General features: G+C 51.1%; 4 protein-coding genes across 8 annotated transcripts in view; 2 read left to right on the top strand and 2 right to left on the bottom strand.

Moving 5' to 3' along the window:
• Positions 1-7,684, top strand: part of LOC144732565 (sodium/hydrogen exchanger 9-like) — a 52,571-nt gene extending 44,887 nt beyond the window's left edge. The window contains exons 13-16 of the mRNA XM_078614002.1: positions 1,034-1,082; positions 2,028-2,110; positions 2,720-2,825; positions 3,502-7,684. Coding sequence (XP_078470128.1) covers positions 1,034-1,082; positions 2,028-2,110; positions 2,720-2,825; positions 3,502-3,936 — 673 coding nt within the window. The 3' untranslated portion in view covers positions 3,937-7,684. The remainder of the gene's footprint in view (positions 1-1,033; positions 1,083-2,027; positions 2,111-2,719; positions 2,826-3,501) is intronic.
• A 1,954-nt stretch (positions 7,685-9,638) lies between these two features.
• LOC144732564 (carbohydrate sulfotransferase 7-like) lies at positions 9,639-13,750 on the bottom strand. Its single transcript, XM_078614001.1, has 4 exons — positions 13,382-13,750; positions 12,278-13,078; positions 10,712-11,559; positions 9,639-10,427 (listed from the first exon to the last, which is right to left on the bottom strand). Exons 2-4 carry the CDS (start codon positions 12,938-12,940, stop codon positions 10,073-10,075), a joined length of 1,866 nt encoding a protein of 621 aa, XP_078470127.1. The 5' UTR covers positions 12,941-13,078; positions 13,382-13,750; the 3' UTR covers positions 9,639-10,072.
• Positions 13,751-41,337: 27,587 nt separating this feature from the next.
• AMMECR1 (AMMECR nuclear protein 1) lies at positions 41,338-79,924 on the top strand. 3 transcript variants are annotated; one of them, XM_078614011.1, is made up of 7 exons: positions 41,338-41,915; positions 43,081-43,617; positions 66,004-66,114; positions 74,146-74,266; positions 75,444-75,534; positions 76,806-76,902; positions 77,879-79,924. In XM_078614011.1, the coding sequence occupies exons 2-7, from the start codon at positions 43,094-43,096 to the stop codon at positions 77,991-77,993; spliced, it is 1,059 nt and encodes a 352-aa protein (XP_078470137.1). In that variant the 5' UTR covers positions 41,338-41,915; positions 43,081-43,093; the 3' UTR covers positions 77,994-79,924. The 3 variants fall into 3 exon arrangements, with proteins under 3 accessions (XP_078470137.1, XP_078470139.1, XP_078470138.1); XM_078614013.1 differs by having other exon boundaries at positions 41,436-41,915; positions 74,146-74,260; XM_078614012.1 differs by lacking the exon at positions 41,338-41,915 and having other exon boundaries at positions 41,949-43,617.
• Positions 79,925-94,866: 14,942 nt separating this feature from the next.
• Positions 94,867-128,457, bottom strand: TMEM164 (transmembrane protein 164). 3 transcript variants are annotated; one of them, XR_013588209.1, is made up of 8 exons: positions 126,848-128,457; positions 126,177-126,227; positions 108,713-108,762; positions 106,456-106,522; positions 103,576-103,654; positions 101,245-101,348; positions 100,177-100,603; positions 94,867-94,950 (listed from the first exon to the last, which is right to left on the bottom strand). XR_013588209.1 is itself a non-coding variant. In XM_078613999.1 (7 exons), exons 1-7 carry the CDS (start codon positions 127,910-127,912, stop codon positions 100,397-100,399), a joined length of 1,623 nt encoding a protein of 540 aa, XP_078470125.1. In that variant the 5' UTR covers positions 127,913-128,457; the 3' UTR covers positions 99,598-100,396. The 3 variants fall into 3 exon arrangements, 2 of the variants coding, with proteins under 2 accessions (XP_078470125.1, XP_078470126.1); XM_078613999.1 differs by lacking the exon at positions 94,867-94,950 and having other exon boundaries at positions 99,598-100,603; XM_078614000.1 differs by lacking the exons at positions 94,867-94,950; positions 126,177-126,227 and having other exon boundaries at positions 99,598-100,603; positions 126,848-128,157.
• Positions 128,458-135,694: the final 7,237 nt, after the last annotated feature.

Below are 135,694 nucleotides of genomic sequence, written 5' to 3'. Positions count from 1 at the left end.
TCCATCGTGGACGTCACCTCGTGTGCAGCACTCAAGACCTCGACTGTCGCACCCGCAAGTCCAGCAGTGGATAGATAATGATTTAACGCCGATTAACGATGACGACGATGACGACGATGACGACGACGAAATACACCAGGGCTGAAGTTGCTCATTTGTTCCTTTCGGTGCGGCTCGCTTGCCCGTTGGCAGGAAATTTCCACCGGGGACGAGAGAGAGAGATACGGCTGCGGAGAGCCTCGTGCGGAGCCCAGATAATCTCCTCGGCACGCCCACGGCCACCACCTGCGAGCTCGTGGCGGCAGCCACAGTGTCAAAAAGAAAAACAAATCCCTCTCTCCCGCGCGCACGGCGGGGAGGTGGGGGAGGCACGCACTCAAAACTATTTTGAGCACGGGATATTAGTGGCGAAGCAGAGCGGCTGCGTAGAGTGCGAAAGAAGTTCAACGTCACACACACACACACGTCGGTTTTCCGCAGGTGATGTGATCATTTTCGCCGGGCGGTAGTGGCTTACGCACATGGCCTGTGTAATCCAGCTCCGTGTGCAGGGCAGCGAGTGGTTGGTGGATCGTCGCTCGCAGATGTTGTGGAACTCCGTTCCTGTGCACGTCGAGGAGGTGCCCCCGTACCCGTCCTGTGCAACATGTGGACTCCGCCTGCTCCCTCTGCATGGGGATAGCGTGTTTCACCCTCGCACGTGTGGGGTTTTCTCCGGGCGCTCCGGTTTCCTCCCACGTGTAAACACTCATTCATTGGCCGAGAACAACCGTCATATATAGAGGACCGCAGAGCTTGGGGCAGTTGTTGGTAGCGCCGGCTCGCCGCCTGGTGGTTGCTGCCTTCCCGCTTGTCTGTCGGTACCTCCTACTGGCGCCTCTGAGTCCTTTTTTCTCTCTCTACAGTTCATCAGGAACTGCGATTTTAGCAGAGATAAAGTCTGTGTCTCTCTCTCTCCCTGTCTGTGTGTGTGTGTCTCTCTCTCCCTGTCTGTGTCTCTCTGTTTGCATCTCTGTCTGTGTCCTCACTGCAGTGTGGGCGTAGACCCGGACGACGACTCCTTCACAGAACCTTCACGCAGAGTGAGTGTGGACCTCACCACTCCCACCCCACCACTCACGCACCACCACTCACGCCCCACCACTCGCACCCCACCACTCCCACCCCACCACTAGCACCCCCACCACTCACACCCCACCACTCCCACCCCCACCACTCACGCACCACCACTCACGCCCCCACCACTCGCACCCCACCACTCACGCCCCACCCACTCGCACCCCACCACTCACACACCCTACCACTCCACCCCACCACTCACGCGACCACCACTCACGCTCCACCACTCGCACCCCACCACTCCCACCCCACCACTCACGCCCCACCACTCGCACCCCACCACTCGCACCCCACCATTCCCCACCCCACCACTCACGCCCCACCACTCGCACCCCACCACTCACACCCCACCACTCCCACCCCACCACTCACGCACCACCACTCACGCCCCACCACTCGCACCCCACCACTCACACCCCACCACTCACACCCACCACTCCCACCCCACCACTCCCACCCCACCACTCTCACACCCACCACTCCCACCCCACCACTCCCACACCACCACTCCCACCCCACCACTCACGCCCCACCACTCGCACCCCACCACTCACACCCCACCATTCCCACCCCACCACCCCCACCCCACCACTCACGCACCACCACTCACGCACCACCACTCACGCCCCACCACTCACACCCACCACTCCCACCCCACCACTCCCACCACTCCCACCACTCCCACCCCACCACTCCCACCCCACCACTCACACCCACCACTCCCACCTCACCACTCCCACCACTCCCACCCCACCACTCCCACCCCACCACTCACACCCACCACTCCCACCCCACCACTCCCACCCCACCACTCACACCCACCACTCCCACCCCACCACTCGCACCCCACCACTCGCTCTCCCCAGTCGTTGCGATTGTCCCCTGTGCCACCCTGCTGCATCGCGCAGGACTCGTCCCAGGGCCTCGGGGGTCGCTCCACCAAGGAGGACAGTGCGTGGCTCTTCCGTGCGTGGTACAACGTCGATCACAAGTATCCTCCTGCAGCGCACGGTGTTCACGGTGGGGGGCGGTGGGTTGGAGGCGGGGGCAGTGAATGGTGGGGGGAAGGGGATGGGAGGCAATGTGCAATTTCTCTCTGGGTTGGGTGCAGATGACTCAGAATTGGACTGCAGCAACATCGTCCCGCCTCCTGCAAAAAAACTTGGCAGGACCCCTCCTCATGAAAATAAAAAGGTGTCGAGACTCAGCGAGGCTTTGCTGGATACCTGTGAAAAAGAGCTTTGCAGCTCATCGGATTCCTCCAGTATAAATAAATGTTGTGATTCTGGGTGAGGGTGGACGGCGCCGGTGATGGCCCCGCGGCTCCTCGTAGTCCACCAGCTCGTGCCACCGCTTGATCGATTGCTCGATCGCTCGCTGGTTTGCTTGATTGATCGGTTCGCTCGATCGCACAATTGCTCGAAGGCTCGATCGCTCGCTCGATTGCTCGATTGATCAATCGCTCGCTCGATCGCTCTCTCAATCGCTCAATCGCTCTCTCAATCGCTCACTCAATCGCTCTCTCAATCGCTCGCTCGATCGATCGCTAAATCGCTTGCTCATCCGTCGTTCCTCCCTTAACAAGCTCGCGCCCGCTCAGCTACCTGAAGCCGCTGCTCACGCACGCGGGGCCCCCGCTCACCGCCACCCTGCCCGGCTGCTGCGCGCCCCTCGCCCGCCTCCTCACCAGCCCACAGGCCATGCAGGTGAGCGAGTGCGATTGTGCGAGTGTGCGATTGTGCGCGTGTGCACGTTTGTGCGCGTGTTTGGAGCGGCGGCGCTGTGGTTTGGCACGCTGCGCTACCGACCCAGCGGCACGCATTTGATTCCCGCTCATCGCCAACGTCAGTGACGAATATTTTAACCGGCCCTGGGCCTCCTCTAGGTCGACTCAGCCTTAAGTGAGTTCCTGCTGCGGTGTGTAGAGCGACAGCAATACTGGAGAGGCAAAGGCAATCGGGTGAGGTGCTGGCTTAATCAGGCAACTCTTGCTCACGTAAATTGTAAATTTTTGCTTCCGTATCCAGCCCTTAAATTTAGCAAAAAAGGAAGAATGGTCAAAGGGTCAATGGTCAAAACAGTCCCCGCCATCATCCGTCTGTGGTCAATAAACTGAGTCGACCTTTGTACTAATTGGCCGTGTCGAGTGGTGGCGGGTTTAACGACACGCATTTATATTTGCGCGATCTGACCCAATTAAAAATAAAACCCCTCTATTATGGAGTTGGGGCCAATGTGAACGAGTGGTCGCTGTTAAACGAGACACACCGAGCCGTGACAGCTCTCGGACTCGCCGTGCTGGGGTGGAGGAAGGTGGCTCATGTGATGCCCTCGTTATCACCACCGCCACCGCCACCGATGACCCCTCTGTGTGACCTTCAGAACGAGGGACGACTTCGCGACGAAGACGTCGTCATCCCAGAGACGGAGCTGTCATTCAACATCGGGGGCGGAGTCGATCCCAGCCACGCCCACCGGCACGCCAAGCCCCGCAGCGACGGCAGCGATGGCCAATCAGAGCGCGGCGCCTTCGGGGGCCCCTGGGGGCCGGGCGCCCAGGAGCTCCACCCCACCCACGTCACCGCCCCCTACGGCGGTGACCACGCCCCCTACGGCGGTGGCCCCGCCCCCTACGGCGATGGCCCCGCCCCCTACGGCGGTGACCACGCCCCCTACGGCGGTGGCTCCGCCCCCTACGGCGGTGGCCACGCCCCTTACGTCAGTGGCTCCGCCTCCGTGGAGTTCAGCTCCGCCCCCACGGACTTTGGCTCCGCCCAGACGGGATCAGGGGTCAACACTGGCAGTGTGCCCACGTAGAGAGAAGGGCCCCCCGGGGTCACGGAACACTGATGAACTGTGACGCGGGCGAAGCTGCCTCCATCGCAGTTGCCGCCCCGTCTCACCCCTCCGCTTGCCTCGTTTTCCACGCACATCGACGTCACTTCGTTCAGTTGCAGGAGCTGGCGGTAACGGTGCCCGTAGCCGTGACCAAAATCGAGGATTTGTGAAAACGTGTTTAGATTTTCATTTTTTTTTTATTTCACTTGTAACAAACAAATAAACCGGTCGCCCGTGTATCTTCTCGCAGTCGCTCGCGTCTCGCCGGGTTTTCCCGAGAGAACCCTCATGGATGACCTCGTTGAAGCTAGCCGCGCGGCCGAGACGATTTCCCTTCCTTTTCAGTTTGTGTCCAGTAGACGCGATTCGGTGATGGAACGTTAGAAAACGAAAATCGACATTTGCAGTGACCGGCGCCGGTATTGTTTAGCGGTTGCGGCGTCACCGCGCGGCTCTGCCCGGCTCGTGGCTGCGTTTGTCCGGGAGGCGCTCTTGTGAGCTCAGCATAAAAATCCGCGTCAGCGTTGGCAGCAGGCGAGCGTTGGTGCGGAGTTCAGTTTTCTCGCAGCAGGCAACTTCGAGCAAGACGTCTGCATCGTTCGCTCCTCGCGGTGTCTTGTGGGTCATTGGACAACAACAACAATACCGACGATATTTATCATCGACCTGCTCGTTATGTTCGCGCTGCAGATGTCAAACTCACGCCTTTCAATGCTGCCGTCAAACCGATCAATAAATTTACGACAGAAATTGGCCACGTCGGTAGTCACGATCCCGAGCGAGGTTGAAGCCACCGGGCACGGCCACAAAGCGAATCGTCGCGTCGCTGTGTAAACGTTGCATCGCAGCCACAATTGACCTCCACCGGCGGTGGCGGTGGCTTGGGGAGACCTTCATCCAGCAGTAGATTGACCACGTCTGGTGATGATGATGATGATGGTCCCGCAGAAAGCTCAGCACAGGTGCGAGCGCTCGAAAGGAGGCAGTGCCGAGTGGCGCGCTGTGTTTTTAGCGACCGCAGGAATGCACGCGTCCACGCGCGAACGTGCGAGCGCACAGAGTCGTCACCGAGTCATCAGCTCGGTGGCGGCTCCGATTTCCCTCCACGACGATTTGCACTTGCGCCGCGTCGTGCGGGGCGCGCGCGTTGGGGCACGAGGGCCTCGTGCTGGTGCGTAAGAATACTTCTGTCCCTCTTCTGTCGTCGTCGTCGTTGTCGTATAAAAACTTGGTGGGGCGACGGGCCCCCCCCCCCCCCTGCCTCCGCACGTGTCCAAATACTCGCGACGGATTCGAGCGAAGGCACCGACTCGTCATTGGCGGAGCTATCTCGAAAATCTAATTTCTGTCTTGAAAACGAATTTATTTAGAAATAATTTTTGTGTTTAGTCTGTTGTCCTTCCCCCGAACCTCCGATTAGCGTAGTTGGCTACGTACAGTGATGCAAAAGAATGTCAACGTACGTACATTACTTAGAGATGCGCTTCCACATCAACGTGGGGGTTGACCTGGCGGCGAGTAGCGGGGGGGGGGGGGGGGGGCTGCTGTGCATCCCTTTTGTTTTCTGTCTTTAAAAGTCCCAGCCACCTTTCACCCGGCCGCCGCCACGGGAACATTGTCACCACAAAGGGTATGCAAGTCAACCACGCCGCTCCGAACGGAACAACGAGGAGGGGCAGTGGCATGGCCGGGTGGTGGTGTGGCCGGGTGGTGGTGTGGCCAGATGGTGGTGTGGATGGTGGTGGTGTGGATGGTGGTGGCATGGCCGAATGGTGGTGTGCTTGAGTGGTGGCGTGGCCGGGTGATAGTGTGGCCGGGTGACAGCGTGGCCAGGTGATAGTGTGGTCGGTAGGTGGTGTGGCCGGTGATAGTGTGGCCAGGTGATAGCATGAGTGGTAGGTGATGTGGCCATGTGGTATATGATCTTTGCCGTTTGTTGGAGAGGTTCGTGGTTCAAGTTCCGCTGGCTGCACCGGTGAATACTGCCGGTCGCATTAGCCTCTAGGTCCGTGCCATCTGCATCACAGTGGCCGCTATAGACCCCCCTGGTTGTTATTACAAACGCTGTAGGCCACCCACGTGCGCTGGCGGCATTGTCCGAATTTACAAAACTACTCACAAATGACTGAACTGGAATAACCAATAACACCACAGCCTCATGCTGGCAGACTAATGCCCACTTTCGTGTTGCATACATCTTGTGGTGCACACGGACAGCTGCCATCGGGGGGTCCCCTCGGCTAAGATGAAAAGTGCAGCTGGGCAACGGAACGATTGAGGTGCGTTGTAAGGCGCTTCGAGATGCCGGGGCATTTAAGCACTCGGACTCACCCTAACCCTTACATGAACAAGATTGGGCCTTGCGACAGTCTTCCGAAGCGATAGGCAAGCGACGGTATCGGTGGTTCGGAACTGTTTACAAATGCAGGGTACGGAGCGCCAGCGGGTGGCTCGCTCACATCATACCACGCAGCACCAGGGTTACCCATTGCATCGGATTTTGTTAAAATGTTTTAGTTGATTCCCCGCGTCTGCCTAACCCTCGACTCGAAGTTGTCTCTCCGAGCCCCAGAGATGTATTCAGGGGATGAACTTCGATCCGAGCGTAACTACAAGACTCGCCACACTTGAACGCAGTGACATTCCCCTCCCGTAACAGGGCCAGGCAGACATTTTAAAATTTTAAACATTTACATAAAACAAAATGTTGTAAATAATAATATCAAAGTATATGTACGTGTAACCCTAACTGCCGCACGGATGTCACGGTAAGTCTTTGATACCCTAATTGTTGTACTGCCCAGGCATAGAAGTGGAATTAAAGGTAATTGATTTAACGGAGTGCTGCTGTTGCAGATGAAATATTATTGGTTAATCCGCAAATATGTTTGGCATGTTTGCCTCTGCTCTAGACATACATTGTGTGTGTGTCCTGTGTGTGCGTCTGTGCGTATGGGGAGCGGTGGGGGAGAGGTTAGCGCGCCTGCACTAGAAGCCCGATGAGTTCGATTCCCGCTCACGGCCAACACCAGTAAAGATTAACTAAGCCGGTCCTGGGCCCCCCTCCCCTAGGTCGACTCAGCCTCAAATAAGTACCCATCGCCACTGGGGAGACAAATGCGGCCGTGTGCGGTGCTGCATTCTCCCCCCTCCCCCCCCCCCCCTTGTGCTGTGTCGGCCTTCATAGGTGCTCGCTAACAGCACTTGGCCCAAACGTCTGTGTCAGGCTATACGGGGATCGTTGTCTGTGAGTGTGTGTGCACGTGCGTGTCAGTATAACAGCATAGTGGAGGGGTGTCGTAGTGGTTAGCGCACTGCGCTACGAACCCGGTGACCCCAAGTTCGATTTCCGCGCATGGACAACATGGAGTGGCGAATAACGAAACAGAGCCTCGGCTCCTAGGTCGACTCAACCTTAAATGAGTACTTTGGTGCGGAGTATAAACTTCAACACTGGGGAGATAAAGGCGGCCGGGCGTGGTGTTGACCACACCGCCCCCCTCGCCTGCTGTATCCACCTTCACAGGTGCTCGCAAACACCCCCTTCCCCTACAGCCTTTCAGAGGCTATCCCGGGTGAGGTGGATCTTTTATCTTTGGCTTCGTGGTGATGATGGTGGTGGTGGTGTGCATGTTTAAATGCATGTGTGTTCCCCGGCGACCCGACATATGCTCTACGGGCAATCTAAGATTTAAATAAACATCGTGTTTCCATTTTGGAGAAAGTCCTCCTTGTTGTCGTTGGTTTGTTTTGTTCCGTCTGCGTCGAGGTTTAATCCCGACGGGCAATCCCCGCGGGTTTATCCGTCGTCTTCCAAACAGTTCTAGATTTGAAGCTTTCGTGACCGCAAGGACTCACACTCTTAGGTTTTTTCGGTAAAGTCAGGTAGGTAAGGTAAAAAATATTTTTAATGAAAGTAAAATAAAAAATCACGACGTTTCGGAGGCAACACAAGCTTCCGTCTTCAGGTGGAACCGTCACAGCACGATTGCTGTATCAAGTGAAGAGAAATCCAAGAGACCCGACCTTGTGTGTATATATACTGGTTGATGGGGGAGGAGCCAGGGTAGGCCCCTGGATCGGAGTTTTTTGTTGTAGCTTTAACAGTTGTTGTGTGCTACACTTTCTAAACATTGTACCCGGTACAGATCAAACGGTAACAGCAACAATTGCCGCAGCTCTGCCGTCCTATAGCAAATGTCGTGAAGCAGTACAGGGCGGTCCAGATGTCCCGTGAGCCCCCCCCCCCCCCCCCATTTCAATCTATAAAACTTACTATATTTTTGTAATAAATCTTTATTTAAAACATAAATGTACATGCTAAAGAAAAAATGTTAAAGGTCAATTAATTGGGGGGGGGGGGGGGTCACAAGACATCTGGAGCGGTGGCGCAGTGGTTAGCGCACTGGACTACAAACCCGGGCGACTCGCGTTGCAATTCCCGGCCACGGATAACATCAGTGGCCAGCGCGATACGTGGAACTGGTCCTGGCAACCCCACCCTCTCCCCTCACCAACAGACACTGAGTGACCAGCGTGGCCAAGTATGGACAAATCAACCCCCCATCGCAATTACAGCCTGAGGGAGAGGGGGGGGGGGTGTTCATCCAGCAGTGGATTGGCTGTAAGTTTCATATCCACATTGACGCAGTCCATACCCCGTCTTGTTTCTCATGATGAAGGTCGCACTCGGTTTCTGCTCAGCGTCTCGAGACACGCTGGATATACAGGGCACGTAGATGCTGCGTAATTGTCTTCTAGTGGATGAACTCGCGTCGATCTCCGGGCGTGGCAGCTCTAAACAACGGGCGCAAGTTTCTTTACAGAAGAGGAGGCTTGCCATCACAAAGACACAGATCCCCCCCCCCCCGTGTAGCCCAAAGAGACTGTTGGGGCAAGTGCTGTCAGCGAGCGCCTATGAAGGCGCTCGAGGGGGTACCCGTTTGATGCTGAGTCGACCTAGACGGAGGCACAGGACCGGTTCAAATAATCGTCGCCAGGATCGTGGCTCACGCACAAACGAGACGTGGCATGATCCCAGAGCGTCCGTCGCCTGTTGCCGAGGTTGGCGGTTCGAACTCTATCGGCCGCCCTGGTTATTACTACTTCTTGCAGTGTTAACCGTAAAGATACTACTTCCCGTGACGAGTAGGAAGACCTTGTGTGTGCCGGTCTTGTCAAATGCGACGAAATGACAGCGCAAATGATACTGAATTGGTGTTGCACATCGCAATACCGATTCATAACGCACAGTGAGGCTTTTCCGGGTAAAATAACCGTCATAATTGATTATTACTCACAATGTTCAGGCACGAAGGATGACAACAGTGACGAGAACAACGAATGTTGTGTACGTTTGTTGGACTTCTTTTGCGCCGTACGTAACCAATCGTGCCAATCGGAAGTGCGGGGGGAAGGACAACAAACGAAGTACAACAACAACAACAACGCAGTTGTCAACAAATCCATTTTCAATCAAGACGACTTCAAAGTGCATCGGAGCTTCCAGTGGTTTCCGAACATCGGAAGGGAAGAAGCGGCCGCAGCTGAGAAAGCGCCGCGCGACGATGATGACGATGATGATGACGACGACGATGATGATGATGACGACGATGATGACGATGATGATGATGACGACGATGATGACGATGATGATGATGATGACGATGACGACGATGACGACGATGATGATGATGACGATGACAATGACGATGATGACGATGATGATGATGACGATGATGATGATGACGATGACGACGATGACGATGATGATGACGATGATGACGACGATGACGACGATAATGACGATGATGATGATGACGATGATGACGATGATGATGATGATGACGATGATGATGACGATGATGACGACGATGATGATGACGCGATGATGATGACGATGATGATGACGACGACGACGATGATGACGATGATGATGATGCCATGACCTCCGTCTTTGTTCAACGGGCAGCCAAACGCCGCCGCCGCCGCTGCTGCTACTGCGAGGATGCCCGGAGTTTGGAGTGTGTCGTGACGGTGACTCATGCGAAGTGCTCACGGCTCTCCGCCACCGCATTGCCCCCCCTCCACCCTCCACCCCACGGTTCGTCCTTGTTCAGATCCAGAGGAAGTTGCCCCGGGACGCCGGACAGCTGAGCGGGTATCCCGCGACGTTCATGACCTCACGACACAGCGCCTGGACGACGCGCACCCTCTCGGCGCTCAGCGTCCTCCTCCAGCCGCTCAGACTCACGTTGGCGTCCCTGGGACTCACGGCGAACGCGGGACGGGGTCGCGCCCGGGACGGGAGTCGAACCTGGGCGCCGTCGCCCTTCGGGGAGGGCGCCTCCACCAGCGCGTTGAGCAGCGCCGAGGCGTCGGGGCTGGGAGGGAGGCCGGCGAAGGTGTAGAGGGAGGAGAGGGAGCGCTCGGGGTCCGTCAGGAAGTCTTCGTAGCGCAGCAGCAGGTACCTGGCGCGCAAACGGGACAGCAGTACGGACGCGTTTTTTTCCATTGGCACAGCCGAGCCGAGCTGACGCGGGGGCGCTCGCGGTACGGGTGGGATTCCACCAGCTGTTAATCAGCCAAAGCAACCATTCGGGTAACCTAGTAGGCCATTCATTCTGCCACCCAAACACTCAGACACTCATTCACATACTAACTTGCCGATACACTCATCTACTTACCTATACACGCACCCACCCACTAACCTACCTTTACATTCACCCACCCATACACTCATCCACTCGCTCACCTGTGCCGTAGCCAGGGCTCCAGGATTCCCTGTTGCACTCCCTGAGCAGAGCTCCTGCACAGGACCTCCATGAGATTCCCCGTAAAGTCCACGCGAGAAAGTGGTGGTGGTGGTGGTGGTTTCTGGTATGGGACATTCTGCTGCTGCTGTGCAGGGCGCGCATAGTGGCGGTTACCACCACCACCAGCAGCAGCAGCAGCAGCACGGGCAGCAGCAACGTCACCATCAACACCAGCGAAATGATCTGCACCAGCAGCGCCAGCACCAGCAAAGTTCGCATCAGCAGCACCAAGAGCAGCAGCAGCAAATAGATCAGCAGCACCGGCAGCTCCTGCACCAACCCCAGCACCACCACCACCACCAGCAGGGACAGCGGCTACGGTGCTGCTGCTGCTGGTGGTGGCGTTGTAGCGCCGCGGGAGGAGCAGGGAGCGCGCCAGCTGCGCGCTGTCTCGCGCCAGCGCGCGCCGCACTCGCTGGCGCGAGGCGGCGACGGCGCGCGGATCCCGCAGGAGGTGCACCACGCGCACGTCCAGCGCGCCGCCACGGCCCTCCTGTCCCTCCTCCTCCTCGTCCTCCCCCTCGTCCTGCTCCTGCAGCAGCAGCGGCCTCAGCGCGTGCAGCTCCAGCAGGCGCACGTCCTTGACGGCCACGACGCCGAAGCGGCGGCACTGCTCCTCCAGTTGGCGCAGCGACACGCGGGGGCAGCGGCGGCCGCACGCCGCGCCGCCGCTCCTGGGCACAGCCCCGTGCCTGCTGCTGCTGCCGCTGTCGCTGCTGCTGGTGTTGGTGGTGGTGGTGCCGGTGGTGGTGGTGGGCATGGGGCAGAGAGCTTGCGAGCACATGACCTGGTACGTGGGGGGGGGGGGGCAGAACAAAATGTAAAATACACAACGCCTTATCTGAATTTAATTCGTATTCACGTAAACATTCGTAACGCGCGCGCGCGCAGCGACGGGTTGCGTTCACGCTCAGCAAAACGGAGAGAGAGAAATGTGAAGAGGAAGACTGAGAATGACGGAAGAGCCGCCAAGGAAGCCGGCAACATCGTGCCGACAATTTCCCAATCTCTGTGTGCCCTCGACGTACAAGTCCCGAGTCGTTTGGCCAACTCTTCCCAAATGAGTTTCGAACCAAACTCCGGGACTCCTCCACGTGTCGCCAGAGCCAGCCGAACGCCTCCTCCCCTCTCGCCCAAGGGGGGCCACGTCCCTCGCGTCTCGCCAAAGATGCGAGCCACCAGCCGCCCTCCGCTCGCTCCGTCTCAAACAATTCGGCTACCTTTCGATTTAAAGCTTTCGTGACTACAGGGATTCATCTTCTTGGTTCTTTCGGTAAAGTCACGTAGAAGGGAAATAATAAAAATATAACATTATAAAATAAATAATGTTTTCTTTTTTTTCTTGTATTATTTCCCTTCTACGTGACTTTACCGAAAGAACCCAGAAGATGTATATTTATACTCTCTGGTTCTTTCGGTATCAAGTAAAGTTCATAGTTCATTCTGACGGTGACGCCCCCCCCCCCTCTGAGTAGAAGACCCACGGCACCGCCACCTGTCCGCACCTTGTTACGCTGCCATCCGAAGAGGAGCCGCGCGTCGTCGCGACCGCGGATGAGCGGCGAGAGCGCCCGAGAGAGGCGGCACTGGAAGAGGTCACGAAGCAACTCGATGGCCTTGGGCTGGAGCTCGAGGGCCCCGCGGTCAGGGAAGGCCCTCCACAGGTGCCACAGCGGCTCGAACATGTAGAAGACGGCCGGGTGCTGGTTCAGAAGCTCCCCCACGAACGAGGAGCCAGACCTCCACGTGGTGTGGATGTACACGTGGCGGCGTGCACGCGGCGCTGCAGCTTCTGTCTTTGCTCGTGGTGATGGTGGCGGTGGCATCGGGTGTAAAGCTGTTCCTGCTGGTGCTTCCGCTGCTGCTACCGCTTGTGGTGATGATGATGAGGATGACGACGACGCAGAGGGCGACCACCCCCGGGCGAGTCGCTGCTGAGTTCGGTACCACGCGGCCGTGGCGTTCGAACGCCGCGGATTCGCGTCCTCGCACGGGTCGAGTAGGAACGCGGCGCCGGCCACCGCAGCCGCAGCCGCCGCGTCTTTGTTCGCCCAGCGACGCGAGGGAGAGAACGCACCCTGAGTCCACATGAGGAGCACCGCGAGGCCCATGGAATAGGCTAGCAGTAGAGCGAGGAGAAGCGAAAAGACGCACAGCCTCGCACGCATTGCGCGCCCCGTTTCCCGGCCGCGAGGAGTCCACAGGGCCGGGTTCGATCAAGGCCGGCGGGGTCTTGTGCGGTCTTGCGAACGATGGAGCGAGCGAGCGAGCGATCCAGGGAAGTGACGCGAATCGAATTCAACTTTCTGTTGCGGGGAAAAAAGGAAAAGGGTGTATCCGTTATTCGACCACGAACTTGTTTGTAATGATCGATACGACGAAGAGGGACACACGTGTCCTTCCAAGACGCGTGGCCTGCGTATTCGCGACCAGGAGAGAGAGAGAGAGAGAGCGTTCCACGATCTGTGATCGTTGTCCTTTCTCCGCACCTCCGATTATCACGGTGGGCTACGCAAGGCACGAAATAAGTTCAGCAGACAGACAATAAACGCATGCGTTCGAGATGCGGTGAATGCAATTAAAATAAGCCACACGTTCATTATACTCACTTCCAACCACAGTTACAATCATATCAAATTACGGCTACAATCGTGTCCAACAACGGTTATGATTGTATTTATTCTTTGGTTTTTTTCGGTTAAGTCACGTCTAAAAATAAAAATAAAATCATAAATTAAAATAACAAATTACGACGTTTCGATTGCAACACAAGCAATCATCAATGAGCTATGATCAAATCCATTAACGGTTACAATCCTGTCCCGTGATTGCGCGCTGCTGGAATCCGAGCACTGACTCGGCTCTCTCGCCGACGCAGTGAGTCAGTCCGGACAATTTTGAAATAATCAAATGGCCACATCTACTGCTGCCGTTGCGACGAAGGAAGGGGAAATGAGTGCACGTACAGGCAGTGCTCTTCCTGTGCGTGGGTGTGCGTGTGTATGTATATAGAGGCGTGCAATGGGGAGCGGTGGTGCAACGGTTAGCGCACTGAGGCCACCCAGTTCGATTCTCGCTCACGGCCAACAATAACGAATATCTGAACCGGTCCTGGGCCTCCCCTAAGTTCGATTCTCGCTCACGGCCAACAGTGACGAATATCTGAACCGGTCCTGGGCCTCCCCTAGGTCGACTTAGTCTCAAATGAGTAACTGGCGCAATGTGTAAACATCGCAACTGGAGAGACAAAGGCGGCCGGGCGTGGTGCTGGTCACCCACCCCCTCGTGTGTCGTGCCGACCTTTATAGGTGCTCGCTTACAGCACTTGCCCCAACAGTCTGTTAAGTCTATACGGGGGATCTTTGTTTTTGTATACACGCGTGTGTGCGTCTGTGTGTGTGTGGAGGGGGTTTTCATTGGTCGCTCGCTAACAGCACTTACCCTAATAGTTTACTGAGGCTATACAGGTGAACTTTGTGTTTGGGGGGGAGCGGTGGCGCCGTGGTTGGCTCACAGCGCCACCCGAGTTCGATTCCAGCTCACGACCCTATAACAGTGGAAGCGAACAATTGAACAAGTTCCACCTAGGTCGACTCGGCCTCAAATTAGGAGGCCGCGTGGCGTGTCAACGTCAGAGCGGTGTAGGCCACCCAACCCACAGGCGTTCATCACAGCCCTTGCCCCAGCAGTCTGGCCCAGGCTACACGGGGGATCTTTGTCTTTGTGTTTCGCGAGTTTTTAGCAGAAGCAGGTCAACCCTGGGTGCACGCATATCTGGGTTCATCTTTGACGCACACAACGACAAAAACCCCTGCCCCCCAGCGTAAGCCTTAACAGACTGTTGGGGCAAGTGCTGTTAGCGAGTAGCAGCACCTATGAAGGCCGAAACGTCACACGAGGGGGTGGGTGGCCAGCACCACGCCCGGCCGACTTTTTCTCCGCAGTGGCGATGTTTAGAGACCAGGTAGCTTCTGAAAAAGAGCTATTTTGATCAGTGGACCTTACCTGGTAGAAGAACAAAAATTTGTTCAGTTTATGTGGCCAAACACAGTGAATTAATGATCAACTCGTTACAAGTGGCAATATAACATATCTGGCTGTGTTGGGTGGTGGAAGGTTTTAATAAACACAACTTCGGTAACTTGGCCAACCCCGTGACATCTGTGAAAAGGATCTGTATAGCTCATCGGATTCCGTCAGTATGAACACACATTCTAAGTGTGACCCCCCCCCCCGCCCCCCCAAATACATCGTACATTTTGAAGAACTTTGCTTTGTTAAAGCGTTCGTTTGCACGACTGTGGGTGGAGGAAGTTGGAGGAAGATTCGGGTCAGGGTTGGGGGGGGGTCTGGGTCTGATTTCCGTAAGTTTTCACCACCTCAGTGTCACCCAACCTCCTCCACCCCCCGTGTCTTTGTGGTTTCCGCACCGCGCTAAATCACGAAACGGAAAACGTCCCCCGCATGTTTTGTTCCACTTTTTTTAGTATTCGTCGACGCTCACTGTATCGGCGGATCTCGGAAGCTAGGCAGGTTTTTTTTTTATTTTGGGGCCTGAATATCACCCCGCGGTTGGCGAGCACCTCGCATTTGAAAATAACAAGGCGCGTGACGTATAGTGGGCAGCAGAGAGCAGTTGCAGAAAATATCCCCTGCTGTGCCGTGCCGTGCTTGTATACTTGGGGGCGCCACGGTGGCGAGATGTCAACTACCTCGCCTGTAATGCAGGAGGTCGTGGGTTCGATCCCGACCCTGACGCCTGTACATTTAGAAATTTTCGTGTCTCTACTCCCCCCGTGGTCGCGTGGATTGTTCTCTGGGTCCTCCGGGTTTTCCCTCCACATTTAGAATTCACGTGCGTTTAGAGTATTTGGCCGCTATAATTTTCCACGCGATAAACCACCTCGTTTGAGCTATCATTTGTGGCCAGATCGCTTCTGAAAAAGAGTTATATGGCTCAGTTGGCCTTACTTAGTAAAATAAATAGTTTATTTTTTTTTAAAAGTTTAAATATCTTGGGGAGGTATGGCCAAATAGCCCCCCCCCTGCAACCCACACCGCGTGTCACTCTTAACAGCAACAAATTTTTTTTTGGTATTGTTGGGTAGTATATTTGAACCAAAGGTGGAGGTGCCCAGGTAGCTCAGGGGTCAAAGTGCTGAGCCGGAACAGCTGAGATCCTGGCTTTGGAACCGGATTTCTGTCGCCTGTAATGCGACCGGGCTTCTCACGTGCATCGAGTTGATGGTCTCAGCCCGCTGGACAGTGACTGCACCCACACACACACAACAATGTAGCACGTCAGATTCGGCGTGGTTTACATTAAAATCTGCCGAATGCCAACTTAGAGAGGTAAACAGTTCAGGTTGAGAGCCGTGCCCCCGTGGGTCGATGATGATGATGAGCATGAGGATGACCGGACAGCCAATTCTTGTCAAGATGTTGCCACTCAATCGCGGCCGTCTGTCGCCAGGGAGCTCGGTGTGGAATGTGGAATTTCCACCACCCACCGACTTCACCCGCGATCAGGTAAGCAACTTCGTACGATGCTGTGAGGATCGGTTTGTTGATGGGTACAAAGCCGAGAACAGGCAGAGTAGCCTTTTCATCGAATCTGGCTCTCTTCACCTTGAATTCAGCGAGCGTTGTGTTCTTGTATTCCCCATCTCCATGCAGCTTAAGGAAGTGTTCCCTTAGTTTTGCCGGTGCTAGACTAGAATTGCTCAACTTGGCATTGCAAATCATGCAGTTAGGACGCTGACTCCCATCACGTTCCGTTATACATGTGAATCCATATTGTACATATTCGTCCGACCACTTTCTTTTTTTGCTCGACATAGTTAGTATGAAGGGATTAAAATATTAAGAAAGTAATCACACGACGTACCATCACGACAGTCACAAGTCGACTACCGAGCGCACCAAATTCCCTGCAGCACAGATAGGCCAAGCGATGTAGCGTGATCACTTGCAGCCAATGATGGCCAAGCCGAATGTGTCATCACGAATCATATAAGTCGGGTGTGTGTCTTAACCGCCGCCGAACCCCTGAGACTGACTCACCGAACCCCTGGGGTTCGATCGAACCCAGGTTAAGAACCACTGGCCGATAGATCATCCTAGAGAGAGCGGAATGGGCGGGGCATGCATAATACAGTAAAAATGCTCTCTTATCTTCATTATACAGGTAGGAACAATATGTTTCACACTGCCCACCAGGGATTTTTTTGTCTGTCTGTCTGTCGTGCATAAATAAATATATAATATAAACAGCCCTTTGATTGGTGGAGACCTACTGCCGGGTACGGAGAGGGGAGGTGCCTAAGGGAGAAGGGTCAGGGGAGGGTCTAAGGGAAGGGGGATCAGGGGAGGGGCCTAAGGATATGGGGGGGGGGGGTCAGGGGAGGGGCCTAAGCAAGGGGGAGGGGCCGATAGTTAAGGGGGCTGGCTACCTGGCTGGCTGCCTGGCTACCTCAAATCAAGTTATTTTCTACACAGGTAGGAACAACAGGCTCCACACTGCCCACCAGGGATTATTTGTCTGTCTGTCGTGCACGAATGCGCTGTCCAACCAAGTTCCTACCTGCCCACTCCGAAGGAACGTGTTTATTTGTGACCTACCAATGTCTGCAGCAGCCAGGATCAATCGATGACAATCCTATTAGCTGCAGATATTTAACAGATGAGATGCGTTGCACCGTTGATCCCTCCTGTTTGATCATTTATACTTCTCTTGTCCGTATGCATCTGTGCAGACAGGTTTTTTTTGCGGTATCAATGCGGATAAGAGGAGCGGCGACCTACTACTCTGTAGAGCAGGGTGGGGAACATTTATTCTGCCAAGGGCCATTTGGATATTTATAACATCATTCACGGGCCATGCAAAATTTTCAACTTAAAAATTAGCCCGTTATATTTGGTCAAACATTTAATTAACTCGCCCCTAATACGATGGCTGGAACTGCTTCTCTTTGGTGAGGCGTGTGATGATGTTAGCTGGTATTGATGATGTTGCTACTCGCAACTGCTTTTCCAGGCTTGCTCCGAGATGTATTGAATTTCGAGTCCCGCCTGCGGTTGCCTTGGCAGGGCCACACTAAGTGATTTCGCGGGCCTTGTACGGCCCGCGGGCCGGACTTTCCCTACCCCTTGCTGTAGAGTAACATCGGTATAAACGCTTGTTACAATATGAACAGCGCATTGAAAACGCGAACTATTTTACGTGCTGTTTACAAAGTGTGTTCACAAATTTACACTGAGAAACACGATGATTGACAGAGGGGTGTTCATTATTTTTTCGAGTATATTGAAATAGAGGTACTGCAGGTAAGTAGTTTTCAGTTTTAAAGGCAAAGTTTAACAAGACAACACCTGCCACCATCCTTCAAACCCATTGGTGAAAAATAGCAAAGTTGTTGTTTACATTACAATATAATGTTTATGCGAGAGCCGAGGGGCTTATGGGACCCCGGGGTCCCGCCATAAGGTTCATTATTAGGACAAAATAAGGCGAGATGGGTTTGGCATATTAAGAGTAATTAAAATGTTATCATCAATCTTGTACAAAAACACTGCCCCTTTCTGCATATTTACTGCGTCCTCAGATGGATTGTGTCTGTGTGTGTATATGTATACGTGTCTGTGTATATATGTATGTCTTTGTGTTTGCCTGTGTTTGCATCTATGTATCTGTGGTAGTGTAGCAGGTAGCGCTATGCTGCGCTACGAACTGGGCGAACCGAGTACGATTCCCGCTCACGGCCAACACCGGTGACGATTATCTGAACCGGTTATGGGCCTCCTCTAGGTCGACTCAGCCTCAAATGAAGACCTGGTGCGGTGTGTAAAGATAGCCACTGGGGAGACAAAGGTGGCCGGGCGTGCTGATAGCCATACTACCCCCTCGTGGGGACGTATTTGTATTTTAGTGTAACATCATTTGCCCAAAGTCTGTTCAAGTCGAAAAGGGTACTCCTTTGCATTTGGTTTGTGTGTGTGTGGTGCCCTCTGCTGACCGCCGTCTCTCCCCGCAGCTTCTGCATCAGCTGTAGTAGCAACAACATCATCATCAGCATCGTCAGTGTCATCAGCAGCAGCAGCAGGAGCATTAGCTTCAGCAGCAGAAACACGTTGCCAGCAACAGGCAGCAGTATCATTCGTAGAAACAGCATCATCAGCAGAAGCTATTTAATCAACAGCAATTTACCGGACAGTTGTGATTGGTCGAGCAACAGTGTGAGTAGGTGAGTAATATTCTTAGGTTTTTTCGGTAAAGTCACGTAGGTAAAAAATTAAAATTAATAAAAGTAAAATGAAAATAAAAATCACGACGTTTCGGAGGCAACACAAGCTTCCGTCTTCAGGTGGAACGGTCACAGCACGATAGCTGTATCACTTGATACAGGAACAGTCACAGCACGATAGCTGTACCACTTGATACAGCTATCGTGCTGTGACTGTTCCACCTGAAGACGGAAGCGTGTGTTGCCTCCGAAACGTCGTGATTTTTATTGTATTTTACTTTTATTAATTTTACATTTTCACCTACGTGACTTTACCGAAAAAACCTAAGAATATGAATCCTTGCAGTCACGAAAGCTTCAAATCTAGGTGAGTAACCCTGAACCCGAACTTCCAACCCAAACTCTGACCCCCCCAACTCAAAGCCGAACCCCAAACCGCGACCCAACTCCAACCCAAACTCTATTTCTAACACGGCCCTAACTTTAACCCAAACCCCGACTCTAAACACCCACCTCCACTCCAACCCTAACTCCAACCAAAACGTGGCACACCCCCGGCTAAGCGAACGGGCCGGCGCGCGTGTCGGTTCCGACACGCGCGCCGGTCAGGTTTCGAGGCCGATGTTTGTTGCCTTGCGATGATGTGCGGGGTCCACGGAATGCGGTCGCCGTCTCTGTCGTTGCGATTCTCACACCGAATAAGAGGCCACGATTTGTTGCTGGTTGGAACCACCTGGTTCCACCAGCCCACAGGGGATTATTGTGTCCGTCCGTCCGTCGTGCATCGAAAAATGGGAGGGGTCGGGCTGGGTGGAGAGGGGAGGGAGGGGAGGGGCTGGGTGGGGAGGCGCTGGGTGGGGGTGAGAGGGGTAGGGCTGGGTGGGGAAGGGAGGGAGGGGTTGGTGGGAGGGGTGGTGCTGGGTGGGGAGGGGCTGGTCACCCCGTGATGCCCTTATAAAACTCAACTTTTAACCTACTCACGCCGGCTTGTGCCCGCCCTCACAGTCGGGCATATTTACGGAATACACCACGCCGCCGTTGACCCTGGCCATTGACCGAGCAACCCAAAGTTCCTACCAGCTCCCTCCGCAGCAGGAATGTGTTAATTGGGGGGGGGGGCGCCTCTTGGATGAACACAAACCCGAGCCCCCTTCTTCCTCTCTCGCCACTCGGCCGCCAGGAGCAGCCAGGAGCAGCCAGGTGTAGGCCACCGCAGGTACGGTACCCCGCGTGGATGGACACCCCCGCGTGGAAACATACCCGAGTTCGCTGCTGGTTGAGTGTTGGCGATCCTGCCAGCAACAAATAAAAACACACAGCCCTGTGCCATTGTCTTTTCACACGCACCTCCGCTGATCAACGGTTGGGTACGTAGGGTGCGAAAGAAGTTTCAACGCAGACGCGCACGCGTGTCTTCTGTACAATGAGAGTGGAGACAGCAGCAAGGAGGGAGGGAGAGAGACGGAGAGCTGCAGACTGACACCAGGGGCACCTTCTCGAGGGGAGGGCAACGCAGCAGCAGCAGCAGCGCATATGCCCCGTACCAACACGGGGAGAGCGAGGGGAGAGACACGAAGGCAGATCACAACCTGTGCCGGCTGGAAGACCTACCGGAGGTAGCTTTCGCAAATGTAAAGAGGAAGGTGCTCTACTCCTACATGGTCCGGTCTCACCAACAGGACACCCTGAGGAACCACAAGGACCATGCCTGGAGGAAAGCCCTGCCCTGCGTCTCTCCGGAGAGGCCTCGCTGGAGGCAACTCTACTCCAGCCCGACGTACAACCGCATCGGTGACCTCAGCTGGAGCATCGCCCACGGCACCGTCACCACCAACGCCTCCCTGGCGCGCTTCACCGACACGTCCCCGGAGTGCCGGTTCTGCGGTAAAGTGGAGACGGTGGCGCACCAATACGTGGAGTGCAAGAGCCTGGACTTGTTGTTCAAGGTCCTGAGAAACATCCTCCTAAGGTTCAGCCTCCACTTCTCCCCGACGGTTCTCATCTTTGGATACCCGAAGGGCGACAGATCCCAACATCTTCAGGGGCTGGTCAACGTGCTCGTCGGCTACGCCAAGCTCGCCATGCACAGGGCGAGGAAGGTGGCCCTGGAGGGGACACGTCCGGCCAGCAGCCTGGGCATCTTCCGCGCTCTGGTCGGAGCCCCAGGGTGTGTGGGCTGGAGTTCCGCCATGCGGCGCGGCTGACCCACGCCGTGCCGGCCTTCAAGGAGCAGTGGGCGCTGGAGGAGGCCGTGTGCTCGGTGGCAGAAGACACGGAGCTCTTCATGCTGATATGAGCTACCCGTCGGAGGCCGTCGAACTGCGAGAAGGGCTGCGTGCAGAACAAGAGAGAGAGAGAGCGAGAGAGAGAGAGAGAGCGAGAGAGAGAGTGAGCGAGAGAGTGAGTGAGAGGTGGGGGTTTACATAAAGCAAAGACAAATAAATACGAAATGATGAACGAAGCAAAGTGCCGACTACACCGAGCATCTTCTTGTTTCCACTGATCGTAAAAAAAAGAGACGGCGAGAGAGAAGGGAGAGAGGAGAGCGAGGGGAGAGAGAGAGAGAGAGAGGGGGGAGATCTAGATGAGAATCAGGGGATAAATAATTGAGAGAGAGGGAGGAGAGGAAAGGAGAGAGAGGTAGAGTGGAGAGCTTGGGGATGAGAGAGGGAGAGCGCGTGGAGAGTCAACTCCCGGGGAACGAGCTGACCCACGCCGTGCCGGCCTTCAAGGAGCAGTGGGCGATGGAGGAGGCCGTGTGCTCGGTGACAGATGACGGGGAGCTCTGCATGCAGATGTGAGCTACCCGTCGGAGGTCGTAGGACTGCGAGAAGGGCTGCGTGCAGAACGAGAGAGAGCGAGAGGTGGGGGTTTACATAAAGCAAAGTTAAAAAAAAAATGTTTTACGAAATGATGAACAAAGCAAAGTGCTGACTACACCGAGCATCTTCTTGTTTCCACTGATCGTAAAAAAAAGCCCCACGCCGTGGCGGCCTTCATGGAGCAGTGGGCCCTGCAGGAGGGTCGTGTTCTCGGTGGCAGAAGACACGGAGAGCTCTGCGTGGAGACACGATGAGCTACCGTCGGAGGAGGCAGGACTGCGAGGAGTGCTGGGTGCAGATGCAGCACTTGCCGTAGTTTAAAAAAAAGAGAGAGAGGAGGAGGAGGAGGGGGGAGAGCAAAAGAAAAAGGCGTTTGGAGAGAGGGAATACATCTGGGATGGAGAGGAAGAAGAGAGCTCAGGCAAATGAATTGATCTAGGAGAGAGCTAAGGGAGCGAGAGAGCGAGAGCTTGGAAAAGAGGGAGATTGGGGAGAGGGAGGAAATCTCAGAGCGAGAGAAGGGGTGGGGGGGGGGTAGCTGAGATAGCACGGGGAGAGGAAGATGGATGAGGGAGAGCGATAGAGAGATATCGGGAAGGAGCTCAGGGAGAGGGAGGAGAGATCTGAGAGAGCTCGCGTGTAGCTTGGCAAGATCTCAGAGCGTGTGAGAGAGCGCAGTGGGGAGCAGGGAGAGCGAAGAGAGAGAGAGAAAGCTCGGGAGATCTCTGGGAGCAAGGCGGTGGGAGACGCTCTCGAAGCGCGAGAGGGAGGAGAGCGAGCGAGCGAGAGGGCTCGCTCGGGGGGGAGAGAGTGAGAGAGAGGGAGGGAGGAGAGAGAGAGAGAGAGCGGAAGAGGAGAGGAGGAGGAGGATGATGATGCCCGCGTGCTGGTGGCGAGGCGCGGCATGTCTGCTCAGTGCGCGGCGGTAGCGAGCGCCTCCGCTCTGCTGGTGGGAGCCGCGGCGCTGCTCGGGGTCACTGCACTGGAGGGGTTCCCCTCCTCCTCGTGCGCCCTGCCCGGACTCACCTGCGGTTTGGTCTGCGGCCTCTCTGCCATCCTGCAAAGGTGCGGGGGGGGGGAGAGACGCGCCGGGGATGTGGAGATAAAGAGAGAGACGGGGTGGGGGGGAGAGACGCATTCAGGGAGAGACACTGGGAGAGAGACGCTGGGAGAGAGACCGGGAGAGATTTGGAGTGAGATGCATGCCGAGAGGCACGCACGGGGAAGAGACACGCAGGGACAAACTGGAGGAGATGTAGAGACTGGGAGAGGCAGACACAGGGAGAGACACACAGGGAGAGACAGACACAGGGAGAGACACACACAGGGAAAGACAGACACAGGGAGAGACACACAGGGAGAGACATACAGGGAGAGACACACACAGGAAGAGACATACAGGGAGAGACACACAGGGAGAGACACAGGGAGAGACACACACAGACACAGGGAGAGACACACAGGGAGATACACACAGGGAGAGACACACACAGGGAGAGACACACACAGGGAGAGACACACAGGGAAAGATACACAGGGAGAGACACACACAGGGAGAGACACACAGGGAAAGACACACAGGGAGAGACACACACAAGGATATACAGGCACAGGGAGAGACACAGACGCAAGGAGAGGCAGACACGCATAGAGACAGGGGGAGGGAGAAACAGACGTGCACAGACACGAGGAGAGCTAGAGACAAGGTGAGACACGAGGTGAGACACGAGGTGAGACAGACGTTTGGACATAGACAGGGAGGGAGCGTGAAGGCGGTGGATGGTCGGGGAGGTGCAGTGCGCATTTTGTAAGCGCTCGTCACTGACTGCAGAGCGGTCGAGCGCGACTAACGTGGTGTGTTGCGTGGTGTGTGTGTGTGTGGTGTGTTGCGTGGTGTGTGGTGTGGTGTGTGTGGGGTGTTGCGTGGTGTGGTGTGTGTGTGTGGGGTGTTGCGTGGTGTGGTGTGTGTGTTTGGTGTGTGGTGTGTTGCGTGGTGTGGTGTGTGTGGGGTGTTGCGTGGTGTGGTGTGTGTGTGTGGTGTGTTGCGTGGTGTGGTGTGTGTGTGTGTGCGTGGTGTGTGTTTGGTGTGTGGTGTGTGCGTGGTGTGGTGTGTGTGTGGTGTGTTGTGTGGTGTGTGTGTGTGTGTGTTGCGTGGTGTGGTGTGTGTGTGTGGGGTGTTGCGTGGTGTGGTGTGTGTGTGTGCGTGGTGTGTGTGTTTGGTGTGTGGTGTGTGCGTAGTGTGGTGTGTGTGTGTGCGTGGTGTGTGTGGTGTGTGTGGTGTGTGTGTGCGTGGTGTGTGGCGTGGTGTGTGTGTGTGGTGTGTGTGTGTGTGTGGTGTGTGTGTGTGTTTGGTGTGTGTGGTGTGTGTGTGGTGTGTGTGTGGTGTGTGTGTGTGGTGTGTGTGTGTGGTGTGTGTGGTGTGTGTGTGTGTGTGTGGTGTGTGTGTGGTGTGTGTGTGGTGTGTGTGTGTGTGGTGTGTGTGTGCGTGGTGTGTGGCGTGGTGTGTGTGTGTGTGTGTGCGTGGTGTGTGGCGTGGTGTGTGTGTGTGGTGTGTGTGTGGTGTGTGTGGTGTGTGTGTGTGGTGTGTGTGTGTGGTGTGCGTGTTTGGTGTGTGTGGTGTGTGTGTGGTGTGTGTAGCGTGTGGTGTGTATGTAATGTGTGTATGTAGTGTGTATGTAGTGTGTGGTGTGTGTATATAGTGTGTGGGGTGTATGTGGTGTGTGTATGTAGTGTGTGTATGTAGTGTGTGGGGGTGTGTATGTAATGTGTGTATGTAGTGTGTGTGTATGTAGTGTGTGTATGTAGTGTGTGTGGGGGTGTGTATGTAGTGTGTGTGTGTAGTGTGTGTGGGGGTGTGTATGTAATGTGTGTATGTAGTGTGTGTGTGTGTATGTAGTGTGTGTATGTAGTGTGTGGTGTGTGTATATAGTGTGTGGGGTGTATGTGGTGTGTGTATGTAGTGTGTGTATGTGTGTGTATATATAGTGTGTGTGTATGCTGTGTGGGGGTGTGTATGTAGTGTGTGTGTATGTAGTGTGTGTGGGAGTGTATATGTAATGTGTGTATGTATGTAGTGTGTGTATGTAGTGTGTGTGTGTTTATGTATGTAGTGTGTGTGTATGTAGTGTGTGTGGGGGTGTATATGTAATGTGTGTATGTAGTGTGTGTATGTAGTGTGTGTGTGTGTATGTAGTGTGTGTGTATGCTGTGTGGGGGTGTGTATGTAGTGTGTGTGTATGTAGTGTGCATGTAGTTGTGTGTAATGGTGGTAGCAGCAGTGGTGGTGATGGTTATAAGGTTACGGTGTTAATGGTGATGCTGCTGGTGATGGTGTTAATGGTGATGTTAAACTATTCCCGTTGAAAGGAGCGTTGGTGATGATGCTGTTGATATGGCTGGATAAATTGGTGATGGTGATCGTGATGTTGCTGGTGATGGTCGCAGTGGTGCTCGCGATGATGATGCTGTCAAAGGGGTAGCAGTGGTCATGGTGATGTTTGTGTGGGTATCGCGTGGTAGTACAATCCTCGGTACCGATGATGGCCGTTGTCGTCACGATGGTGGTAGTGAAGTATTGATGCCAATAGTGATTGTCGTCATAGTGGTGATAGTTGCTATGGGATGGCAGTGCAGGTGATGGTGAAAGGGTTGGTAGGTGCTCGCTTACAGCACTTGCCCCACAAGTCTGTTGAGGCTATCCGGGGGAGCTTTGTCTTTCATGCTGGTAGTTGATGGAGGTGAGGATCGGTAGTGCAGCGGCTAGCGACCCGAGTTCGATTCCCGCTCTGGCCAACACAAGTGACGACTATCTGATTCAGCCCTGGGCCTCCCCTAGGTCGACTCAGCCTAAAATGAGTACTTGGTGTAGTGTGTAAACATCGCCACTGGGGAGACAAAGGCGGCCGAGCGTAGTGCTGTCCTCCACCCCCTCGTGTACCGTGCCGGCCTTCATAGGTGCTTGCTGAAAGCACTTTCCCCAACAGTCTGTTCAGGCTATATGGGGGATCTTTGCTGCTGCTGTTATGACTATATTTTCCAGTGATATAATTATCAGTCTTTTAAAAAAAAATACTTTCGCATAACTGCATAACGTGCTTAGACATATTTAGCACACACACACACACGCGCGCAGCCGTGCGCCAAATCGCACACACGCAAACACTGCACCGGTGCCTTTGTCGATTCCCTCCAAAGCCAAACCCCTTCGGTTGCCCCAATTCCGTTGACCCGCTACAGATGCCATCACACTCACGAGAGACACGCCGCTATCTATGCACCGCGTATGCAGCAGGCATGCAGACCTACCTCCCTACCTGCCTATCAAAGTCGTGGTGGGTAGCGCAGGGGGTCTGCAACCTGCGGCGTCTGATCGGCATGCGGCAAGTCTCTATCACGTTGCATTGCGGCTCTTTAAATATTGAGTCGTTTTTTTAATTCTATACCGAATTCGACAAAAAAAACGTCCCCCCCCTCCTCCTGCTTACACACACGTGGATGGGAGCGTCTATCACGGGGGGGCATTTACCGAAGGCGTCAGACAGGCCCAGAATTGCTATTAGTCTCCGCTCGTTTACTCGGGAATAGCTCTCGACGAGTCTCATGACCTCCTTTCAGGAGGGTGCTGCCGCGTCTATTATAGCAGTCCGAAGGGCGCGACGATTGATGACTACAGTCGACGCAGATCCCAATTGAGTAAGCTATCTTATCGTGCATTTATACAGCGCCTTAACCTTCACGTGCTTCAAGCAAGGCGCTGTAGAGTGAATAACTAATTATGGTACAGGGATGGTTGGCGAGACGAGTGGGTGGGATTTGTGTAAAACGAGGTGGTGGTGGTGGCGATACGTGGAGTAAACGAAGATGGAAATGAGGTGAGTGGATTGATGGTGGGTGACCATGGGGAGTTGGGGACAGGGATGGTGGCGTGAGAGCGAGTGGGGAAGACAACGAGGAGAGACGGGAAAGGTGAGAGGCTTTTATTAATTTTATTTTTTTACCTACGTGACTTTACCGAAAAAAACCTAAGAATATGAATCATTGCAGTCACGAAAGCTTCAAATCTAGAACTAGGCAAGAGAGAGTGAAGTGGGTTGCAAGGGAAGAGCGGAAGGCAGTGAGAGAGGGTGGTTGCAGTTGTACATTTTCAAATTTTGCAAATTAGTAAAATTATCCATAATAGAGGTTATTTTTGGTGAGATCGCGTAAATATAAATGCGTCGTTAGACCCACCACCACCCGACACAGCCAATTAGTAAGGTTTGTCACGTAAACAGAACGTGCCAAATCGTTACTAGTACAGCACATCGGTGTGTTGGAGAGTAGACCCACAACATTTACAATTCGAGGATGACGTTTCGCCGGTAATGACATCGAGCATCATCAGGCGACAGCCATAGATAATTGTTTTTTAGAAGTGAATATATATTTATATTTACCTTCAAGAAATATGGGAGGCATAGCCATTAGGCGAATGTGTGTGAGGTGGCTCACAATGGCCATGCGAAAACGCATTTCTTGATAACTGTTTTTTTGTGTGTTTAGATTGTTGTTACCTCCGATTAGCACGGTTGGTTACGTACGGTGCGAAAGAAGTTCAACACACACACACGTACAATACGTGTCTGAGCCACTGAGCTGGCACCGCTAGGTTTGTCCGCTTGGGGTTGGCTACGTTCAAGTCACTTCTCTTTCAGAAGGCATCTCCTCTTTAAACTCAGCCACTTCTTCTTACCCGCACCACAAGCAGCCCATTGGCATTGATGTCGAGCGCTTTGGGATGTTATGGAAGCCGCTACTAAAGGAGCTGTCACTATAATAGTGATTCAGAGTCGGAATCAGAATGTTTATATATTTTCTGGAGCAACCCGAAGAGCTGCTCTTTGACAAACGTCCAGAAGGGGCGGGTCAGAAGGTCACAGCGACAACGATACTAAAAACACGACAGCAGTGCAACGTAGAGGGAACGTACACAAATAATTTGAACAATATACAAATACAACTAAACAATGTTTTTGTTTATCTTACTCATTACTACTGTTTACTAATAGTAGTAGTATTATTGCTGGGCTTCAATGACAGACAGCCACCGGCGGCGATGGCCACGTCTTCTCAAGCGGAGCGAGCCGATGTCGCCACATCGGTCAGTAACGTCCGATAGAAACCACCGCCACTTGTCGCAACGACGTTTCGCGTCCTTGGCTCGACGTGACCGCGCTCGACCTCCGCGGGGGGTGGCCTTTAAGTTCAAGTTCAAGTTCATTTATTAGGTGTAGCCCTGTGAGCCATTCGGCTCTTGAATCGGGTGCAACCGCAACAAACAAAAAACCAAAACATGAACAAAAAACATCTTAAAGTGAATATGTGACTAAGTGAAAACAGAAAATCCAAGAAAAGACAGCAAAATATTGCAGAAAAAAACCGTACACCAACGCTGTGTGCAAAAATCCCAGTGGGATGCAAGTCAAACAACAACAACAACAACCACCACAAGACAACTTAGATTAAGTTGTCTTGTGATCGTCACGCATCTTAAGAAGAAGATGCGTGACGCTCATTAATTGTCATTCATCGCGCGTGCCACCGACAAAGAAGCGACGGAGGAGCGACCACCTGGCCACGGGCGAGGGAGGGCAACGAATTTTAGTGGCGTCAGAGAGTGCGGCTGGGGGGGGTGGATGGGCTGCTGCTGCTGTGTCCAGGCTCACAGCAGCAGGGCTCGCCTAAGGAGGTGGGTAGACGCCGTTTCAAAGGAGGGCGGGAGAAGAAGAGCAACGTGCCTTTTTTTGTATTCGTCTTTGACCAAAATATTTCGAGAGACGCATCACACGCAGAGCTACTTGTGCACAGACACGGCAGCAGGTACGAATTCTGACTTCAATAAACGAAATAGGTGATGGAATAAACTGCGTCTATTCAGTGTTTCCCCCACCCACCCCCCCCCCCCTTAGTTATTATTTTAACAACACAGTTTGACTGTACATATTGTCCTCACCAAGACCGTAACAATGCGTCTATGGGAAGAGTAAGAAAAGTGTGGACTAATATCATCTCTCTGTGTGGGATCGAGTGTTGCCCCCTCGCATTGCGTGGGCTTTCTCCGGTTGCTCCCTGTTTCCGCACACGTGTTTAAGCACTCATTTCGTGGCTGAAAGCATCTTCATGAATAGAGGATTGCAGAGCTTTGGCAATTGTCGGCTCCGGCTCAGCGAGGGGCTGGCTGGCTGCTGCGGCCTTCCCACCCGTCTGCGGTTCCTCCTCGCGCCTCCGAATCGGACTCTGCGTTCAAGAGACGGTGAATACTGTGCGGCTGTGTGATACGAGTTGAAATCATTATTATATTTAATTAAAATAAATTACGGTGAGGGGGGGATCAATTCCTGCTCAATTGAGCCATTGAGGCATTGGTGCTCATGTTTTGTTTACAGCCTTGAGGTAATGGTGGAACAAAATCCTTATCCAGATGGTGGCAGTGAGTGATTGTGATTCATAGAATATCCTGACGCTGCAACCACCGAACTAAGCTTGCAAATGGAGTGAGCACGTGACATGTAGTATTATGCAAATTCGTACAACATATTGATTTGAAGCTTTCGTGACTGCAGGAATCCATACTATTTGGTTCTTTCGGTAAAGTCACGTAGGTAGAAAATAAAATAAATCACGACGTTTCGGGCGAAACACAAGCGTCCATCATCAGGTGTGAAAGCGTCATCTGCTGCTGAGGGTGTAGCTCAAGGCTGATAAAAAAGTGGCCGGGGCTACTGATGTTAATGTGAGAAATTAGCATGCAACTGTAAGCTAGGAGAGCGGCCTCCTAGACGAGGGCACGGAAGTGGCTATGTTAATGTGAGGGATTAGCAACAACATGTAAATTATCTTTGAACTTTCGTGCGCCGAAAAATAATGTAGTTTCGGGGGGGGGGGGCTCCTGAGAGGCCCCCTCTCAGAGGCCCAGTCGGTCCTGAGGCCAAGAGATCAACTGCACCCCCCCCCCACGCCTCATACCTCTCTCAACGGCCCCCATGCACCTGATCATTCATCTCATTCGACCTTTTCAAGCCTGCGATTGCTGCTTTTCCCGTGCCACGGTGGCGAGATGTTAACTACCTCGCCCGGTGTACAGGAGGTCGTGGGTTTCTGCCCGACCCTGACGCCTGCTGCTGTATATTTGGAGTTTGCGTGTCTCTCTCTTCCCGTGGTCGCGTGGATTTTTTTCCGGGTCCTCCGTTCTTTTTGTATTCTCTCTCCACATTTAGGATCAACGTCAGGCCTTTTTTTGTATTTGGCTGAAATACATATCCACGTGATGATAGGCCATTTCTCGTTGAGCTATCATTTGTAGCCAGGTCTCTTCTGAAAAAGAGCTTTATATATCTCAGTGGGCCTTACCTGGTGAAATAAAAAAACTTGTATGTAATGGTGGCGCTTTGGGTGGAAGATGTGTGCTAGAGAGGTGCCACGTGTGTAAGCAAAAACAAATACTTTGACTTGTTTATCTGCCTGCCTGTCCACAGCCGTGTATGTGCACGTCTAAAGCCTTGAGCGGGCAAGTGGGGAACGGTGGCACAGTGGTTAACGCACTGCATGACGCACACCCAGTGACCCACGTTCGATTCCCGCTCACAGCCAACACCATTGACGATAATTATTTGAACCGGTCCTCAGCATCAAATGATGCTAAGTCGACCCAGGTGTGACGTGAGCCCTCGTTTCCAACTCACACAATGGATCGGCTTCACACCGGGAGGGGGGGGTCCTATTTGAGTTCCGCTCGTTCACTACGAGGCCCCCCTCGCTCCACTGGGTGACGAGCGATGCTCGTCCAAGCCCAAGACGCCCGGCTGTGGAATTCCAGCGCAGCTTCTTACACGGAGACGGAACACGGTCCCCATCCACGCAGCGTGCATTCCGTATTTGCATTGTAAATTCAGAGCGCGTGTTAATACGTGTTCGGACGCGTGCTGTGTGTGTGTACGCGTGGGGAGCGGTAGTGTAGCGGTTAGCGCCCTGCGCTATGAACCCGGCGACACGGGTTCGATTCCCGCTCACGGCCAACACCAGTGACGATTATCTGAACCGGTCCCGGGCCCTCCCCTAGGTCGACTCAGCCTCAAATGAGTACCCGGTGCGGTGTGTAAACATTGCCACTTTGGGAGACAAAGGCGGCCGGGCGTGGTTCTGGCCACACCGCCCCTTCGCGTGCCTTTCATGGCCTTCGTCGGTGCTCGCGAACAACACTTGCCCCGACATTCTGTTAAAGGCCAGACCGAGGGATCTTTGTCTTTTTGCGGTGTACTCTTAAGGTGATCTGAACATCGACTAAAGCCCAGCCACCCAAGTTGGACTCTTGACCACGCTGTTGGTGCTGCTGACTGTGTGGGGCAGCACCTGGTGCCGCTCTCACCAAACCCAGTAATCCGCTTGGCAAAGCAATCTAATCTGACCTGTCGTGGAATGGCCATGTTACTAATCCGGCTGAGTAGACATTGGAGAAGCCTGTTTTTAGTTTACGCGTCAAAGTCTTTCGTATTTAACCGTGAGCTTCCATTACGTTCTGCTGCTATACAAAGAACGAATTCGGCCAAAGTTGGAACTCTGTTGCCCTTAGCTGGCTGCGGCGAACCCCTGCTCCTAACTCACTGCACCAAATATAAATCTGCGTAACGCAGGCAGGTTGGTTTATGATCCAGCACGCACTGACTCACCCCAGTCACTCACCGACAGTCGCTTCGTCATCACTCTGCTAGCGCTACTACCATGGGAGCTGTTCCCGTGAACGTCACTCGTTGGTTGCTCCATCCGTGTCGAGGACTCGGTGTGAGAGACACCGTTGTGTCTCATCTGCTCTGTGTCAACCACCACCACCACCAATCAACCACACATATCAGGCCACAACACACTCATTCAACCACTCACTCACCCACTGATCCATCCACCACCAACCACACTTCAGGCAACAACAACACACTCACTCATCCACTGATCCAACCACCACCACCAACACTTCAGGCCACAAGAACACCCTCACTCAACCACCACCACAACCAATCAACCACACTTCAGGCAACAACAACAACACACTCACTCAACCACTCACTCACCCACTGACCAAACCACCACCACCAACCACACTTCAGACCACAAGAACACACTCACTAAACCACTCACTCACCAACCACACTTCAGACCACAACAACACTCACTCACCCACTCACTCAACCACTCACTCACCCACTGACCAAACCACCACCACTTCAGGTCACACCACTTCTATTTCTGCTTCGTCCCTCGCTCGCACTGCCCGAATTCGGAATTCCCTCTCCCACCGTCACTTCACCCATGCTCTTATAATAATAATAAGAAGAAGAATCTTGCGCTATTCCAGAAACGTATTAGTGCGGGTTGTTGTTGGCCGCTTGGCGTTCTGTTTCTGTTCGGCACTGTGGCTCAGCAGCCGTGAATTATTTCTTTTAATAATTTTGAATATTTAGTGCTGATGGGCACCACGCGTCTGTACGCATTATGGCGATGTCATCCTGACACGCAAAGCCTGTTGCTGTGACGCTAATGTACCGTGTTGTGCACGCGTGCAGTGCTTGTTTTTGCCCATCCACTGCTGGATGAGGTCTTCCCTACGCGGTGTGGCTTTTGTGGAATTCTCTGATATTCCTCGCCACGCTCGTCAGTGTGGGCGTGAGACGACGCAGAGCATAGACGTGGGAGCATAGTGCAGTACAACAGTGACATTGTACTGCACTGCCCACTACTGCCCACAACGTAGCCCCCGAAGCAGCCTAGAGCACCTGCCATGCATGGCGTTTTCACATTTCAACAACAGCCAGGCTCAATACTGCTTAGCTTTAGATATCTGCGTGAATATTCTGATCATCACCACCACCACAAGTTGTAATGGGTATCCGAACCTGGTCTGGGCCTCTGCTAGGTCGACTGAGCCTTTTAAACGGGTACCGAGTGCGATTGTGGTTACTCCCGTTACCCGCTGGGGAGACAAAGGCGGCCGGGTGTGCTACCCGCTTGGTGTGTGGAAGTCACCGGAGAACCATCCGTGCTTTCTTGGGACTCGCTTGAATTCCACGTTATGGGCGTTATCACCGTCAATCACGATAATCATCGCCATCGTTATCATCATCATCATCAATGCGCTCATTGTTTCAGATGATGCCCCACCACCACGCACATTTCTCACGGTGGCGACTGCGCGGTCGAAGTCGACTGCCTGACCGCTTCACTCCCGGTGAGAAAGCGATGTCGAGATGAATGCAATCAATGGGTGCACTCAGCCACTCGATCAATGCCCTTTATTTAACTGGGTCACGGTCCCACCGTTATTACGATTCGTCATCACCTTTTGGCGTCGGCTTCCAGCCATGCGGCTTGTTGCTTCACCGACAACGTTCGCCGTGAATTATTTACAATGGAATTTACAATCCAGTCTCGCGTTCGCAGTCTTTCTGGACTCCGCGTGTCCGCGCGCGTCCGTCGAAATCGCCCCGGGAACGCGCCCGGTCTTGGCCGACGTCGCAAAGCGGAGCAGAGGTTGAGAGCCTGGACGATGCTTGGATGGGCGGCCACCGCTCACATAAAATGTTCCCCATCATTGGTTGCCGTGCGCCAGTCGGGCCCGATAAACATGGGCACCGCGGTGGCTTGGAGATGTTGACTACCTCGCCTGGTATACAGGAGGTCGTGGGTTCGATTTTGACCCTGACGCCTGCTGCTGTCTATTTGGACTTTGCGGTGTCTCTCTCTTCCCGTGACCGCGTGGATATTTCTCTGGGTCCTCCGGTTTTCCCCCTCCGCATTTAGAATCAACACGCGTTCAGAGTATTTGTCTGCAATATATTTCCACACGATGATAAGCCACATTGTTGAGCCATCATATGTGACAGCCAGGTAGCTTCTGAACGAGAGCTGTATAGCCCCGCGGGCCTTAACTAATAAAATAAAAAATACAAATTAATAGATTCGTTTAGAAACAATCGTGCATCCTACATTTCCCACGGATAATTATAGGAGTCGCGTGTAATAGGGCCGTAAATAAGAGGAGCATGGCTTACGCTGGTTGTGGCTGTATTTGTGCAGAGTGCGAGGTGGTGCTCAGTGTTGTCGCGGCCAAAAATATATTGAGATGGAATGAGATGCAGTTCTTAGAAGGGGGTTGCTAAGATGGCACCCCCGTGTCTAACGAGTGAGACCATTTACCCTCAGCCCGAGATGTCTGTAATGTTACACGAAAGCGCGACATTGCGGTTTCACTTGGACGGGCCTCATGACAGCGCTTACAGCGTAACGATACACAAGGCAAGACACATACTCTTAGGTTTTTGTTCGGTAAAGTCACGTAACTAAAACATAAATAAATAATAAAATACCCAATAAAAATAATAGAAATAAAATAATAATGGGACCTGATGACGGAGACTTGTGTTGCCTCCGAAACGTCGTGATTTATTATTTTATTTCTATGATTTTTATTACTATTTATTTTATAATGTATTTATTTATTTTTTACCTACGTGACTTTACCGAAAAAACCTAAGTGTATGAATCCTTGCAGTTACGAAAGCTTCAAATCTTGAAGCAAGACACATACTCAAACAAACACCCACAACGCATGCACAATTGCGATATTCTCCAGATTATAAGATTCACTTTTTTTACCTGTCTATGAAAGTGACCCTCTTTCCGGCCAAACAGATGCTGCTTGGGCATGCGGTGGCTGGGTATGTGGGTTACATGGCCCAGCCAACGCAGCCCTTAGCTGCTGGAGGCCCTCACTGATGGCGATGTGTCCATATCTTTCAAGGATCTGTGAGCTCCTCACACAATCCAGCCTGGATATATCCAGGATTTATCAGAGGCAGGCAGACTAGCCTGTATATTTCAAGCCAGCTGAGCTGACCCTTTAAATGGGTACCACGAAGAATGGGGATCCTGGCCTCTGGATTGTATCATAGGCCTTGGCCTAGTCGATGGAGCAGAGATGTAGGTCGTGTTAAAATTCCCCACACCTCCACTGTAGCACATTGACAGAGTATATGGCATCTGTGCAGATCTGCATCTGCCAGAGACGACTGAAGTGTGATTGCCAGCGTGCCTGGCCAAGCCTTGTTGAATATTCTTTGCCAGGCCCTTTCCTGGCACTGAGGAGGGAGATGTCCTTTATAGCTGCTACAATCAGTTGTTTCCATCAGTGTGGTCCCCTCTTTTTAAAAACGTGGACCACCAGGGCTTCCAATCCTACAGAACATGTACGGCGGGCCAAGTACACAACACATAATACACACGACACACAAAAACTCACGACATACAAATAGTACACACACACAACCTACACACACACATATAACACAAACGATGGTCGGATCATCACGGTAAGGAATTGAACTCGGGTCGCTGTATTCACTAAGCCTTGCACCACTGTGCCCCACACAAACACGCATGCATCATGAAGATCCCACATTTAGCCGAATTGGAGAATGAAGGGGGGGGGCAAGTGTTGTTAGCGAGCACCTATCAAGGCCACGATGGGATCTGAAGAGGTGATGCGTTTCGGGCTGAGTCTACCAAAGGGAGGCCCAGGACAGATTCATACAAAGATCGATAGACTTCACAGACTGTTGGGCCAAGTGCTATTAGCGAGCACCTTTGAAGACCGACCAGCACACGAGGAGGTGTGTGGCCAACACCACACCTGGCCGCCTTTGTCTCCCTAGTGGCGATGTTTAGCCATCACACCAGGTACTCATTTGAGGCTGAGTCGACCTAGGAGAGGCCCAGGACCGGTTCAAATAATCGTCACTGGTGTTAGCCGCGAGCGGGAATCGAACCCGGGTCGCCAGGTTCATAGCGCAGCAGGCTAACCGCTACACTGCCATACACACACACACTTTAAACACGCATGTAAACAACTATGAATATGAACATGTGAATGTCTTCTTGGAAAGACAGACCTGTTCTTCACCTGAGGACGGCTGCTTGCGTTGTGGCCGAAACGTCGTGAGAATTATTAAATGTTTTATTTGTATTATTTTATTATTTCCATTCTACGTGACTTGACCGAAAGAACCAAGAAGATGAATCCCTGCAGTCACGAAAGCTTTAAATCGAAAAATGTGAATGTCTCTTAGCCATATCTAAAACAGGTATTGCTTTAGCAATACCCATTTGTGGTGCTGGCGAGGTCTGGCTGCGCTCCTAGTCACTGCCCATTCCCATGCAACACGACACATCGGCTGCTATTTTGCAGTGAGAGCGGATTGTCATCTCGCCTGCTCACTCTGTGGTGCAACGTTGTTAATCTTTTTGCTGCGGCGGTTTCCAGATAACGTGGGGGAAATGCCGATGCAGCTTGCACAAGCGGGGCGGGTGGGCAGTGCCCGGAGCGGCGATGGTTATGCCGATGATCGTGGTGATGGTGATGGTACTGCTGCTGCTGATAACGATGGTCATGTCTATACTGCTGCCTATGATGATGATAGTGATGTGCTAATGGATATTGCTATCGTACAGGTGTCGGTGAAATCAAGTGGTATTATACATATTGGATTTATGAAAGCCATGATGATGATGCTGCTGATAATGTTGTGGGATTGCCGTTGCAATGATGGTAGCAAAGATTGTGGTAGTGCTCCGGTGCTGATGATGCTGATGATGGTGGCAATGGTAAAATATTAGTAATGATCAGGTATGGGTGACGTAGAAATGTTGAGGCAAGGGTTGATGGATCAGACAGAGATTCGTGACATTCCCGAAACCCCCTGGGGCTCGAAGAGCCTGGAGATGGCAGCAAAACAAATGAGTTCATGATCCCATTGGCGTGGACCTCAAGCGTTGTTCCTCCCCTCGTATGCGAGATGGGCTTTCTTGGAGGCACTCCGATTTCCTCGCCAAACAAAAGTGGCCAAAACATCAAGATCATTACGTGACCTAACCCAAAAATAAAATTGCGAATCATGCTTGGCATTGTATTTACGCTCAGAGCGAAGTGTGACAAAGGGAAGTCTGGGCGACCCATGAAGTGAAATTGGCCCAGAAAATTCAGTCTCCAAAGGGAAACGGCAGGCAACTCGAGTTGACTACCAACACGGAAACACAGTTTCAGGATCAGGGTGGGATAGCCACTTCAGTTCAGACTCGAGATCAGAAACTTAAGGTAACGCCGGACAAGACACCGGCAATCATCTTGCAGGACTGCATGCGACCACAGCTGTCCGTCTATAAATTAAGCAGGAATTCACATGGTTAAGTTCCTGTTACTAAACCCAAAGCTATTTTAGACCCGGCACTCATGCACTGTGTGTGTTGTTGTTGTGTATATATAACTATGCGCATGCGGATTTGGCATGCACAATTCGTGGCCATCGATGCACAACTCTGACGGTTGCATGCTGCGAATAAAACCTAAAACAGGCATCCCACTCGGTCAAGTCTGCAATAACACGAGCAGCAGCCACCCGCAGTGGTGCCGTTCTGTGGCATATGGTGTGCAGTGTTCGACATGAAGACATCAGCAATTGGATTGAGATGAAGGCGGTTGGGCCGGTGGGGCAGAGGTCGCAAACGGGTTTTGATTCCTTACCCGTACCCGGCCGCACCAGGGTCGCAAATGGGTACCCGTACCTGTACCTTACCCGAAATGAGTGACAAACGGTTACTCACCAGTGACTCACGGCCTACCCGTACCTGTACCCAGCCGCACCAGGGTCGCAAACGGCTACCCGTACCCGGCCGGGTACGGGTAGCCGGGTATCGGGTAGGGGACGGGTATCGGGTACCCGGTTGCGACCTCTGCGGTGAGTTTATAGCCATTGTACACCTCGTGTTGTTGGCTTGAAGGTGTGAGGTGGCCAGAATATGGCAGTACAGTAACTGATTCTTGATTCTTACTGTGCGGAGCCGTTTAAGTGCCATTGCTTTGTATGCGTGAGCGATCGCGTGAGTTTGGCAGGTCTCTCCCAGAAATGCTTCCCAAAATTACGTTCTCGGAAATTACATCCGAATAAAAGGTCAGGACTGCAATTGCTTCACAAGTTCATTTTAAATCAAATGCAAAACTCGACGTTCCTGCCGCCGACATTTTCGATTGCAATGTGTTTTGGGGAAGTGTGTTGCCTGGCTTGAATGTTGACGCAGGGAATTCAAGACAGCCCTTGGAAGCGAAATTGGCCATGAGAATGTGGGTTCCAGTCCAAAGAGGCGGATAGCTTGAATTGACAAAAAAACAAACCACGTAGTCACGGAGTTTGAGTAACGGTTGTCGAGTGTTCTTACCTTGGGGTTGCACTTTTAAAACTTGTTAATGCCTCCTTATTGCCATGCACACGATTGTTTAAACACAAATAAATTGCACGGGAGATAATTTCTTAAATGCATGTTTACATGTGGTTTAAATTGTCTCGCATCTCTCGGTCGAATATGTTTGAAGTTGTTCATGTTTTTAGTTGTGATGGAGCCATGCTGTGGATCTGTGCGCTTGTGTAGTTTATTGGTTTTGCTTGTGACAAAATCACCGTGACAGAGACCATTATCGTGAGATGTTGGAAGCTAAGGAGGGTTGAGCATGGTTAGTGCTTGGTTGCGTGGCTGCCTGGGAATCATAATCTTTATTTTTCCTGAAAGAATCCCATGAGCTATGAAGTTCTTTTTCACGGATATCCAGTGGGGGCGGGTTAGAGAAGAGAGCAATACCAGCTGTTGTTGACTTGGGCTGCGAGGAAGCCAGGAGATGGCAGTACCGCAATAGATTATTGAATCCATCTGTGTGGAGCTTTTGAATGTTATCCCCTTGTATGTTTTTCCTGGTTTACTTCCACATGAAACCAAACACTCGTGAATGGAATTGGCCACACATCCCAATATAGCAACACCCTCCTAAAAATGTATTGAGGCTTTCCTGGGTAAACGCGCATTAGTAAAATAATATCAGATTTTACTTGCAGTGATTTACATTTGCTTTGATTTGCATTGGTTCAGGTTGTTGGAAAAATAGCTTTAGTCTGTATAAGCTTCACTTAAATTATAGATAACCGGACTATATGAACAGTACCAATGTGTTTTGTTCTCCAAGCCGGGGAGCTGGCCAAGTGGTTCAGGGTGGAGTGAGCGGTCTCACAAATCGGAAGGTGACGAACTCAAATCTTGGTTTTGGGTTGACTCGGCCCCATCATCCGTTTGGGGGTCAAACAAATGACCACCACTTCACGGGAACGTCAACATTTGTTGTCCCATGAAGTCAGTCGCCGCTGCCATAGGAATGTGGAATTTCCACCACTGGCTCAGGGCTGGAAACAGGAGATGTGTACCAGTGTCTCAATGCTCACTTTAGCATGTCACTCTCAGTTGGCTTATGCTATACAAGGCTAAATGTGGATATGAACATCATTATTTTGTGGATTCATTGAGGAAATCTAATCAACGAGTCGTTCTCCCTTGCTGTGCAATCAATGTAGTGTTCATAGTTATTGCCTGAGAGGATCTCAATTGGAGAGGCCTTCATCCGGCAGCAGATTGCTCATGACCGTTTACACGGTAGTAGTAACACAAATAAGCAGACAAAACGTCTCGTTCACATAACTGTCCTTCCACTTACTCGATAAAAATATTTATTTTTTACACATACCCATCACGGCATTCTCGGAGTGAATCATTTCAGCAAGTATTGATTGGTTCAACACAGGCAAAACTCTGGACCGGTTTTGACATTAAGTGTCGCATCAGCAGTCAGGCATGCTTGTACCAACGCTGAACAGACGTTATAGGCAAGGACCCTCTCCGGAGGATATGGGTTCTAGTTGAACTCAAAACTAGATCACACTATGGATTTATTAATTTTTGCGTTGCCTCGATTGCCCCCATGTGATTAATCGATCAAGATTTGTTCAGAAAATCAGCTTCCTTTGGTGATTATAGCGACCTCTAGTGGCTGCAGGGGTCACGCCGTCACGTTACATGGAGGTGATCGATAATGTTTCTATCGACGTGACTTTACCGAAAGAATATCCATTCCTGCAGTCACAAAAGCTTTACATCAAGATCGACGTTCAGTATCAATACAATATCGATTTGAATTTGTATCGCCCGGTTGTAAATCGACCGGGCGATACAATCGCGGTATCGATACTGATCGATACAGCCCTCGAATCGCCACGGGAGTGGTGGCGCAGTAGTGAGCGCGCTGTGTTGATAACCCCGGTTCACCCGAGTTGAGACTCACGGCTAACATCAGCGGCGGACGCAATGCCTCTGACCACGTGGGTGCGGCATGGCACCGACAACACCGTGGGTGGTGGTGGTGGAGGGGCAATAGAAACTCGTGGTTTATATTCTAGATTTGAAGCTTTCGTGACTGCAAGGATTCATACTCTTAGGGTTTTTTTCGGAAAAGTCACGTAGGGAAAAATAAATAATAAATAAAATAATAATAGCAATAATAATATAAATAAAGTAATAAATCACGACGTTTCGGAGGCAACACAAGCTTTCTTCGGACCGTCACAGCTACGTTGACTGAAACTCGTGGTTTATAAACACGCGTGGAGAGGGTTTGGCTGCTGCCCTCGCCTGGGTAACAATACAATTAGTAAACCAGTCTAGCAGTGCATTGACCATGGCTGGTGATGATTATTATGCCTTTGGACCTGTCCGTCCTTACAGCCAGCAAAAGTGTTTTTATTACAGTGGAGCACAATACTTTACTGCACTACACCACTGTACCACGATATAATACTGTGCTACAATATGATATTGTACAACGGCAATACTGTACAACAGTGCAATACTGTACAACAGCACGACACTGTACAACAGTGCAATACTGTACCACAGCACGATACTGTACCGCAGTGTAATACTGTACAACAGTGTGATACTGTACAACAGCGTATTACTGTACTACAGTACGATACTTTACTACAGTATAGTACGGTCGGCGTTTTTGTGCCGATTCACGACCGGGGTGGTGGGGGGGGGGCGAAGTGACGTCATTACGCACGAGCCCAGCCCAACGAGGCGGGACGCCGGTGACGTCATCGCGCAAGCCGTGCGCGGTGACGTCACTGCCGCGCACGCGCACTTTTGGCCGCGCGCCAGGCAGGAATCCAGGCAGGAAACATTTTTTAAAATATTTTTCTTCCGATATGCAATTAATTACGGCGCACTGTACGCCTTGGTCAGTCCACCGCTGGACGAAGGCCACAAAAGACAATACTTCACTACAGACCATCAGACTAAAGGACTTTATCCAGCGGTGTATTGACCACGGCTGATGATTACACAAATCTACCCCCCCTCACCCCTTTGTCAGCCCACTGCTGAAGGGCCTCAAAATAGACATTCACTGTAACCTGAGGCCTCACAACCAGCAGTGGAGTGGCCACGGCTGATGTTGAGCGCCTTGAGGGTGGGGGCGTGGCTCGTCAGCTGTTCTCGTCCGGGGCCCCTCCCCTCCATTGACGTTTTACAAAGACCAATCGCCCTGGGGGCACTTTTAACGTGGCGCGTTGTTCTCGTGTCCCGTCGCGAGTGTGCCCCCAGGTCGTTTGTGAACCTCACCTCCTGTCAGGTGTTTACAACGCAGCGGGCGGGCAAGCCGAGACGTTGGCCAATCACGTGGCAGCTTTATAATTAAAATGCGATAAAATTACGTTATTTACTTAAATAATCTCTTATTTGTTTCACATTGATATACATTTCATTACAGACGCAGTGCTGTTGGTGGACGCCGCTGTAATTTGAGTCAATTCTGCACATTGTTATTATCAATTCCTCGGTTTCCACAGCGCTTTTATATTCACCTTAAGATCATCATTCAAGGTGTTTGTACCGTGGTAATCGGACTGTGAAGTATAGTGTAGTAATATACTACTGTTAAATTACTGTCAAGTTGGCAGTGGTTTTACTTTAAGTTATTTTATGACGTTCGTGAAATTTATTTGTTTTTAGATTTAATTTCGCGCATCAAACTATACGTCGCAAAACACGTCAGATTTAGTTTGTTTTATAAATCAACATTGAAAGAGTGAAGTGGTACACGTTATGTAACGTCAAGTAATCATATCGTAAGTAAACGAATGAGAATGTAGAAAGTTACAACAAGAATAAACTTAGACGCATTACACTACAGTACACGCACTGTACCGTTAAGCAATTTAACAATTTGTTTATTATACCAAACTACACATTTTTGTCACGTCGCAAAAACGAATGTGTCATAACGTTTCCCTGATTAATTTAATTTAGTTACGCTGTAAACAGTTTCTTACTGATAATTATTCAATGTTCCACAACCCACCACGCGTGGGGCATGCGTTAAAACACTTTAAACATTACTTGTTAGCAAAACTACGTTAAAAAAATTACTGCATTGGATTAAACCCAATCCTACACTTTTTTTTAACTCTTCCACACTTACTCTCCCCCCCTTTTCATCTTTATTAAACCACGCGATATTAAAATCGATCGACCGCACACATTTATTTAGTCAAATAACTTAGCGCAATGCACTTTGGCTACATAACCCGGCGCAGCTTGCAACACGTTAAGCAAAAATAAAAAACACACGTCGTAACATAACCCCGAGTGTATATAAAAACAATGCCGGATTTACATTTTAAACAAAGCGACGTGTTAAACCACAGCTGCAAACTAAAAATTAAATCCTGACAAAGCTTTCGTGACTGCAATAATTAATATTCTTTGGGTATTTTTGGTAAAGTCACGTCGATATGTTCAAATAAATAAAATAAAAACTACGACGTTTCAATCGCAACACCAAGCGGTCGTCATCATTAAAACGTTTCTACGTGACTTTACCGAAAGATCTAAAGAATGTAAAATACAAATTCTACTGTGCACCACGACAGCCTAAATCACCACCACCACTCAAACCGCCAACTAATAGCACAACAGCGAAGTGCGCGCTATTTTACAATTAATAAATCATCAAAACCTCTTGCTTCACGCCGGAACGACACACACCCACCGATCCGTCGTCTTTAGTTATTGCGCCCCATATTTTTACCTCGCCGCTAAAACTTCTATCTGTTAAGGAAAGAGAGAGAGGAGGAGGAGGCCGTGGCGGCATCGACGGCGATGGGGGTGAAGATCAACTTTTAAAAGCCCGCCCCATGCGCTCCCTCCACACGTGTCTGTGTGTGTGTGGCTGTGTGTGTCTGTGTGTGTGTGGGTGTCTGTGTGTGTGTGTGGCTGTGTGTGTGTGTACAGGACCTGGAGAACCATGGGCAAGAGACGCTGCCTCGCAGAACCAGACGCTAACATGGCGGCGGGTTGCTGCGGGGTCAAAAAGCAACGCTTGGCCACCACCTCCACCACCACCTCCTCCTCGTCCACCTCGTCCACATCCGCTACCGCCTCCTCTACCACATCATCATCATCGACCCCAGCCTCGTCATCATCATCCTCATCGGCGGCTGTAGCAGCAGCGGCGGCGGCGGCGTCAAGCGGAGCCGGCTCACACAATGGCCACGTGGACGGGCTAGACAGAGGAGGTGGAGGAGGAGGAGGCGGCAGCTTAAGTGTTGGCTTGGGGGGTGGAGGTGGTGGTGGTGGACGAGGAGGCCGGGAGGCGATGTCTGGGACCGGCTCGAGGACGATGATGATGGTGAACGGAGCGGCTGGTGGACAACGCGGAGCGGCGGCGGTGGCGTCTCCTGAGATGTGCTGCTTCTGTTTCGACGTTTTGAGCGCGCACCTCCACGGGTTCCAGCCGCCAAGGAACCCGAGGTTCACCAACGACCCCTAGTACGTCCACACACACACTCACTCACACACACCACGACCACTGAAAGCACTCGTTTCGTAGACTCAAATCGATTACCTAATCGCACTAGAAATGATCGATCAAGCACCTCGCTTCACTTAGCCACCGATTCGCTCGCTCGATGAACGAACCGCTCGCTAAAACCAACTCGCGATATAACCATTTGTGTACTTAGATCTGTGTACTTAGATCTGTGTACTTAGATCCGTGTACTTGTGTGTGTGCTTTGTGCGAGCGTGTACGGTGGATTCGACTCAAAAGAGTCCCCAATCACTCGCCTACTCAACCATTCACTAATCCGCCGATCACTTGCCTCTCGATACTCGCAATTGATCGAACCACTCGTACCCAGTGTTTGTACTTTGTGCTTGTGTGTGTGTACCGCGTGGCTGTGTGTACTTTTGCCTTTCGTGTGACCCTCTCGAGTACGTGAACTCGGCTCGATCATTGATCATCGATCCACGAAAGAACAGCTTGGTGATATGCTCACTCGCTTTGTTGTTGTTGTACTTTGTGTGGCTTTAGACTTGGGCGGACTGAAATCATTGATAAAGTCACGAACTCACTCGATCTCTCCCTTGAAAAGTCACTCAGTCTGTGTGTGTACACGTTTTGTTGTGCGTGTCAACCCTCCAAGTACTTTACGAAGACTCAACCACTCACTCTGTGTGGTTCCTAGTGCTGTAATTGTACCAAGGCTTTGTGTGTGTTACAGTACTACGCGTACTCTCACATCCCCAGTGTGTGTACTTGTGTGTTTAACTCGAGTACCTGTGGCGTGTACTCACACACATGCCCGTGTGTAGTCTGTACCGTGTTAGGACGATCATCTTGCGCCACGACGTTACGTTACTGTGTTGTGTGCACTGCTGCTGGTGTTGTGTGTACTGCTGCTGGTCTTGTGTGTACTGCTGCTGTGTTGTGTGTACTGCTGCTGTGTTGTGTGTACTGCTACTGTGTTGTGTGTACTGCTGGTGTTGTGTGTACTGCTGCTGTGTTGTGTGTACTGCTGCTGTGTTGTGTGTACTGCTGCTGGTGTTGTGTGTACTGCTGCTGGTGTTGTGTGTACTGCTGCTGGTGTTGTGTGTACTGCTGCTGTGTTGTGTGTACTGCTGCTGGTGTGTGTACTGCTACTGTGTTGTGTGTACTGCTACTGTGTTGTGTGTACTGATACTGTGCTGTGTGTACTGCTACTGTGTTGTGTGTACTGCTGCTGTGTTGTGTGTACTGCTGCTGTGTTGTGTGTACTGATACTGTGTTGTGTGTACTGCTACTGTGTTGTGTGTACTGCTGCTGTGTTGTGTGTACTGATACTGTGTTGTGTGTACTGATACTGTGTTGTGTGTACTGCTACTGTGTTGTGTGTACTGCTACTGTGTTGTGTGTACTGATACTGTGCTGTGTGTACTGCTACTGTGCTGTGTGTACTGCTACTGTGTTGTGTGTACTGCTACTGTGTTGTGTGTACTGATACTGTGTTGTGTGTACTGCTGCTGTGTTGTGTGTACTGCTGCTGTGTTGTGTGTACTGCTGCTGTGTTGTGTGTACTGCTACTGTGTTGTGTGTACTGCTGCTGTGTTGTGTGTACTGCTACTGTGTTGTGTGTACTGCTACTGTGCTGTGTGTACTGCTACTGTGCTGTGTGTACTGCTACTGTGCTGTGTGTACTGCTACTGTGTTGTGTGTACTGCTACTGTGTTGTGTGTACTGCTACTGTGTTGTGTGTACTGCTACTGTGTTGTGTGTACTGCTGGTGTTGTGTGTACTGCTGGTGTTGTGTGTACTGCTACTGTGCTGTGTGTACTGCTACTGTGCTGTGTGTACTGCTACTGTGTTGTGTGTACTGCTACTGTGCTGTGTGTACTGCTACTGTGCTGTGTGTACTGCTACTGTGCTGTGTGTACTGCTACTGTGCTGTGTGTACTGCTACTGTGTTGTGTGTACTGCTACTGTGTTGTGTGTACTGCTGGTGTTGTGTGTACTGCTGGTGTTGTGTGTACTGCTGCTGGTGTTGTGTGTACTGCTGCTGGTGTTGTGTGTACTGCTGCTGGTGTTGTGTGTACTGCTACTGTGTGTACTGCTACTGTGCTGTGTGTACTGCTGCTGGTGTTGTGTGTACTGCTATTGTGTTGTGTGTCCTGCTATTGTGTTGTGTGTACTGCTACTGGTGTTGTGTGTACTGCTGCAGTGTTGTGTGTACTGCTACTGGTGTTGTGTGTACTGGTGTTGTGTGTACTGCTGCTGTGTTGTGTGTACTGCTGCTGTGTTGTGTGTGCTGCTGCTGTGTTGTGTGTGCTGGTGTTGTGTGTACTGCTACTGTACTGTGTGTACTGCTGTTATGTAGTCTGTTAATGTGTGTACTGTATATACAACATGCTATATGTACACGGTTGTGGCACGTGTGCGCACTGTAAAAAAGCACGTGTGACAATGTGTAACGCGCACGATGCACTCGTGTACCCAGTGACACGCAGAGTACACATGTGTTCGTGTATACTGCATGTGTAGTGCTGTGGAGTGGACAGACACTCCTGGCACCCACTTGCAACGTATCTGTGCACTGCTAAACGAAGCTTCTTTGTCCCTTTTTCTACATATATAGGGGGCTGAGAAGTGGCCAGCCGACGGTAGTTCAGCAATGGATTCTTGAATCCATCTGTGCGAAGCTTTGAGTGTTACCCCCCCGTCACACGCGTGGTGGGTTTTCTTCGGGATCTCTTTTGTGTTTTTTCTTCTTCTACCCCCCCTCCTTCCTCCACACAAAAAGCGAAACACGTGGGTCACGTTAACACATTTGGCCAACATCCCCAACGTAAAGCATAACCCAATGCAAAGCGACTCGATTAAGAGGGGGGCTGCTCTGGATAGTGTTGCCCGTACAGCAGTCTACGCATAGCGTGTTTGGTTCTATAGTTGTGTTACCAAAGTAGACTTTAAACTCATTGTTGCGCTGAATGTGCTCACGTACAGTGTGTTACTGTACGTGTACCGTGAGTGCCGTGACTCACATGGCGTTGCGCGGGTTGTAAATGATGGAGGTTGTGTTCTCTTTAAAGCAGATGTGCAGTCGTACTTGACATTATTCACACACACACAAAGCCTCCGTGTATGCATATACCGTAGTGCCGTTGAGACGGCTGCTGTTAGCGAGCACCTATTAAGAAGGCCGGGACTGCACCCACGTGTTTGGATGCTGTGGTCAAAAGCCACAAAGGGCCGTCCGCCTTTGTCTCCCGAATGCTGATGTCTCGACACAGCAGCACCGGGGAGACTTGTTTTAAGGGTTTGAGTCGACTTAGGGTGATGGACCCTGGACCGGTTCACGATTTTCGTCACTTGATGTTGGCCGTGAGCGGGAATCGAACTCCGTTTTCCCCGGATTCGTACCATTTACGGTACCGTTTCCCCGCACATGAACACGGAAGTGTGTGTACACACGTTGATGCCAAACTCAACATGTCCCAAGAACAGCAGCGACGTCTTTGTTTATGCGCTGATGTGCTTTGTCGCATTTCCGTTCGTTTGTTTACGAGTCACCAATATCCCTTAACGTGTTCACTTAATTTAAAAATGTTTGTACATATGCGTCGCATCAATCTTCTTTGTGTCGGTGGGACAAAGCCTTCCCCGAGACTTGCCACGTTGACTCGATTAACGGGAGTAATGTGCGAGTCGCAAGGGGGGGTCCCCTACATGGATGGAATGTTTGACCAATTCCACGATTGAATGTTTTCATTTTGAGAGGTCATTCATCGCAGGCAATGGATTGTGAAATGTCCTCTGTATTGTGGTAGTACGACGCACCACCGCATGGTTGTGTACCTTCGTACTGTGTGTGTGTGTTCTTGTTGTGTGCGTCTGTAACTCTCTGTGTTTGTGTATATTGTCTCTGTATACAATACGAGCCTTCAGTCCACGTTCACCAAGTGTGGTAAAATAACCCCATTGGCCCCACAATGGCATGAAGAAGCCCTCTCGACAGTGGTTTGATAAAAGTGCCGCACGTTTCTAATGTGTGTACAGTTACTCTGTATGTGTAAACATTATACAAATACACACGTCCTATATGCATAGCACTCGCTAACCTATCTAGTTTCATGCTCGTTGTTTTGACCTGTGTGTGTGTGTCTATAGGAAATATATTCGGGTGCCACTATCCGCTTTCTGGGCTCACAATCTCTCCTCTCAATGTGTGACTTGTGGTGTATAAATCAACATCTGAGAATCTCACACTCCTCTGTTCGTATTCGCAGGGCTCTCCGATCATCTCCGCATCGTCTGTCCCTAATACTCCGACTCGATGTGTATTGAGTGGCACCCTACTACTCAACTACTACCTCACCTAGTCACTTACCTACTCACCTACTTAATCATTCATACTCCCTTACCAATTCACCTACCCAATCATTTCCCTACTAACTCAACTGCACACTTACCTATTCACATATTCAATCATTCACCTACTCGCCTACCCAATTATTCGCCTACTACCTCACTTACTCACCTACCCAATCATTCATTTACTCACCAACTCGCTTACTTACTCACCTACCCAATCATTCATTTACTCACCAACTCGTTTACCTACTCGCCCACCCAATCATTCATTTACTCACCAAATCGCTTACCTACTCACCTACCCAATCATTCATTTACTCACCAACTAGTTTACCTACTCATCTACCCAATCAGTCACCTACTCACCAACTCGCTTACCTACTCACCTACCCAATCATTCATTTACTCACCAACTCGCTAACCTACTCACCTACCCAATCATTCACTCACTCACCAACTCCCTCCCCTACTCACTCAGGGTCCCCCCTACTATTCTCGGCATCTATGCCTCTATTACTCTGATACTCTTTGCTTTAAGTACTGTAATGCATCTTCCAATTCCGTCGAGCAAACTAGTACATGTTGAGGAATCGCCTTTTAAACTCGTAGCCGCTTCAGTTTAACAGGCACATTAATACAACAAGGAGGTGTGATCTTGAAAATGACAAACTTGAATTTTGACTGCCACCCTAATACTCTGTTGTCTTTGTGTGTAATTCGTATACGCATACACTGTACTTGTATTGCACTGTCTTCTGAATAGTGTGCTGTTATTGTGTGTAGTTCCTAACGTGTGTGTGTGTTATCTTGCAAATACTTGTCAGTTCACTTGAAGTTTTTATATTTTTTGTAAATTCGAATATTGAACGTAAATTTTTAAGTGCCCTTGCTGATTGTATGCATACACGTGTAGTGTGTGTATACACGTTACATGCATGTGTTGATGGGTGCTGCTGATACACAGTGCAGGTATATGCTGAAGATTGCTTGCGAGTAAGCGTACAGGGATGTATGTGCGGCATGCGTTCATCCTAACACAGGAATGCGTGTATCTCCCACCCTTTGAGCCCCTTTGTCTTGATGAATTATATTCCATTATATTCCTAGGATCCGTGCGTTTGAAATCTAGTTTTGTTTTAATCGCCGGTGATGTGTGAGGCTAAGAATGAACTCATCATTCGGTCATCACCACGATTATAAATACCTGGGCGGTGGAGTGGTGGCGGAGGTGGTATATATGAGACCTATTTGCCAGTATCAAAATGATGAGAAATAAGAATGGACTTCATCCATTCCGTATAGTATTAAGGCGTTCAAACACCAAATTGATACCTATTGCAATAGCATCAAGTCTGCGTTAACCACACATTCTTGCAGCAAAAAATGCAAACAAACATCCTCTGATTATTATAATGTCTGTATTATCTTGGAAACTGAATGGCCTACACCAGAGAGGGCCTTCTTTACGGCCTTGTTGTCTCCACCAGTGTTAGTCGACCAGAGAACGCCAAAAAGGCGAACCGAACAACGGAAATGCAAGTATCAATGTATTAATAGCGCAAGTATTAGTTCATTATGAACCCGATGAGCCGAGTTTAATTCCAGGCCGTGACTAACATCGTCGGTTGTGCGTCATGTCTGAACTAATTCTATCCCACCCCCGCCCCCGTCTTCACCGACTCACATTGACCAGCATGGTGAAGTATGGCCAGACCTGCACGGCGGTGGATCGACCAAGGACCGTGCATTACTTATTTATAATCTCTACACCTGAGTGTTGTGAATTGATGAAGTCCTTGCTTAAGCAAAGGGCTGCGAGTTGTAATTAAGTGAATAAAGCACCACGACCGGGGTTCAGCTCTTTGTCTCCCCGAGCGAGGCGTTAAAACAACGGCGCCCTGGTCCGAGTGTTCATATTTTATACAATGTCGAGTTACACCTCACGACCAAAGCCGTGCTTTGTGCCTTGAACAATTAAGCAGACACACCGATAATTTGTAGATTTTCGCATTGCATGTTGTTGTATCGGTGGAGTCTGGATAATAATGCAGCAGTGTTGTGTAATTGTCTCCGTTTTATTTCTGTGTTGTGTTTCAGTGCGTTGTGTCCCTTTTTTAAAGTCATCTTTTTTAAAGAGCCAGACTGAATGTGTGACCTCTTCCGTGATACCGTGACCGCACTTTTGATAACGATGATAACCCTTTGTGTTATCTGTGCGATTACCACTGGTTAAACGTGGAAAATAAAATCTATTTAGTGCCACCTCTACTTGATTAGTCGTATCTGTAAAAATGAGACCTGCACAATAGAATCCATTCATCACCTATCCCTAGTGACTGATATTCACAGGGAAAAGAAAACTTTGCCAAAGGGAACCAGTGTCTTCAGCAAATCGGCTGGAGGTACACATGATCGCAGTAGCAGATATCGGAGCACCAGAAAGGCACGCTTGAACTCTGCACGTATCAGTTTCACGGTTTGTCCGTCCATAGAATCTAGAGGCACGCATACGTGTATTTCTGCCACTGCTTTATTTTATTGTGTGGGGTTTGTGTATGCGCAGGCTTGTGTTGGCCTTTGTGTAACGGGGAGGCTACTTATGTGCTTTGTGCGTTGCGATTGAGTTCGACCCCGCGCACAACGGGGAATTGTGTATTTTAAATATACGAGTGCATGCACGTTGCCTGCCTTAGGGACCGTGCAAACAAGAGACGCAGACGCTTGTAAAGCGTTTGACGGATGTTCAATTAAACACGACAGTTTTGCTTTGATTAAAAAAAAATCCTATCCCGACTCAACTTCAGGATAATTTTTTTTAATATGTATTTTTTATTTAACTCTCCATTGTTAGGGAAACGATGTCTTCTTGGCATACAAAACAGCTTGGTTACAAAAAAAAAACGTATAATGAAATTTCTTTCATTCATTCCTTTGTTTGAGACTGGCCCGCAAAATACACCATGTTGTGTAGACAATTCCATGGTGACAGAACTACCGCATGGGATGGCAGAGCCAGAGCATCACACAATTTAACTTAAGCCTCATTTGGGCTTTTCATAGTTTCTGAATGTTCTTTGCACGGCAAAGAAAAGTGGAGCCCAGTTCATAGCTGGGGCCCCGTTACGTGCCACATTGCCTGCTTTGTTGTAAATCCACTACTGTACAATTGCCATATGCACGCATGCAGGCATATCCTTATACATTGTTACATATGGCAGCATACACTCAGCATGGATATACTTATATTGCAGTGTCTAGTGTAGCGTATACACTGTATATGTATATTTACACGTTTGTCTCCTTTCAAAGTTAGGCAATTTCTCGTTTACAGCCCAGCTGCACAGGACCGTCACCTTGACTCTCCTACAAAGTGGCAGTCTTCATTTTGCTCACCCCGAGCCCTCATTACTTTGATAGTGAATTGTCTTTGAGCTGTGTGCACCTTTTGACGTCCTCTGGTCGAGCACCAATTGGGTCGAGGCTCAAAAGAAAGCCGTCCCTTGGTGTGGACCAATCAGTTTCAAGGACAATGCATATATTATCAGTGTGTTTTTTTGTTTTCATTTGACTGCAAGTATTGTGGTTAATGCAGACATGAATCCTCGTAAAAAGGTTTCAGTTTTGTTGCCAGAAAAAAGGGTAAAAACCTGATTATTAGTCTTCATTTTATCAGGGATCATAGGCCGAGTGAACTCGCAACCAGGATTTGAACTCGTGCCTTACCGCTGAGCCACCTGGCTGATTAGCGTTCAAATTGCTCTTGCCTTTGTGTACTCTGTGGTGAACAATGAGGATGCCCTTGCACTATAGGAATGATGTTTGACCCTATCACCATTCAATGAATTGTCATATGATCCAATAATTTATTCAGAAATTATTATTCTTAAAAAAACTTTTCCCGTAAAATTGTATCTAGATTGTTCCATTGGCATCGTGTGAGACAAAGAATCTATTCAAATCTCGCAGAACAATGCGGCCCTTAATGTTAGGCAATGTCCAATGGAAGCAGATATCCAGAATAGAGGTTTTTGGGTTAGGAAGCAAAAATCACAGAGCTACTTCCTAAGACCCCTTCAAGTGACCTTTGGATCACATAGTTGGGGGCAGCACTTTCCCACCCATTGTGCCACTGAAAATAATATCGAACGGCAGTCAAACTTGTATTTTTAAGTCTCACCGCTGGAATTGAGGTAAATTATGTGAATAACCAAATTAAATGTGATATTTTTTTAGGAGTAGTTGGTCACTGGGCAGAGACCATCGATTGGCAATTCTTTAACCCAGGTTTAATTATCTCTGGTTTCATGTTTTTACTTTCATTACTATGGTTTACCCAGGTCACTCTTTTGCAGATAAAGGTCCATCTTGGTCTCTTTGAGTTTTCGCCTTGATAAACAAAATAAAATGAACTTGATTAGGTGGCTGCTTGGATTTAAGCCCAGGATCTCAAACGATGCCAACTCCAAATCTCTGACCTCTTGAGCCACTGGCACCCATGAGCATGGTTTGCCATAATGGATGAGTCTGCATCGTAACACCCCAACCCTGCATCGATCTGGTACCAGGTGGTAATACTCGATTATTGTGTGCAGTAGACTACACGACCACTTGTACTCTTACATCACCACACAGTTACAATAGCATTGGCGTGACTTAATAATTTTTTGCGCTCATTTGGGCAGCAGGGTGGAGCGGTGGTAACGTTTGTACCTCGCAGCAAGAACCACCTGGGTTTGATTCCTGACTCGGTTGCTTTTGTGCATGGAATTTGTGTGTTCTCCTTTTTGTGCATGGGTTTCCTCTGGGATTTTTCGATTTCCTCCTATGACAAAGAACATGTAATTTACCTGCTGTTGGCCAAACAATCTAATGCTGTAAAATGACTTGAAAATTACACAATTGAAATAACATTGCCCCCCCCCCCCCGCGACTGAACTTGATAGGACCCTCCTGAATAAAATCGTTAAACTTTGAGGCATTCCTGATGAACAAGCATACTACATGTTGAGTAATTAGTCTGCTTGATTTAAGTGGTCTATGTATTTTTTTGCTGATGCTCGCCAGCATTGAGCTCGCACACAAGGCAAATGTTATATCACAACAGGGTTTTATGTAACCCCCCTGTAATAAAGAGATAAATCTCGCAGGCAAAGTGGGGAAGCATGGCCTGCCATCGCCAAGTGGTCATGAACTCATTTTGCCAGACCACATCGTCTGTAGCAGAGGCGCAGCGATTAGTTGGCGCATTGCGTTACAAACCATGAAAAGCTGAATTCGATTCCTGCCCATGTCTGAACCAGTCCAAGATCCCCCCCCCCTCCCCTTTCGACGGCATGCACCGACCAGCGCGGTGAATATAATCGACACGGTGGTAGAGGCCTTCATCGAGCGAAGTGGATTGACAACTACCTGTAGATTTGAGTTATCCTCTCCAGAACTTTTGTGTGAATTGGACCAAATGCATTTTGCTTTCTTTGGGCCAGTGTGAACAGAACCAAACACTAGAGCCTAATCGCGCACATTTGGAGTGTATAAAGGTCTCGCAGTTGTGGCATATCTCGGCCTCGAAATGGCACTGCTTGACATTCCTTTCAGCTTGAATAATAATGAATGATGTCACGCGTGCACTGCGAGTCTCTACAGTATAGTATTTTTTTGACGTGTGTATATGTGGTGGAGGGGGGGGGGTCATAGCTCTTATGCAGTACTGGCACAGTAACACTTGGTTAAAAAAAAACAGCTGGATGAGTATTTGCGAGGAGAGGAAGGCGGAGGAGACGCCGTTTGCCCTCCCAACCCAGTGGACCTGGCCTGGAGTCCAATTCTCTCCCGTGAGGAGTGCACCTCCACCAGACCACGTCAAAACTGATGTGATTGAACGAGGTCCCCGTTTTTTATATATATTGCTGCCGTGGTGTGATTGTTTTACACGCTGGACTCGCAATCCAGAGATTGGCGGTTCGATTCTATCTCCCGGCGCGACAGTCGGAAACAATCGGCAGGTTTTTTTTTTATATTCCCCCCCCCACCACCTCTGCCCACCGAATTATAATTGGTTATACCGTAGTTAGTGCACCAGCCAGGTTGTCTGTGGTGGGCGGGGGGGGGAAGGTGCGGGTATTGCCACCTCTGCTGAGATGCGATGCTTTGTAGAGTAGGCCAGATACCCTCTCTCAAGGGGCTGTCTTGTGGGGAGGCCCTTCTGCCCGACAGTGGCATGAGCAAAGCAGTTGCAGGGCTGCACCTTAGCTTGGTCAATAGGTTGGCGAGGTCCTTCCTTACCACTTTTTTTACGTGGCTTCGTTGAGGCCCTGTAAAGGTGGACAAGTCCATTGTGGAGAGTGCAAGTGAGAAACAATTGCACCTTGGCGGCACCAGCCCTTGAAGGCAGTTGAGGGGGACAACCAGATTCGGTACAACGTCGCGTATATATCCGACTCGCCGGGAACTCGCGTAGAGTCTTAGGTGGCTATGTGTTAACGTCGATGGAAAATGACAGTTACACCCATTGCGCAAATATTGCACTGGGTTTCGGCGGTTAATTTGTCTGGGAGGCTTTGTGACGGTCGGGTATGTGACGTTGTACTGCATGTCGTCTGTTCGTACGTTTTATTAAAACGCGTTAGTGCGGTGAGGACGCCACTTTGATGGACCCTTTTTATTCGCTCTGCCAAATAAATTTCGCCGAGGGCATTTAAATCTGGCTAAATATTTTCCTACCTCGGCCCTGACCCAGATGTTAGAAACTTTCAAAAATTGTTTACGGGCAAAAACTGGGCATGCGTTTGCCTTTGCCAACACTGCTTCATTGAGCGAACGCTGGCGTGTCAGCATTTTACAGAAGCGTGGCCAGTGGCTGACTGTCGTGCGACGAACAGTGCTGAAGCAGCTTGAATGTGGAACCTACCGTGTCGGGTTTTTGTTCGTCTGTATTGTTGTCCGCTGGACCTGTCCAATTACATAAGCAATTCCCGATTCGGGCCAGGGAATGTGTGCGGAGAATTTCCGGCGTGCTGCGTGGTTGTTTGTCGGTGCGTGTTGTGTATTGTTCTGTATAATGTCCGACGTTTTTTGCCATGTGCAGCGCATGAGCATGTAGAGTGTCGTGTTGAATGATTGATACTTTTTAAAAAATCAATACAGTATTTTGAACGTGCCCTGTAATTATAATTTAGGTGGATTGTTTAAGTTTGAAAGTGGAGATTTGTTTCAGTTGATGCTGTACACGGTAGGGGTGGGATGCTGCATCGATTCATCGGTTAAAATCGATTCTTGATCTCGCGGTAATACATCAAATAGCGTGCGTGTGAGAGTCAATTGTCGTGAGTTTTTCATCTGTCATGCATGATGCGTTCATGTGACTCCCTTACAGCCACAAGAGGCGCTATCATTCACGACAAAAGTTGCACAACTTATCGCTCCTACGATAAAAATCGCGATCCTGAATCGCACCCATTCTATTGAATCGCCGTGGGTGGCGAGACACATTGTTTTATCCCCGGCTTTACAGAATTGGAACGTCCTGGCAAAATAAACCGTCCCACACGCAGTCCAGGATTTCTGCATTGTGTAATTTTTTCATTTTCGTTCATCGGAGCTTATTTTGTACAGTAACGCATTGTTAATCCCGCATTCCAATCCGCCCGTCTGCACGGTAAAGAAAACCATTCTCTCGTGTTTTATTGCGGCTCGCGTTTTGGGGTTTTTTTCTTTCTCCAGTAGCCAGTTTCATCACACGTGGCGTGACCTTTATTTTCTAACAGTTCACAGAATGCAAGCATTTCACATCTTCACCTACACCTGGGTCTGCCGACAGGTGTGCCTGGTGACGTTGGGAGTATTCGGCTGCTGCTATAAATTTCCACATAAGCCACATCGCCGAGTTGTGATTTGTGGTGAGGTCGCTTCTGAAAACGAGCTATTATAGCTTCGTTTGCTTAGCCTGGTAAAATAATATTGTTTTAATAGTTTAGTTTTTTGGACTGTAGTATATTGAGCGTCACCCTTTAAGAGGAGTATGAAGGCATTTAAGAGTTCTGTGTCATAATGTATTCCGGTCGACATTACGCACACACACACACACGCGTTATAAACTAATCTGAATGTCAGTAGTGACGCTCTCCATCCCCCCCCTGGTTAATTTCAGAATCGGGCGAATACCACATCCTAGCTACTACCATGCCAACGATGTGTTTAACCTGCATCCCAGTGAAAAACAAATAACCTTCAGTTCGCTGGTTTTTTTCCCCAGGACAACATCAGCGTAGCACCACACGTACAGAGCTTCCAAGGGCACACACACACACACACTTTGTGCCGTGGCTGTGATTATTATCTCAGCCAGTGAATATTTCCACTCGCCGCTGTTCACTCGGTTTGTTCCATGGACTGCACTGGTTTCTTTTTTAAAAGCAGAACTTTATCCTTCGTTAACATTTCGCTGGCTCTTACGCCACATAGTGTTGGGTAAAAGGGGGGGGGGGGCGCACACATGGCATACAGTACATATTGTAGCGTGTGTGGGCCCTTTCTTTTCACTGGCCCCGAACAGTTCCATTTGTAGAGTTTGTGGGCCCTCTGTATTCACTGGCCCCAAACCAGAGGTTGCAATCGGGTACCCGATACCCGTACCCTACCCGATACCTGGCTACCCGTACCCGGCCGGGTACGGGTACCCGTTTGCGACCCTGGTGCGGCTGGGTACGGGTACGGGTAAGGAATCAAAACCCGTTTGTGACCTCTGCCCCAAACTGCTGGATTTGTAGAGTTTGTGGGCCCTCTCTATTCACTGGCCCATGAACTGCTGGATTTGTAGAGTTTGTGTGCCCTTCGTATTCACTGGCCCCGAACTGCTGGACTTGGAGAGTTTGTGGGCCCTTTGTAATCATTGGATGGGGTGCTGTTTTAGGAAACAAATGTGTAGTTCTTAACTCGTTTCAAATAAAGTTTGAAATAATTATGCGTTTAACTCTGTCCATCTGTCCGCCCGTAATGTGGAGGGTTGGGTGGCGGGAACGACGTTGGCGCTCATAATGATGATCCATGATGATCCAAACTTTAAGTATATCGCTGTGTTGTTCGTGGCCAAATGGATTGTAAATGGCAAATGACCAAAATTTGTGTGAGACAAAAAAACAAGCGCAATAATTACTATTTAAAATATGCAAATGAATTTTGCTCAGAGAGATACCTGTCGGCATTCGTTCTGCTTACTAAATAGTTCCCAAAGACTAAAGCGTTATATAATCGTGATTTTATTGAACCTGTTCTTGAAATGATCTTTTATGTTAGTAAAGACGGTACGGTAAATACTACGAGTCATTGATACTCAGAACAAAGTGTGACACAATAGAACGATGTTTTTGTTGGTGGTTAATAAAATGCATTCGCTTCCATCAGGCACTCTTCATGCAAACATCTCGTGAACATACGGTGAAGATAGTCTTTATTTCATTAGACTCCAATATGCCATTGGCCAATCAATGCAACTCAAAAATAAGCTCGCTTTTGAGTGCATTTGTAAATTTAGTTTGTGAAGATGTAATTTGAGCAATGTTCAGATTGAACTCCGTCTCCTCCACAGTGAACAATATTCTCTTATTATTTCATGAACTTGCGATCCGCGGTATTTGCTACCCGTGGAACTCTACACGACTGCATCGACAGAGAGAAAGTGCTGAGAGATAAAATATTCATGCATTCAATAGTTTATTTACACATCTATTTAAAGTAATTCATTAAAAAGAGAGGTTTTCTTAGGCCAGCATCATTACCCGAGAAATGTTCTATTCGCGAGTATCTCCGGAACGTATCCCTCGCGAATCACGAGGGAGTAGCGTACGTTGAGTTTCCTTTGGCACCGTACATAGCCAAACGTGCTAATCGGAGGTGCAGGAACTGCACCGCAGGTCACAACAATTCTCTTCCTGCTTCTTCCCTTGCACTGCTCCACGTGGGAACTCCCTCCTCCCATCTCTATTCATGATGAGGTGTTCATAATAAACGTTTTTGGGTTTAGATCACGTTATTTATAAATGTGTCGTAACCCTCCACCACCCGACACGGCCAATCAGCAAAAAAGTGTCACGTTGACAAAAAGACAAATAGTTCACTACTTTAGCCCACCGGTGTGTTGAAGCGTGAAACCAGAGATGTTAACCACCTTGCCTGGCATACAGGAGGTCGTGGGTTCAATCCCGACCCTGTCCCCTGTATATTTGGAGTTTGCATGTCTTTCTCTCTCTGCGGTCCTGTGGATTTTTCTCGGGGTCCTCCAGGTTTTCCCTCCACATTTATAATCAACGTGCGTTCACAGTATTTGGCACCTATACATTTTCTGCATTATAAGCCACTTCGTTGAACTGTAATTTGTGGCCAAGTTCCTTCTGCAAAAGAGCTACATAGCTCAGTGGGCCTTACCTGGTAAGAGAAAAAAATAGTGGTATGATAAGAAACCTGTTAATTATTTGTCTTACATATTTGATAGTGCGTTTTTAAACGCTTACCATTTTACTTTTTTTGGCCCTTTGGGCATGTGTTCAGAAAACTTTGTTTAAAAAAAAAGAATAGAGTTCCAGAGTTCAGGAGCGTAGCGACTCCAGGCTCCTCCTCATTGGAGACAACTTCTAGGAACCACCAAAAGTTCGGCGCTCCCCGATCTCTCAAGGTGCGACCTAGGAGTCTAAGGTGTCAGCAGTTCTTGTAAAAGGTCACGAGAGCCTTTTACAACTGGGAAGAAACATTTTAAAATCAAAGCTAAATTTAACAGGAAACCAGTGGAGTGTTTATTGTTTTTTTAAAGAATCACAGTATGGTGTTGTGTACAACGTGTGCTTTCCGTGATTTGCACTAGTAGGAGCGACGTCATGTATAATGGGAGAGGTCAGAAAGAAAAAGTGTTACATCAGCGTCGGGAATGTACCACCTGTGATCTCATTAATTCGGCCTGTGGCCACATGAGGCCTTGGCTTCAGAATGACCTGCAAACGATATTCATCACCGCGAGCATCTTGGCCACACTAATTGGATACGAGAAGTATAATTTCGACCTGGCTAACAACACTTTCTAAACTTGGCACACTCGGTTACCGCATGGGCCCCATTACAGGGACAGAAGTGAGGTGTGTATGTGTGTGTCAATGTGTGGTGGTCTGTGTGGAGTGGTAGTGCAGTGGTTCGCGTGCCGTGCTACGCACCTGGCGATCCAAGTTCGATTCCTGCTCGCAGTCAACACCAGTGACGATTATCTGAATCAGTCCGTGGGCTCCCCTATGTCAACTCCGTCTCAAATGGCTACCTGGTGCAATGTGTAACCATAGCCACAAGAGAGACAAAGGTGGCCGGGTGTGGTGCTGGCCACCCACCCCCTTGTGTGTCGTGTCGGCCTTCATAGGTGCTCGCTAACAGCACTTGCCCAAAAAGTCTGTTAAGGCTGTATGGGTGATCTTTGTCTCTTTGGCCTGCCAATGGTGCTCTGTCATCTGTATTCGGGGCTCGGAAATGAAAACGTTCCCTATCCCTGCTGTACAGTCATCTACCCAAGAAATAATAAAAGCATTACCCAGCCTCTCAGAATATATATCAGATGGAATGTGGTGCATAAAAAAAATCACAACCCTTATTTAAACACGCGGCAGCTTATTAGCTGGATAAGACAAACTAATGGGGCGCTGTCGTGGCAAGATGTTAACTACATCGCCTGGTGTACAGGCGGAGGGCGTGGGTTTGATCCCGATCCTGATGCCTGCTGTGTATTTGGAGTTTGCATGTTTTCCCTGTGGTCACGTGGATTTTTCTCCGGGTCCCCCTCCCCCCGCTCTTTCTCTCCACATTTATAAATATGCATTTAAGAGGATTTGGTTGCTATACATTTCCACGTGGTGAGCTACTTCGGTGAGCTACCATTTGTGGCCAGGTCGCTTCAGTGGGCCTTAGCTGGTAAAATAACAAAAAATAGTAAATTTTTCATGAGAAACACGATACAATTGACGGCCATTCCATCCTGTTTGGCGAAGAGCATCTCTCATAAAGCTGCTCATCAACGCCACTGAATCAACAGTGCAGCAAAATGCATTGTTGTCCTGCACTTCCCCCACAACACCCCCTCCTGCTACCTTCACCGACCGCTCACTCGCCCAGTACGGTCCCATATCCCATCACGACGCGGGGAGGGAGGTACCTCATCCAGCAATGGGTTGGGCTGGACACACGTAGGCTGGGAAGGATGATGGCCGATGGTCGAGACTAACAGAGCACAACAACGGTGAGCACGTTCGCCCGTATAGACGGAGCGATGAAATTCGCTCGTGGCCAAGGGCGAGATGGATTGCTGCATCGTGGTATCGTTACAGATTGAGACCTTCATCCAGCAGTGGATTGATCGTGGATGATGAAGATTGTGCCGCAGTGAACCATTTTCCACGTGGATACGGGGCACGTATGGGTCGCATTCCATTGCAGAGTCCATTTCTTGTAATCCGCATGGTTGAGCATTCCTCGTGATATTGATTACACATCATCGTGAAGAAGGAACAATCAAGACCCCCATGCGTGGCACGATTCTGGCTGGTTTAGATTGACGGAGACGTCGCTTGTTTTTTGCTGCCTCTCCGCCAAAGAACATCTCGCCCCTCTCAGCAGCAGCAGCAGCAGCACAATCTCTACTGGTCGCTGACAGCCAGACCTGACCAATCTGCGGGAGGTGACTTGGCAGATGAAATTAATCGACTGCCACCGCTTTAGAACCCCTTCGCGTGGAACCTGCAATGTACGTTGTTAAACTTATTTCGCACCGTACGTAGCCAACCGTGCTAATCGGAGGTGCGGGGGAAGGACAACAAACTAAAGAAATTAGTTTTAAATCCAGAAATTCTTTTAAAGTGCACAGCTCCGTTTGCTTCCTAATATCGGAAGGAAAGAGCGTTCCAGACGGTCGCAGAAGCCCATCTGAAAGCCATAAACATTCTCCCAAAATAGACCGTGACATCGATTTGTGTTTTTATCACGCCCCACAAGCCAAAGTGTCTCGTGCCCTACACTCGTGAGTGACTCTGAGCCAAAGCACAGTGGGCGAATTCAACACAAACGCGACCACCATGCCCTTCCTCGCTGTGTGAAGCAGCGTCTCGAGACACGGTCCAATTTATATTGTACAGAATACAAATGTTATTGTATCGCTGGATAACTTAAGTTGTGACCGGTGGTGGTTCACAATAGTCAACATCGCCACGTGAGCCCATTGTTTTTAGATTGTTTGACAGTCAACAGCCCTTTGTCGATCCACCGGCTGGATGAAGGACATGCCGGTCTCGGGCAGTTGTTTGATCATACTTCACCGTGCTGGTCATTTGGATGTTGGTGAAGGAAGTCCTTCGGAGGAGGTTCCAGGACCGGTAGAGATGTCTCTACTGCAGCTGATAGAGATGTCGCTAGTGCCACTTCCACTGATGTTGGCCATGGAGTTCACAGGACAGTGTGTAAACTGCTGCTTCATCACTCGGTTATTAGTTCGTTTTATCTTTTTTAAATCGACAAGGCCTCCCCCGTGGTTTGAAACGGCCTGCGTTGTGGGGGCCTTAATCATGGACACGCTGTGCCGGTAAGCATTAGAACGGTGATGAACACAGAACAAGAAAACCCAAATTGACAGTGCCGCCACGGCTCTGCGTGTTTTCTTGAATTGCGACGGGAGATCTTGCCTGCTTTCGCAATTAAAAAGCCGCCTGGGGAATTTTTCACGTTTTTTGGGGGGGGGGGGGGGGGGGAAGGAACACTGGAAGGTGCTCCGGGAAGAGGGAGACTGTGATCTGACAGATCAGACGCTGGATGGGGTGCACAGCCGTCTCGGTTGGACAACGCAGCGAAGGACGGAGGGAAGTGGAGAGCGAGAGAGCAGTGCAAGGAGATGTCAGTGCAGGAAACGGTGAGGACCCAAACGGCCAAGCGACTACGAAGATAAGGGAGAAGTTTGAACCGTACCGCTGCGTGGTCATCCAGTGTGTTACCCACACGCTTCACTGCGTTTATTGTCGTTGGCCTTGGTTCGCGTGCGCCGTTGCGTTTTTAGATTGCGTCGTGTCGCTGAATTTCTTGGCATTTTATTTGTAAGCAAAATGCAAAAAGGACGACGACGAACGAAAACAAGAGACTCCCCGTCGTCTTTATTTTTTTTAAAGCATCTGGCTGCGAAACGAAGCAACGCGGCTTTTCCAAAATGTGTTCCGGGGGGTCCCTAGGTTGGACGCGATTGTTCTCGGCGTGGTGGCGGCAGCGTACCCCCGCGGCCGATTGAAAAGCCCCGTGCGCTGTCTGTCGAGCAGGACGCTATTACCTCTAATTATAGAGGGGGAGGCCTCAACCCAGATGAGAGTGCAAAGTCCGATTAAATACTAAACTGGACAAACGCGTCCCCGGGAATAACGGGGTCACTTTGACCTTCGTGATTCTGCACACAAGTGGGCAGAATGCAGTGGGGGGAACAGTTCCACAGTTTGGAATGTACATTTCAGACACTGTAAAGATGTGGGTTATATAATTTGTGCAATTACCAACTGGCTTTTTATTTGGGCGTAGTGTGTCGTCCAATTAGAGGACTGTAATGGAGTTGAAAATAATTGGCCCATCCATTTTTTATTAAATAAAATACCCGCGGTGGCACACACATCCAGACGAACGGAATTTTTATCCACGTTGGGATGGCGACGGTGAATTTAGTTTCATGTGCCTGTGAAACAGTTGTTTTATTCCATAACTAAGGCATATTTTTGAATATGGCTTAATTAGGGAAATGACACGCTCTGATATGTTTATCCTTGTGGTGTTTTTGAAATGTTGATGGTGAGTTTTCCTAATTTCGTGAAGCTGTCCCAGTGGTGGTTGTTTTTCTAAACGTGCCTATTTTAAGCCTCGTCTAATTTCAGCCCACGTCAACCTTGCCAACGATCTCTCCCGTCATCCACAACGGGGAAGATCGCAGGTGCAGCGAGTCACTGACACGTCAGAGGCACGGAATGCCTTCATCCGTCTAGCAGTGGATAGATGATGACTGATGACGGCCGGCGGTCATGATATCATTAAGTGCTTCGCATTGGGCAAGCTTAATCAGAATCAGAATATTTATCCCGGACGAATCCGATGAGCTATAAAAACCCTTTTTCACAGATGTGGCTCAAGGGACAAGTGGCTTTTTCACTAAACCATCAAAACAACATCGTCCTGAGCGACCAAATAAAAAGTAAAAATAAATCCCAGAGTGAAATCTTGGAGCGGCTTTCAAAAGCACTGCTGGTGCCCCGATCGTAGCCTTATTGACTGTTTATTGATGAAAGCTTAGGGCACAAATAATAACCTTGAATGTGCCCAATTCTGTCCAATCTTGGAAGCGAAGCGGGGTTAGGCCCGGTTAGTGCTTGGGCGAGCGACCACCACGTACAAACAGGTGTTATAGGCTGTGGGCCTCTGGCCATGTTGTGGTGCATAAAAATCCATTCAGCTGTACAATGTACTCCGCTCCCCGCTTTCACCAACCCACACTGACCAATGAGGTGAAGTATGATCAGAACCCCCCCCCCCCCCCCCCCCCCCCGGAAAAACAACCCACACGGCGTGGGAGAGGCTCATGTTGAGCAGTGGATCAGCAAAATTAGTGTGCGCCTTGTCGCTGCTGACGTCGCGATTGGGCCCCGTTGCCGCTATCAAGTTGGAAATTCATATTCTTTGGGTCTTTTGGTAAAGTCACGTAGATAGGTTCACAGAAAATAGCAAAAAAAAACACTTCCTGATGACAAACGCTTGTGTTGCGATCGAAACGCCATAGTTTTTTGTTATTTGCTTTGAACCTATCTGTGACTTTACCGAAAGACCCAAGGAATATGAATTCCTGCAGTCACGAAAGCTGTAAGTCAAGATTGAATTTGGAAATTGGTCCTCGGCTCCTTGTGATGCCCCTGAGCGCAGCATTGTCCACCGCCACGGAATGCCTTTGTCCAGCAGTGGATTGATGATTGCTGATGAGGGCCGTCGGTCGTGATGTCATCTGCCTCTCGCCATCATACGAACGCGGCTGGAACCGCGGCCATGAGGGCAGTGCTGTGGAATTTGCTGTTCGATGGTAATGGTCTTTATATTTGGGGGGCTGATCGCCACCATCATTGCCACCGGCGCTGCTACCAAAAATATATAATCGCTCTTGGGATCGCAAACACACGAACACACATGCACACACACGTGTACGTATAGATATATAAAATATATTTCAAAGCGCCACGAAAATAAGGCGTGTGTCATGGCGTGGTGGCTTGCTGAAGAGAGAGAAACGGAGGGGATGACGTGTGCGAGGGCCCTGTTTAAACGTCAGCCAACCTCGTCGCTAATAGCCCCTTGTTGCCGCTATTTGAGGCTCGGAGGGAGCGCATTTGGTCGTAGCTGCTGATCTCATCCCCCGAAGCGCCGCAGCTGCCTGAGTCACCCCCCCCGGCACCGCGCTTAGAACGTCGCTGGCCTCTACGCAGTTGCCGCGACATCTGCCAGATCGCTCGCCGCGTATGTCCATCTCGGTTGTTTTTAGGCGTAAAAACGTAGACCCAGGGAGCGCAAATGGTGTGCCGCCGTCTGGCTGAAGAAGCCTGCTGAACGGACTTTTCTCCTGCAGTGGTTCCGCGATGTCGGCATCCGATGCCTGACACAAGGTGGTGCGCTGCGCGCTACTCGCGTTCCTGAACGGGGGAAATGTTTTCGTCTTTTGACCCAGACAAAGGTGGCGCGATGAGAATATAGTTGGGAGAGAAGTGCATATCTATATTTAGTTTAAACGTGACGACGCAAAAACGTTTACGGCATGCTACCGTTTGTTTTTTTACCGCTCCTAAACGGACAGCGCCAAGCGTGTGCGCAACGTGGATGAAGCCGGAGCTCCGCTTGACCAGCGCTTATCGTGATAGACGAAAAGGAGCGGTTGGGGAAAGTGTGCAACGTGTTTTTAATTGCGGCAACTTGTGGCTGGACTGTCTGTCTGGAATTTCCAAGAGCAGACCCCCGCACGATTACTTTGAGATTGTGAACAGCGACGGACGAGTCGGAACAAAACAATTACGGCAGCGAGCTTATCGCTTTTGCCTTCGACCGCGCGCTCCTCCATTTTCATTTCATCATTTAACCCAGTCAAGTAGAAAGCTGTTGGTAAAAATGTCAACCTGCTTGTGTAATTTCACACATTCGAGACTGTTTATCTCGATTTAACAGGGGGAGGCCCCTGGGTTGAGTTCGACACACCAAAACAACCGGTTATCGTGCCGTTAAAATAAAAGACGTGCCCGCCGAAGAAACGAATCGGCGAGTCCTTAGTGACACGTGCCGCAAAACGCATCCGCCTTACCCCAAGTCCGTAATCCACACGTAACTTGCAACTAAACTGCCAATGAAATATAAAGAGTGAAGGCGTACGAAACCAGGCATCTGAATTTCTGCTGAAAGATAAGATACGAGTCCCTGATGTGCTTTCGGATTGTTAAATTAAGGTTTGTTGGATTGAGTGAGGTATTTCAAGAGTGCTTGCTTAGCTAGGAGCCTATGGATTAATTTTCCCACGAATTGATGTTACGATTGAATGCTGGGATTCGATTCGAGAATCGAGTCTTTATTGTCTCTTGTTCGTATTTTTCGTTCCGTCTCATCCTGTATTGTTCGCCTGGCATGTTCCGTCTCGTTCGTGTTGTCCATCAAGTCTCGTATGTTCTTTACTCGTTTGTATTGCCCGTCTTGGCGGTCGTGTACGTTTCGTATTGTTTCGCGTGGATTGTTTTGTTTTCCATTGCCCCGATGGTAACAGTTACTTAAAAAAATTGCGCATCCAATAGATAATCAATTCTCCCGCGCACAATCCAGTAACGTCGTATCGTGAGCCAGAGTATCGATTTTAATTGCCACTTCCCTGTCGGGTGTTTCGTGTTTTCGGAATCGAATGCTCACCTGAGCGCGTGCGTGCGCGTTGTGTGTGTCCGCCGCCTGCCCCTCCCCCGTTTTATGCCGGCCAGCCCGCTGTTTGTGACGTGGAAGATTGGACGAGACAAACGCCTGCGTGGTTGCATCGGCACTTTCTCAGCCATGAATCTGCACTCAGGACTCAGGGAATACACCCTAACCAGGTGAGGGGCGTCTTGCCTGGACCATCGCCTGTCAAGGGCACGCACCTGCACCAAAACAATCCACGGTGGTGAGAAACCTTTCCCGGGCCTCTTAATCCGTCTGCTGGTGTTTCTGTCTGTCCGTCTGTCCGTGTCGTCATGGTAACTCATCAAGATGAATCAACACTGGCTTACGGTTGCTTTGCTCGGATGGGTGGCCACCATGCACAAACAGGTTGCTATGGGCTGCTGCGGGGCCACGTGGGCAGCAGAGGGCAGTGTAGCGAAATTCCATTGTTGTACTGTACCTCCATTCCCCGGTGTCTATGCATCCTCGCCAAATCGCAGGTGAAGCCGGATCCAACACCCCCTCTACACAACCCGCACAGCGTGAAGAGGCCATCATCCAGCAGTGGATTGACAGAAGGGCCCCACGTGTCGCTTGTGTGGCATTGCTCGACACTGTTGCGTGAAAATGCTACCCTGCGAATACGCACGTTTCCACTCTTGTGCTTGGCTCTCCGATCTGTTTGATTCGTTATTGTCATGGTGGTGAGATGTTCACTACCTCACCTGGTATACAGGAGGTTGTGGGTTCAATCTCAACCCTGATGCCTGTATATTTGGAGTTTGTGGATATTTCTCTGGGTCCTGAGGTCTTTCCCTCCACATTTTAGAAATGTGCATTTAGAGTATTTGGCTGCGAAACATTTGCGTGTGATAAGCCACTTCGTTGAGCTATCGTTTGTGGCCAGGTCACTTCTGACAAAGAGCTACACAGCTCAGTGGGCCTTACCTGGTGAAATACAATTTTTTTTATAGTTTAGTTTACGGCAACCGAATTTCCTTCCTGAAGACGCTCCCAGAACGACGAGCGAAACGTCGGACGTCGTGCCGAGCAGCGGCGTGGCACAACTCGATAGGACACCGGAGAGGCACAACGCGAGCTCTGTTCTTGTGAAACAGTCCCAGCCCAATATCCGTGACCCCCCCCACCCCCCGTGTCTTTTTCTGTAGCTGTAAAATAATTCACGAGTGGATAGGGGTGAGGGGAGTAGGCCTCTCCAGTAGCCCTGAAAGTCACATGATATGAGGCTGACACTGCCCCCCCCCCCCCCACTGGCTATATTTGATAAAACGGGCGGTCCATTTCTACAGTTAGTTTGGCAGTTATCGGAGAATGGCTATTGGATTTTTAAAAAGAGAACGGTCCGTTTTGAGACCCTGGTTTCGTCGCTACCGTGCATGTTGGCGGGCGGCGTTGGTGTAATTTGCGTTTTTTTAATTCGCTCGTGAGCGCGCTTTCCGTTCGATTACCGCCCCCCCCCCCCCCCACATGTGATTACCAAACTTTATTAATCATAGCCCCGCCTAATTCTTTACGGTTAAAAGTGATCAAAGTCAAAAGTGTTTCAGCGTTTCTGCTCGAGCCTAGCAATGGGCAGAGCTAATCTCCAGCGGTGGCGATGGGTCACTTGTGGAGATTTAAAATTCACATGTTGGCGTGTAATTATGCATTCTCGCAAATGGATTTGTACGCTGTCTGTATATGTACGTGTGTGATTTGAGTGGTGCGTGTAAGAATCATTTATGTACAGTTTATGGTAATATTTAAGGTCCACTTATGGAGTGACTAAGACATTGACTTGACGCTACAAATGGGACACAATGCAAATGAGACGTTACAATTAAGAACGAGGAGCTAAACGTCAAACGTCGTGCCGAGACACAATACAAATGAGACATTACAAACTAGACGGGCAGCATAAATGAGATGGTACAAAGTAGACACGGTACAATGGAGACGGGCAGAACAAACAGTACAATACAAATGGGACAATACAAACTCGATCAAGAATACGAGATCAATATAATAACACCAAGACAACAATAAGTACTTGCTTGTAATAAATCGATAGTATGAATCCTCAACAGTTCGTCACATTGCTTGCTGGATTAAATTATTAAACCTCCGTAAACTTCCCACATTATTTGGAACTCAAGTTATCGGCCCATCTCGGCACATCTCCGATTTGAAGAAAAGAGCACTGATCCCACAGCGCCCACCTTGACGCACTTAGAAATGTTGGTCAGACGTTGAGGTTTTTTCTCCCCCCCCCCTCTCGCTTTTAATGAAATTTCAAATTCCCCAGTGCAGTCACGTAAAACGCCGTTTAATATTCTGCCCATGTTTTTTTTTTTTACGGCCACATCCGAATTGCACGCGCTGAATGACGCCAATTGTCTCGGTCCGGATCTTGGTCATCGGCCCATCGACGTTTGAGATTCCGTCCAGGGATGAAACTCATTAGCGGAGCCAGCTGCTAAGATTCCGCCTTTGTTTGTGTTCAGTCAAATCCACGCGACCGACTGCACGAGTTAACGTTGTGCAAAATGGTCAGGACAACAGGCACAACGCCCATTAAAATCTTTTCACTATAATTTGCAAGCGCAGGGCGTCGTTCGGGGGAGATGACCTCGTAAACACTGCGATTGTGAAACGGGTATTTAAGATGCCACGCTGCTCTGAAAGTAAATGTAATTTTCCCCCTGGGTAATGCCACCTTTTTTTAAAGGTATATATTGTTTTTTTTACGATTGTGGTATCGGTATCCCTGGCACGGAAAAAAACATCCATTCCGAATCCTTGCAGAGCAGCACAACCATGTGTATGTGTGAGAGAACGGCACGTGGAAGGAGACGCCCTGGAACCACTTCTGAGATTCCCCTTTTCCACGCTTGGGCGACTGCAGTTTCCCATCGCTGTGTAGAGATGTTCGTCACGTGACGGTCAAAACGTCGGAGCGCCCGACAAGTGCAGCGAAACGTTTGGCCGTCGTGCCGAACAAGACGCGGTACAACCTGAAAAACACACTGGATATTGTGTGTCCCTCCCCTCCCTCCGTTCGATTCGTCCGTACGTTTGGATGCAAAGGTTCATCACACCAGCCTGTGGCAGTGGATCGTAGATGGAGGGTTGCCAGTTCATGAACAAAACGAGGGGTGGAGCAAACGTCAGCTGACGGAGGAATACGCTGAAATGGAAGCCGGTGTAGGTGATTGCGGTAACACCATCGCTCAGGACGCATTGTAGCGGAGTGGCTTGGGAGGCTTTTATTCAGCAGTGGATTGAGCGTGGCTGCTAACAGGTTTTGAATGAGTAGAGTAGTGTTGGTAATACAAACAGTGCATGACAGAGGGGTAGGGCGGTGAGTAATTATTGTTAAATGTTTTATTTTTCCATATCTTGTATGGCATCTGCGGACAACACTCCCTGTTGTTTGTTAAATCGGTAAATGCCAGATGATTATTATTACTTTGCCCTCTGTTGGCTTATTCACTGTCCCTGTGATGCATCACAACGTGGTGACACGAGGTCTGTATGACATTATTGGGTTTCATGTGACACCCACTACGACCACACCGACTCTTAGGTTCTCTACATCATCACCATCATCATTATTATTATCATCAACATCATACACATCATGATCGTCAACAGCGCAGTCATAAGGTGTGTAACGATTTGTCAAATCGTTAATCGGTATCGATCGTGTGAGCTCACGATACGTGTATCGAATAGTGTATCACAATTTGTTTTTGATTCTTATATTTTGTATGTCGTGTGTTAGCCTAACACCTCAATGACCCACATTGTTGAATTTGTATAAAAAATATAAATAAATTCTTGCATCGGATCACGACTCTGAATTCTGACAACACGCCCCCTTAATTGATGTCACGATTGTCACCGCTGTTATCATCGTCATCATAACCGCCGGTGGCATCGTTTTAATTACCGTCAAACATTATCGCTATAATTTCATCACCGTCGTCATTGTCAATGACATCATACAGCCCGTTGTGTGCCTCGCCAACAGTAACCTGCTGTGTGCTTGGCTCCATTTAGATCGAGCTGCTGCAGCCGAGTGAGTTAGTAGTCGAAGTCCACTACGGATCGCGATCTCACGGAAACGCTTTCCCGTTCGTACTTCTGTTAGGGCGACCATCCTCGGAGGGATCTTTTTTCCCAAATAATTTCGCTCGAAGCTTTTGTTCACGGCGCAGAGAGTTGCGTTCGGTTACGCGCGTGTCTTCTAAAGCCGCGCGTCATCCGCGGAGACGCGAGACTTTAAAACTGGACCGAGAGGTTGAAAAAAAGCGGCGTGCACACGGAGTCCCCCGTTCGTCATATTGACCTGCTGGGAAACGTGAGTGGACTTGGCCAGGGCTCGTCGCTGGCAGCGACAGTGAGTGCGGCCTCCTAGCGACAATAACAAACCGGGTGCCCGTCACAGGAGGGCAACACGCGCCCAAGAGCATGACCCACCGCGGAGACGGAGCGGTGACATGGACTCGTGCGCAGGTGCTAGATGATGGGGTTTGCTGCGCTACGAACCCGGCGATCCGAGTTCGATTCCCACTCGCGGCCGCCGACACGAGCGACGATTATCTGAACCGGTCCTGGGCTCCCCGAGGTCGACTCGGTCACATGAGTACCCAGAGAGACAAAGGCGGCCATGCGTGGTGTTGGCCAACCCACCCTTTTGTGTGCCATGCCGGCCTTCATAGGTGCTCGATAATGGCACTTTCCCCAACAGTCTGGAATGGCTCTACAGGGGCTCTTTGTCTTTGTGTGTAACACATATACTCTTCTTGTGTGTGTGTGTGCGCACGTCACCTCCACTGTGTGCATCTCTGCTCATTCCCATCCGCTTCACTAATCTCCTCTGCTCGCCCACGGCTACGATCTGCCCGGCGACAGGCAGGAGGCATGGCTGTGATTGGCTGCTTCTCCAATGTGCCGCCGCCTCATTGGTCGCCTACCCGGCACGGGCTGCCCCCCCCCCACCCGGTCCTCCTGTCGCTGGGGCTCTGCCCTCACTCGTGCAGCATCATCAGTTTCGTCAACAGCAGCAGCATCATCATCAGCCGCAATAACAAAAGCAGTGCCATCCGCAGCAGTAGCATCATGAGTAGCATGCTCTTCAGCATGAGTGGTATATAATCCTCATCGTCATCAGCAGCAGTAGTCGCAGTACCGTGAGCATCATCATCTTTGTCAGCAGTAGCTAATGTAACCGTAGCCATCATTACTATCGGCAACAATAGGAAAAGCAGTACGAATACCATCATGATCATAATTGGCATCGGCAACAATAGCAGATACAGCAGTAGCACCATCATAATCATCAGCAGCAGCACCATCATAATCATCAGCAGTAGCACCATCATAATCATCAGCAGCAGCACCATCATAATCATCAGCAGCAGCACCATCATAATCAACAGCAACAGCACCATCATAATCAACAGCAACAGCACCATCATAATCATCAGCAGCAGCACCATCATAATCAACAGCACCATCATAATCATCAGCAGCAGCACCATCATAATCAACAGCACCATCATAAGCAACAGCAACAGCACCATCATAATCATCAGCAACAGCACCATCATAATCAACAGCAGCAGCACCATCATAATCAACAGCAGCAGCACCATCATAATCATCAGCAACAGCACCATCATAATCATCAGCAGCAGCACCATCATAATCATCAGCAACAGCACCATCATAATCATCAGCAGCAGCACCATCATAATCATCAGCAACAGCACCATCATAATCAACAGCAACAGCACCATCATAATCATCAGCAGCAGCACCATCATAATTAACAGCAACAGCACCATCATAATCATCAGCAGCAGCACCATCATCATCATCATCGGCGGCAGCAGCAGTGAAAAGCATCGGCGGAATAAAATCAGAGCAGCAATTGAATTGGGCCGGGGTAGAAGCACAAATGCATCGTGGGTCGTGGGGTTAACGGTTTGGTGTCTCCGCAGCTCCCGGCACCGAGAGCGGCCGCGCCACAGATGCCGCACGGCGGCAGCGGACGTGGTCGTTGTAATTATAGGGCGGTCGTTCGCCTGTTGGGTCGCGTGGGAAGCCGCCTATAAATAATCGACTGGAGGAAAAGCCCTCCCAGCCATTGCCGGGTTTGACGAAAGGAGTTCGTGGGCGGTGGCGGCGTCATTGTGGCGTGTGACGCCGCCGTGTTGATGAAAACAGCCGGGTCTCGTTATCGGCCGTGGCCGCTCCGCTGCTGGACGAAGGCCCTCCCACACCCCACCCCCAAGTTTCAAGTTTCATTTATTAGGTATAGCCCTGTGAGCCATTCGGCTCTTGAATCGGGTGCAACCGCAACAAATAAAAAAACTTAAACATGAACAAGAAAACTACGTGCAAACAGAAAATCCAAGAAAAGACAGCAAAATATTGCAGAAAAAGCACTGTACACCAACACTGTGCAAAAATCCCAGTGGGATGCAAGTCAAACAAAAAAGCCGTCGCCCTCCCGCGTGGGATCCACGATGCAGAAAATTCCGCCAGCACCTGTGCGTGTTGAGATGTTTATCACATTCCATGATCTCTTTTCCCCGAGGCCGTATTATAACATTGATGGTGCTGTTTGTTGCTGGCCGTTTTATACTTTTGGTCGTTGCCCGTCAACTTTGTTAACAAAAAACGAAAATAAAACCCTTGACAGTTAGACCAAAATGTTTATATTTTCATAGCTTATATTTGATAAATTTAGATTTAAAGCTTCCGTGACTGCAGGGATTCATATTCTTGGTAGAAGGGAAATAATAAAATAATATAAAAATATAAAACAATAAAAATTATCACGACGTTTCGACTGCAACACAAGCAATCATCATCAGGTTTAAAATCCACGGCAAGAAATTTCATTTTATTATTTCTCTTCTACGTGACTTTACCAAAAGAACCAAGAATATATTTTATAAGTTAAATGACAGACCAAATTTAACATAATTGTTTTTTTTGGTGTATGTACAGTCATTGGTGATGAGGCTGAAACCATGAACTCACTCGCCACACTTGAGGACCTGGATCCGAACCCAGGTTGTCGGCAATGCCGGCTCGAGATCTGACTTTTGAGCCACCCAGCCATCGCAGCCGAATAGATAATCATACGTAACGCCGTTCAGAAAGTTGCCGTCAGTCATTTCATAATTAACACGAATAGAGAACTGTCTTTGCTTTTTTTGTTTAATTGATTGATTTGTAGAACTGTGTGTGGAAATGTCGTCATCGTCGGCCATGATCAACCCACTGCCGGATGAAGGCTTCAAGCCGATGCCACCTCTCCCGATCCTCACTCCTGTTGTCCCACTATTTATACAGCTTCTGTCGGATAGACTGGTAATCTTAACAGTGGAAACATCGGGGTTTTTTTTAGATGCAAGTCCACTTCCATCGCGGGTGGTGTCGCCACCACGCCTAGTTCAACTGGCCCAGCGTTTGAGGGAATCGGATTACCTCTTGAGAGCAAGAGAAATTTCCAGTGAAATTGACGCAGGTTATTTATAAAGTGTCATCGTATGAGGATGTTTAAGAAATAAAAAAAACTGCCAGCGTCCCGTTCTGCACGGCCGCCGAACATCGAACATCGCTAAATAACGTGTTCCCCCCCTCTCCCTCCACTCCCTTCCCAAAAACCAGCTGAGCGGCATTTAAAAATAAACGTGAAGGACTATATTCTGCATGCTGGTTTCACGCTCCACCTCTTACGATGCAGCCCTAGGTAAACAGGGGCCCGCCAGAGGATTGGAGAGCGAGGAGAGGGGAATTTCTAAAAGCAGCCCCCCCCCGCTGCAAACGCGGGCAGTAAAAATAACACGGCTACCAGCCCTGTGTCCATTGAGCGGGCCTCCATCTTGTCAAGGTGGGGGGGTGGGTGTTTGACCGCTGAAAACAAAAGTGAGCACCTTAAAAAAAATGTGGTAAAGGCGCAGGCCTGCAATTGTGCTTGTCCAAGCCATCGCTTGCGGAAGGAGCCCTCGCGAGGGGGAATTCGGGAGAGCTCCTTGGAAAAAGTGTGTTTTGGCCTACTCCTACGGTGGCCCACTTACATCGATGATGGGTGTCTACACCTGTATAAGCAAGCCTCTGTCTATGCCCGCATGTGTCTACTTGCATGTAACGCCGTGTGCCTGCGTGTGCCTGCGTCCTCCCAGTGCCCTTAAGGACAGTCGCTTCCCTGCCATGACGCGGGAGGAGCTTCCGCGGCTGTTCTGCTCCGTGTCGCTTCTCACCAACTTTGAGGAAGCGGATGACTACCTCGACTGGGAGGTCAGGGTGACTCCCAGCGTACACCACCAACACCAGCATCACCAGCATAATCGCCACCATGACTATTACTCACTGCTAACATTAGCATTATCCACCGCTACCATGAGCACTATTATATCAGCATTAACACCACTATTGCGATTAGCATCACCACCGTCATTACCAACACCATTGTTACTCCTATTTCTGCCACCAACACTGGCACCAATACCACCACTACCACCATCGTGTTCACTGCCATCAATTAGAATAATTTCGTCAACTTGATATTCGTGCCATTCTTGCAGATCAAAGCCACCGCTAAGAAAGGTGCAGTGTTTCACAAAGTCTGTAGTAGTTCCACGATAGGGAGTGATATTGTTGTGGTTCAACCAAATTTACTAATTTGTGGTGTAATTGTTCAATTTTGGAAAATTTCGGACCTTCACGCCCTGGCCTTCTCCTTTCGAATGACGTTGGGGGAATCTTTTAACGCCCGCTGCGAAGCGGACAGCGCTTATCCACTGCGCCCAACCAGGGCAGCCTGGATTAAAACGGTGAACCTCTGCAGCAAGTGGCAAACACGCCACCGCTGTGACACGTTCCCCCCCACCCCGATGTGGCCCAGGGGTAGCGCGTTGTTCTCATGGCACTGCTGTCACATCACCCCCCCCCAACACCACAATCGACAAACAACACCACTGTTGAGACTTGTACGAGCACCGCTATCACCAGAACAACCACCACCGCAGTTGCCACTGGCTCTTATGTCCACCACCACCACCAACACGAGGTTTAGAGTGCCTCGCAATCGGAAGGTTGCGAGTTCAAATCCTGGTTGGGGGTTATCTCAGCCCATCATCCTTCAATGGTCGATAACATTTGGTACCACTTTGCAGGAACTCACCAATGGTTTTCGCGTGTATGGATAGACTCACCCCTGACATATGAATGTGAAATTTCCACAAATCACTCAGGCCTGCGAACAGGCGATGAGCCACCGCCTTAACGCTCGTGCGAGCGGGAAATCAATTTGACTCTTGTAACTAGCGGAACCGTGACTGTCCCCGCTAGCGCCAAGCCCCGTCGTTACGACCGGCATGGCGCTCGTGCCCTCTCCCCGGTCTCCTCGTACTGAACCCCGGTGGGGCGGTGGAGGGGAGAAGCTCAGTTGTTTACCGGTGGCGGTGGTCTCCCTTTGCAGGTGGGCGTGCACGGCATCCGGATAGAGTTCTGCAACGAGAAGGGCGTCAAGCGAACGGCCACCTACCTGCCCGAGGTGGCCAAGGAGCAAGGTAAAGGATGAGGAGGCAGCACGCACGCACGCTCGCACTCGCTTGGAGAGTGTTGACGATGACGAGTTCTCTTGCACGTACCGTAGCAGTTCTCTGGTCCACGCCCCCGTGCCCCCGCTCGCACGTCGGGCAACCAACACAATCTTCTTCTTTCGTATGGCTGCTGCTGTAGATGCAGAGCGTGACAACTACAATTTCATATTCAGGAGGTGAAGCCCAGATAACCGCGTCAGGAGCAGTAGCGGAGTGTATCGGCGTGATGTCTCGTATTTGTGGATCGAGCCATTGCGTCGTTGTACGTTGCACGGTTTGTTCTAGATGACCGCAGTCCGCACACGAGTGGAGAGTTTTTACTATTACATTTGTGCGTCAGTTGTCCACACCTGCCATGGTTTGTGCGGATGGGGATTTAGGGTAGAGCATGAGCTTTCGTAGAAGATCAAACCCAACACAATCATTCTTCTATTGCTGCTCGAGGAGGGATGTTTGGTGGTCGTCGTGAAGCTGCGCAACCTCTATGTCCCCACGCACCGCTCGCACTGCCGAGCGCGCACCCCGCCACCACCTCCACCACCACCCCCCTCCACCTTTACACCACCACCACTCCCTCCACCACCCCCATCCACCTCCACACAACCTCCACCACCCCCATCCACCTCCACACAACCACCACCACCTCCACCACCCCCCTCCACCTTCACACCACCATCACCCCCCTCCACCACCCCCTCCACCACCCCCCTCCACCACTCCCATCCACCTCCACCACCCCCCTCCGACACCCCCCTCCACCACCCCCATTCACCTCCACACAACCACCACCACCCCGCTCCATCTCCACACCACCACCTCCCCATCTCCACCCTCCACACCACCACCACCCCATCTCCACACCCCCCACCATTACCCCAACAAGCCCCAACTTGTATCCGGAGGAATGGGCGGGACCTAAAGAAGAACGGGGCGGAGCCCTACAGAGGTGGATCTCGCCTCTTCATTTTACGTAATGAATGCGTAGAATCAAAAACTGCAGCTGGCAGTAGCAGCAGCAGCATAGCTTTTAGTGCCGCAGACGCCACCACGGGCCGTTGAATAATGATGAGTGACATTTGGTATTCGTGCCACTCCTGATGGGGGCAGGGCTATCTCAGAGGCGCCGTGTTTCGCCCCCGAAGGCATTGCTTTTCACAGAAGGTGTGATCCGATGCGTCCGTTCCACCACTGTTGAGTTGTGGGTGTGGAGCGGTTGTAACTCGCGTGCGCTGCTGCAGGATGGGACCAGATTCAGACGATTGATTCGCTGCTACGTAAGGGTGGCTACAAGGCACCCATCTCTACTGACTTCAGGAAGACCATCAAACTGACCAGGTGACTTGTGGAAAGGAGAAAGGCAAAGCTCGGTTCTGTGATTCGGGACGTACATTTTAGAACGCGTGTAACTATTGTGCGATGTTGTTGTATAAATGGCCAAAATTTATGTTGCTACGAAACTCGCTGAGCTCTTGTTTGCTCGTCGAAAACAGACGTGAACTCTTTGGTTTCCTCCCAACACAACAAATGCTCCTCCTCATCATGGGCTTAGCCTAACATCACAGTGCAGGATCGTCCTGAAAATGCGTGCTTGAGACTGTGCTCCTGTTAGACACACGCAGACAGATAAAGGTACACACAGACTGACGCACGTACGTATGTATGTATGGCGACACGTGGAGTATGGACACACGCAGCCCCAGCCATCTACGGATAAACACGCAAAGCGGTTCATAGGATCACAGCCACACACAGCTGTTCACACACGTACAGGTGGGCTCGGGGTTTGCTGCCATGGTGTCATGGTTAGCACGCTGCACTGGAAATCCCACGGGTTGCCGGTTCGATCTCCCGGCACAAAGAGCTGTAAATATGTGCTAATATATATTCTTGATTCTTTCGGTAAAGTCACGTAGAAGGGAAATAATACAATTCTCACGACGTTTCCACTGCGACACAAGCAATCATCATCATCGTGTTTGAAATCCACAGCAAGAAAAATGAAAAAAATATGGGGTAAGTTTCTTAAATCCCCACCGCCCCCAACCCCCACCTCTTTTCACCCAGCAGTGTAAATGGCTACAACGCAGCTGATCCGGTAGAGATCTTGTGTGGTGAGGTAACGTGTGGGTACTCCCAGCTGGCCAGCGTGGCGGAGTGGATCAACACCTCCTTCCCGAGTCGGACTCTAGAACTCCCTCTACAGTAGGTGGAGATCCTTCTGCCAGCAGTGGCACGAGCAAGAAATTGCAGGGCTTCACCTTTACATTAAACACTCTTGCCGTGCTGTCGCCCCTCCCCCCCTCCTCCGCAGATACCGCAGTGAGAAGGTAACGGTGAGCTACTCGGACTACCTGGCCTCGCGACACCAGACCGTGCACAACGGCGTCACCTACCCAACCGCCCCCCACTACGCGCACTACTCCTGACGGCGCGCCCCCCGCGGGCCCCCGCCCCCGCCGCCGCTAGGCCGACCTCGCACCACCCGGGACCAAGTGGCCCCCCGCGGGGGGGGCTCGGCGCGACGCGAGGGCGAGCCCCCCCGGCTGCCCCCCGCGGAACACTCGTGAGGGCGTTCGCGTCCAAAAGGCGGTCGCACCGGCGGTCCGGTGCGCTCGCCACGGCTCCCACCCCTCCCTCCCGGCCCCCCCCCCCCTCCCCCATTACAACCCCTGACCTCGTGGTCAAGCCCAGTTATGTTTTAAAAGCTTTGGCGGTTGTTTACTCGCGCCAGCATGACCTGGAAAGCGGGGGTTGTTATTACCTTTTTTATGTTATTAGTATGGTTGTTCTTTTAAATGCAATGGCTTTTATGTTACTCCAGAGTAGGCAAGTAACGATTTGGTGGGTTTTCGCAGTTCGGCATCGCTTATCTGATTGAGCAATCGGTTTATTTTCCAACTAACAATAGCAGTCATCTATCCACTGCTTTATTTGTACTGCATCTACCGTCCCGCCTGTCCCGCTGCCTTGCACGCACACTCTTTTGCTCGTAACGTCCATCTCATTTGTACCGTCTGCCTTGCTTTTTTTACCGTCTTTGTACTCTCTCGTTCGCCTCGTTGGCCTAAACGTGACATCAACGTACAATTCCCGCCCAACGATTTTTTGCAAATCGCAAAAGCGAGTGGAGTTCCTTCCCCCCCCCCCCCCCGCTTGCACGGTCTCAATTCGTGCATCGTGAGCGTAGCGTGTAAGTAAAAAAACAAAAAAATCTTATTTCAATCGACGAACTGACGCATCGTCGTTACGTGCCTACTCAGAAGCCCTCGCTCGGCCCTAACGGGGGTGGTGGTTGTGAGGGGGGGCGGCGCGGTCGGCGACACAACAACGGCCGCTGTTTAAACCGATAATCTCTCGCGGGATCCGGACTGTGTTCGGGCTACGTGCCGGCGATTGTAAGCCACCCTCTACACGTCCGTTCCCCCCCCCCCCCGACACAGTTGGATTCCCGTTACGCTTGGAGTTACCTTCGCTCGGCCGATCTCCCATCGCTCGCGCCGCTGGAATTTGCACTATGAGACGAGAGCCGCCCCCTTCTGTACTCCCACCGCACCATCGTCGCTCTGCCGTGTAACTGCTCGATGATGAACATAATATTTAAGGGCAATCGTCGTTGCTGCAAGTTGTCGCTGGCAATAGTTGCCGCGATTTTCAGTTTCTGAAATCCTGGTGATGATTCTGTTGGCTGTGAATTCCCCCTTGTGTGCATTTGGGACGCATCGTCCAGTTGGACAGCAGATAGAAGTCACGTGACTAACCCCCCGAGGTTTTGTGTGCTCTGTAGACCAATCGTTGTTCATGAAAAACACACTTTTAAGAAAAGTTTTTCTTTGATCACTGCGTCCATAGCCCCATAACCAAATCACCTGCAGTGTACCCGTCAGATATTTTAAGCCTGCGTGGTACATTGATGAGTGACCACCACGCACAAAGAGGTTGCCATGGGCTTGCTGACGGAGCTAATGTGGTGGGCAGCCAGAGGGCAGTGCAAAAAAATCCGTTGTACTGTGCTTCTATGCTCCCTATCTCACAGTGACCAGTGTGATGAAGTGTTGTCAGATAACCCACACAAACTGTGTGGAGAGCCCCCGCATCCAACAGTGGCTTGACTAACGGGGTTGACACCCGTCACTGGTACTTGTAAGAGGGGCCCGGTCCGTTGGCCGTAGTTGCTCATGGTAAATGTGTTTTGCCGGCGACGGTTGCCGGCGGCGATTGTCTTAAAATTACCATCGTGCATCCTCGACCTTTTACAGACGTACGGCATCGACCGCGCCGACCTTTTAACCTTAGACGAGCATTACAAATTCTAGCTTCACCTTGTTTGTAATATCTGCAGCAGTAACAAACTTGCAATGGGGGGGGGGGGGGGTGGTGGTGGTGGTGGTGGTGGTGGGGGGAGGGCAAGGCTAGTCCAGATGCCACGACTCGTCTCTTGATCGTTCGCTGTGGACGGAAATGTCGCAAACCACTGCACCATTGCGCTCCACCCCAGTAAGGGTGTGTGTGCGCACACGTATGGCGCGTGTCGATGTATATGCAATAAGTATATACATGTCACAGCGTGGGGGGGGCGGCGGTCATCTCCTGAGCTAGTGGTGACAATTCCACATTCCTATGGCAGAGAACAAGTCTATTCATGGGATGACCAAAATGCACGTGAAAATCAATACACGAATCAATCTGATGCATATATGTGCCTGCCCGACCCTCTGCTCACAACCATTAAGAACCACCATCATAGTGGACAGGCCCCGGGTAAAGTCGGAACCATTTCCTTTTCTCCTTGGAGGTGCGAAATCGAATTGCCGTCTTTGGTTTTTTTCCCCCACATAGTTGAAGGGCAACGGCAACTTGTGGTCAAAAGGAAATCCAGAAAGGCGGAGGAAAGCGACGCACTTTACGATCATCGTTGATGCACGCCCAGGGGAGGGGGGAGTGTGGGGTTTTGTCTGCGGTGGTGGGGGGCCAAGGGAATTCCAAGTCAAGCGGTTGATCTGCACCACTGCACCATGGCTGCTGTTATTGCTGCTGCTGCTGCTGATGTTGCTGCTGTTACTCTTCACGGTTGAATCGAAAACTTTCAAGACGAAAGTTGAACAATTCCGGATAAATCTCTTTTTATGCCATTTTTACATTCTTTTTTTTTCTTCTTTGGAAAAATTATTGAAGCAAGAAATCGAGTTGATGTTAAGGGTTGCGTTCATGTAACCGATTTAAACCATCACGGTGCGATAAACTTTTTTTGTAACTTTTATTTTTAAAAGAAGAGGCTGGTATATTTGTTCAGTGTTCGAGGCAGCCATGGCGCAGTGAAAAGTGCAGGGATGTCACGGTAAATCCCCTTCCTGTGTCTCCTCCGTTGGCGGCGGTGGATTTACTTTCTCTCTCTCTGTGGCTTGACCCATCCTCTTGCTGTCGTGTTCGTTTCGCCGAATCGTCGTTTGTGTACTTTGTCGTACGTAGTCGGCTCGGCCCACTGGTGACTACGGCCACCCGGCACTCACTCGGCCATCGAGCTCTTCACCGTTGATGGATTTTGTCCGAGTTTTGTTTGAGATGCTTCCTTCTCCCGTCATCTCGCTCTCTCTGTCCACTCTGTCCGTCATTGCATTTACATGCTTCGCGGGCCATGAGACATCCTGCCCAGCAACGACGTCTGGTCAATTTGGATGTCACGACAGCCACACGACCCAAGCCACGACGTCGGGAGAACACTAACCAACGTACAATCGCAACGGTGACATCGTCCATCCAAAAATTTTCTGTCTCCGATTTTTTTTCTCTCCCTTCCCATCTAGGTTCAGTTTTCTTTATGCAGCCACTATAAATAATTGGCCGGAAATAGCGTTTTGAAGAACAAGGCTGCCAGTTTATGCACAGATTGTGTTGCAATTACACGTTTACAACAGGGGTGCGGGATCTAAACGATGTGTCGATTCAAATCGATTCGCGTGCATCGGATCACGCGGGCACGTCAGAATCAATGTTGGTTTTGAGATTCTAATTTACCCTCTGTATGCAATGGGCTCACGCTCGCCGCTGCAGCCCACTGGAGGCGCTGTCGTTTATCGCCACGATGTAAGAAAATCGATGTACGGAATCTATTCTCGTGTTTAAAAAAAAAACGCTGACCTACAATCGTAACGATTCATCGCTTGGCCAGAAACCGAGGTGGTGGTGGTGGGGGATGAATAGCTCCACTCGTTGACTAAAGGTAACGTCTTTCCTGAGGGACCCCCCCCCATCAATCCTCTCTTCTCTTTGTCCCGCGCCGACGCCTTCTCTCTCTTTGTATCTCACGGTCATCATCGCCCCCCCCCCCCCCCCCCGTTCTCTTGAATTGACATCGAGAGAGAGCCAGTCTTTGTTGGTTGCAGCAATAAGGTGTTCAATTGCAAAGGCGAATGCTGCTAAAGAATAAAAAGGGAAACCAGGCCTTAATAACGTGCCATTTGTAGTCGCGAAGGAACAATTTCTATGAAGTGCTGAATCGCTCAAGAGGCTTTTTGTTTTTATTATTTTTGCGTTAACCTTTCCGTTCCGTTGGGTTACGCGTTGATTTCATCGGGTTTGAAAGCAATCGAAGCAAAAATGAAGCCAACAACGTTATCTTTTTGAATCCACACTGGAGCTTTTCTTGATTGTAGATTATTTCAATCCAACGGTGTAATGCACAAAAACGAGCAACACTTGTAAACAGTGGTAAGAACTTAAGTGGCCAGTCAAACAAAATGGGTACCAAATAAAAACAAAACAAACGTGAAGTGAAGCCAATGTACATTTATAACGTCTATGTTTAATAGGGAAAAAAATCTTGATTTCTCCCACCCCCCCCCCTCCCCCACTTGAAATGCTTTCTGCACCTATCGGGGGTGGGGGCTCTCTCTAAAAGGTCACATGGCGTGTCTGTGACGTCACGGGCAGAAGTCTGTGGCCGACAGCCACGCGCACGTGAACGCCAGAGATTTCGGATTCAAAGGAAACTTCGCGAAATCTGAACGGGGAAGGTGGTGTGGGTCGCGGGGGGTGGTGATGGGCGTAGTGAATAACTCAACGTGGGCCGAAGGAGAGCTGCGTCGCTCACGTGTGAGGCTTTAAAACGAGAATGATAAACTTGAATCGTGTAAAAAAAAAACTAAAACAAAATTGGTGCTATTTTGGTTTGAATATGTCACGGGGACTCGCCTTTAGGCTTGTCGCCATTCTTATTTTTTTTTCGAACGTACGATACAGATCATGCGGTTTATAAATAACCGCAGTCTTCTTTGGCGCAAGTGCGGGCGCCCCTGGCCGTGGTGGGGAACACCGCGGGGGGTGCCGAGTTTATTTTTTGCGCGCGGGGCGAGGGGGGGAGGAGGGTTGTGGTTGGTGCGAGCAGGGAGGAGGACGAGGAGGATGAGGATGGGTTTTCCGAGACCGGGTTTTTTGTTCACGCTCCCGAACGAGTTGTTGTTGTTGCTGCTCTCTCAAGGTTTTGGTCATCTCGCCCACGTTGGGCTCGCGGGCGCCGCTTACACGTTCAAGCGAACCACGCGACGCTGCCACCGCCGCCGCGTTTTTGCGTCGAGAAATGTGTCCTCGCGTGAAACCAACAAAAAAAACCTCTCAACGACGAACGCGCTCGCGACGCAAAACGTGCAAAGTTCAAAAGTTAATAATTCCGTTGTCTGGAATTTAACCCCAACATGAAACAAAAAAAGTTCTGGCTGGAGCCGTTCCACCACGGCGTATAACCCGGTCTTGTAAACTGCTGCCCCCCCCCCCCCTACAGCACGGTGTTCGCGCGCTCGGCGATTTGTCGCGTTCAACCAGCCAGGGCGGCCTGGGGCTTCTCGGACTCTCCGGCCCTCTGGTCCACAGAGTGCGGATGGCCGGACTAGAAACTTCATTTTGCCTCTCGGGCGCAAGAAGGAAGGGGAGGGGGGGCCGAGAGTGTCGGAGGTTTGCGACGCCCCCCTCCCAGTTTTTTTTTATTTTACCTGGCAGGGGGGGGGGGGGGCGGCCTCCCCCAGCCCCCCCCCCCTCCCCCGTTTGCTCCAACAAAACCAGGCGTGAGAATTTCAAACTTAACTGTTGCGATCGGGACGATTGTAAGTTGGGGGGTGGGGGGCCAGGGGGGTGGGGGGCCTGGGGGGTGGGGGGCCAGGGGGGTGGGGGGCAAGTGAGAGTTGGGAAGGGGGGGGGGTGTTGAGCTGCATCTGGGATGCCGCGGCTGGAAGGAAAAGCGTGCGCAGTGCAATTTGAAAATCTACCGGAGCAGCAGCAGAAGCCTCTACATTTGATCGGAGCAGACACGAGACTTATCACCATCGTTTTCCCCCTCTGTGGCTGCGTTCGTTTTACTCTTGAAACGTGTGTGTGCACTATGTATGTGTACGTATGTACATATATGTACGAGTATATATACTGTATACGATATTGCAGTGTATATATGTATACAGTATATATTATTTTTTACTCTATGTTATATGTATATACGGCATCTCGTACGTGTGTGTACGTGTGTACCGCGTAGAAACGTCTATAACATCCGTATTCAATTATGCGTGCATCATTCTGCATGCATAATTATACATGGTATGCACATAAATGCAAATGTGCGCGGTCTATACGTACGTGCATATGTATACTGTGTGATATACGATATAAGATTTGTATATACGGTATGTAGATATGCCTATATATACGAAAAGTGAACAACCTTTCACTTGTACATTTTAAGAGAGGCGGGTAAAAATGCACTCCGTGATGTCGTCCGCGCGCGCTCGCCTTGCGCGACAAAAAACCCGCGCAGGTCCTCGCCGGTGACTTCACTCTTAACACGACGCCGCCGCCGCCGCTCGCGAACGTGAAAGCGACGTTCGCTGGTCGCGGCTCGCTTGCCCGTTGCCGCTACCGCCGCCAACCACCACCCGCTCGCTCCCGGAGCCGCGGGGGAATATCGCTCCTGTGCCCGCGCGCGTTCCCACGCCGGACTGGATGAGAGCCGTGGCCGAGATCTCGACTCGCGCCCCCCTTTTACCCACGTCGCGAAAGTTCTTGTTTTGTAAGCGCGACGCCAGGGCTGGACAACCGCGACTCCCACAGAGATTCGTCGTGCGTCTCCGCTCGTGTCCCCCCCCCACGTGTTGTTCCAGCCGCAGGTGTGGAAATGTCTCCATGCTCGAGCGAGATTTTGTACCGATGGAGCAGTGGAGATTCCACATCTCCTACGGCAGGGATGCGTTGGACTATAATTGAGTGGGGGTTTTTTCTGCCAACAGGTCTTCTTCAGGAAGCGAAATCAAAATCCGTTATTTAGAATCTACTTATTACTTGACGTGTAACTTCACCGAAGCGGCAGCATCTTAACTCGCAAATACAACCGGTTTTTTTTACTTTCACCAAATTGATAGTCATTTTATCGACCGCAAAAAGAATAACCGCGTATTTTCCTGTCCCAATTGTGAGCCAGACGTTGGATTTTGCTCTGCTACAAAGCCGCTGCGACCAGATTGAGCGATGCCAGTGCCCTGCGTGGCGACCCCCGGTGTGTCGTCCCGGTCGTACCGCGTGGAGAAGCGACACGCCGCGGCAGACTCGGCGCCAAACGGCACGCGGTACGACCCGACGGCACACGCGGGCGGGGGGGGAGCCGTGCAGCGCGATTGCGGAACGCTCATTTCACGGTGAGCGTGCGGTTTCCCGCAGGCGAAAACGTGCGCCGCCGATTTTAGACGTGTGACCGGTCCGCTCTCCTACAGTCGCTGCGAGCGCGTACAAATTATCCCGCGGAGTAATTTTTTGTTTGCAAGCGAAGGCCGGTTAAACCATCACCGGAGCACCTGGAAAAGACCAACACAACGCAATGGTTATCCGCTCCATGACGGAACGTGCACGACCGTCGTCTCAATCGTCAACGCGACGGTCGTGGCTTTTGTCAAGAGCCGCGATAGAGGCCGTGAAAACAGGCGCGGCCTCCTCGCGTGTGGTGGTTGCGCGACGCTGATGCTTCTCACGTGGCCGATGCAACCCGCCGCTCGTCGCCCCTAACCGACAACAAAATGCGAGGTGGAGATTGTTTACCTGCTCGGGACTGGAGGTGGCCCCAATCACTTGGCCGCGCGCGCGTCTTAAAATCGAATCGTGAGCGTGAGGCGAATTGTCGCGAAGGCGCCATGTGTTTCCCGGGCGTGGCCTGCGGTTGTTTTCGCATTAGGCAGGCGAGGATCGTGATGCGTCCTCCCAGTTTGACGAATTTGCGGGTGAAATGTAAAAATCTGGCAGACGTAGACCGTGACGCCGGCACGCACACGTGGCTTGCTCGGTTTTTTCGAATAGCGTCGACGGGATTCCACTTTCACGTTCGTCATGAAGCGGACGGGCGGCGCGCGCGCGCGGTGTTAACTAGGGCGGCCGCTGGGTTCGGACCGCGAGCCGCCAGGACGAGCGGCAAAACGCGCCACGACCGCTCGGCCTTGCCACGAGCCCAAGGCCCCCAGCATACACGGAGGGAGAGAGAGACGTGTTCTCTCGGCGGTGCGCTCCTTGGGACAACTTCGCCAGGAGACATTTTTGGGAAACTCTTCCAAGGGGCAAGCGGCGTGGTCACGTGATGGACGTCGCCTTGTAACTCTCTCTCACCCGATTGGCCAGAGAGGTTCGAATGTCGCTTGGAAAATGTTTCTCAAAGTGGCACCCAGGTCTCCCCAGGTCTCCCCAGGGCAACGTGTCGCCTCGTGCCTGCAAAACGCGGAGACAAACCAGCACACACGAGAGGAGTTTTTGTCCGACAACATGTTTCCCCGTGTGTGTCCACCGTCCGGCGCTCTTTTCCAATCCACTGCTGGATGAAGGCCTGCCCACTCCGCGTGGGCTTATTTGACCATGTCCCCACGCTGGTCTGTGTGGGTTGGTAGTTGCCGGAAGGGGGGAGCAGTTACAACAATGTTTTTTTTGTCTGCACTACCCTCTGCTGCCCACCACACAACCCCGCCAGCAACCCCACAACAACCTGCTAGTGCGTGGCGGTCACCCATCCAGGCTGAACCCCTCCTGGTTGATGCGGCCGTCCGTGTACGCTGGGAATTTAAACTGACCGGGCGAGTGGCGAGCGCCGCACGGCGTGGAGAGACGCAGTTTCGGTACGTGCCGGTGACCAGGAAAATATTTCCACATCCGACGCACCACATCCGAGGTTGGTACCTTTTGTGGCTGGTCACGGGCCCACCTCCATCAAGAAAACGTGCGGTGAGACATCGCCCCTGACCGGGGCGGGGAAGAGGTCAGGTTGGGGGGAGGAGTCGTGGCCAGTCCCTGGTGTCGTCGTGGTTTGCACTGCAGCAGCGTTGCGTCGTGGCCGCTCGGGTTTGAAGGCCCCGAGCTTCCTCGTTGTCGTCTGCGTCGTGAAGTCCGTTCTTTTATTTCGCCCCCCCCCAGCCGCACCCCCTCCCCCCACCCACGTCCGTGTGTCCTGCGCATCGCTCCGGCTGTGGATTCGTGACCGAGTGGGGGGGATTGGGGGGCTGTGTCGCCAGGTTGAGGGGTGGCGGAGAGCGCGACAACATTTTACATCCCACGCGACAAAACCGTGAACTCGATTATATTCGCAGAATGTGTCCCGGTTTAATACACTGGCGTTGTAAATTCAATTTGACCTTTCGTGGCAAAAAACAAACACACTTCTGGTTGATGTTCTGTCGGTTTTGATTAATATACTGAGCTCGGGACAGCTTTTAAAACGGTGACCACGTCCGTGATGAATTGGTGAAATGCAGCGCAGTCATTATCCTCTTGCTTTGGGGCCCCCCACAGACTCATAATTGACTTGTGGAGCATTGTGGGTAAAATCGCATATCTAAGCAGAATTCGCCGCTGTTTGTTCCACTTGTAAATCAAATTTAGTGGCGCTCTCGAAGGCGTAATTTGGCTTTCCGGAACAACATTTTACACAATTTGCCAACGCTTGGGACGTTTTCGCGTTCCGTGTTATTCCGAATGTTAAACGCGGACATTCGTCTCTGGAGGGGAAAAAAAACCCCTCTCGCCTGGCTTCACGGGGCCACGTTTGAGTGTCGTGCGTGGCTTTTACTCCCTTCTCGCCAGCAGCGGTCGCCCCAACGCTGGAGGATCGTGGCGCCGGACCGGGCGCTAAGAAATGCAATTGCGACTTGAGGAACGGTTCGCTGCACACGCGAGATAATTAAATCCTTTAAATGTTTGTGGGGGCTATGGTTTTGTAATCAACGATGGTCCATGGGGTGGGGGGGGGATAAACCAAAAAAAACGCGCTTGTTAAAAATTCCCAACGATATTAGACGACAACATTCTCACGTTTGGGATGTGTTAACCTTGCCGATATTTCCATTTGCTTTTAAGCCGCACAAAACTCCGAATGATAATAATTCACTTCTAATTCGGCACACAATACCGCCGCTACGAGCAAAAACATCTGTCGACGAGACGCCAGCAATCGTCTTCAATGAATTCGGTGCGACCGCCGCTGCGGCGGGGGGTGGCTCGATTTGAGTAAAACCACAAACCCGAGTAAGTGGTGCGGTAAAGTGGGGCCCGGGCCACGGACCCGAGAGTTTTGGTGAGTCTGCGTGGCGTGAATACTTTTAGAGCGGCAAAGAAGCAGCCACTCCCGAGTCGTGGACCTTTTTCACGGTTCGGAGGGCCGCGAAAAAGGTCGCTGCGGTTTCTCCACCGCCCAGCCCGGCCACGTGCCCCCCCCCCCCCAGACCCCCCAGTAGTTGTTCTATCACGTGTACAAAGTTTACCCGAAACCCCAACAGGCGCGTCCGTGGCGTGCCGCGCAAAGAACACCGCGGCGCTCGCCACCGCCGCCGCTGCCCGTCCGAACTTGGGTCACCAGGAACGAGCGAAGCGTCGCCCTGCCTCCCTTCTCGCCTCCTCGACGAGGATGTTTCTCTTCTCGTTCTCTCTGTGAAGACCGCTAGGAGCTGCCTCTCTGAAATCGGTCCACGCTTTTCCTCCGTGCGTTTTCTCCCACGTGGGGGGGGGGGTTCACATCTCTTTCTCGCTCTGTAAGGTTACTCAAATGACAATTCTGCTGAAGTTCCTCGGTGAAACTTCAACACGATCAAAATGCCGGCAGGGCCAAAGTCGTTGATGCCATCACCTCACGCGGTGCTGTATACCCTCCAGATCCCGCATTTGCAGATGTGCAGCAACCTCCAACATTTGTTGCACGATCATATCTCTAACATTCACCTGCCATGAACTCTTGGAAAGACTCCTGCCTTGCCACAAAATGCCTCGCGAACGTCTTGAGACACCCGAAAATTGCCAGCAACTTCTCTTCCACATGCTTTGAGCGCAGCTCTCTCAGACCCACACAGTCATACAGACGCCACCGCCAACTCAAACACCCTTCACGCTCATCCCGATCTCGCTCTTCTCTTCCAAAGTGGTTTGTATCTTCTCTGGCGCGCTCTGCCTTAGCGGTGGGTCTGTGTCCGCCATCTTCGCCATCCTTGGTTCTCTGTCCTCTTCATTGCCACAGCTCTTCCATCATCAGGGCGCCACGGTGGCGAGATGTTAACTACCTCGCCTGGTATACAGGAGGTCGTGGGTTTGAGCCTCACTCTGACGCCTGCTGTAAATTTGGAGTCTGCGTGTTCTCCGTGGTCGCGTGGATTTTTCTCCGGGTCCCCCTCCCCCGGTCTTTCCCTCCACATTTATGAACATGCATTTTAAGAGTGTTTGGCTGATATAAAATTCGACGTGATGAGCCACTTCGTTGAGCTATCATATGTGGACAGGTCGCTTCTGAAAACGAGCTACATAGCTGAGTGGGCCTTATCTCGTAGCCTATCGGACACCAGTCTTGCAAAAAAAATCCGCTTCTCAATAAAGCTGCTCACCGAAGCTGCTCTGCAAGACTTTCTGGGCCCTGCGAGAGAGGCCAATCTCGCAGGCTCCTGGGATGCCCCCCCCACTTCCTGTGAATCGTCACCCTCCCGTGTCCTTGGCTTTGCCTCCCTGCGAGGATTCTCTCAAATCGCACGGTGGGCGAAGTTCTGTAGCGTGTTTTTTAGTTTTGCCCTCGTGGGTTTTGGGTAAACTTTGTGTTGTGTTCGTGTCACAGCGAGCCGGGCAAGTGGCAACCCGTGTGTGTGTGGGGAGGAGATGGGGGGAGCGACTCGGGTTGCCGGCAACACCTCCGGGAAACGGAATTGTCGCCGGAGAGTGAGCCGGTGGTCGCCCCCTGAAACGTGTTCATTTTTCTGGTGAAGATGAAGACTGCCACAAAAAACGTACACACGAAGAGGGGGAGTGGGGGGGATGCATTTTACTTGAAGTGAAGGCCGCGCGTTCCCTACAAACGTTGCCACGTCTTGCTCCAAAAACGCGTCTCGTGTTGCGTTGTAACTCGTTGCCTGGTGTTGCCACCCGTGTGTTTCCTCAAGCTCGCTAGGGCAGGGTGTGGGGGACCCTATGACCTGATATTCATTTCATACAAACCGTGGCACACACGAGGCCTACCACTCCAAAAACAACCGGCAAACGATACGTGTGTATGCACGTACGTACGCCGAACTTCTTTCGCGCCGTACGTAGCCAACCGCGCTAATCGGAGGACAACACTAAACACAAGAAGCGGGTTCTGAAGAAATTCGTTTTCAATCTTCGATTATTTCTCACCACTTGCTGCAAGCATGTTTGCCGCACACATCGGGCGGCAGGCAGGGTGGCACAGCAGTGGGTGACACCCGGTACCTCGCAGCAGGAAGCGCCTGAGTTCGATTCCCGAACTAGCGCTTTTCTGCGCGGAGCTGGTTATGCTCTGCCCTTATAAATAATGCGTTTCCTCCCACGGCTAATAAAACAAACGATCTAAATGCAACTGGCGTTGGCCATACATCCCATGGCTGAATAATGTAACCTGCAAATCGCTCAATTTGGATGGCACACAGCAACATTTGCCCTCCCACCCACCTACCTCGCCCACTCACCACCTCTTGAAAAATTATTGAGATTCCGTGAAGCCTACCCGAGCGAAAAATGTCACGATAACTAATCGTGGGTACCGGATGGTGGTGGGAGAGTGGGGGGGTTATCGTCGACCTAGAAGGGCGGTTTAATGCGTGCGTGCTCGTGTTCAGTAATTGAAGACAGTCGAAAGTCCTGCTCGGCCCTCCTAAGTCAAAGAGGATGGAGAGGGTCGGGAGGGGGTCCCCCGCCCATGCCGTAAGGAGCTGGGAAGCTGAGAGAGAGATAGGAGAAGAGGGAGCGTTGTTTGTGAAATGCCTCGGAAATTTGCTGTGTGTTGTTTGCTGCGTTACTCAGGAGGGCGGGACGAAGGCTCCCCTGGCATGCAGGACGGTGTTCGCTGACGACTGTAGCTGTAGTTGGATGTGTTTTGTTGGGTGAAGTATAACCGAGATGGAGAAAGGGGGAGTTGTAGGTTGCGATGGTGTGTGTTTTAGTATGGCCCAGGGTTTCGGTATAACCGATTTTGATTATGGAATACTTTTGTCCTGTTATAGTGTAGCAAAGGGGTGGGGGGGGGGTTGGTGATGGTGGGGGAGAACGAAAACATTTAAAGGAAAAATAAAAAAAAACTGCCCTCAATAAACCCGATATTTCAAAGTACGCTTCGTGTTGCTGCTGTGCATGGATGTGTCTCTACGGTGGCCGGGCGTGCCGTGAATGCGAATTCGTGCGCAGCGGTGACCCCGCCGTGTGCAAGGGTCACCGTGGGAAGGGGGAGGAGTCACCTTCGACTCCCCCCCCCCCCTCAGGTGATTGGTGGAGGCGTTCAAACCAAACGCGTCCGCCTCGCCCACGGCTCGAGGCCGCGTGTGTACACGGGGGAGCGGTGGTGCAGCGGTTGGTGCACTTGCATGATGAACATTGGTTTCGCCCGATTTCGATTCCCGCTCACGGCTAACATCGGCGATGTTGAGCTCAAACCTCGTCCTCTGCCGCCTTAATTGAGCATCTCGAATGGTTTGCGAACACCACCGCTGGGGAGATGGGTAACCACACCACCGCTGGGGAGATGGGGTAACCACACCGCCACTAGGGAGATGGGGTAACCACACCACCACTCGGGAGATGGGGTAACCACACCGTCACTAGGGAGATGGGGTAACCACACCGCCACTAGGGAGATGGGGTAACCACACCGCCACTAGGGGGATGGGGTAACCACACCGCCACTAGGGAGATGGGGTAACCACACCACCGCTAGGGAGATGGGGTAACCACACCGTCACTAGGGAGATGGGGTAACCACACCACCACTAGGGAGATGGGGTAACCACACCGCCACTAGGGAGATGGGGTAACCACACCACCGCTAGGGAGATGGGGTAACCACACCACCACTAGGGAGATGGGGTAACCACACCGTCACTAGGGAGATGGGGTAACCACACCGTCACTAGGGAGATGGGGTAACCACACCGTCACTAGGGAGATGGGGTAACCACACCACCGCTAGGTAGATGGGGTAACCACACCGTCACTAGGGAGATGGGGTAACCACACCACCGCTAGGTAGATGGGGTAACCACACCTTCACTAGGGAGATGGGGTAACCACACCACCACTAGGGAGATGGGGTAACCACACCGCCACTAGGGAGATGGAGTAACCACACCACCGCTAGGGAGATGGGTAACCACACCATCGCTAGGGAGATGGGGTAACCACACCACCACTAGGGAGATGGGGTAACCACACCGTCACTAGGGAGATGGGGTAACCACACCGTCACTAGGGAGATGGGGTAACCACACCACCACTAGGGAGATGGGGTAACCACACCGCCACTAGGGAGATGGGGTAACCACACCACCGCTAGGGAGATGGGTAACCACACCATCGCTAGGGAGATGGGGTAACCACACCACCACTAGGGAGATGGGGTAACCACACCGCCACTAGGGAGATGGGATAACCACACCACCGCTAGGGAGATGGGTAACCACACCATCGCTAGGGAGATGGGGTAACCACACCACCACTAGGGAGATGGGGTAACCACACCGTCACTAGGGAGATGGGGTAACCACACCGTCACTAGGGAGATGGGGTAACCACACCGTCACTAGGGAGATGGGGTAACCACACCACCGCTAGGTAGATGGGGTAACCACACCGTCACTAGGGAGATGGGGTAACCACACCACCACTAGGGAGATGGGGTAACCACACCACCGCTAGGGAGATGGGTAACCACACCATCGCTAGGGAGATGGGGTAACCACACCACCACTAGGGAGATGGGGTAACCACACCGTCACTAGGGAGATGGGGTAACCACACCGTCACTCGGGAGATGGGGTAGCCACACCACCACTCGGGAGATGGGGTAACCACACGGCCACTAGGGAGATGGGGTAACCACACCGCCACTAGGGAGATGGGGTAACCACACAACCGCTAGGGAGATGGGGTAACCACACCACCGCTAGGGAGATGGGGTAACCACACCACCGCTGGTGCGCCGTGACGGTCTTCATAGGTGCTGGCTGACATCGTTCGTGAGAGGTATCGAGTGGTGGTCGTTGTTGGGAATCGGTTTGCAGAGTCATTGGCACACTTTGCCACGATTCCAGCCAAACCTGGCTTGGGGCGCCCTGAAAATTGTCTCGGTCTAAAACGAGCAACGCTTGCAAAGGAAGCTCTGCTTGGATGTTATTGTGGAAGTTTGCTACCTTTTCGCCAGCCATTTGAAATCTGATCGTCGATACCGTCCACCGATGTGCCCCTTTTGCAAGGCAGCCGTCGCTCTAGAGCACGTGTTTAAAACAGGCGCACACAGATGAGCAATTACTGGATTGATGGGGGGAAATTCGGAGCAAATCGTTGGTGACCCGTCAACAAAGGAGGGCACGGTGGGACCCCGAGAATCGGAATCGTGAAAACCGCCACGAAATCCACTGGCCGCGAATGACCGCAGGACCTGGGATTACATCAAACCGAATTTGCGTTCTCGTTAAACGGAATTGACGATTTCTAGCCAGTATATCAAAACATAAGAAAACTTTTACCCTTTCTGGTAATAAAACAGGTGTCAAGGTCAATGGCCGAGCCAGGATTTTCAGGTAGGGGGGGGGGGCAACCCCTCCAGCAATGAAAAATGATAGATGAGTTGCTAGTAAGTAAAGGACTTGTCCCTTGCTTTTTATTGGACGCGTGTGCGGCGATGGCGCAGCTATCGATCGAGGGTCGAATTCGAACCGCGTTGTGTGATCGGCATCGCGCTCACTGAAGGTGTTGATGCCTTCAGGGAAGTCGTGTGGACTGTATACGCAACTGCGCACAATTCTGTGAGTCACTTATAACCGCTTTGCCGTTAGTTATTGCCAATTATGGACTCAGACTATTGTCCTATCATCTCAGAGTCCCTGGCGCGTAATAACATGCTACACAGTGGCAGTGGGGGTCGCAAAATGCCGCTTTATTACTAATCAACCCCAATGATCCAATGGAAATTAGAGATTTCGATCGGATCATTGGGGGGGGGGGGGGGCACGTGCCACACACACTGGCATGCTCGTGTGGAAATGACGTCGGGAGACTCTTTAACGTCCACCGTGAGGCCACTCAGCGCTGTCACCGACACGAAGGCTCGGGTGTGAGAGCCGCCACACATTCGAAACCATTGGTGGGTGGGGGGGGCGTGACAGCAGCACTGTGATCGGGCGCGTTTTGCATTTGTGTTGTCGGGGTGGGGGGGGCATTAAATTCTACCAGGGCCCGCCAATGGCTCGCAGGGCCTTGAAATGAAGAATACTTCTGCGGTGGACGTCCTCACGGATAATACTGGTCACACACTTTTTCTGGAATAAGGTATTCCAACGGTTTGAAGGTAATTTTGGGGTGCTGATTCCAAATATGGCATCAGTTTTTGTCTATCACATCAGGGTTTTGAGATATCAAATATTGCATTTTCAATAAAACTGCAGAAGAAAAATATTAAATAAATGTGGATATCTATATAAAATGATATTATAAACACACTATCTTAAAAATACAGCACCATATTTTAACACAAAAGCAGTCACTGACTCGCAACAACTTGCAATCATAAGTGACAGAGTTAATTTCGGGTAAAATCAATGAAAATGGGGTATGCCGATAGCATAAAAATTAGATGTGATAGAGCAAATTTGAGATCAGATTTGGAATCAGCACCCTGAAATTAGTCTAAAACAGCTGCAAAAGTCCAGGCCAGAAAAAAAAAAAAATTTGTTGACCAGTGTAATATTCCATTCCTTGGCTGCTGCCTCCGCCGCCTCTCTCATTACTCTTGACCACTTGACCATCAGCCCTCGCTCCTGCCAGCGACGCGTCCTCCATACGCCGACTTTTATTAACGGTTCGAATGGTGTCGTAATCGATGGTTACATCGCTCCGTATCTGTAAGTTCAACAATACATACAAACACACGAGCAGTGTTATTCCAATCCCGCTCCTCCGATGATCACGGTTGGCTACGTACGGTGCGAAGGAAGTTCAACGTACCGTGCGAAGGAAGTTCAACGTACCGTATCATCATGCGGATCCGCAGAAGTCATCCTCCACTGCTTGTCACGCCGTCGATTGCCGTATGTCCGATAGCACGATTAAGAATAACAATAATGGTGTACAGACAATATCTATCCACTGCTGGACGGAGGCCTCCCCACACCCTGTCGGTCACCGGGGTTGTTTGACCATACTTCACCGCGCCGGTTGCCGACGCGGAGCGCCCAGAACCGGAGTCAGCCGTCGGTTCGGCTGCTCCCCTGCGCAGTGCGCTAACCACTGCGCCACCGCTCCACCCCGACGGACGGGGGCATACAGCAATTGGGGTGATTTTCGTGTGTTTTAAACGAGGCGCAAGCAACAGGCGAGCGAATTAAATATTTTTATTCCGATTATTTCGTGATAACGAGATCGCACCGAATCGTCGTCCCTGCTGCAGTCCACATGCCCCAGCAATGGCACTTGTGTTTATTTACAAGTCGCGTGCAACGCCAGGGGTCTCTCTCCCCTCACCAGGGGTCTGTCTCTCTCCCTCCTCACCCGGGCTCTCTCTCTCTCTCATCACCAGGGGTCTCTCCCATCACCAGGGGTCTCTCTCCTGGGGTCTCTCTCCTCTCCTCACCCGGGGTCTCTCTCCCTCCTCACCCGGAGTCTCTCTCCCTCCTCACCCGGAGTCTCTCTCCCTCCTCACCCGGGGTCTCTCTCCCTCCTCACCCGGGTATCTCTCCTGACTCGGGGTCTCTCTCCCCTCACCCGGGGTCTCTCTCCCCTCACCCGGGGTCTCTCTCCCTCCTCACCCGGGGTCTCTCTCCCTCCTCACCCGGGGTCTCTCTCCCTCCTCACCCGGGGTCTCTCTCCCTCCTCACCCGGGGTCTCTCTCCCTCCTCACCCGGGTCTCTCTCCTGACTCGAGGTCTCTCTCCCCTCACCCGGCACACCACGTCCATGGCCGTGGCTTCTACGGTTCGTCATGCGCCACCTATTCCAGTCTGTCAGCGACCCCGAATATACAGGGCGCTTCAAAAAAAATGTTCTGAATTTGCAACAATACGACAAGGAATGTGCCTCCGGGCTCTGGAGACCACCTGGAGAAGATTCCAGGCCAAGCGTTGACAACGATGGCGAACAAGTGGGAGACTCTCAGACTTTGTGAAGCTATGAACATTACATTTGTTATCATGTTACAGTGTATTATTCTGCGTTCTTTTTCCATTAAAAAAACGTTAGTCCCGTATAAGCGCTAACATTTTTTTTGAAGCACATTCCGGCATCTAATTTTAACTTTCACCATGTGTCCCGCAGCTACACCGCACTGCGATCTGCCACGGACTTCGAATGTGTTTCCACACGCGGCACACCACATCCAGTATTCCTCTGTCGCTGGGGCCGTGGCTCCCTACTACGACTCATCGGCTTACTACACCACAACTGCTACTAGCACGGTTGGCTACGTGCGGTGCGAAAGAAGTTCAACGTACATACGGCACATACATACATCCATACTGCAGTATCTGGGGAGGTATTCCGTTAGAAATCAAGCCCTGCACAGAGACCTCCCCTCCGCAATGAGATTACTCCGTTAGTTTCACCCATAATAAATACCGACATGCGAACAAACAACAAAAAATTCGTGTTAAATTATTATTACTATTACGATTATTATAATTCCCTCGCGTAAAGAGAACTCATCAGTTTATTCCGATCCCTTTCATCATGAGCTCGCTTCCCGTATTCTTGGGGTTGAGACTGCACGCGTGCCCCCCCCCCCCGCGTGTCAATGCAGCGGTTAGGAGCCGCGTCTTACAAAGCAGTGTGTGTTGGCGTGTGTGTGTTGGCGTGTGTGTGTGTGTGTGCCTGTGGGGAGCGGTGGCGTAGTGGTTAGCGCGCTGTGCTACGAACCCGGCGAACAGAGTTCGATTCACACTCACGGCCAACACCAGTGACAATTATCTGAACCGGTCCTGGGCCTCCCCGAGGTCGACTCAGCCTCAAATGAGTACCTGGTGCGGTGTGTAATCATCGCCTCGAGGGTGACAAAGGCGGCCAGGCGTGGCGTTGGCCACCCACCCCCTCGTGTGCCGTGCCGGCCTTCATAGGTGCTCGCTAACAGCACTTGCCCCTACAGTCTGTTAAGGCTAAACGGGGCATCTTTGTCTGTCTGTGTGTGTGTGCGCTGGCGCGCATCTGCCCGTCCTCTCAGTCAGTCAATTCATGGCACCTGGATCTGTCCCGTGACCGCCTGCCGGCGGGTGTTCAACACTTCACGTGGCCTTAAAGTGCACTTAGCCTGGCACAAGCACCCTGGTGACGTCACCGACACTTAGTGGCGAATGGCAATTGTTGGCGTGTGTGCATCAGAACCTTCAAAGGTGCTCGTCATATCACTTGCCCCAACAGTCTGTTAAGGCTATATGGGGGATCTTTGTCTTTTTTGCGTGTGCCTGTTCGTGTCTCTTGTGTGCGTGTGTTAGTATATTGGTCCGTGCGCGCTCGTGTACGTCTGTGCGCGTCTGTTAACGCGTGCGTGCGTGCGCGCGAGACCAGATGGACGTGACCGTATTTGGCACCTGGGCGCACGTTTGGCACGAGCCACCCGGAGGTCGTCTCGTGAACCCGGAGAACGCCGCGAAACAGTTTCCAGCGTCGGGCGCCTGCGGGCCACGTGCCGCTTGGAGCGCGTGGAGCGCATGGAGCGAGCGGTGGTGTGGTGGCTTTACCCCACCGGCGATGACCAGGCACGGGGAACCACCGGCGAGAGGGGCCGTCGCGCCGTCCGTAACGGCCACGTGGCCACCGGTGCCGTTTGACGTTGTCCAAGGAGACGGCATATTATGCGCCAAGCTTCATCGTCGCCGGCCGCGCTCTATCCCCACTGCTGGGTTGAAGGCCTCCCCCGTGTCCATTGGCACTTCTCACGGCCGCGCGATCTACGACAATACTCTGGCGTAGCACCTCCAGCGGCCAGACCGTCCGTCCTGGCCAAGCCGCGTTTTAACTTGACAGCCAACAGGACGCCGCTAGCCTGCGAGCTGGCTCCAACCCAACTGGTCCTCTTCCCGGTCCCCTTCCCGTCCCTCGGTACAATCCCGGGCATGCAAATCCTCTCCAAGCGAACCTTTGGGATTTTTCCTTTGTGCGGAATAAAGCCCATGGGTTTCCCCGATGAGCGCAAACGCGCGTGCGCACACGCGTGTCAACCGCGGCACGGACGGGAAAACCCGACTCGGCGCTGCATCGTCGCCCGCCACGGCCGACAAAGGCAGCACCGCTCGACGGCAAAGCATCGCGACAACGAGGTCCGTCGTCCCCCCCCCGCCCCCCAGAGGTTCGGCTTGCATATAACCGCAGTGGCACGCGTCGGGAGACGCGTTCAAACACAAAAAAAAAACTCGGGCACGGCCGGAGTTCACGATCCGTTCACGGCCAGCGATCGCACTCGACGAACGACAGCGAGACGAGAGGCGAGAACCCGTAAACTGCATTGCATTGTGGACGTCGTAATACGGCCTTCTCTCCCAGGGCAATGGCTTTCTCCTGGGGTTTTCTTTTTCTCTCTCAGTGCAGCGTTCCCTCGTTATTCGCGAAATCGCTACCCGCGGTTTTGGCTGCGCGCGAATCGCATCTTGAACCCTGCCCGACTGCATCGAGGGACAGATGGAGAAAGAAAGCGATGATAAATAAAGTGATGAGATAGTGATGAGATATAAAGTGATGAGAGAATGTGATGAGAAAGACGGAGAGAATTTCTGGCAGCCTTAGAAGCACCTGCGGACGTTGCGAGTACCATATTCCAATACCGTAATCCGCGAAAGGCGCTAATGACGAGCATCTCCGGAACCTATCCCCCGCGGATAACGAGGGAACACCGTCGTCAATTCTTGATCATCTGCAGGAAGCATTCAATTCCAAACATGCAGTGTGGCGCACTGGTAACACTCGTGCCTCACAGAAATAACGCCGCTGGGTTCGACTCCCTACTCGGGTTTCTCCTCCAGGTTCTCCGGCATCCCCCCCGATGGCGAAACACGGAACGGTGTTCATCCGCAAAGGCCGAAGATCCCAATGCCCAACGCGGGACTCCCCCCCCCCCCTCCTGGAAAAACACGAGCGTCTTCAGACTCGGTGCTCGCACCCGTCTTGTTTCCATTGCATCCCTCCTAAGTAAGCGGGTCGACTCGCCCACGTGTTTGCGTTAGAGGGGGGGGGGGGGTCACCTACACGAGGGGGGGGGGGGTGGTGTGTGGCCCCGGGGGGAAAAAAAACATCCCTGGTCGCCTTTGTCTCCCCAGCGTTGGTGTGGTTGTAAATACCGCACTAGGTACTCATTTAAGGCTGAATCGACCTGGAGGGGGGGGGGGGGCCCTGGGACCGGTTCAGATTTCACCCGTCACTGATATTAGCCATGGCCGGTAATTATACTCGGGTCGCCGGGATTGTAACGCGGTGTGCTAATCACAGCGCCACCGTTCCCTTTGCAAATTCACCGACCACGACGTATTTGTGACAGTTCCTGACCGCATCAGATCACAGGGTTCTAAAGGAAATGTATGTTGTTTAATCGCTGCGTATGTGTGCGTGAGTGTGTGCATGTGTGTGTGGGTGAGTGTGTGTGTGTGGGGAGCGGTGGTGTAGTGGTTAGCACGCTGCGCTATGAACCCGGCGACCCGGGTTCGATTCCCGCTCGCGGCCGAACACCGTTGACGATTATCTGAACCGGTCCTGGACCTCCCCTAGGTCAACTCAGCCTCAAATGAGTAGCTGGTGCAGTGTGTCAACATCGCCACTGGGGAGACAAAGGCGGCCGGGCGTGGTGCTGGCCACCCACCCCCTCGTGTACCGTTCCGGCCTTCATAGGTGCTCGCAACAGCACTTGCCCCTACAGTCTGTTAAGGCTATACGGGGGGTCTTTGTCTTTGTGTGTGCGGGTGAGTGCATTGGCCGTGTGTTTATAGCGGGCCAGTTGTTGCGCTGCGTGTGCTGGGATCGTGCGACACGGCCAAGGCAAAGGTCCCCCCCAACCCCCTCGCCCCACCCCATAGCCTGAACAGGCTGCTGGGGCGAGTTCTGTTGGCGAGCTCCTCCCATACCGATGTTTACACAGCCGCGAAAAGGAACTCACGTTTAAGGCCGAGTCGACCTAGAGGAGGGGCCCGTGGCACTTTCAGATAATCACCGTCGTCACAGGTCATGGCCGGGAATCGAACTCGGGCGACGCCGGCTTCGTAGTGCAGTGCGCCCACAACTGCGCCTCCGCTCCCCGCGCAGGCACGTGCACGTGCACGAACGCACGCACGTTCACGCACGCACGCGCACGCATGCGCACGGACGCACGCGTCGCATCAGTCGATCTTTTTGGTTGGCGGTCGGAAGACTGCGGAGGCCGCGCGGAGCGCCGGCTCCAAGGCCCTGGAGGCCACGGTGACGGCCTTGCCGTGCAGCAGGACCAGCGCCGTTTGGTGGAACAGCGCGCACAGGCGGTACCAGCGGCCGTAGAATGGGTCGGACACGGCGGGGCACAGCATGTTGTTGAGGTTCACCTGCGTCAGCTGGGGCGGCAGAGGCGCGGACGAGGGAGAGAGACGCCGCAACGTTTTGTTTGTTTGCGCGTTGAACTGCTTTCGCACCGCGCGTGGCGAACCGCGCTAATCATAGGTCCCACCGGGATGCGCAAGCGACGGAGATCCACCGTGCAGCCCCCATGTGCCGTTTGGGGGCACGCGCCGTTGGCGAGCGATTACGAAGGCCGGCACGGCGGCGGCGGTCGGCGCCACCCGCCCGGCCGCCTTTTTGTTTCCCCAGTGGCGGTGTTTTTACACACCGCACCAGGTACTCATTTGAGGCTGCGTCGACCTAGGGGAGGCCCAGGAACGGGCTCATATATTCGTCGCCGATGTTACTACGATAATAATAATTAATACGTCGTCGTTACCGTCGTTGTTATAACGACGACTCGCCAGAGCGACATGTACTCGGGCATGGACCACGACCGACGACCGTAGACTAAAAAAGTTCCCCGAGATGGAAACCACTGGGCAACAGGAAACCCAGGAGACCCGACACCGCGCTGACGGCAGCGGTCAGCCCCTCTTAGGGAGAGGCTCAACACGTCAACAAGGGCAGGGAGAAGTGGCGGGAGCTCGTTGCGTCCCATTCGGGGACGAAGAGGATCACGCGCCCGGCGACTCACCAGGGCGAGCGTCTGCAGCACGGTGAAGTGGTAGAAGAAGAGGAGGCCCGTGGCCAGCAGCGCCCACCACGGGTCCCCCAGCGGCTCCGGCGCGTACGCCCCCCCTGCACACGCACACGCACGGGAGGTCCAACCGTGGAAGCGTCACAAACCAGAGCCCGTGCCCGAGGGTGCACGCCGAATCGGGAGGCGACTGCCCCGGGCCCTGCACTTTGGGGGGGGGGGGCACGCTTCGACGTCACAGCGTCAGATGTCGTGTTTCCCCGGTGTACCATTCCGGCCTTCATAGGTGCTCGCTAATAACACTTGCCCCAATAGTCTTAAGGCTCGATTTAAAGCTTTCGTGACTGCAGGGATTCATCTTCTTGGTTCTTTCGGTAAAGTTACGTAGAAGGGAAATAATAAAATAATAATAATAAAACATAATCAAATAATTCTCACGACGTTTCGGCCACAACGCAAGCAGCCGTCCTCAGGTGAAGACCAGGTCTGTCGGGGAGACAGCTCTCGTGATAATTATTTTATTATGTTTAATTTTTATTATTTTATTATTTCCCTTCTACGTGACTTTACCGAAAGAACCAAGAAGATGAGTCTTAAGGCTATACAGGGGATCTTTTTATTGTGTGTGTGTGTGTGCATGGGCAATGAATGTGTTGGTAAAATTGCAGACGTAAGTAACACTGCTTTACAGAAGATTATTCTATAGGGATCCTCTGCTTATCCAGTCCGACTTTCCACGTTTACCGATTGATTCACAAGCTCTTTATCTGTGTGTGCCCTACCCCTTACATCAACTCACACCCGCAACACACGCGGAACGATCATCGTCACCATCATCATCTAAGCTGGCGAGTCATTTATGTCAATCTACATACTCTGGCTTCATCACGATTATTATTACTGTTAACATCATCTCTGTGGGAGAGTCATCATCATCATCAAACAACTTTGTCATCATCATCTTGGGTTGGCACCCGTCCCGGTTTTGACCCGGTACATTCTAGGACGTGGCACCTGTGTTTGGGCGGCAGCAAGACTCACTCCGTATGGAGATCTGGTACCGGTTTTGCTGCGTTCAACTCTTACAGGAGACCGTGTGCTGATAAATATGTCCAGGTTTGGGTCTACAGTGGAATAAGTGGCAACCCTCTCATCATAATCAGCAGCAGTAGCAGCACCACAATCGGCGATCTCGTCTGAAATTCTACGCAGGGATCAGTTTTGGACCCACTTCTTGATGACGTCAGGAGATTTTTAGTATTTGAACAATTTATTTTGTATTGAGCTATGTAGCTCTTTTTTTCAGAAGCGACCACAAATGATAGCTAAACTTAGTGGGCTTATCATCACGTGACGATTTATGGCAGCCAAATACGCTGAACGCGTGATGTCGATTCTAAATGCGGAGGGGAAAAAAACGGACGACCCGGAGAAAAATCCACGCGACCACGGGGCGAGAGAACAAGCAAACTCCAAATATACAGCAGCAGGCGTCAGCGTCGAAATCGTACCCACGACCTCCTGCATAACAGGCGAGGGAGTTAACATCTCACCGCCGCAGCACCCAGAGAGCAGTAGGTGGGTGCACGATGTCCTGCGCTGCCGTGTAACTAAAAACTTTAAAAAATTAATCGTTTCCCAGGCCTGCTTTGCATGTATCCAGGGCAAAATGCTCGACGCAAAAATAGATTTGGCTGAATGAAAGCGTCTGGCTAATATGGGATTACGAGATTGGGATGAGCGTGGGAATGCATTTGCGTGTGGATGCACGTCTCTGCACCACGGCACCGTGTGTTTATTCATAAAATACGCCGGGAAGAGATTTATACGGAGTCTCAAGACACTGCTGAGATAATTAACCCTTTCCCCGTTCCGATGACGTACGCGCACATCATCAATTTTTTCTTCCGATTTTGTTTCCGATGACGTGTGTACGTGTATCTGGTATACGTCGACCTGGTACACGTGTACACGTCATCGAAACTGGAAGAAAAATTAAAATAAAATAACATCATCGGTACCGAGGATCCCACAAGACCATGCGGGAGGTCATGTGGCACAGTTTGGCACCATCTATCGTAGAGTGCGGTCGTGTCGGTACAGTTCTCTGCAAGGAGTACAATGAATATAGCCTTAACAGACTGTTGGGGCAAGTGCTGAAGAGCAGGTCAAATTTTTATTTTAAAATGAAAATGCAAGTAACTCAATTAGGAAACACGCAGGACCCTCCTGCCAGACTCAGCGAGGCCTCCCTGTGGGTGCGATCGACCGCAACTCTAATGGCAATCGTGCTGTGGGTTGGGGCGACGATCGCCATGCGCCACTCACCTCCCGAGCGAAGCAGATAGAGGGGCACGATGTACATCATGATGTGCTGGATGTAGTAGATCTCCGTCTCAAACGGCAGCTGCAGATGATGACAACGAGAAAAAAAAAATCACGCTAAACGCACAGATTCTGGAAACACTTTCCCTCTGTGCGCTCTGTCCTTCGGAAGTATTTAAATCGGCAGTACGGAATACGCGGCTGTCAGGGCAAAAAACGCATGTGCGAGAACACACACACTCCACACAGCAGGGGCGCCCACGTCAGGACTCCAACCCAGGCCCCTTGTTGCTGCGAGGTGCCAGCGTTACCGCTTCGCCCCAAACAACATCGGGAACGCCCTGCCAACGGACGTCGGAAATGCGCCGAGCATTTCTCAATTCCGTGGTGCGTGCAAGACGTGCCAACTTTTCAGGCTCGCCTTCCTATACAATCTAACATTTAAGAAGGGGGGAAAACAGTTTCTTAATTTATAATTTTTTGCTACTTTTGACCAGGTAAGGTCCCACTGAGCTACGTAGTTCTCTTTTCAGAAGCGACCACAAGTGATAGCTAAACGAAGTGGGCTTGCTTATCATCGCGGGGAAATTTATGGCAGCCAAATACGCTGAACACGTGATGTCGATTCTAAATGGGGAGGGAAAACCCCGAGAACCCAGAGAACAATCCACGCGCCCCACGGCGAGATAAGACACACCGCAAATTCCAAATATACAGCAGGCGTCAGAGTCGGGATAGAACCCACAACCTCCTGCGTACCGGACGAGGTAGTTAACATCTCGCCGCCGTGACACCCGCACTTTTCTTATGCCGTTTGTTGCGCACGGTCGCACTTTATTTTCAGGAGCAAATGCCATGCACTCTGCTCAAGCCGGTGTTAGCCGCTGAGGACGCGTGATGGGTTTATTTTCTCATTCCGGTTTGCTCTGTGCCCTCCGGTACCGTTCCCGTTTCCGCTGTAATGTGCACCAATGCACTAGTTTATTGAGGTGGCCAATACCACGCCTGCCTGCCCGCCCGCCCGCCTTTATCTCCCCAGTGGCGATGTTTAAACACCGCACCAGGTACTCATTTGAGGCCGAGTTGACCTAGGGGAGAACCATGACCGGTTCAGATAATCGTCACCGGTGTTGGTGGCCGTGAGCGGGCATCGAACTCGGGTAGCCGGGTTCGTAGCGCAGCGTAGCGCTAGCCGCTACACCACCGATGTTGGCACGGACAATCGAGGTTTATTGGCCCTGCCACCCCACTGTCGCCCGTAACACAAAGCAAAAAAACTACATTCGATTCGGTTTAACCTTGAGATTGACCGAAGGAACCCCTCCCCCATATACATGTTCAGTAATGTTTTCACGTCGAACTCAATCACAACATTCTGACAGAGGCAGTGGCTGCTTGAGTCTCTCCAGCATCAGCTGCCGCGGCACCGTCTTAACAAAAGACGATCTTCTCCCTGGAGCCCAACGATTTCTCCTGCCGTAGCTGCCACCAACGCTGTCGCCCCGCTAGGTGGCCACACTCATCAACATCACAGAGTCCAACACGGAGGAGGACCGAGCGTGCCGCCGTCAAGGCTGCTGGCATCACCCTCCCCGCACCCCGTGACGAGAGGGTCACACAACGTTGCCACGTGTTGGATTGTCCGTGGAACCGAACCGTTAATATTTCACACTCGTCCTCTCCGAGCCGCGTGTGTGCGTGCGTGCACGTGCGTTCATGCCACAATCGTTGCGAATGCCGTAGTCGAGCTCCGTTTAAGTTCTGGGGCTGTCCGACACGGTTTGTTTTACAAGCGTCTGTGACGGGAGTCTTTCTTTTGTACGACACACGGTTTTGCACTTGTATTTAAGCGCCGTTCATTGTTTGCGGCAAGTTGTGGCGTGCCATTTGTGTAAACCAATCGTTGTTTTGTGCACAGTCCCACCGCCCTGCGACGTCGTCAAACCGGGGCTGTCGTCATCCTCTTAACAGGCCCAGCTCAATGGGGCCTCGCCAGCTGAATTAAGAGCCTCAGTCCAGTGGCGGCTCCTGCAAAATCTCTCAGGGGGGGGCAAATGTCTGGATGATTGATAAGGATAAGGTCCACCCATGCAATGGATAAATTAACAGCTTAAGCATGTAAAGGTAACTTCACTTCTTTTATATTAATGAAAAATAAAGTGACTCTTACAATACATCTTGTTTGTTTCTATACTCACTATTAATACAATCCACTCAAGTTTCTTTAATTAAAGATTCCACGAGGTGGCGACAAATTATATTGTTGGATGAAACGTGCTTACGTCTGATGACGTAAGCACGTTAGGGCGAGCCCTCCCGGAAGCCATAGAGAATGCATTGCAGCGCCCCCGTTCGAAAAAAATCATCTTTGAATGTAAGTCTATGGGACCACTCGGGGCGATTCTCAGCCGGAGTGAAATCACCCAAAAAGAGGCGGTACTCCACAGAACGTGACATGACGCTGATTGGACTATATCCAGAGGCACAGTGACGGCTAGCGTGACTCTGTGGTTGAATGACATTGGTGGTGCGTCGCCCAATCGCCCTAATGAAGAAACCGCCCCTGCCTCAGTCTATGAATCTCTATGCAACTCTGTGGATCTCCATGTAACTCTGTGGATCTCCATGTATCTTTATGGATCTTTATGTAACTGTGGATCTCTATGTATCTTTATGGATCTCCATGTAACTATGGATCTCCATGTAACTTTGTGGTCTGTAGCCGCCTCCACTGCCAACGGTCCTGGGCTGTGGCCGTTCCCTTCTAACGGAGCTGCTTGGCTCCAAGGCGCCTCACCGACTGAGATCACAGAGCCCGAGTTCGAGTCCCACCGCAGGGTTCCGTGCCCGTCGCCGCCGTCACTGCTGCTGCTGCTCACTCACCAGGCGCGTGTTGACCACGGGGAAGAGCAGCGCCAGGATCGCCCCGTTCAGCATGTGCAGGTGCAGTCTGCACCCGCCGGGACAAAAGCACAAAGATCCCTCGAGGCTCCACCGCGTGCGCTTTGGCCAGGAGACGACACAGACGCCGGGTCCCCTTGGGGCATCCGGAACATGCTACCGCTTGGTGCTTTTCCCACGCCGCTTGGTAGTTTAATGGTGGAGGGACCACCAGGCCACTGGCACCCAGCCGGCGGCTTCTGCCACGAGCCACCGCGGTGGCCACGAAACAGCCGATCAGCATCGGCCTCGCAGCCTCTCTCCCAGACACCCCGGCGTCGTCATGTGACAGCACCGAAGTGGGCTGTTGTTTTACGCACAAGCCTGTCGCAGACTGTTGGGGCAAGTGCTGTTAGCGAGCGCCTATTAAGGCCGGCACGGCACACGAGGGGGTGGGTGGCCAGCACCACGCCCGGCCGGCTTTGTCTCTCCAGCAGCGCTGATGTTTACACGCCGCGCCAGGTACTCATTTAAGGTCGAGTCGACCTAGGTGAGGCCCAGGACCGGTACAGTTATTAGTAACCGAGGTCTGCTGCGATCGGTAATTGAACTCAGGTCGGCATGTTTCGTAGCGCAGTGCGCTAACCAATGCGTAAATGACCCTCCCCCCACACGTACACACGTACACACACACATACATGCATGCAACACGTGAACACACGCATTCCTCCCCCCAGGGTGCACGCAAAACATGATCTCATCCACATGCACGAATGCTGGTTCACTCACACACACACACTGCAACATGCACAAAGCCATCCCTTCACTACAAGAAGCAGAATGAAAGTGTGTGTGTGTGCGCACGCTCGTTTGTCAGATGTGTTGGGTGGATGTTTGTGTGATGAAGTGCGCGTGTGTGGCGCGTGTGTGCGCGTGTGTGCGCGTGTGTGCGCGTGTGTGCGCGTGTGTGCGTCTCTGTGTGTGAAATGGAATTAAAGCGGCCGGGCGTGGTGTTGGCCACCCGCCTTTATAGGTGCTACATGAACAGCACTTGCCCCAACAGCCTGTCACAGGCTACACAGGGGATCTTTGCCTCTGAAGTGGAATGAAACAAGGCAGCAGTGTCCTCTGCCATTATTTCAACAAAATAAAATGTATGAAGGGCTCCTTTGTGCTTGACTGGGATTTGCAGGGGAAGTCCCTTGGCTTTCGAGACAACGCGCTTGGAATGCCTTCATCAGTCATTAACGCCTGCCAGGGCCACTTACGCGTGAAAGAACGGCCACCCCAAAAAAAACACAGCCTCGACCAAGCTCCGCAACCTGCCCGCCTCCCGCTTCATTAGCGCCGATGTTATTCCGCCAGGCCGCACCGACCGGCGTGGCGAAGTGCGGGTCAAACCAAAATAATTACGGCAATTTGTGACGGGCTGTCGCGCAGTACTCGCTCGCTCTCGGAACAAGAGACCGAGTGCGAACTGGGGCCAGAGCCAGCGCCAAAATATTTCCCAATTTTCGCGGTCCTCTACATATTAAGATGCTTTCGTCCAATTCAGTGTTTGCACCACAAACCCCTCGCAGACTTCACGCGGCGTGGGGAAGGCCTTCGTTCAGCAGTGGATTGACACAGGGCTCCAAACCGGTATTACAATAAGGTGCGATTATCATCTCATTTGTATTAATGTAGCGTCTACATGTGACAATGCACACAGACGCAGTCGGAATATTTAGTTTACGAACACGACGTGGGATCTTATTGCGTGGCACGGGTGTGCGGCTCTCAGTCACGCGCGTGGCAATGTTGTTCGGGAGCTCGATGCCAATGCCTGCCGCTCGCCACGACGAGAGGGCTTCAGCAGAGTTTGTGTCGTTTTGCCGTTGCTCCTCTTCCGTTGAAAGAGCACACGGTGGACTGCAGCTGTTCCAGCGCGTGGTGTGTGTGCGCGTGGCACGTCGCGCATACGACGTGGATGGAGCTTGACGTCTGTATTCGCTCAGAGTAATCATAAGCCCCGTGTAATGAACCGGGCCTGGAAACTCATTAACAGGCGCACTCCAGTCAGAGAGTAAATTTTAACGAGGTGACACGAGGTGACCCGGGGTGGCTCGGAAGTCAGAGCACCGTGCTGACACCGCTGAGAGTCTGGGTTCGAATCCGGTCTCAGCCGCCTGCGATGAAACCGGGTTTCTCAAGCGGAGTGGCTCAAACCCGGCGTTGTGGGTCCCAACACGGCCCCACGCGTCTCAAAACGGCCCCTCACCTGAACAGCACGATGGTCGTCTTGCATGGCGGCAGCGCCAAGAGTGCGATCTGAAACGAAACAAATCCGCAGAACAGACGCGGCTTAGATTGTGTCGGCGCGATACTTGAACATTAACCAGGCACCCCACCCATCACTGCTGCGGGTTTACACCAAACACACTCACAACACACAGACACAGTTTGCAGCCCGCTGTCGATACACATTTTTTCATCATAATTCACCACGCTGGTAATTGCGACTTGGCGAAGGGAGGAGGGGCACGCCCGGTTCAGATATCGCTCGTCGCCGGTGTTGGCCATGGTCAGGAATCAAACTGAGGCCACCATGTTCACAGCACTGAAAGAGTCTTAATGGTCGTGATCCGCAGTGCCCTGCTAAGTGTTTCTCAGTCGTGTGTGATGATCGCTGTGCGTTTCTCAATTACGTAATGTGCCGCGTGTCATCTTTCAACTTGGACAAATTTACACTGCCCCTCCTTTACCCCGTGCCCCCGTTACCCCGTGCCCCCGTTACCCCGTGCCCCCGTGCCCCCGTTACCCCGTGCCCCCGTTACCCCGTGCCCCCGTTACCCCGCGGCCCCCGTTACCCCGTGCCCCCGTTACCCCGTGCCCCCGTTACCCCGTGGCCCCGTTACCCTGCGGCCCCGTTACCCTGCGGCCCCCGTTAACCACGTCCCTGTTACCCCGTGCCCCCGTTACCCCGTTACCCCGTTACCCCGCGTCCCCCGTTAACCGCGTACCCCGTTATCGTGCGGTTCATTCTGGGCTGCCACTCTCACCTTGGGACCCCAGAGTGATAGCGCTTCAGATTTAACCAAACCTGGACGATTAGATCAGAGTGGAATTTGATCTGGCGGGGCTTTTAGAAACCTCTCGCAATGCTGAGGCACGCATTTGTAAACGTGCATGCGCGTGCGTGTGTGCGTGTGTGTGTGTGCATTTTGTGCGAGTGTGTCAGTGCGTACGTGAGCAGGAGCACCGCTCAGCACCGCTGCTGCGCTACGAAACCGGTGGTGCTCGCGACCGACCGCCATCGACGACAAACACCCGAGACGGTCTTGGGCCTCCTGTAGGTCGACTCAGCCTCATGTAAATACCTGGCGCGGTGTGTAAAACATCAGCGCTGGGGGGGGGGGGAGGGGGTCGGTAGACATTCAAATGCGGTGTGGCACGACGCTGGCCACACTTGGCTCGCCGGCCCTCCCCTCCCCGAGGCGGCCGCTCGCTAACAGCACTCGCCCCAACGGCGCTGCGTAGGCTGTACGAGGCAGCTCGCCTTCGCGGGTGTGGGTCGTGTGTTTTAGCCCGTGGGTTCTCCTGTCCGAGAGGATGAAGCACGAACCCGCGGCGAGGGCGAAGTGCTCGCGCGGCGTTAATGGAACGAGTCGAGGCGGTTCCTCGGAGTGCACCGAACGGAGCCGCCCGGGGGGGGGGGGCAAGGTGAGAGATTCCAGAGTGAAAAGGGAAGACGTTCGTTTAAAAAAACGCACAGAACCCCCAACAACTCACACATGTTCCTCGCCTACGTAAGATTTTGAATTTACCTAAAAGCAATAGATTACGACCCTAACCGCCGCAGTAGTCGTTTATATATTCGTCATAATCTGCAGCGTTGATCTATCCACTGCGGGATGAAGGGTGCGCCCCAGGCAGTGGTAACACTCGCGACTCACACCAAGAAAGGCCCGTGTTAGATTCCGGACTTGGGTGGCTGTGTGGAGTTATTTTATGTCCCTGTTCTGCATGGGTTAAAAACCATGACTATTTAAAAACATTTTATTTGTATTTTCACAGGTAAGGGCCTACTGAGCTATATAGCGCCTTACCAGAAGCGATCTGGCAACAAATGATAGCTCAAAGAAGTGGCTTATCACGGGGACATTTCTAAGCCAAAGACTCTAAAAGCGCGTTTCTAAATGTGGGGGGAAAAACCGGAGGGCCCGAAGTAGAATCCACGCGACCACGAGGAGAGAGAGACCCTGCAAATATACAGCAGCAGGCGTCAGGGTCGGGATCGAACCCACGACCTCCTGTATACCAGGCGAGGTAGTTAACATCTCCTATCCACCGCGTTCGCTCCCGCGGTGTTTCCTCCGTTTTGCAAAAAAAAACCCCACCCATGCAATGTAACCAAGCATCGACCAAAACATCACAAATGCTGAAAAATTGCATTCAAATTATTTTATGCAGATTCGACATCACAGCATTCCCCCCTTACTGCGATGCCTTGGCAGAGACCGTGATATGAAAGGGAAACTCAGCGAGGCTTTTCCTGGGCAAAAAAAGCGTGAGAATAAACGAGGAGGATAAATCATTGCTCCATCTCGTGCTGGGCATCCTCCCTCGGGCGTCGTTCCCCAGCGGGGGACGCTCGCTCGTTCATCTCCAGAATCAGAATATTTATTTATAGCGCAGGAGGAGGAATCCGATGAGCTACAAAGTTATTTTTCACAGATGTCCAGTAGGGGCGGGTCAGAAAGTTACAACAACAAACAACACACAAACATAACAGGAGTGCAAAGCACAACAAATGTAAACAAATTACCCAAACACAAACAAATACAAAACTAAATCATCCCCATCCTACCAAAGAAAGCCCACCGAGGTATTCATTTATTTTTCAGAAGCGACCTGGCCACAAATGATAGCTCAACAAAGTGGTCCATCATTTGGACATTTATAGCAACAAAATAATCTAAACAATCTCAGTGCATGGGCCGGCGGAGGACCCGGAGAAAAGAAATCCACGTGACCACGGGGACAACTTGCAAAGTCCAAATATACAGCAGGCGTCAGGGTCGAGATCGAACCCCGGACCCTCCTGCTTACCAGGCAAGGAAGATAACATTTCACCGGTGCCCCTTTAAATAAATAAGGTACAAAGTTGACGATGATAAGAACCACGTGTTCTTCTTTCTGGCTCTCTGTGCAATTCCAAGCGTTGGACATTCCCAATGATTCTTTGTGCTCATTTCCTCGGATGCAAAACGGTTCGTGGAATGTAATATGCCCCAGATGGCCTGGGACCCAAATATCCCAGCGTACGCCCGATCCTGTCAGATCTCGGAAGCTAAGCAGGGGTGAGCCTGCATAGTGATTGGAGAGACAAGCGCCACTCGCAATGAGCCATTCGCGAAAAAACAGCTCATGACCCATTCTTTCTTATCCACGTCAACAAATATGGCGGTGCAGCAGCATCGTTTGTTGTACTGCATTTCTATGGTCCTACCACTATTATAATATTAATTTATGCATCACCTTTGCTCCCTGCCTTCCCTAACCCACGCAGACCCAGCGCGGAGAGCATGCACGTCCTTGTATCACGATCGTTTTATTATTAAGGCCAAGCTTTGTTAAATCCTCACGTGATCCCTTCCCATAATACCCACCCACCCACTCGCCCGCCCACTCATCCACCCGGCTGGTCTGGATTCTGCAGCAAGAGTTTCTCCACTCCCCAGATTAGTGTTGGGGTTTAGAGGGTGGCGGTAGCGGATTTAATGGAGTCCTCTCCACGTCGGATCAGATTATGTTTTGTTTCTACCCCTCGTTCTAGCAGCTGCCCCAGGTCGCACGCTAGGACACCGCACAAAAAACGATTTTAAATTCCGAGTGTGCATAGTTGGTGGGGGTGCAAGCCCATATTGGGGGGGGCCCAATGCAGAAATATATTTTTTAACCCCCCTCACCCGCCTTTAATGTCTAAACTCCCGGCGATGTGATATGGAAGAGCTGTAGCGAGATGACAAGCCGCTTGACAAGAGGTGGAGGTGCAGTGAGATGAGCGGTGAGAGATGCAAACGGGACGGAGATGCGGTGAGATGAGACGGAGCAGGCGAGAGAGAGGCTGACGTGCGGCGAGATGAGAGAAGCAGCAGGCGACGAGGCGTTTTCCTCGCTTTGTTTATGCCTAGGGCAGTGTAAACACGTATGCCATTAGCTGTGCGGGCTCCCCCCGAAGGCGGGACCCCCCCGCCACCCCCCCCTAAAAGCTGTACCAGGGGGTCGGAATAATTCGGAGACAATTTTTTCGAATTCTGTAAAAGAAAAACTATACTTCACCACGCTGGGCAGTGCGGGTTAGTGAAAGCGAGGATTCGTCGATGTTGGAGCATCGAAGTACAGTACAACATCAGCCTATAGCAACCTGTTTGTACATCGGTGGTCACCCCTCCAAGCACTTAGCCAGGCTCAAAGCTGCTTAGTTTCCACGCTCTGACGAGATCAGGCGCATTGCGAGCGATTGGAATAGAGGCATGGGTTGGCGTGGTTATTTCGCCATTAACGGATTGTAGAACAATGAAAGAGTGCTTTAGTGACCTGTGCTCTTGTGGCCTGCCAGAAGTTTCCATGTTGCAAGTTGTGGCCGGATATGACCCAGAGGTCGTCAAGAGAGGGCTGAGCTTGGCACCGCTGAGAACCCCGAGTGCGAATCTGGTTTGAGCCACCAGCAAAGGTTCGTGAGCTGATGGGCTCTTGGGAAGCTTACGTGGCGAGTCCAAGTGCGTGCAAAGAGGAGGCTGGCGATTCATGCGAGAGCAGCAGTAGCTGCCGTGACTATCGGCAGCAGTAATAGTGCAGCAGCAGCAGCAGCATCTGTAGTAACTATCGGTATCAGCAACAACGGTAACGTCAGTCAGTTGCAGCATCGGCAGCTCTATTAACTATCAGCAGCAGCAGTTGTCGTAACTATGATCAATCGAAGCAGCTGTAGTGGCTGTATTGGCTGCAGCTGTAGTGGCTGTCAGCAACAGCAGGAGCAGCAGGGGCCTGTTTTGAATTAAGCTCTCTCTCCCCTGTGCCTGTGACCCCACCACCAATGCAGCTGTCTCATCTTCCAGCAGCCCCTCGAACCCTTCCGCCACGTGGTGCTGCTGCTCCTGATGATGCTGCTGCTGATGATGATGGTGCTGCTGATGATGATGATGGTGCTGCTGATGCTGCTACTGCTGATGATGATGATGGTGCTGCTGATGCTGCTACATGGTATTGCTGGGCTGTGAAGAATTGGTCATTGCAGCGGCCGCATGCGTGACGCACGGGAAGTGAATTAAACGCGGCTGAAAGGCGTCGGTACTGATGGTGGTGCGGTGTGTAAACATCGCCACTGGGGAGACAAAGGCGGCCGGGCGTGGTGTTGTCCGCGCACCCCCTCGTGTGCCGTGCCAGCCTTCATAGGTTCTCGCTAACAGCACTTGCCCCAACAGTCTGTTAAGGCTACACGGGGGGAAGGGGATCTTTATATTTGGTGGTGGTGGTGGCAGCAGAATGTTAGCATAGAATCGAAGTTGATGACACAGTGCACATTGTAGCCAGCGCCCCATTAAGTCTGATGGGGTCAGAGGGTGGTCTGGGGCTGTTTAATTCTACAACCTCCCCTCCCTCTTGTCCATTCAGTCACCAAATCACCCAGAATGTGCCCCACCAACTCTTCAGATCTCGAAGCCTCGCGACCACGGCGAAGCGCGATGTCGCGCACGCATCACCCCGCTCGACGGCTCGAACATCGGCGAGAGATGAGCGCCTCTTGCCGATGCCTCCGCTGGAGGGCTGGCCCTCTCGTCCCGCCGGCGCGCAGGGAAATGCCGCTGCTCGACGTTCTCCGCTCTCGTCGGCGGCGTCGGCGATGAGACGGCCGCAGAAGAAGAAGAAAAGGCATCGCGAATTCGAAACTGCGAAACCTCTGCGGACCGATGAGGAATTGACGCCGGAGGGAATTCCCAGAGGGGAGTTTGTCAGATCCTAAGGGACTTGGGTGAACTCCCTTCCCGTTGGATACGAGGCGAAGGAGCCCATAATCAGGTCCGGTTTTTAGCCACGGGGGTGGAGGGAGGGAGATATCAGGGCGGCCGTCTATTATAAAGGGTCTTCCCAGGAATCGACCGCTGGTAAAGAGATCGATCAGAAATTTCAGTCGACCAAATCGCCGCAGCTCTTGCAGCAAGGGAGCAATTCTCCCCGAGGGCTGAAGTTGATTGCTCGTCCAGCAACGTGGATCATCTACACAGACGGCGGCGGGGAGGGGAGGGGGGAGGGGGGCGGTGGTCGTGAAATATTAAAGAGGGCCCTGGCCCACTTCTAATGATGCTCCGCGTGCTCTCCATTTGCGAGCGATTAAACCCGACCACCTGCTGTGTACATGCGGCGTTCCCCTTGTGGAGCGGTGGCGCAGCGGTTAGCACGCGGAATCGCTGAACCGGGTTGCCCAGAGTCAGAGGTCGCAAACGGTTTTGATTCCTTACCCGTACCCGGCCGCACCAGGGTCGCAAACGGGTACCCGTACCCGTACCTGGCCGGGTACGGGTAGCCGGGTATCGGGTACCCGGTTTCGACCTCTGCCCAGAGTTCGATTCATGGCCACGGCTAACGGCAGCGACCTCGTGATAACTCTGCCGGTGCTGGATGTGGTGGGTCTCTATACAAGGAGCGTGGGTGAGCTTCAGGACCTTTCCCAACACCGCTCGCGACTCCCACACCCCCCGTGTGCCCACATCTCCGTCATGCTTGAGCAGGAAACCCGTGCCAAGCCTCACGAAGTCTATTTCGGGAGGGTCCTCCCCCACAATCGTATGGGGGCGAGGCGACGCTCGAAGCTCCGCACAGATGGATTCAACAATCCACCACTGTACGTTGAGGAGTAACCCAGTGTCGTCCGAGTACCCAGAAAATAACCCCAAACACCCAAAGCCACACACACACAAAATATGGATTCAGGAATTCCATTTGTCAGTGTCATTTCCTGGCCACCTCGCCTAGCTCCAAGCCTATAACCCCTGGTATTCTCTCTGGTGGTCTCCCAGCTCGGTACCAACGGGGCTCAACGTGGGCCGAGAGTCCGAGGTGCGGCGAGATGGGGGCGAGAGGGTCACTGGGGAACGATGACGCAACGCTGAGCGCGGGTGGCGGCGATGTTGAGCCTTCATGTGACCCGGTGACTCAAGAGACAGAGGCGGAGTGGCGGTGGCGGCGTCTGTTTGTTTGTTGGAAGTACAACGAGCGGGTTTGCTGGCCGCCTATCTGCGTAGCGGAACCTTTGAGATGTTTTTTGTTTGAAAGCGTGGGTTTTTTCTGGTTTTGTAGCCCCACCGCTGTGCGGAACAGAAATACAGTGGCCAACAAGAGGACGTGGCCAAACGGCCTCAGCACGACCCTCCTCCTCGCAGTGACATCGCCGTTGCCATCGGTTATGATCTATCCACTGCTGGATGAAAGCGTCCCAAGAGCTGTCGCCTTCCCCTCATGGCCCCTTCACACGGGCTGTTTTCGCCGCTCCGTCTCCCACGGACGGTACGTGCGCTTTTTTTTTGTATGAATAGCTCGTCAAGGAGCATAAACCGGTCGCCATCCTCGCAGCGGTTGTTGACTGGCCATCAAACAAAGACGGTCTTTCGGATGCACTTCTGCATCCGTCTGGAATGCTCTGCCTTCCGATATGAGGAAGCCACTGGAGTTATGCACTTCTAAATCTAGAACGAAAACTGCCCACGACAAACACACTCACACACTCACTCACCCGTTCACTAAACCACCACACTACAGGTCACACAACTTCTTCTTTCGGATTCCCTCGCATGGCCAGGCTCGAACCGCGAACCTCTGTGACAAGCGGGAAAACGCGTCACCCCTGGGACGGGTCACTGGGCGTCAGGAATTTCTCAAGACGCTCCTGCTCGGGATGTTTTTGGCCGGTTCGTTTTGTAATAAGAGCACACCTGCAGGGGACGTCACCGCGGCTTGATGGATTTGCGCGCTGCGCTCGCAAGCCAGACGCCACCGGTCCGATGCAATTTCTCCCAGCGCGGCAGTAACAAAGGAGCAAGTTTACAAACTCGACCCCGTCACCTCTGTCCACCCAGCAGTGGGAATGGGTGGGCCACTCCTCTTCCAAGATGTTTGGCCAACGTGGGGAGAGTCGGCCGCGATGAGCACTGCCTTGTGGGGGAAGTCAACACCACCACGCAAACTCCGGTCATCCTCGCAGCGGCATCGCGCGCTTTCGGATGCGTTTTTGCGGCCGTCTGGAACGCTCTTCCTTCCGATATCAGGAAGCCACCGGAGCTATGCAATCTCGATTGAAAACTCATTTCTTTTTTGCGTTTAGTTGGTTGTCCTCTCCCCGCACCTCCAATTGGCACGGCTGGCTACGTACGGTGCGAAAGAAGTTCAACATACATACATACATACTGGTTGTCACAGGAATATGGAATTTGCACCGTACATTTGCTCAGGGGTGTAAAGAGCAGACGAGGAGTGCATACCCTTCGCTCAGATGGGCAGGGGACAGATCAGATTGTTGTTAGGTTCGTATGCAATGGCGTAGCGATGGAGTGTGCAGGCGGTGCAACTGCACGGGGACTCTTGCCTCAAGGGGTCCAGGTGCCGGGGTACCAGAGTGGGGGGGGGGGTGGCGATGGGGAAATTGCATGGGAGGTCCAAATTGCGTTCCGCCCACCACGGGATGCCACAGTACACTCCCCAGCGTTTTTTTGTCGCACGAACCAATAGTCAAAACGAACCGGAGGCGTTTGTCCAGGGTGCTTTAACAAAAATGTGAAGACTTCTGAGAATTTGCAACGACACCACGAGAGATGTGCCTCCGGGCTCTGGAGACCACCTGGAGAAGATTCCAGGCACGTGTTGACAACGATGGCGAACAAGTGGAAACTCTGACTTTTTGAAGCTCTTAATATTACATTTGTTATCGTGTTACAGTGTATTATCCGTTCTTTGTCCATTAAAAACAATAGTTCCATATATGTGTTACAATTGTTTTTTAAGCATCCTGTTTAAAGCATGCGGGGACATCACACCACGTGATTTCGAAAGGACATCTGTGGATAGCAAATGGTTCCGAGCGATTACGACTCCAACCGCACGCAATGCCAGCGGAAGGTTCAGAGTTCAAATCCTGGTTGGGCGTTGACTCAGCCCATCATTCTAGATTTGAAGCTTTCGCGACTGCAAGGATTCATATTCTTAGGTTTTTTCGGTAAAGTCACGTCGGTAAAAAAATAAAATAAAAGTAAAAAAAAAATCACGACGTTTCGGAGGCAACACAAGCTTCCGTCTTCAGGTGGAACCGTCACAGCACGATTGCTGTATCACTTGATCGTGTTGTGACGGTTCCACCTGAAGATGGAAGCTTGTGTTGCCTCCGAAACGTCGTGATTTTTATTTTATTTTTATTTTACTTTTATTAATTATAATTTTTTTTGACCTACGTAACTTTACCGAAAAAACCTAAGAATATCAGCCCATCATCCCTGCAGGTTCGTTAAAACGAGTACCACGTTGTGGGGAAGCCAACCGCGGTTGTCCTACGGAGAGACTCGCCCCCCGTCGTAGGAATGTTGGATTACAACCACCGCCTCATACGAGTGGGACATCACTTTGACTTTCACGCAACAGCAGCTCCCATGTGCGCATCGGATATAGCGTTTCAATGTCAACCGTGAGCGATTGCATGAATAGAGGAGAACTTACGTAAGTTAGAGACGTAACATTAACCGTGAATTACAGCGAGTGGGGCTTGGGCAGGACACGCCACAGCTCGCAGGGGCGATGGCTGGCGGTCGAGACTGACGATGAGGCCGCCTACAGTGGAGATGGAATTGTGAAAAACCAGCTCGTGTCGAGACGCTAAATAGATTGTTACATCACAGCACCGTGAGAGAGATGGCGACGTCTTGGGGAGACCTTCGCTCAATGTTAAATGGATCACGGCTGCTGCTGCTGCTGCTGATGATGATGGTGAATTACACAGGAACATCCAGCCACGCAAATTGGCTGCGGCATCAAAACCAACATTTCATCAGAGCTGCGTCAGCAAGACAATGGGGGGGGGGGGGGGGGCAACACCTATGCTCAGCATCAATTAAAGGGTTGGCAAACGCCCGGTTGTTTTTTCTTTCCAAAGTTGAGCAAAAACGTGTCTTCATGAACAGTGGCATCGTGATCCAGCGGTTTGATTTGATCCGTTTTGCTTTCACCATTTTTGATGACCCAGGTCACTCTTGCAAATAAGACTCATCCAGGGTCTCTTGAATTCTCACCTTGCCAAGACGAATAATTTCGTCTCATCAATATTTCAATTTGGCCTCTGAGCTGCTTCCCGGCGATGCCACCAACATGCGACGTCCCAGGGCAGATGCGGTTGAAGAGCAAAAGTTCTGGGTCCGTGGCTCGAAAGTCAATCAAATAAGTTGACCAGGTGGCACAGAGGTCAGGGGACTGAACTGGCATCGACAAGATCCTCCGTTTGAAAACGGGTTTCAGCCACTGCCCGCGATTAAATGGGGTTCTCAATTCTCATAAGTTGATGGTCACAGCCTGGTCACCGTTTACTGTGCACAAATATTCTCATGAAATCAGATTTTGCACTAAATTTGGCTAAATCCCAGCTCTAAGATTTACAAAGAAGCGTTTCACTGACATGCGATGGAATTTCTCCGGATGCGTTTACTTGCAAACGTGCCACGCTCTCGTGTGCGGTGGATGAGAGGGTCAATTGAAAGAGCTTTCAGTCATAGTTCTGCAATATCTCCTTCAGCAGTCCGTTCTTTAACAAATGGTACGAACCACTACTCTGCGCAGATTCTGGACCCTCGGCTCATGACATGATACCAATTTCACGTTTTGTACTTCAAGAAAAGACAAGTGTTTAATTTTTTTGTCACAAATGAAAGGCTAATCTTTAAAAAGTCACTGCTATACCTCTCCCCCCAACTCCCAGTCCCCCCCACCCTAAATCCACCCACTAAAATCCCTGACCCTCGAGAGACAAATGAGGAACAGGGGGTGAAACAGTGAACGGGCAAGTTTGGACGAAAGCCAAATCGGGAGTGCTTTAAATTCGGAGCACAAAGCGCAGGATCTCACAGCTCTACCTCGGCCCTACAAGCGACTGCAGACCGAGTGCCAAAACTACGGCACGCCGTTTAGCGAGAATGCTCGTGTGATGATGACCTTGGATGTATGTTGAACTTCTTTCGCACCATACGTAGGCAACCATGCTAATCGGAAGTGTGGATGATGATGATGAGTTTACCCAAAAGATGAATGCTCTGTTGCCTTGCTGTATAACCGCCCAAGGCGGCTGCGTTATCGCACAGAGCCGGGCGGTGCCCTTCCCACGCTCTAAGATAAAAAGTGTGATTTATTTTTTTCCCAATTTGTTTCTTGTGCGGCGGTGCCTGGGAACATCTATAAATTAGGTCTGGTTGTGGTTTGTATTTTATTGTAATATAAATAATATAAAACAAATCAAAGGCAAGGCACATGGGGTGCCATGGTCACGAGATGTTAACTCCCTCGCCTGGTATACGGGATGTCGTGGGTTCGATCCTGACCCTGACGCCAGCTGCTGTAAATTTGGCGTTTTCATGTTCTCCCCGTGGTCGCGTGGATTTTTCGCCAGGTCCTCCGATTTTTCCCTCCGCATTTATAATCAGCATCACGCGTTTGGAGTATTCGGCTGCTGTAAATTTCCACACGATGATAAGCCACTTTGTTGAGCTTTTATTTGTGGCCAGGTAGCTTCTGAAAAAACAGCTGTACAACAACTCAGTGGGCGCGACCTGGTAAGCAAATAATTTAAGTAATAGTTTTAGTTACATGGAGCACAGACATGCCGTAGCACATGCACACACATATTTGTGTAGCTGTGTGTAGAACGGCACATTTCACTTTCGCGTGATAGTATATGAACAATAAAGTACAGCCAATTTGCCAATCCACTGCTGGATAAGGGGTCGCCCCCCACATCGATTGAAGGGTCAGTGACAAAACTTCCTCGTGCTGGTGAGTGCAGGTTGGTGAAGGTGGGGAGCATAGTCACAGGAGCACAGAAGTACAGTACAATAATTATGTTTACTGCACTGCCCTCTGCTACTAATAATGTAGTGCGGTGGACAGCAAAAGAACGCAATTCCAACCCTGATGAGGAAAAAAAAGGGTCCATTCGATATCACCATGCGCCTGGCGTACGATTTAGTCAGAGGCTGGCGAAGTTATCGAGCACGAATTGTAGTTTCGACCTTTATGCACCCGATCTGCCACTCTGCTGCGGTTAAAAACACGACCACAATCCAGGTCTGCAGTGTTCCCATGCTTCCCCTTCCACGCCAGCGCTTGCGTTGTTCGACTTCTTTATTTTTCCACTCAATACGGCGTTTGATAGGTCAGCCCGTTTTCTCCCGGACCACACTTCCTCGTCCCGGCGATGCCCGCCTCTGCGTTTTATAATAGCTGCAAGAACCCAACCAACTTCCCCAAGCGCTACAGATGAACAACAGCAACGAACAGATTTAGAGAGATTTAGAGATCTCCCCCCGCTCGTGCAGTCTGCACAGACCGTTGGGGGCAAGTGCCGTTCGCGAGAAACCTTACGAATGCCGATCACGGCGCAGGCAAGGGTGGTGTGGCTGGACCCATGCCCAGCTGCCTATTGCCTCCCCAGTGCTGACGTTTGCAAGATTACGTACAGCCGTGAAGAGCCAGGCCTGGTTGCCTCTTGTATCCCCGTAACTGTTTGCATACTATACCAGGTACTCATTTAAGGCTGATGCGACCTAATAGGGGCTCAGGATCAGTTCTCTCCACTGATATTAGCCGTGGTTGGGGAGAAAAGAACTTGCACACACGCACTTGCGACTCATGCATACACACACACAACACATTTGCACAAATCCAGAGACCCTCTTTAGCAATCAGCCTCGCACTGTCGGAGCAACTGTTTTGACTCATTAGCGAGTGCCTATTAAGGAGTACGAGAGAGTGCTCTGGGCAGGACCGTGCCGAGCAGCCTGTTAGCTCAATAAAAATGTTCACACACTTCACAGCCGATGCTCAGTTAAGGCAATGGCAGGGCAACGTAAATTACGTTTGTACAAGGTGAGGCATGCCATACACTGTGCTGTCTTCATTAATGCCCCGTAGAGCTGAACATAGTTCAAAAGAGCTCACAAACACCGAGCTCTCATACTCTGATGGTGCATTGTCTTTGAGTTGTGCGCCTTTTGGCGTCATCTGGTCCAACACCATGTGAGACTATGCTCTAAGGAAAGCTGTCTCGGGTGTGGACCAATCAATTTCAAGGACATTATCAGAGTTGTGTTTTTTGTTTGCATTCCGACTGCAGGTATTGTGGTCAATGCAAACATGACTCCTTGTAAAAAAAAGGTGTCAGTTTTGTTGCCAGAAAAAAGGGTAACAAACCAATTATCACCTTGTGAAAGACCCAACGCAGAAGATCCCTGGGTTTGATATTCCACGAAACTCATGGTCCAATTCTAGATTTGAAGCTTTCGTGACTGCAAGGATTCATATTCTTAGGTTTTTTCGGTACCTGATGACGATTGCTTGTGTTGCAATCGAAACGTCGTGATTTTTATTTTTATTTTATTTTACTTTTATTAATTTTAATTTTAATTTTTTACCTACGTGACTTTACCGAAAAAACCTAAGAATACTCATGGTCCACCCTAAACCGCATCCACTGCACACACCATGGCAGATGCGGATACCTGACGCACAAATGGGAAATTCAGAACAGACCGTACCACGTGTAACAACGCAATGCGCGATCCACAAATACGAAGGAGACATTACAGCGAAACACTCTGCCGCTACGGACGTGGTTATCTGGCTTGACCACTGAATGTGAAATTGTAGCTGTTTCTCTGCGCCTACATCAGCCGTATGAAAGAAGAAGACGAATGCCCTTTTGGCCCCATTGTCTTTTTGGCATGAGACCCCTATGGCTACGTTAGCCCCCAAATTGTGAACATCGTGGTCACAAAGATGAAAACAGTCGGTGGTATGCGTCTGATTTGAGGCTTGGTCGACGTAGGAAAAGCTCAGGGCAGGTTGAGGTTCACCATTATTGATGTCGATCGATCTTAAAAATCGAACCCAGGCCACCGGGATTGTCAGTTTGCAAACCAATGCAAAACACTTTAGCTCACACACACACAAAGAAACAAGATCTCCCACATCGCCTTCCACAAGACTGTCCGGAAAAGTGCTGTTAGCGAGCACCTATTAAAAGTCGGACCGGCGCATGAGCAGGTGGTGCGGAAAATACCACTCCTAGCCACCTTTGTCTTCCCAGTGCTGGTGTTGTTGACGTGCCACACTAGGTACTAATCTAAAGCCGAGTCTACCTTGGGAGGCCTGGGAAGAGTTCAGCAGTCCCTTTCTGCTGATGTTATGTTTGGCCGGGAATTGAACTCTGGTGGCTCGGGTTTTATCCCAGCAAGCAAAGCACTGCAACGCCTTTCCCGACCAAACACTCAAAACTCTCACTCACACGGCAGGCAAAATGTTGCAAACACGAGATAAAAAAAATTGCTTCACTTGAAAACTAAGCTATGTTGACCTGATAATGGATTGTGCTTATGTCAAAGTGCCCATCTGTGCGGACCACAGACATTAATATTTTTAAAATAAAATGTCTGCAGATGGCAGATTTTTTTGCGTGTGGATAATTTGTAAATCCACTGCTGGATGATGGCCTCCCCCCACACTCTCTTGCTCATGGGGATGTTGGCCATACTTTTTCACGCTGGCCAGCACACACTGGCACACATTAAAGTCTACAAAGACAAATATCTCCCCGTATAGCCTTTAACAGGCTGTAGGGGCAAGTGCTGTTAGCGAGCACCTATTAAGGCCGTCACGGCACACGAGGGGGTGGGTGGCCAACACCACGCCCGGCCGCCTTTGTCTCCCCCAGTGGCGATGTGTCCACACCAGGTACTCATTTGAGGCTAAGTCGGCCTAGGGGAGGCCGGGTACCGGTTCAAATAATCGTCACTGGGTGTTGGCTGTGAGCGGGAATCGAACTCAAAGACACCAACACGCACACTCACAAACACACACACACTCACAAACACTCACTAACACACACAAACATACATACACTCACAAACACCCACACTCACCCACAAACACACACACACTCTCACACTCATTAACACACACAAACAAACACACCCACACTCACAAACACCCACACTCACACTGATAAACACCCACACTCACAAACACACACGAACACCCACACTCACACACCCACACACTGACACCCACCCACACTGACACCCACCCACACACCCACACTGACACACACCCACACCGACACACACCCACACACTCACACTGACACACATACAAACACCCACATTGACACACCCACACATGCCACAGACAAAGACACACACACAAACTGTACAGCCACTTACAGTACTGACACACCACACCTCAATAGGTGTACACCCTTACATTCCCACAATGCTCCACTACACACACACACCCTGTCACCCGAACAACTCCTCTTATTCACTTACACACACACATGCCCATGCAATTACTATACACACAAATATATCACTTGTGTAGCTTTGATCAACAGACCGCCAGGGCCACATTGTTGTGAGCCAGTAAAAACATCTCTGAAGTCACACGCCAGGATGGTGTTGGGGGTAGTCTCAACCACGCCCGCCCGCCTTTGTCTCCCCCCGTGCTAATGTTTCACACACCGCACCAGGTACTCGTTTTAAAGGCCGAGTCAACCCAGGGGTGGCTCAGGACCGGTTAGAATATTCGCCACCGCTCCGTGCGTACACAGAGACCTACACACAATTATATACACACACACACAATTACTGTTGTGTAAAGGGTTATTCCACACACGCACCTATATACAAGCACCTATATACACACAATACATACACACACTTTCACAGATACATACACAAAGATTTCCCATATAGCCTTTAACACATTGTTGGGTCCCAGAGCTATTAACAGGACACCGTATGAAGAGGTAACACACAGAATCAGAATCTTTATTTATCCTCGAGAAATCCGATGATCTACGAAGCTCTTTTGCACAGATGTCCGCTAGGGGGCGTGTGAGAAAGTTACAAAACCCGATAGGATGAGTGCAAAGTACAGGGAACACACGAACACACATGCACACAAGTACAGGGAACACACACACCTACACACAAGTACAGGGAACACACACACCTACACACAGGTACAGGTAACACACCTACACACAGGTACAGGTAACACACACCTACACACAGGTACAGGTAACAGACACCTACACACAGGTACAGGTAACACACCTACACACAGGTACAGGTAACACACCTACACACAGGTACAGGTAACACACACACCTACACACAGGTACAGGTAACAGACACCTACACACAGGTACAGGTAACACACCTACACACAGGTACAGGTAACACACCTACACACAGGTACAGGTAACACACCTACACACAGGTACAGGTAACACACCTACACACAGGTACAGGTAACACACACCTACACACAAAGGAAACGCATAGACGGTTACACAGAAACACACGAACACGCCGACATACGTGCACACATGCAAAACATAACATGGACACAACAGCCACAAAGTGGCGGTGACGTACGTGCTTGTGCCAGGCTAGGTGCACGTTGGGGCCGTCTCGGGAAGTGTGGAAGCCACTGGACAGACCAAGGTGTTAACTGGCCGAGATGGCACAGAAACTACACACGAACACATGCGCACACACACACACCTCTACCTACACACACACACAGACAAAGATCCCCTGTATAGCCTTAAAATACTGTTGGGGCAAGTGCTGTTAGCGAGCACATACACACCACACGCACACATGCACGCGGTTCAACATGCACACCACATACACACACACACACACACCTACTTACACACCACACACACATGCACGCGGTTCAACATACGCACAGGCATGCTACACCGCAGACACATGCACACACACACACCTACTTACACACCACACACACACATACACGAGGTTCAACATACGCACAGGCATGCCACACCACAGACACATGCACACACACACCTACTTACACACCACACACACACCTACTTACACACCACACACACATGCACACGGTTCAACATGCAAACCACAGACACATGCACACACACACCTACTTACACACCACACACACACTCACCTATTTACACACCACACACACATGCACACGGTTCAACATGCACACCACATACACATGCACACACACCTACTTACACACCACACACAGAGACACACAAACCTACTTACACACCACACACACACGAGGTTCAACATATACACAGACATGCCACACCACAGACACATGCACACACACCTACTTACACACCACACACACACCTACTTACACACCACACACACCTACTTACACACCACACACACATGCACACGGTTCAACATGCACACCACATACACATGCACACACACACACCTACTTACACACCACACACAGAGACACACACACAGACACACACACCCCTACTTACACACCACACACACACACGAGTTTCAACACATACACAGGCATGTCACACCACATACACATGCACGCACAGACACCCACCTACACGCACACAGATATCCTACTGCAGGATTGTTGGGGCAAGTGCAGTTAGCGGGGACCTGTGAAGCACGGCACTGCAAACACAATACAAAGATCCCCCGGATAGCATTCGCACACTTTTGGGGGCAAGTGCAGTTAAGCGAGCACCCTACGAAGTCCGGCGCGCCACACACAGACACACACACAGACACACAGAGACACACACACACAGAAACACACACACACAGACACACACACACACAGAGACACAGACAGACTCACACACACAGAGACACACACACACAGAGAAACACAAGGATAAAACAAAGACAAAGATCCCCCGTATAGCCTTAACAGACTGTAGGGGCAAGTGCTGTTAGCGAGCACCTATTAAGGCCAGCACGGCACACGAGGGGGTGGGTGGCCAGCACCACGCCCGACCGCTTTTGTCTCCCTAGTGGCGATGTTTACACACCGCACCAGGTACTCATTCAACCTAGGGGAGGCCCAGGACCGGTTCAGATAATCGTCACTGGTGTTAGCCGTGAGCGGGAATCGAACCCGGACACCGGGTTCATAGCGCAGCGCGCTAACCGCTACACTACCGCTCCCCGCACACAGAGAGACACACACACAGAGAGACACACACACAGAGAGACACACACACACAGAGAGACACACACACACAGAGAGACACACACACACAGACGGTCACCTGTATGGCCGTGACTACGTGGCACGGGTTGAGCAGGAAGATCAGGGTCCTGGTGGCGAACTTGAACCCGACCTCGATGCCGAACGTGAGACACAGCGCGGTGAGCAGGAGGCTGCGGGCTAAGCTCCCGTGGCAGCGAGGGGTCTTCTTCGCTCCATCTCCACCTTGGAGGACTCCCCTCCCTGCCGAGACGATTACTCCTCCCGCTGCTGTTGCTGCTGCCGCTCTTCTGGGGAGCGCCGCGTCTCCTCGCTGCCCCAGGTCCCCCAGGCACATCCTCACCCTCCTCCACGACACCCACATCTCGGCCAGGGACACGCCGAGCACGAGGGCGCTCTCCGCGATCCTCTGGCCGGGGCTCAGGAAGGCGGCGCACGAGGCGCCCCCGTTGCCCGCGATGTCCGGGTTGACCCCCCCGTAGGCGACATCGAGAGCGCCCCCCGCGATGCTGCGCAACGAGCCCGAGGAGAGAGCCAGGAGCCACGGGGTGGCCGCATCATCACCGGCACCGCCGATACCGCCGCTGCCGTTCACCGCCGCTGCTGCTGCTGCTGTGGCCGCCAGCGCTGGGTCGGGTTGTGCTGCCTGCCAGGGGCAGTGCGGCAACAGGGCGAGGAGGCTCCACGCAGCCTCCTGCTGCTGCTGCTGCATGGCGCGTGCGGGGGATTGTGTGTGTGTGGAGGGGAGGATGTGTGTGGAGGGAGGATGTGTGTGTGTGTGTTGCGCGCGAGTGTGTGTGGGAGAGAGGATGTGTGTGTGTGGAGGGGAGGGAGGATGTGTGTGTGTGGAAGGGAGGATGTGTGTGTGTGTGGGAGGATGTGTGTTGTGTGTGTGTGTGGAGGGGAGGATGTGTGTGTGTGTGTGAGGATGTGTCTGTGTGTAGAGGAGAGGGAGGATGTGTGTGTGTGTTGCGCGTGTGTGTGTGTAGGGGAGGATGTGTGTGTGTTGTGTGTGGGAGAGAGGATGTGTGTGTGTGTGATTGCGATGGGGGAGGATGTGTGTGTGTAGAGGGAGGAAGTTATGTGTGTGTAGCAGGGTTGTGGACGTGTGGTTGGTTATATGCATGCGTGTCGTGGGTGCGATGATGTGCCTGCGTGCTGCGCGAGTGTGTAGGTGGAGGATGTATATGGGTGGGTAGGAAGATGTGTGCGTGGGTAGGGGAGGGTGTGTGGGTGTGGGGAAGGGTGCGTGTGTGTACGTACGTCGCGAGTGTGTGGGGGTTTAAGTGTGGGTGCATTTTGTGACATCAAACACTCCACCTCCTCAACTCCCAATGATGGGGCAGTCGTGGAGCGAGTTGAGAGTTCATACCTGTCAACCCCTTATCAGTGCCTACCTGATTTACAAACCGCGTGCCTTTACGAATCTCAAAGTTCATCCTACAAAGTCCCATCACAAGAGAGAAACACAAACAAATAGAAAACAAATGGTTGCCCGTATTGAAACGGCTATACGCCGTATAGATGGGTTGACAGGTATGAGAGTTGTCCTACCTGAGCAGTGTGCTTATTACCAGCTTCGGTTTGACAGCAAAGATCTCACTCCGAATCTGTCGAGCGGCATATTTCATCAGCTGCGTAACGTTGCGTAGAAGCTACTTGGTCTGTCGCTCCACACGAAGCTTCAGGTCTTCTCGGCCACAGTCATGCCCTTCCCTTCTCAATGCATGCGAAACATGACCCCCTCTAATGGAACATCTGCACCGGTTAGAAACATTCAGGCTGACCTGCTTACGATCCATCCAAAGCCTGATTGTGTGAGGAGCTCACAAATCCTTAAAAGATCTGGACACAGTCCCATAAGTGAGCTCCTCCGGCGGGCAAGGCTCTGTTGACTGGGGCATGTAGCCCGCATGTCCAGCCACCGCATGCCCAAGCAGCTTCTGTTTGGCCCGATAGAGGAGGCTAAATGGGCGAGATGGCATTATGTGATACGAGAGGAGAATGAGCTGAGTTGAATTGCCAGTGGCTGGTACCAGCGGTGTCAAGATCGGTCTCCGTGGAGGAGGCTCGTGAAGACTTCACGTGGCCTTAAAGTGCACCTAGCCTGGTACAAGCGCCGTGGTGACGTCACCACCACTGGTTGTTGTTGTGTGCGTGTGCCGTATGTCCTGTGCGTCTTAACGCCGTGAACTCCAGCGGGGTCTGGTCGGGTCAGCGACCTGGAAGATATCTCCACACCCGGCACACCACATTTAGTGCGACTCTCCATATGGCTGTGGCTTCTGGTCACTTGCCTATTGCAGTCCACCACCGACATTGAAAAATATTCAGCGATAAAATTTAGCGCGTGCATGTGTTTGTCTGTCAGTCTTGTGCGTCTGAGTGTCTGGAATGTGTGTCCTATGAATGGTAATAAATGACTATATTTGGTATTCGCTTCATTCTTATGGCGCCGAGCTATCGGGAAGGAAGACGTTGTGCTTCACTGATGGATATATGCTGCCGGTAGGGAATGGCAATTGCTGTGTGGAATCCCAACTTAGGAATTTATCATGACGCCACCACACAATGGTTTACTCCATTCGAATGACATCAGGGGATGTTTAACGGCCACTGTGACGTAGTTGTCGCTTCGTACTTTACAGTTAACTCGCATCAAAGTATTGACCAGGGCAGCCTGCCAGATTCGAGCCACGTACCTCTGCAACTAAAAGCAAACGCGCTGTTACTGGGCCATATCATGTGACCATCCTGAACTGCACGAAGCACTAAGTGACTGTAGTTTGTACAGAGCATGTGTGATGTATCCATTGCATCTGCAGAATATTGCGTCATGACATTGATACAAATCTCATGGCAATGATATGTATCAGTATTTACCATGTCCCAAGGTTTTCTTAGTATCTACAGTACGACAGTGTATATTGCGTAATGTGTCCATCATATACTATGCACAATTGGACATCTGGACATCTGTGAAAAAATTGTCACAGTTCATCGGATTCCTCCAGTCTAAATAAAGATTCGGATTCTGACAATTGTTTTTATTTGTGTGTACGCTGTTGTGCTCCGTCTGTAACTTCCCAATTCTGGCCGAAAGGGGTCCCCCATTGTCCTCCATTCTTCCGTTTCCTTCGCTGTTCTGTCCAGCCGTGGCCAGTGGAGAAACACCCCCCCCCCTCCCACTGTTAAACTCTACTTCTACGTTCCCACGTCTATTCTCCTAGAGTGGTGAAGTATGGTCAAATGCCCCCCCATGATCCGGTTTGGCCTAGCGAATCCTTCATCCAGCAGTGAACTGACAAATGAGTGGCTTTACGTGTTTATGTAATTGAACTGCTATTTTGATCACGGCCACCACCCAAACACGGTCCCCTCCAATTACGCTAAACGTGTTTGTATGTGCGCTTAATTGAGGGCAGCGGAAAACCCTTGCGTTGTCTCACTAAACACATCGCGACGTCGTACATCTCACACGCTGTGTGCAGCACACACGACGCAGCATTATACAGAACACGCACTAATTGCTCACACGCGCGCGCGCGCACTAAATGATGGTTGCCACCTCTGAGCAACAACAACAACAACACAAACGGGACGTACCATTGGAGGAGGAAAACTACATGCCACGAACTGAAACCAGGTCTGATGGGCCCATATTCTTTGCCATGGCTCAGTCTTGGTGCTGTGGCTGAAATGAGGCAGCTCAAAGCCACGCGTATAGCGTGAGCATGTGTTTCCTCTGGTTTGGCCCAATTGATATACTAATTTTTTCTCTAACCCCCCCCCCTCTCTGCCTCCGCCCCCCCTCTGTCTATTTAAGGCCACCACACAGAGACGATCACCCCTCTCTGTTACTTGTGTTGCTCTCGCTATGTATCTTGGTGATATCTGTCTGCTAATATGTCTGTCTATAGTTTTCTGGTTAGATTTTATGTCGCTATTTCATTATACCTGATGATGATTGCTTGTGTTGCAATCGAAACGTCGTATTCTATTATTTAATTTAATTTATTATTTTATGTTTAGACGTGACTTAACCGAAAGAAGCAAATAATAATTCCTGCAGTCACGAAAGTTCTAAAATTAAGATTAGTATAGATTTATACTTAAAATTTTGATCTGTATTGTATTATGATTGTTATTGGGATCAGACATTGAAATGGCATTTTTTGCACTTTTTGTACGCAGCATGGACGGGTTGTACTTTTTCTGTAGGATGTTATTGTTTACGTATGTGATGTTTAGATTTGTGTACAATGAATTTTAGGTGTATCTTGTAATTTTATTGTTTGTTGCGGTTGAACCCAAATCAAGAGCCGAATGGCTCACAGGGTAAATCCTAATAAATTAAACTGAAACTGAGCCGGCTTTGCGCATGGCTCCAACCATGCTAAGGACTTATTTGTGATGAGCTTGAGCCAGGATTTTTGGAAGCTATCGAGTGTCCCAAAGCCTGAACTGAGCCCGAGTTGTGAGATTCTGAGCCAGATTCTGAGCCGTGACTTAAGCATCCGGCCCTGCGTTGTTTAATGTTTCGAGAAAACTTAACTACTACAATTCCTTATAGAGGAAACACATGCTAATTAGCTGATTACTAATCTATGATGTAATTACAATAACCACTCCCCGCCTCTGATCTCTGCACCTGATGGGTTCACAGTGATGACGTCATCTTGCTCTATTTAAGAACTGAAGCAGGTGGAATGCTTCACAGTTCTGGCAAATCGCCCGATGATGCTGGTTGATGTAATTACCAGCGAAACGTCGTACAACTCAAATTGTAAATGTTGTGGGTTTACTCTCCAACACACCGGCGGGCTGAAGTAGTCACTAATTGTCGCGTTGTTTACGTGACAAACCTTACTGGCTGTGTCGGGTGGTGGAGGGTTATGACACATTTATATTTATGCAATCTAACCCAAAAACCTTTCTTATGAACTACTTTGTGTCGCGCATAAAATAAACGTATTGCAGCGTACACTGTATTGTATATCTACAGTATTTTGGTGCTTTGGGGGAAAAAAATCGCTTTCATTTTAAGTCGTTTCGATATTCGTCGTCGCACCTTTGAGGAACGCATCCACGACGTAGACCAGGGTATCACTCCACTTGTATGTACAGCAGACAGTTACAGGGCGTCCAGATGAAATCGGTGATGTTGCGTTGTGTGATGTTTAAAAACGAACGCACATTAAACACTATTTCAATACACTCGACCCTATAATATGATAAAGCAATGTACACGGGATGCAAAACTTCTAAACAAGCCCACACATGGACTGGTGCTATACGTTCAGTTGTGTGTGCACTTTTAAACACTGACTTAGGTATGTATACGATGCAGAATTGCAAAAGAAAGTAGCTTCTAATGCTGCATTTGTATTTTTACTATTAAAAAAATGTGTGTTCGACCAAGGACTTTGTATGGAATGTAAATAAGAAACGTGGCCTCAATGGACTCTCACCTCGTCAAATAACTCTTTTAGCGTACAAAATAAACACAAAGTAAGAATTTACAGCCCTTCCTCAATCCACGGCTGCATCAAGGACTTCCCGTGCATTGTCAGTTCTGTGGCTTGTCTGGACATATTTCACCACTCTGGGCAGTGTAACCTGGTCGCTTCTGAAAAATAAGCTAATAGCTCAGTGGGCTTTACCTGGTAAGTAAAAAAAAAACAAGAGTTTAGGTGTATTTGTATATGTTTTCAAGTGAAAATTCCTTGCCTGTGCGAACTTTCATGGCGAATAAAACCCTTTCTGAACTGAACTTCTGATTTGTTTCCTTTTCTTATACTTTGCCCTCCTGTCGTGTTTTTTATTGTTTGTTGTTGGAGTAACGTTCTGACCTGCCTCTACTAGACATCTGCGAAAAAGAGCTTCATAGATCAACGGATTCCTCCAGTATAAACAAATATTCTGATTCTGGTGAAGGGGAAGCCCAGGAGTAGTTTGGATATCGCTCACCGCTGATGTTAACCGTCGCCAGGAATCGATCTTTGGTCACCATATCCAGTTGTTTAATCGGTATCCATTTGGATCTCTAGCAGAGCAGCAGTACAACCCTTTGTGTTAGAGAACAGGCCATGGAAGCAGATACCACAGGGTGACCTCTGACATAGGGTTGTTAAAGTTTACCGGTAAACCATCAACCGCTACTGCTGTAACATTTTCCATATCCTAAAATAGACCCAAATAGCACAATCCGGACCTATTATGTGTAATGATTCACTGCCCTGTTGCGCCTTGGATGTAAATCCAGCTGTGAGCCGTGGGCTAGAGAGAAATAATCAGAAAATAGCAGGATTAGTTCACCCTTCACATTCATAACTCCATGTTTCATAGATCACCAATGCTCGAATCCACCCCTAAGCAGCAGTAGGTGTTTTTATAAGTTGCCCAATACAGTGTCAACATATGGAAAAGGGTTCATATATCAATTCACACCTGTTCAACTCACACTTAGATAAGATGCGATTTGCACTTTAAAATAGTAAAAAAAAACATGTCATGTATTTGACAATGGGAAGCCTCACCCTGCCTGAATTAAACTTTTCAGGAGGATCATGCTACTTTGGGATGTTTGGCGGTTTCCATTAATGAGTGGTTGGCTTCTTGCGGGAGGACACCCAAGAACACGGAGAAACCCCACTACGCAGAGTCGAGGGTAATGGCTCAAAGCTCCACAGACAGATTCAAGAATCCATCGCTGTGCTTCCACCTCCTGGACACACCCCGCAGCTTACAGCAGCTGAAAAATAAGAATAGGTTTTACACTTTCTGGCAATAAAACAGATGATAAGATGTTCAAACACCACATACTGCAGATTCCTTTGCAAGTAATCAAGTCTGCATTAACCACACGTACTTGTGGTGAACATGCAAATTAAACATTAAATGACAATTTCTGGCATTGTCTTTGAAACTGGTTGGCTTACACCAGAGACAGCCTTCTTTATGGCCGAGTCTCGCTAGTGTCAGACCAGAGAACGCCTAAAGGCAAACAAGTACAAAGCCTACAGCAGCTGCTTTTCCCAAGCAGCCTCCCATTCAACACTTCTGACATTGTCAACTCAACAAATGTTATCCCCACGGGGATAGCAACTGAAAATTTCGGCCTGGTGGGGGGGGGGGGTCATAGAAAAATGCCGAGTTGGGGAAATTCTTCACATCAAATAACTCCGTGCTTGACAAGATCTCAGAGTAGGGTCGCTAAATTCGATGTATTTTTTTTTTACTAGTAATCACGTGAAAACAGCAATAAACCAACTACCGTTTTGCAACATATTTAGAAATGTTGAGCGATAGAAAAAAAATGTTAACTGAGAAAAGGATGGTGCCACAGTGGTGTAATGTAACGGTTAACAGACGGGACTTGAAATCCAGAGGCTTCGATTCCATCTTCCCGTCATGGCAGTGAAAATAATGGGAGTACAGTTTTTTTTATTATCAATCCACCCCCGCCGCATCTCTCTACCCAGCAGTATAAATGGGTGCCGACCACGGTTAGTCCATTGGCAGGTCTGGGTGTGTTGTGGCAAAGTGTAGGGCCAGCATGGACGAGTAGATCAAACGCTCTCTAGATCTCCCCGTGGTGAAGGCCCCTTCCGCCAGCAGTGCGTGAGCAAACAATTGCAGGGCTCCACCTTTACCCAATGCACGTGGGTAAGAACCACGTGGTTTGTATGTCTGCACGGTCCAATCAATGCATCAATCACTAAAATTCCACCGTCATCGATTATCGATTGCGGACCTGAAGAATTGGTAATCGGTTCCAAATGCATGCTTAGTCTCATACATTGACACTCGATAAGACAACTGGAATAAAACCGTGGATATTCCCTCATCCTCTTCTCTGCAAAAAGGGCCATTGCCCGAAATGTTAGCCTACGGAAGTATTTATTTGTGTTGTAATGCAGTGCTATTTGACGAATGTGGTGAGTTTGTACTTGTGCACCACTGCCAACGCGATCCCTCAATCGTTTGTTGAAAACGATACCGGGAAAACCCGAGCGATTACCACGATGAAGCCAGTTGGCACGAGCGTCAGGCTTCGAATCCCAACACTGGCACCTAGCCGATGTGAATAATTAAAAAAAGCACACGATCTGCTGAGAATAGGCTCTGAACTGGATGTCGCTCAGATAGATGAAAAGGTCAGCGATCAATGCAACTGCACTGTTTTGCTGGCTTCATGTTTTGTACTCATTTTTATTTCACCAAAACACCTCTCGTCCCGTTTAGCGTGTAGGCTTTCGCGGTCAATATCATCCACAATACAGGTCATTTTTTGGGTTAGTGTAAATATAAACCTCTTGTCCCATACATCTCCCGTGAGACATACATGAACGGGCTCCCACCCAAGGATCCCACGCTGCCCATCCACCCATCTGCCCATCTAATCCACCTACCTATCTACCTGTCTTCCTATAAACCAAATCACATTGCTATGCTCCCGAACTCGTTACCTCTAAGAAGCTAAACAACGTTGAGCCAGCAGGATAGGGCCTGGATGGGAAACCGACATTCATAACAGGCGTTACAGGCTGTGGGCAGCTGAGGGGAGGGCAGCAGCATCAATTGTACTGTATGCTTCCACGTCTATGCTCCCGCCCTTCACGAACCTGCACTGAGCATGGTTGATGTACCACACGGTGACAAAAAATCCTACAACTCCCATGACGTGGTGAGGCCCTCATCCAGCAGTGGATTGACGAAGGGCTGTACATGACCATCAATCCGTTTATACTTTTGTATGAAACCAAATGCATGTTTGCCTAGCAACCTACTTGTGTAGCTACCTACTACCTGCCAGCAACAAGCCTTTATTTCTTGATGGCCACCTGTTGGGCCTGTTGCTATGGCCATGAGATTTGAATAGGAGCTAGTTAATGTCACCCAAGCT

Source organism: Lampetra planeri, chromosome 43, assembly GCF_965212315.1.
Source record: "Lampetra planeri chromosome 43, kcLamPlan1.2.h2, whole genome shotgun sequence".
Lineage (NCBI taxonomy): Eukaryota > Metazoa > Chordata > Hyperoartia > Petromyzontiformes > Petromyzontidae > Lampetra > Lampetra planeri.
Note: the sequence above shows the minus strand (reverse complement) of the source record. Positions and strands in the feature narration are given on the sequence as shown.

Excerpts from the sequence above, each read along its gene's own strand:
- LOC144732564 (XM_078614001.1), bottom strand. The coding sequence starts at position 12,940 with ATGCGTGCGAGGCTGTGCGTCTTTTCGCTTCTCCTCGCTCTACTGCTA. Across the intron at positions 11,560-12,277 it reads TCGGATGGCAGCGTAACAAG|GTCATGTGCTCGCAAGCTCT; the intron begins GTGCGGACAGGT and ends CCCACGTACCAG. Across the intron at positions 10,428-10,711 it reads GAGCCCTGGCTACGGCACAG|GTACCTGCTGCTGCGCTACG; the intron begins GTGAGCGAGTGG and ends TTTGCGCGCCAG.
- AMMECR1 (XM_078614011.1), top strand. The coding sequence starts at position 43,094 with ATGGGCAAGAGACGCTGCCTCGCAGAACCAGACGCTAACATGGCGGCG. Across the intron at positions 66,115-74,145 it reads AGGGAATACACCCTAACCAG|TGCCCTTAAGGACAGTCGCT; the intron begins GTGAGGGGCGTC and ends GCGTCCTCCCAG. Across the intron at positions 74,267-75,443 it reads ACCTCGACTGGGAGGTCAGG|GTGGGCGTGCACGGCATCCG; the intron begins GTGACTCCCAGC and ends CTCCCTTTGCAG.
- TMEM164 (XM_078613999.1), bottom strand. The coding sequence starts at position 127,912 with ATGCATATAACCAACCACACGTCCACAACCCTGCTACACACACATAAC. Across the intron at positions 106,523-108,712 it reads ACGACCATCGTGCTGTTCAG|ACTGCACCTGCACATGCTGA; the intron begins GTGAGGGGCCGT and ends CGGCGGGTGCAG. Across the intron at positions 101,349-103,575 it reads CTATCTGCTTCGCTCGGGAG|GGGGGGCGTACGCGCCGGAG; the intron begins GTGAGTGGCGCA and ends GTGCGTGTGCAG.